The 125,000-nt window shown below is 44.8% G+C and overlaps 10 protein-coding genes and 1 long non-coding RNA gene across 27 annotated transcripts in view; 5 read left to right on the forward strand and 6 right to left on the reverse strand.

Moving 5' to 3' along the window:
* Positions 1–12,009, forward strand: part of rbfox1 (RNA binding fox-1 homolog 1) — a 201,268-nt gene extending 189,259 nt beyond the window's left edge. For 7 of the 8 annotated variants that reach the window (XM_076983420.1, XM_076983398.1, XM_076983379.1 and 4 more), the window contains 3 exons: positions 2,483–2,547; positions 10,266–10,341; positions 11,407–12,009. In XM_076983420.1, coding sequence (XP_076839535.1) covers positions 2,483–2,547; positions 10,266–10,341; positions 11,407–11,529 — 264 coding nt within the window. In that variant the 3' untranslated portion in view covers positions 11,530–12,009. Of the gene's footprint in view, positions 1–2,482; positions 2,548–7,426; positions 7,480–10,265; positions 10,342–11,406 lie in introns of all 8 variants that reach the window. The other variant, XM_076983389.1, reaches the window with a different exon arrangement.
* Positions 12,010–16,471: 4,462 nt separating this feature from the next.
* On the forward strand, positions 16,472–18,676 carry LOC143508746 (uncharacterized). The gene is made up of 3 exons (XR_013129448.1): positions 16,472–16,625; positions 16,764–16,806; positions 17,883–18,676. It is a non-coding gene; the product is annotated as an uncharacterized LOC143508746 (long non-coding RNA).
* Positions 18,677–42,174: 23,498 nt separating this feature from the next.
* On the reverse strand, positions 42,175–54,502 carry tmem114 (transmembrane protein 114). 2 transcript variants are annotated; one of them, XM_076983434.1, is made up of 5 exons: positions 54,463–54,502; positions 54,203–54,340; positions 54,027–54,104; positions 43,166–43,303; positions 42,175–42,838 (listed from the first exon to the last, which is right to left on the reverse strand). In XM_076983434.1, exons 1-5 carry the CDS (start codon positions 54,497–54,499, stop codon positions 42,573–42,575), a joined length of 657 nt encoding a protein of 218 aa, XP_076839549.1. In that variant the 5' UTR covers positions 54,500–54,502; the 3' UTR covers positions 42,175–42,572. The 2 variants fall into 2 exon arrangements, with proteins under 2 accessions (XP_076839549.1, XP_076839544.1); XM_076983429.1 differs by having other exon boundaries at positions 54,203–54,491.
* Positions 54,503–54,917: 415 nt separating this feature from the next.
* Positions 54,918–63,885, forward strand: mettl22 (methyltransferase 22, Kin17 lysine). Of its 4 annotated transcripts, XM_076983473.1 has the most exons (12): positions 54,920–55,039; positions 55,313–55,451; positions 57,143–57,273; positions 57,334–57,529; positions 57,968–58,008; positions 58,107–58,251; positions 59,071–59,142; positions 59,307–59,363; positions 59,474–59,554; positions 60,192–60,294; positions 60,553–60,721; positions 61,477–63,885. In XM_076983473.1, exons 2-12 carry the CDS (start codon positions 55,340–55,342, stop codon positions 61,507–61,509), a joined length of 1,140 nt encoding a protein of 379 aa, XP_076839588.1. In that variant the 5' UTR covers positions 54,920–55,039; positions 55,313–55,339; the 3' UTR covers positions 61,510–63,885. The 4 variants fall into 4 exon arrangements, with proteins under 4 accessions (XP_076839577.1, XP_076839588.1, XP_076839558.1 ...); XM_076983462.1 differs by having other exon boundaries at positions 54,918–55,039; positions 55,318–55,451; positions 57,143–57,529; XM_076983443.1 differs by having other exon boundaries at positions 57,143–57,529.
* A 2,432-nt stretch (positions 63,886–66,317) lies between these two features.
* abat (4-aminobutyrate aminotransferase) lies at positions 66,318–86,112 on the forward strand. Of its 2 annotated transcripts, none has more exons than XM_076983669.1 (16): positions 66,318–66,472; positions 71,374–71,473; positions 71,879–71,976; positions 72,249–72,278; positions 75,985–76,102; positions 79,156–79,205; positions 79,520–79,600; positions 80,617–80,709; positions 80,888–80,950; positions 81,524–81,587; positions 81,755–81,903; positions 82,410–82,547; positions 82,728–82,895; positions 83,190–83,336; positions 83,583–83,694; positions 83,800–86,112. In XM_076983669.1, the coding sequence occupies exons 2-16, from the start codon at positions 71,416–71,418 to the stop codon at positions 83,919–83,921; spliced, it is 1,491 nt and encodes a 496-aa protein (XP_076839784.1). In that variant the 5' UTR covers positions 66,318–66,472; positions 71,374–71,415; the 3' UTR covers positions 83,922–86,112. The 2 variants fall into 2 exon arrangements, with proteins under 2 accessions (XP_076839784.1, XP_076839793.1); XM_076983678.1 differs by lacking the exon at positions 66,318–66,472 and adding an exon at positions 67,210–67,357.
* A 150-nt stretch (positions 86,113–86,262) lies between these two features.
* carhsp1 (calcium regulated heat stable protein 1) lies at positions 86,263–97,333 on the reverse strand. 2 transcript variants are annotated; one of them, XM_076983709.1, is made up of 5 exons: positions 97,138–97,333; positions 90,536–90,715; positions 88,656–88,881; positions 88,414–88,536; positions 86,263–86,888 (listed from the first exon to the last, which is right to left on the reverse strand). In XM_076983709.1, exons 3-5 carry the CDS (start codon positions 88,835–88,837, stop codon positions 86,726–86,728), a joined length of 468 nt encoding a protein of 155 aa, XP_076839824.1. In that variant the 5' UTR covers positions 88,838–88,881; positions 90,536–90,715; positions 97,138–97,333; the 3' UTR covers positions 86,263–86,725. The 2 variants fall into 2 exon arrangements, with proteins under 2 accessions (XP_076839824.1, XP_076839816.1); XM_076983701.1 differs by lacking the exon at positions 90,536–90,715 and having other exon boundaries at positions 97,138–97,332.
* A 1,910-nt stretch (positions 97,334–99,243) lies between these two features.
* On the reverse strand, positions 99,244–102,821 carry naa60 (N-alpha-acetyltransferase 60, NatF catalytic subunit). Its single transcript, XM_076983487.1, has 7 exons — positions 102,582–102,821; positions 101,878–101,993; positions 101,446–101,575; positions 100,431–100,527; positions 100,001–100,235; positions 99,518–99,701; positions 99,244–99,382 (listed from the first exon to the last, which is right to left on the reverse strand). Exons 2-6 carry the CDS (start codon positions 101,985–101,987, stop codon positions 99,545–99,547), a joined length of 729 nt encoding a protein of 242 aa, XP_076839602.1. The 5' UTR covers positions 101,988–101,993; positions 102,582–102,821; the 3' UTR covers positions 99,244–99,382; positions 99,518–99,544.
* Positions 102,822–105,695: 2,874 nt separating this feature from the next.
* On the forward strand, positions 105,696–108,246 carry dnase1 (deoxyribonuclease I). Of its 2 annotated transcripts, XM_076983509.1 has the most exons (9): positions 105,696–105,797; positions 105,937–106,075; positions 106,169–106,257; positions 106,350–106,436; positions 106,698–106,813; positions 107,170–107,282; positions 107,423–107,577; positions 107,757–107,847; positions 108,046–108,246. In XM_076983509.1, the coding sequence occupies exons 2-9, from the start codon at positions 105,938–105,940 to the stop codon at positions 108,091–108,093; spliced, it is 837 nt and encodes a 278-aa protein (XP_076839624.1). In that variant the 5' UTR covers positions 105,696–105,797; position 105,937; the 3' UTR covers positions 108,094–108,246. The 2 variants fall into 2 exon arrangements, with proteins under 2 accessions (XP_076839624.1, XP_076839630.1); XM_076983515.1 differs by lacking the exon at positions 105,696–105,797 and having other exon boundaries at positions 105,900–106,075.
* A 271-nt stretch (positions 108,247–108,517) lies between these two features.
* eci1 (enoyl-CoA delta isomerase 1) lies at positions 108,518–112,082 on the reverse strand. Its single transcript, XM_076983500.1, has 7 exons — positions 111,980–112,082; positions 111,200–111,325; positions 110,906–111,033; positions 109,802–109,948; positions 109,555–109,676; positions 109,004–109,182; positions 108,518–108,853 (listed from the first exon to the last, which is right to left on the reverse strand). The coding sequence occupies exons 1-7, from the start codon at positions 112,020–112,022 to the stop codon at positions 108,687–108,689; spliced, it is 912 nt and encodes a 303-aa protein (XP_076839615.1). The 5' UTR covers positions 112,023–112,082; the 3' UTR covers positions 108,518–108,686.
* Positions 112,083–112,457: 375 nt separating this feature from the next.
* On the reverse strand, positions 112,458–117,471 carry LOC143484669 (enoyl-CoA delta isomerase 1, mitochondrial-like). 2 transcript variants are annotated; one of them, XM_076983527.1, is made up of 7 exons: positions 117,374–117,471; positions 116,561–116,686; positions 116,283–116,410; positions 114,818–114,964; positions 114,571–114,692; positions 113,715–113,893; positions 112,458–113,565 (listed from the first exon to the last, which is right to left on the reverse strand). In XM_076983527.1, exons 1-7 carry the CDS (start codon positions 117,414–117,416, stop codon positions 113,399–113,401), a joined length of 912 nt encoding a protein of 303 aa, XP_076839642.1. In that variant the 5' UTR covers positions 117,417–117,471; the 3' UTR covers positions 112,458–113,398. The 2 variants fall into 2 exon arrangements, with proteins under 2 accessions (XP_076839642.1, XP_076839650.1); XM_076983535.1 differs by lacking the exon at positions 117,374–117,471 and adding an exon at positions 117,072–117,159.
* A 329-nt stretch (positions 117,472–117,800) lies between these two features.
* The window catches only part of arhgdig (Rho GDP dissociation inhibitor (GDI) gamma), a 22,661-nt gene continuing 15,461 nt past the window's right edge, over positions 117,801–125,000 (reverse strand). For both annotated transcript variants that reach the window (XM_076983541.1, XM_076983540.1), the window contains exons 4-6: positions 120,994–121,070; positions 120,038–120,101; positions 117,801–119,533 (exon numbers count right to left, since the gene is read on the reverse strand). In XM_076983541.1, the coding sequence (XP_076839656.1) occupies positions 119,328–119,533; positions 120,038–120,101; positions 120,994–121,070 (347 nt within the window). In that variant the 3' untranslated portion in view covers positions 117,801–119,327. The remainder of the gene's footprint in view (positions 119,534–120,037; positions 120,102–120,993; positions 121,071–125,000) is intronic.

Raw genomic sequence — 125,000 nt, forward strand, 5'->3', positions numbered from 1 at the left:
TTCGCTTTAACGCATAACCGTCAAACCCATTAGGGAAATCAAAACACTTACCTTCAAATAAGAGATTTCAATGAAAGCGCAGGACAGTGCCGGAGCCCCGCGCGGCTCGCCCTCATATAGGCGCTAATAAATGGCACTGTGGGAGCGGCTGTTTTAAAAGCAATAACAAGTGTTGAGAGAAAGAGGCCGAGCTACTCGCCTCAATCATCCTCCCCTTTGTTCGGGGAGCAGGTAGCGACGGGTGGACGAACACACACCCACGCAGAAGTGCTCACACCGAGCCACGCGCTTCAGTGGTCCTGTAAACACACACACACACACACACACACACACACACACACACACACACACACACACACACACACACACACACACACACACAGGCAGCCTCTCCAGATAGATGGGAGCAGTCAGGGTAGAAACTGAAGCAGCAGAATGCTTCTCTCTTAGAAGCACACACACGGTTTTTCTTTTTCACTTACGCTCTCTCGCTCTCTCGGCCTCACCACGTTCTCCTATTCTCTCTGTCGCTCCCTCTCTCTCTCTGCCCATTTCTCACACACACACTCTCTTACTCTCTCTGTCTGTCTTTCCCCCGTCGCTGGAAGTCATAAAGATAAATAATGGTCCCCCCCCCCCCCCCCCCCCTCCACGTGCACGTCTCGGTGGTAAACTCCTGACCACAGCTCACACGCTGTTCCCGTGAGCTGTTGCCCCTAGACAGGCGGAGGACAGGGAGACAGGTGGAGGCTGGGGAGACAGGCGTAGGACAGGGAGACGGGCGGAGGACAGAGACAGGCGGAAGCCGGAAAAACAGGCAAACCGCTGACTGAAGGGGTCACCGGTGTAATCTTCCCACACGCTCATCACAGGACACGAACATGTGATCAAACCCCCCCCCCCGAGAGGCCATCGCACCCCTCCAACGTGCAGGGACGTTCTGTTTATTAATTATTATTTATTTATTAAGGGTGAGTCATCGGCGAGGGGAACCCCCGGTTTGGAACAGATGGGGACCGAAGGCGGTACTGCAAAGTGACACCCTGGAGGAGGAGTGAGAGAAGAGAGGGAGGGAGAGGGAGAGAGAGGGAGGGAGGGAGGGAGAGAGAGAGACGAGATAGTTGTAAGAAGACGGAGGTCACAGAGTCACAGAGACGGATAATGAGTGGAGAAAGAAAGGAGAGGAGGAATAGAGATTGGGAAAGAAAGAAAGATGAAACAGCATTGGAGGGGGGAGAGAGAGAAACAGATGCAGAGAGAGAGAGAGAGAAAAGCAGCAAGTCAGATGGTTTTCTTTTTCGTGGGCACACCGATGAGGTGGTGGGGTCTTTGGAGGGGAAGCAATAGTCCTTCCACACCGGTCCACCGCACACAGAACCCTCCTGTCCTCCTGGATGGAGCCAGAGTGCAGGTCTCCTCCTGCCCTGCCAGCATGATGCACCAGCCCGGTCCATTTACCTAATCGAACAGCCGTTTGTTACACTTCCACATGTTTGAATTAGCATTTGTTATTGTTTGTGTTGTTGTTGTTGTTTAGGGGGAAAGAGTGGGGCATGTAGTATGACAACGATGCATAATTAATCCTCCAACGCATGCGTGAGAGGAATGAGGACGTGGGTTGGCTTTCACACAGTGGCCATACAATTAAGGTTCTGTTTGGTAATTAGATCATGCATATTTAATATGGGTGATTATGACATGCGTTTCCACTCTGAGTGTGTGTTAAGAGCAGGGCTCGTTTGGTGAATTAAGTCGTGTTTACGTTGTAAAGGCATTCAGAGAAAATGAATGCCAGCCAGAAGAGTAGTTGTCACATCTCATTGTGCGTGTGTCTGTGTGTGTGTGTGTGTGGGGGTGTGGGTGTGTATGTATGTGTGTGTATGTGGGTGAGTATGCATGTGTGGGTGCGTGTGTGTGTGTTTGTGTGTGTGTGTGTGTGGGGGCATGTATGTGTGTGTGTATGCGGGTGTGTATGCATGTGTGGATGTATATGTGTGATCATGTAGGCGTGTGTGTGTATGTGTGTGTGTGAGTGTGTGTGTGTGTGTATGTGTGTGTATGTGTGTGTGTGTGTGTGAATGTGTGTGTGTGTGTGTGTGTGTGTGTGTGTGTGTGTGTGTGTGTGTGTGTGTGTGTGTGTGTGTGTGTGTGTGTGTGTGAACACTCAAGCTCCAACACTCCATGGCTTTTTAACTTGCGTGAGCTACAGGCTTCGTAGCCTCCATCATCTGTCACATCGCATGAACCCCGAAACAAAACAACCTCCCTCTGTTTCAAAAACAGCTTTAAAAAAATGTAACTATGTACAAAAAAAAAAGAACGAGTCAAAGCAGATGTTGTTGCCCAGCGGGAAGTGAGAGTGAAGCAGCCATTGGAATGTCCTCTGTGTGTGTGTCTGTGTGTGTCTGTGTGTGTGTGTGTGTGTGTGTGTGTGTGTGTGTGTGTGTGTGTGTGTGTGTGTGTGTGTGTGTGTGTGTTCCAGGGCGGCTACGCTGCTTACCGGTATGCGCAGCCTGCCACCGCCACCGCTGCTGCCTACAGTGACAGGTAAGACACCTAAACACACTCCGGCGTTGGCCACACCCCCCCCCCCCCCCCCCACGGGCCCGCCCCCGCCATACCCCCCCCCCCCCCACCCGGCCGCCACCCCCGCCCCGCCTCTGCTCGCCCGCCCCGCCTCCGCTCACACTTACTTCTCTGAGGTCACGCCCCCTCCCTTCCACGCAAGCGAGGGCAGCCACGGAAAAGGCCAAGCAGATTTATTAGTCTAATTCCCGTCTCCTGCGCGGACGGGGACTATCAGGGTGCACAGCGCTGTAATTGGCAAATTAAATCAAATGAGATGTCACTGCAAATGTAATGGTAAGAGGCGTCCGTGGTGGAATGGTGGACTGTAACTGGAGAATTAAGTGGGATTGGCTTGACAGACTCGGAGATGAGAGGCAAGGTTGTTTGTCAGGAAGACGATAGGAAATTGTGTTGGCTGGATTCGATTTTTGGCTCCTCCCCCCACTCTTTTGACTTTCTCCTCAACCATGAGTGCCCATTAGAGCAGAGAGCTCCCTGCTCAGCCTAAAGACGCACGCCAGCACCTCGCCATGTTTTTTAGAAACCTAAACATGTCGCGAGAGCACCAACGTCTAACACCATAACAATGTCATCAAACATGTGACAATTGATATTTCCCAACACAAACATTATACCAGGCAGTTCTTTATTATCCTGTCATCCCAGCAGCTCTGTCATTATCTGTCAACGTTTTTTTTGTTTTGTTTTGTTTTTTTCTTTCTTTCTTTTTCTTTCTGTCTTGCATGCCACTGCCACGTCCTGCGTTGTGCTGTGTGAATCGTGCTGACTAATCGCGAATGCCGTCGAGCCATCGTTTCTCCGTCGCGCTTCTGCGGGTGTGAGGGCCCACGGTAGCGCGTGGCCTTCGGGCGCAGGCGCAGTGGGTAGCAAATCGCGGCGGCGTCTTTTTTCCTGACGCGAGTAGCCCCTCTCCAAAGTCCCGGGTGGGGGGGGGGGGGGGGGGTGGTGCGAACGTCGTCAAGAGCTGGATTCGGGCAATGTGATAATGAAGACATTAGTCTGTGGATTCTCCGAGCTAATATTTTGTAAAGATCTGCACGAGAGAGGTTTAGAAAACCTGGAGTTGAGACTTTCGCAGTGGGTTTGTTTTTGGAGGAGTCTGATGCTGTTCGTTTTTATTTTAAGTTAAAAAAAAAAAAAGCATTTGAAGAAGTTATCGTGACTTAGCCAAGCATGCTTGAACTGAGAAAGACGTTTTTGACGTGTTTTGGCAGCTCGGTAGAAGGGAAAGGGTCATGTTGTCCTTTTTCTTCAAAGCAGGCCAATTTCATATTTTGTTTGTACTTTTGTTTGCATGCAGATTTGCATATAATCCACGAGGAAGAAAATCAAAACATGAAATTGCTGTTTCTCTAGGACATACCAGTTTGTCATTTACATGTCGTGTCATGCTGACAGAGCTGTTTATAGTTTGTGGTGTTCTTTGACATGGCTCGACTATTCTTGCATTTTGACTGAAACCCAGTGGAACACATTTAAATAATCATATTTATAAACATTTTAGTCACAACTGTAATAATTCTGCTAAACCAAGTTATCTCCCTGTCAGGTAATAACAACTCAGAGAACTTCAAAAACGTTTTAATATTAATATACTCTGTACACTTTACATTAAAACCTTTTTGCCCATGGGCATATTATATTAATTTAAGTCTAATAACTTACCAACGATAGTTTCAGTCTCATTAATGCCCAATTACTGTCTTGCCCTTAACACAGAGAAATCTTGACACTTATATTGATGACGAGTAAATAAAATCTAAATCAGTTAATCAGTTACTTTTCTGTCTCTAGCCGGGATCTACTTCCTCCTGTTTAAATATAAATGTGCTCTGCCTTCTACCCACTGTCTGCTACTAATGCTCTTAATTGTCAATAATGTCTGTAAAAGTATTTTCACATTTTTGGTAAAATGAACATTTATGGCCTCTCTAAAACAGAAGCGCATGCTTGTGCACTCAGACATACACACGTGCATGTACGAACACACACACGCACACACACACACACACACACACACACACACACACACACACACACACACACACACACACACCACCTCAGAATTGAACATGTAGACCCATGAGTGTGAGAAACCAGGTTCTCTAGAAACCAGACACCACATCCTTGTGTTTTACTGTAATCGTTCAGACTGAGAGGCTCTCGGTAGCTATCGAGTTGTTGGAGGTTATAGTGAGTTATATCAGGTTATAGTGAGATACAGTGAGATATTAGTGAGTAATCATAAGTTGTAGTGGGATATGGTGGGTTATGGTGAGTCATAGCAGGTAATAGTAATTTAGAATGTTTATAGTGAATTAAAGTGGGTTGTGGCCTGTGGCCAGTGTCTGTGAATAAGAATAATTTTCAGGAAATGAAATTCAAGCACCTCAAGCAAAATGAGTATATAAACATAAATAAACTACAGCAAAATATGTGTGGATGTGGTTATGAAAATCTAGTAGTATAGTTAGTCATAGCATGGTATAGTATGGTTATATAATAATAATAATAATAATAATAATAATAATAATAATAATAATACATTATAAAGAGCATTTGTAGGTAAATATGTTTACTGGTCCTGTTTTCTCCTCCCTACTTTGGAATTTCAAATTAACTGCATTCCACCAGTTTGCATTTTAAGAGCCGGTAGAATGAGATGTTATGATATGCTGCTCTAAGCATCACTACAGCTTCTCATCATTTCGTGGTGACCTTTCTCACTTTCTGAATGAGCTCAGGTAGACCCAGCATCCATTGCATCTATTTCTCACACCTCCTGCCTTCCTTGAGGCTGCAACCATCTGCTGTCTGGTGGCCCACGAAAGAGCAAAGCCCTCAGATGGAGGGAGAAGCGCCCCGTGGCCGTTTCTCAGAGAGACATCCAGATGCTTCGCACCTGCGGGGGCTAAGGGCCTCTCCTCTCTGCCGATGACTCCTGTGACGGCACGCCCCCGGCTCTGTCAGCCCCCATCTGGGCCGCTGTAGGCCGGGACCACATGGGTCAGAGGAGCTATCCCCCCCCCCCGGCCCCATCCTCCGAACCCTCCCCCCCTCCTCTCCTTCACCTTCCCTTCCCCTGATCTCCCTCGGTATCCCACACTGGCGCTCTGTGCCGGCATCCCCGCCCGTCCCCGGCCCACCATATGCATGCTAACGTCACGCGCGGGGCTCTCCGGCCCTCCCCGGGGTCCATAACACCCCCCACACGGGCCCTCCGGCTCCGGAGAGCCGGCCGCAAGCTCTACACAACACGGCGACGGGAAGCAAGGCGGGGGGGGCGGAGGGAGGGGGGCACTTAGCCGCGCATGGCTGTACCTTTTAGCCTGGCTTATTGGTTATGCAGCACGGCCCTGGGAACCGCATTCAATTCTTCACTTCAGCCGGTCTTAACAGGCAGGAAAGAAAACAGTCGAGCTCGCTTTTATCGCTCCGACATATCTTGAACACACAGCGAACAGAAGCTTTTTTGTTTTATAGGCTGCATTTGTTGCATTAACGCACCGCTCCTCCGCGACGTCGGTGTTTCCATTCGGATGCATGCACTTCTGCCCCTGCCGCCTGTTCTCCGAAGCCAACACACACGTCCAGCGTTAAGCGACGTGCTTTTGGTTGTGCTGCAGGTGGACTTCCTTCCTCGGGCCACGATTGGTGGGGAAGTGCTGTGGGCTCGTGGTTCGGGCCGCGAGACGCCGAGCTGTCCCTCCCTCTGAGTTAGACGCCGCTCAATAGTGTCGTGTCGAATTGGAGTCTGTGTTCAAAACAAGCCACCTAACGTGATTAAGAGGGCCGATTCAATCCCGGCGCTTGGCGGCGAATGAATGATTCATTAAGTTATTAAATATAGCTCCAAGCACCAATTAAAAGGGAGCCCCAGCAAGATGGCTGCCAACCCGCGTCCCTAATTAGACGCGCGATCGGGCCGTGACACGTCGTTTGTCACACCTGCACAGCGAGTCGTGGAGACGGGCTAATGCCACGCGTGACCGAGCTCGCTGCCGCCACGTGTGTTTACGTAAGTCCCCCCCCAGGCTCCGCCCACCAGGCTCCGCCCCCCGGACTTTATAAGCTACGGTCCCTTAGCCGTTCCTCCGTGAGCACAAGGAGCGATGATGATACCTTCTAAAGGTACACTACAGAGTAGTTCACATTATGACATACTAACATTAAACTGCCTATGCCGCACAGAGGGATTATTATTTTTTGGTCGTTTGTGTGTTTTGATTGTTTGTTTGTTGTGCTGTTTATGCATGTCTGACATCCACACTGGGCCAGCTGGTGATGCGTTACATGTCGTGGGTTCTCTGTGTCACGCCGTTGTGCCTGTGCCGGCTGCGGGGTCCGGTGCTCTCGTCGAGCTCTCGTAGCGTGCAGCACGACCCCTTGACTCGGCCCAAACCTGGAGCTGTGAGGGGCCTGGTTTGAAGCCCAGGCCACGCCTACCGCAGAGAGGATCCCCCGTCTCCCGTAGAATCGGCCCGGGCCCATGGAGTGGATCCAGCTTAGCCATGTGTGCTGTGCCTCACTCCTGATTTAATGTCATCTTTCATGTAAATTAAATACACATATATACTTGTGTGCCCCCCCACATACACATCTCCACTTCCTGCATGCGACCCAAACCCCCCCCCCCGGTTCAGCCTGGTTCTGCACCGAGTTCTCTTGTCCCTTTTTCTTCTGCTTGTAAACCGAAACCCCATTTACCATCAAGCAACCTCCGCCCGACCCCACCTCACCATCCCCTCCACCCACCACCCCCGCCCCCCCCGACCACCTTTCTCCGCCCATACACCCAGTCAGCAAGCGGTGTTGTGAATTTTATCTTCTCTTGCAGAAATCATTTCGTCCTCGTTGCAGCCGATGAAATTTCTTGTAACACCTCTTCAGGTAAAATAAAAAAAAAAAAAAAAAAGAAATCATGAAAATGAATAACAGATCTTGCTGCCTTTCTTGATGCACCCGCCGGGGAGCAGGCATATTCTATTTTAATGCACCTCCACAGTGAGTGCCTTTAATGCTTGCCTCTCTCTTATTTCTGCCCCTTAATTAGTAGATTTAATTTGTTTTCTTTTTCTTTCCTGGTTTCTTTTTTTTCTTATTGCAATAACTGATTACTCTTCTCCAGACTATAGTGGTTTTAGAGCGTTGCATGAGGGTAGCTGGCAGGCTTCGTACCCTTCTGCTCTCTCACTGTCTGCCTCGTCATTGGCACTCCGCTCCGAGCGGGCATGTGACCCTCTGAGAGTGGTCCCAACACGCTGTCTCGAGCTTGGAACCTTGTGTGATGTGTACATGTGCGTTTTGGGGGTTTATGTTTTTCTGTGGTTTGGTTTGTTTGATTTTTCCCTGTTCATGTCCGTGTTGCTTTTGTTGTGATCGTCCTGTTTGAGTTAGCCAACGATATTCTCCCTCGCTCTCTGTCCTTTAACAGCATCCCCGTTCGATTTGTGCGACTGCACACGTGTGCGTGCGTGCGCGCGCGTGTGTGTGTGTGTGTGTGTATCTGCGCGTGCTGTATTTTTGGTGTCGGTGGTGGTGTTGTACCAAGGTTGCTCGCTTGATCTGTTCTTGTCTTGCACACTGGCTGTAGGTGGCTACATCTTTTCGGAATGACGTTAGCTTGTGTCTGCAACCGGCTTCGGAGACAGCAGAAAATGGAGCTGTCCATCCACTTATTGATCTTGCAACCGACCCTATGACCAGGGCACACAGATATGCTAACAAGGCAGCAATTTACGCAGACTGCTTATTTTTGAAAACATCGTTTTCGGCGATCCGCAGTTGGAATGCATAACCTGGGCTGCCGATGCTTGTGCATACTGTTGAGGAATTTTGCCAGTTCTCTAAGTACTGTTAAGCCCACTGGCTTCACGCCTTGTACATGTAGCAAAGTTCAACACAGATTTATATTTATAGAAACTCCCACCAAGTACCCTAAAGGAAAGCCTATTTGGTTTAAGGGGGCACAGAAATTAGGTGCCCGCGCGTTCTCTCCGAGGGAAAAGTCAATACGCGGGGAGACGTAGATCTGCTGGTGCACATTTTCAAAAATAACGAGCGCGCAGTCAATAATGCACATACTCCCCTCCGCCCATCGGAGATTTATTAAGCTGTATTTCAAGACCCAGGTCTAATTTAGCCCAGCGTTAGGGAGGCTGTTGTTCATTAGCTACAGAACTACCAGGCCCATAAATCCGTTCTGTCTTCAACTAATTTTCGATAGGCTGCAGGGAAAGTTACCGTGGGTGCCCGGGGGCAGGAGCGGGGCGGGATCGGCAGGACACCGCGGGACACGTGTGACTCGCCGTGTTTTCGTAGGACGTTTCACACGCGTGCGCCCTATCGGGCAGAGTGCATTCATGCTACCCTTGGAAATTCCTTCGGTCCTTTGAGTTTCAGAGGCGTTTTAACGATGTAGAGTGCCGCACCGCCGTTCTAAGCGACAGTGCATCAACCTTTGCATTACCAAATTGTCGGGGGCTAATTTTCCAGGCACAGGGTCCTAAGGGTCACCTTTTCAATCTCGGGGCCAATAGAGTGTGTGAAGTCCTGGGCTGAACAGTTGAGTGCATACTCATTAAAAGTAGCCCCTGTAAACAGAGATAACACGGGTCAAACAAAACGCTTGGCAGGGCAATAAAATATGAAGACAGGCCAGCTATATAGTGAATAACAATGTCCATACTAATCTGTAGTGGATTAACTTCTTAATCACAAAGAGTGAGTGAATATGCAAATTACCTCATTTGTAGGCTGTGCCCTGCCTTCTGATTGGCCCTTATCTGGTCCAAAAACACCATGCATGCATAACAAGGCTCAAAGGAGCAGATAATCCAGGTTATTTTACCAGCCAGGCCCCAGGAGCCTCCACACACTCTCAATCAGACGGCGTCAAGCAGATTGCAGGATGGAACCCCAGCCTAAGATGCATGTGTATTACGGCCTTTCCTTCATTCACTGGGTCTGAATTTTTGATAATGCCCTTTTGCGCTTCTAGGTGGAGACAATTGTCCAAAAAATAATTCTGAATCTTGAAATGACGTACTGACTTATTGAATTACTATAATAAAAAAATTGCATGCATGTTTTTTTTTTTTTTACTATGGTGTATGACACAAATAGCAAATTTCAAACAAATAGCTTTTGGCTAGATATCCTTATGCTGGTGTAGTAAATCTGGCGTGTAGTGTGCAGGGAGCACGTTGTGGAGTAGGTAACATCACGGGGTGTGTCAGAAGGCATTAACTGAATAAAGCTGCCCTTGACAAATGAGTATGACGACAGTCACCTTCATCCCATACCAGCATGAATGCACATGAATGAATGGATGTTATTATTACACCAAATGCCTGTTTTTTCTTTGCCCCGAAACATTTTTGTTGTTGTTGTTGTTGTTTTGTTTGTTTTTTCCGCCCCAAGCGACCCTCCAGATCTCAAACGTCTCCCTCCGTCCGTTACCGCATGACAGCCAGCGTCTTGTGGCTCCCTCTTCTGTGACGCCATGCGACTTGTCATTCCGCCCGTGTATTTTTTCTTACGTTGTGTGTGACGCTGTTGTGTGGCTCGGGGGAGGGGCTGTGTTTGCGTTTTAAGGAAGCCGGCGTGGGGGGGGGGGGGGGAGCTGCCACCAGCGTGCGTGACGCGCCCCCTCCTCCTTCTGTGTGTCTCCACAGTTACGGACGAGTTTATGCTGCCGACCCCTACAACCACGCACTTGCTCCAGCAGCCGCATACAGCGTTGGTGCCATGGTGAGCGAACGGTCTCCGCCTCCGTGCCCTGTAGCCCCACCCACCGTCTGTCTCTCTGCCACGCCTCCTTGCCCCCCCTCCCTCCCTAGCCCTATCATGTGGTCCACGTGTTTATCCTTCTCTTCCCGTGTGACCTCGTCACCTGCTTCTGCTGTTTTCTCTGTTTCTCTCGTTGGAAGGGAGGGGTGGGGGTTCAGTTCTTTTTCCCCGCACATGGATTTTAGCACAGCTGACATCTCCTCGGTTAAACTTAATTGAATTTGTCTCTTGTGCTAACGGCAGCCGAAATGCCACATTAATCCTCCCAGTAAACGTGATAAATGTCTTAATTTCTTGGCAGTGTAGTGCATGTTAGTTATTATATTTCTAATTTTGTGAATATCACCTAGCCGAGTGCTTTTCTTAATGGAATAATTAGTCATTTTGATAATTAAATCCATCACCTATGTGCTGCTGTAGCAACAGCTCACAAGGAGAGAGAGCATGAGAGGGGGCATGGAAGAGGGGAGAGAGCAGTGGAAAGGGTGGAGGAGAGGAGTGGAGGAGAGGGTGGAGGAGAGGGGTGGATGAGAGGGGTGGAGAAGAGGGTAGAGAGGAGGGTGGAGGAGAGGGTAGAGAGGAGGGTGGAGGAAAGGGTGGAGGAGAAGAGGCGAGGGCAATGGAGAGGGCATGTGACGCTACACTTTCGTGATCTGGGGTTCCATTAGGACCAAGTGTATAGGCTGCTTGTTTCATGACTTCCATTAATTAGATACCATCGCATGGCATGAACATACAGGTGAACGTGAGATGCACGATGTCACGCTCGGCGCTCTCCGCTTTTGGAGGGTTTCTGTATCGATTTCTTTTTTAAATGATTCATCTGTGTCACATTTTACCCCCCCAGCCTTGTTTTGTTTTAAATCCGTTTCTCCGGGCTCGTGGTGTCTTGGCTCGTTTGCTTGCATGCAGATTATGATCGGTGTGATCCGGGGCGTCCGTGCCGAACCGGACCGGGAAGTTGGTGGGTGTGGTGTGCAGCGTGGCCATTAAAACTACGCACACGCGTCACCGTCTCTTTTGCAGAATGCTTTCGCACCATTGACCGACGCCAAGACCAGGAGTCATGCGGATGATGTGGGTCTCGTTCTTTCTTCGTTGCAGGCTAGTATATACCGAGGAGGATACAGTCGTTTTGCTCCATACTAATATCTATTGAAACTCAAAGCGAATCTTCCTGTGGGGGTAAAGACAGAGGTCAGAGGTCAGAGGCCTGGGTATTGCAATACATGCAGTAGTGCACCATTTTGGCGTCTCCTAAGAGAGAGGACAAAAAATCGGATATTTTTCATCTTATACCTCAGATATTTTGTGCTGTGTATTTTAATATTGTGGGTTTTTAATTTCTAAAGATTACATAGATTGATGGCTGTAGAGGTTTCTGTGGTGATCTAGAGAGCTGCTAGATTTTAAAAAGAAGAAAAAATGATACAAATTGTTAGGGCTTTATCATGTAAATGAATTATGTATGATAAATATAAGTCCCTTGGGGTTCTCATATTTTGTAAGAGTGTAAGTGACTGAAGTAGTCCAGTGGTTCTCTGCTTTTCGTTGACCTAACCTTTGGTTCTTTTTAGTTGCTGGGTGTTTTTGGGTCAGTTTGCTTTCATTTGTGGTCTCGGGGTTGGGGAGGCGGGGCTGGGGAGGCGGGGCTGGGGAGGCGGGGCTAGGGAGGCGGGGCTAGGGAGGCGGGGCTGGGGAGGCGGGGCTGGGGAGGTGGGGCTGGGAAGAGACGAGATCGGGGAGATGAGGTTGGAGAGCGGTGCAGACAGGTGTGGGCGGTCCAGTTGCCCATGGCGGGGGGTCAAAGGTTGGCCCGAGGAAAGCCAGCGCACTGCGTTCCGAGTGGTTCAAAGACCGACGTAACAGAGGAGAGAAACCACTGAAGCATTGATTATTTCAGCTGTGTCATATCAGTCATTACTCCAAGCCAAAGGTTCTGTTCCTGGGGTGTTATATGTGTTTGGAACTTTCCATAGCGGCTCTTAGAAAAACTCCACAAAACTTCAACCTAACAGAATTTTACTGTTTACCTGTTATCTAGTACGTAGGTCAGGCCCTTACTAGTTTATGCCAACCACAAGATATTCTTTTTATATTATGGTACTTCCAGTATATTGATTGATCTAATTGCTGACTTTTATATTAAGGGAGAGATGAATAACTAAAAAAAATTAATTAATAAAAAATAAAAAAATTTAAAAAACGGCAAAGCGCTGTTTATATTTTTTGTTTTGGTTTGGGTTTGGTTTTGATTTGTTTTTGTTGTTTTATCTTTTTTTTCCAAAAGTAATGAATCTATGATTTATTTGTACCGGATGAAAGTGAAAAAATAATAATGATGATAAATAATAAACCAACAGTGTATTAAATTTGATCTGTTCAGTGGAAAATGTTCTCTTATACAAAATACACAGCTGTGTAATGTTTTAGATTTAGTGTGGTAGACCAACTGTTAGAGAAAGGTGTCTCATTTTTTATGGAATCATACTCAAGATTTATATCAACACTTTATAAGTAATGCAATCATTATGTAGATATGATCATAGTATTTTTGTCAACTGTACTATTTTGCACACGCAACCTACAGTTTTTCATCCCCTCTCAGCTTGTGGGACATTACATTGTCTATGTTTCTGTTTATGCTTTGCCTTTCTTTCTGTTTTGATATCATTTTTAATGTGACATCCTTTGTAATGTTATTTTCTAGAAACACAGCCTTTACACTTTGAAACCGTTTGATTATCAAGAAACTGAGAAATATAGGTCTTGTGAAAAAGATATCTATATGTAAATACGAATAACGATAAATATGTCATTTACAAGTGCTACGCAAACAGGCTGTCAAGGTAACCTTGAAGAGCTGCAGCTTGGATCTGCATACGCAAAGAACTTCCCCTTCATGTTGTTTACAAGTATACCTACTTAGAGGTGTTTGTCACATATCTTTTTTTAAGAAAAAAGGTTTAAAATACGTAAAATACCTAAAAAAAAAAAATCAGCAGCTTAAATTTATCCAGCTGCAAATATCCTCTTGTGTACTGTGTGTGTCCTCTCACACAACTGGGCAAAAATATCGTATCCACTGCTGTATCTGCTATACTTTCTGCTTCCAGTAGGTGTTGTGAAGAGGCCTTCTCCTTGTCATTGTATGTGCATGCACTATGATCCACATAACAGTAACCATCAATAAAGTTTCTCAAGATAAGGAGAATTTGTGGTGGCCTACTTTTTCCGTTCTTTAATATTCTCATAAAGTGGTATATGTTGTTGAGTGGATCATGTTTCTCGGTGATGGAGTGCGCTCTTCCCTCTGATTTGATTTAGCCGAGTTAAATTGCGTTTAAAGGCACGAGGCAAAGGGGAAACGATCATCTCCGAGGAGCTCGAATAAAATTGATGCCTGTGGGGCCGCCGCGTTCATCCCTCAGGTTCCGACAGAGCGTCTCCGTCGCCACGGTGTGGAGGCGAGGGGCCACAATCTGATAAGCAGGGCTTCCACACAAAGGTTATGAAACATATCTGCAGCTGGATAGAGCGGAGAATGAGAAGGCTCATAAAACCACCCGTTTGATGGGTGGGATGTGATTTCAGCCCATCTGAGTACTTAAACGTCTTTTCTGTGTGAATGAAATACAGTCGCTGCAAGCTTGCGGATTTCTACGAACCATAAGAATTTGAGGGGGTGGAAAATATACAACGTCTTCATTGCTGGCTGCATATTCCAGGGTCCTGCTCGCGATATGAAGAAGACCAAGTCAAGACTTCTGGGACCTCGTGAAGCAAGACTGCGTCTTTCTCAGCTATAAAGAAAGATTATCAAGCTCTCATATCATCAAGGTGTACTGGAACTTTATAAATTATGTGCACTACAGATAGTTCTAATTGAAGAAAAGATGAATTACCTCACATTCTTGATTTGATCAGCGTAATTAGAAAAACTTAGCCAGCGGATACAGGGAAAGATAAGCAATTTAAATGTTTAAATGTGATGAAGGAGTCACATTATGCTAGGTAATTACAACTCGTCTTTACAGAAATGGGTGATCAATAATTAACGTATCTTGGGTCACATGTCATGAACGTAATTTAAAATTGGTTATTAATTCCATTATGTGCGAGGAGGGGGGGGGGGCTTTTTCTCTTTTTTACCCTGTGGGGAAAATTAAAGCAGGCCTGGTGTCCTTTAATTCCGTTTCTATCCTCTCTTTCTGTTTTCCCTGCAGTACTTAATGCAAACTCACCCCCCCCCCCCACCTCCCGGATCTCGCAGAGCGGTCAGTAATAACGTGATATATGTTTCTGAATTAAATCAACTATTAAATGAAGTCATTTTGCTCTCTTTGCTCGGTGTGATTGGCTGGATGCAGCGGAATTGATTATCATGCAAATCGCGGCGACGGTTGCGTTCTGTGCTTGACCGGCTACCGCGACTTTCTCTGCCGGCTAGCAGCACCCTGCGGACTTACAAATCGGACATGTCACGAGCGCTCACGTTTATTAAACCTCAAAAACGCTTCGTTCTCTGCTCAGGCACGTGAGCTGCTCAGGCAGTTAGGACGTAGGGGGGCAGAAGCTAATCGTCTCTCCATCAGATCGGTTCTGCTCCCTGTGCTCCTGCTGGGTCTCTGATAATAGACACATTTCATCAGAGATTAGGCACCAGGCCTCTAAACACAGCTCTTAGTGGGGAGGAGGGGGCGCATGTTGGTGGGTGGGGGGGGCTGCACTTACACTGCTGCCAGCACGGCTGCTCCACGAACTCCCCACCCCCCCCCTCCCATCCTCTCCCCCACCCCCCACCCCTCCCCTCCCCTTCACCCCCTGCAGAGCCGCTGCGTGACTCTTCAAAGCCTCGACGCAAACGAGCGGGACTCGTCCCGCGTCGCGGGAAACTTGCTTGGGTTCGGTTCCCAACAATAACGAGGGCCCAGCGGAGTTGACCCGCCACGCAGCCCAGCGCCGCTGGCTCTGTTGGGCGGATGGCCCGCATGTGGTCGCCCGCCACCTTCAGATCACTCCACTCGAAGTTGTGGGTTGTTATTTTTTGGTATGCATGCATGGGACAAGTCTCGAACTCCTCAGCGTCCTGGGGACAACCGAGGCCTGAATGTCGTCCAGAAGACGAATCCCACCGTCTGCTTTCCGATCGTTCTTCCTCTTTTGGAAGACTGCGGCTTTAAGAAAAAAAGGCTAAGCTTCTCCGCAGCAGTTAAAGCCACGTTTAACCGCCCCTGCTGCGTCTCTCACGGTTTAAGAGCTATTGTAATTGGAACATATCTTAAAGAGCACCTGACCGAGAGGGATAATGTTACACCCTTTAATAATCTCGTTAAGGCAGAAACCTACCTGTGTTTAATGTATCCGCAGAGGAAATTAGAGAATAAATTAGGGCCAAATCATAATATTTGTGGGTGGATTTGCTAATGTTAGCCTATAGCTGTAATGGTGGAAATGAGAGTGTGATATCTGCACTCACCATTAAAGCAGCCTGATGATGCGAGTGCATTTGGAGACACACCAAGCATCCGAGTCCAGCTTTATACACTCCAGTCTCCTGCAAGCGCGTAGCATGATGCGTTCAGCGCAACGTAGCACATACGCCGGCAATGAATTGCGTTGTGAATCAAAGAGGAGGGGAAATGCCACAGAGACAAGATTTCATCCGCCCCATTATGTGCGGTGTTAATAAGAAGCCAAGTGTGTTCGCATGGGAGCCGCGTTACCGTGAGCCTGAACAAAACGCAGTGCTGTTTAATATACTAAGTGCCATAAGGAGCTGGTGCTTGTCAAAGGGAATATTCCCCTCAGAGATGCCACACTGCAGCATACATGAACACTCCCATCTCAGACGGTGCTCAGGGTGGATGAAAGCTACATGGTAGCGTAAATGGCCTCGGGAAGACAGGGCTGGGTGAACTGCAGCCTTCTTTGAGGTTTTCCGTGTTTCAGACGACTAAGTACTACTTGCCAGCTCCCTGTTTGAAACCAGGAAGCTGATTAGCAACGTCAAAGTGTCAGGTGAATGGGAGAGTGTAATTGGTGTAGAATGAAAGGGCACACCTACATTGACTAGTGCCTTGCTGTTAAGAGCACGGCTGACACTATAATCACCACCCTCATTTGTTTCAGTTACAGACACGTACATTGAAAAGTCCCCAACTGAGCTCGCCCCATCTATCTGCGTTTTCACATCGTTGTCACCGTCGAGGAATAAGGACGCCTACTGATCGGGAAAGAACACGGTAAAACAATAGAAATAAATAAAAAGTTTGAAAAAAAAAACAATCTTGTCCCTAATTGAGAATATGATGGAAGTTTCTACCATGCTGTGATTTGGAAGTGTGCATTATTCCTGATTGATACTTGCGGTTGTGTCATAGACGTAATTGGGTGCAAGACTATACTATGCTCAACTGTTGTGGGGTGAGTATTGTGTTTCATTTCTCCCACATTTCCTCACTTTTACATTTGCCACTGTCCTTTCGGGATAGTTTCAGAGTTCAGATGCAATTTCATTCGTCTTTACAATACGGAGCAGCTCGCGTGCGATGCTTGAACCTCGCATTACCGTTCTGTCCTCCTCGTGTTTCACTGTACAACACTAATCACGCAGATGTTTGTAGCAATCACCTGCCACTCTGTGGCCTGTACAGTGTTTGGTAGCATCACCAAGGTGTTCGTGAAGCGATATGCACCACTATGGCAATAGTATTTGAATTTAAGGTGGCTGTTTTGCAGGGATTTCCCAGGCATGCCTGATTCCCTTCCCCCATGTCGAGGAGTCTCCCCGGCCTTATTTATAGGGAGGAAAGTACTTTCATTCATGATGTTTTACTGCCACCTGCTGGTTGAACGGAGCATGGCGCATGGATTTATGGCGCATGTAAGAGTGGATTTTGGTGTCGTTGAATGGATTTTCATCCTAACACATTTCTGGCCGTCACAGTTCACACTATTGCTGCACGTTATGCAAACCAGAACAAGTGAACGATAACAGGGAAGGGAAAAGAGCCCTCGGTGGACGGAGGGAGGTGCGGGTTCTGCCGTGGGGTCTGCCGTGATGAGCCTGCGGTCCAGGTAGACGCCTCTGTTTGTCGGACTAAGGCATACCCGTCCCGGTACCGCCACAACGGGACACCGCAGCCCACAGGGTTGCCAACTCTCACGCATTGAGCGTGAGACACACGCATTTGACCGTTTTCACACGCTCTCACGCCACACTTCCGATATCTCACGCCGAAAAAAATATCCAGTTTATTTACCTCAGATCCACAGTTGGCAAGTTGGCAACCCTGAGCCCAGTTCACGCACAGCTCACATCTAGGTCGCCTCCAGTTTGACATGGAAAGTGATCTGACATTTCTCTCTCTCTCTCTCTCTCTCTCTCTCTCTCTCTCTCTCTCTCTCTCTCTCTCTCTCTCTCTCTCTCTCTCTCTCACACACACACACACAGCATGTCTACCCATATGCTCGTCTTTAATATTTAATCCACCTTACAGCACCAGTGCCTTCGTGGGATAAATAACGGTGCCCTGAATGTGCCTGCACAGCCGCTCCGCGCCTCTCTGTACTGCGTAATTACGCAGGGGATTTACAGCCGGAGAAGACGCGCTGTTTGTGCTCGCCATGTTGTACTGATGCCGGTGCCGAGAGGAAGGCCAATCAAGACAATCGCCTGCACATATAAGAATTTTGTCATACTATTTAATCTTGTATTTGTATAGACCATATCATATAAATATGAAATGTTGTATACAGGCAAAGTCTAATTCGACCAATGAAAGCATGAATCTTTGATTTGCATAAAATAATATAATATACTATGTGGTTGGTATTGTACGTCATAAGCGTGTGTGTACATAACAATAAGAAACAGAGTTGTGAAATTTTCTCCCCACCTGAAAAAGATCCTTGCACTCATTTGCCTACAACATGGCACACTGAAACACTTTGATTTCACAGTCATTCATATGAATATTTCACATCTGGCTAACGTTCTAATGCCAATCCTAGCTAGTCAATAAATATTAAATGTATAAGAAATCTATTTCAGTAGTTAGACGTAGGCTAAACGTTGACTGTTCGAATAGTTGCTATTGTTGGGGTTTTCTTGGGTTTTCTGAGACATGTAGACTAGTTAATGACTGGTTTTCTTTAAAGATTTATGGATAATTGCTCACATATTAGAATGTAGCGCAAATGATTCACAGGTTCTAATTATGGTTGAACTTGAGTGGAATGGAGAACTTTAATGGCTCAGTGATTAAAAGCTATTAGCATTTGCATGAGCTAATACTGCGTCTGTAATGCATTTCATAGTGCTTTTCCATAACTCCTTAATTTATTAACAAGCCCAAGCGCATTTAACTGAAGCGGTGTGACAATACAACGATTTCTTTATTTTAGACGGGGGGATCCCATTTAGTAGTTCATGGCACAGAACTCCATAATCATATCAAAACGACGACATTTCACGAGCCGAATGAATGAGATCAGGGCGTTTGAATAATAACCGATGTATTAAACCCTCAATACTCGAGAGAGGAAGAACGTGGACGTGGTTGGAGTGATTGTGACGTACGCGGCGATCGGTGGCTGCGATTGGTTGGCGTGAGGGTGTGGTCTCTTCGTCGTGTCTGTTTGGATTAGCTGAATTAGTTGTGATTGGTCAACGATGAAGGAACTAAAAACCATTTTTTAAATATGAGATCTTACAAAAGCTTCAAGAATGCTTTTATGTTTTATAGGCAATTATAATTGAAAGTATTCCAGGAGTTGAAAAAGTAAACAACAGAGGTTAAATATTTGTAGTAATTTCCTTAGTCTTCTGACATGTCCAGTAATTCATGGATCAAAGGAGTACAAGGTAAAAGCAATGAAGAAACATTTCTAAATTAAACATTTCCTGGTAATTTCTATATTTTCTGTCGTCAGGGGATATTTTATGAAGGGTCAAACCATTTCCTGGCTCTGCAATTCCTGCTAAACATATATTTCTCTGCTAATGTACTTACAAAACCTTATGAGGCTAAATGTACCAAACAAACCATGCTCTGAACGTGACCCAGCCTGCACCTGAATGACAGTGTCCAAAGAACACCATCTAATTGTCTTCTCCTTAACCCCTGCTCATCACCTCATAAACATGCTGTATAAATAAATGATGATTCAACTTATGTAGGCCTCTGCTAACATGTTTGACAGTTGTTTTTTTTTTGCTATTTGTGAAAAGGTTCAAGTAGCAGTAGTTACATTTTAATGGCGCTAAAAATAAATAGCACCAACCTGGAGTCATTGTGTCAGGTCCACTACGGCTTATGTAATCTAGTGTGTTGGAGGAAGATGGGTGGTGTGTGTTTCTCCACACAGCAACAGTCAACTCACCAGAGAACTGACCAAGTACTAAGAATAGCAACATGGCTTAATTTCATTCAACAGTGTCAACAGGTGTTCTGTTTAAGGAACTCTAATGATATTGTTACTGCTGTTTTATTACCAGCCAGTGTGTTTCTGTATACATTCATGAAACACATTATTGCGCTTTCAAGGTGTTTTAGCTAAGAAAATGTTTCTGCATCTTCAAACTGCAGTGCCGTGTTCACTGAGTGAGGGGGTGTGAGGGGTCAGTGGACTTTAAATAGTGAGAATGGGTGATGGGGAACAGGTCAAAGGAGACGTTAGCATGGACGTAATTTTGGGGGGGGACGGGGGGGACATGTCCCCCCCACTTTTTCAAAAGCCGGCTTTGGTCCCCCCCAGTTTTTACGGTTAAAACCAAGTATTTAAATAGCGACGAATCCATGTCCCCCCCACTTTTGAAATCAAAATTACGTCCATGGATGTTAGTAATGTGATGATCGAGACGGAGGGAGTGGCTGCGTGTGTGTGGGCGTGTCCCTGTGTGTGAGGGAGTGGCTGTATGGGCGTGTCCCTGTTTGTGTGAGGGAGTGGCTGTGTGGGTGTGTCCCTGGTTGTGTGAGGGAGTGGCTGTTTGTGTGTGTGGGTGTGTCCCTATGTGTGTGAGGGAGTGGCTGTGCATGTGTGGGTGTGTCCCTGTGTGTGTGAGGGAATGGCTGTGCGTGTGTGGGTGTGTCCCTGTGTGTGTGAGGGAGTGGCTGTGCGTGTGTGGGTGTGTCCCTGTGTGTGTGAGGGAATGGCTGTGCATGTGTGGGTGTGTCCCTGTGTGTGTGAGGGAATGGCTGTGCGTGTGTGGGTGTGTCCCTGTGTGTGTGAGGGAGTGGCTGTGCGTGTGTGGGTGTGTCCCTGTGTGTGTGAGGGAGTGGCTGTGCGTGTGTGGGTGTGTCCCTGTGTGTGTGAGGGAATGGCTGTGCATGTGTGGGTGTGTCCCTGTGTGTGTGAGGGAGTGGCTGTGCGTGTGTGGGTGTGTCCCTGGTTGTGTGAGGGAGTGGCTGCGTGTGTGTGGGCGTGTCCCTGTGTGGCTGGGACCATCGTACCATGACACTTATGACTGCAATTGTTTAATATTTCAAGTCATAGAATTTCATTTTTGCATTATATTCCATTGTTTAGCTATAATGACTATGACTCCATTCGAGTTTAACCAGCCGATCTAACTGAACTGCGACATGCCTTAATGGAGTTTAGAGGCCTTACGTTTAGAGGCCTTAATTAACCTTCTGTTCACTGTGATAAATTCCTCAAAATGCATTTCTTAGAAATGGAACAAAATAACTTGCTGTCTGAGAAAGGGACAACAACTCTTTTATTGTTGTTTAATTGATGCAGTGTAGTATTCATGGTAATGTTAAAATAACAAATGACTAATGAGTAAGTGATGATAATATTTTCATCGCTAACATAATAAGAGTGAAAGGTTCTTTGTTTGATGAATTTCTCTACATATAAATCCATTAGAGAAAGCATTTGTTAAATTGATTCACTTCCTGGCATGAAGACAAGTCTTCCTGGCCGTAAGAAGACGCACATCCTTAATTTCTTGACTAGGTCTGTTTGTCGATGTCGATTTGAAATTGGCTGGAACATCCTAAGTCTGGGTGCAAGGAATAATAAAGAATTTTGTCTTATGTACCATCAATACAATCTTTCTCTCTCTCTCTCTCTCTCTCTCTCTCTCTCTCTCTCTCTCTCTCTCTCTCTCTCTCTCTCTCTCTCTCTCTCTCTCTCTCTCTCTCTCTCTCTCTCTCTCTCTCTCTTTCTCTTTTCTCCCTTCATACAATAGGCGATGTTTCCAGGTGGTCTGGGGAGCATGTGGTGTGGGTGCAGGAGACACACTGCCTTCACTCAGTAAACAGGGTCGTCTCCCACAGTGGTCGTGGGGAAGCAGTTCCTGCAATCTGTACTGGCACAAAGGTTTTATTGTGAAGTGGACGTGAGGTGAAGGATCCCTGCTACCCGAACGCACGAGAGGCTGTGCTAATACTGGCACAACACCAAACACGCCTGGGAAACCGCAGTTTCTCAGGAAAATGCCACAAGCGCCATTACTTTTTAGAGATCTCTGTTGCAGTCCCTTAAACCTGTGATCCTGGTCCTGGAAGCAAGTCACATCACTCTAAAACCTCATGAGTGGCTTCATAATAACCACTCAGTAATCTGTTCTTAATGATCACATAATGAGTTGAAGCACATGATCAGTAAAACAACGGTCTCTATGACCTGGGGGCAAGCACAGCTGTTCTAATCGTGAGCAGTCTGGCTTCAATGGGATGGTTCATCTTGCTGGTTCTAGCTGTAATTATGATGTTTCTGAAAGTATATTTGAAATTGATTGGCCAGTTATGGAATTGGTCATGGACAAAGACCTGAGGTCTTGTTTTCACCTTTTTCTGAGGGGGCATTTTAAATATATAATTCAAAACCCACTAAAATCCTTAAAATGTACAATATGTCACATAGTTCATTATAAAGTAGAATGAGTGCTAGCAAGCACTAGTGTGGTAGCAGGAATTGTCTATGGTAGAAATGATGAAAAAATATTGTTAAATATGTAAATATGTAAAATATGTACTGAGGTTATGAACGGCTCCAGCCACAGCCCATCTGTCTGGGAGGCAGCTGCTAGAGTCATGGAACCAGAAACCAGCATCTACCTGCGTGACCCTTTATTGAACTCTGCTAAGCAAACATTTGGTTAATACTTGGGCAAAGAAAATTGGTATAGGAAGGTGGCATGCCATTTATTGTCCTCTATAACTTAATACCTTAATATGTCTTAATGACATATTTATGTTGTTGGTGGTGTTCTTTTTTGGTTATAAAGAACTGGATTCCGGCACAGGGTTTACTGCAGTGGAAGTCATCCATCAGAGCATGACTGACAGCCATGGGCTGCCTGTGATCCAGGGTTCCATTACAGCTCACAGTTGAGAAGGTCACGACCCCGGAGTGAGTCTGGGGACCCGGAGTCAATAACAGGCTTTGACAAGGAGACTGTGAAACAAGATATAAGAGGAAATCACAGACAGACATCAAGTTCACTACAGCGTAATCACTTTTGTGCAAAGTCACACCAATAAACTATTTACATAATGTGTGAATATGCGAGCAAGAGCTTAAAGTTCTGAATCTAGACACGGAGTGAGCTATGGGACGGAGATCGTGCGAGTGTGTTCCTGCTGCCTGATGGAGATCGCGCGAAGCCTGTGCTTGTTTTCACTCCTGGAGGTGTGTTCATAACCACACTCACATACACATTTGTGTCTCTTGTGTCTTTGCCCGCTATTGCACTCTCCATCTCTCTCTCTCTCTCTCTTTCTCTCTCTCTCTCTCGCTCGCTCTCTCTCTATCTAACATTTTCTTAAATGTCCAGACACTTCCAGGACACAGTCTGAACAGAATAGCCTCATGCACTTACAGTGAATTGTCAGAGGACGGTGTGAGATCCATGAATGAGGGCACACCAACGAAAACAGAAGCTCCCAGGGGAGAGTACTGAGTGAGCAGACCCCTGTCCACAGAGAAGGCCCCGGCCAGGTAGCTGCGTTGGAACAACTCCACCTGCCTACACCACTCTACCTGCGCACTTGTTTTCACACCCACGCCCCCCCGGCACATGCTGGAGATCTCATGAGTTCAGACCGGGGTGGCATGCTTCTCTAGCTCAGCCGGTAATGGTACTGTGACTGACTCCAGCCCCTGGAGCACATGGTCCAGTACTGTGTGGAGGATAGCACTACCCCCCCCCCCCCCCACCCTCTAACACTCGGAGGACACTCGGAGGACACTCTGAGTTGCCTGCTGCAGGTGGATGTTTCAGGGTTGGACGTTAAGTCCATTTAACTGTGGATTAAACAACAAAGCTTCTCTCAACAAACCTAGAATCAGTTTTACAGAGACGCTGCATTCACGCAAGTACAGTGCAACTGCCTTGAGTCCTACCATCAACTAGGTATAATAGCAGATAATCAACTGCTGTAGGGTCACAAAATGACCCAGTAGACCACAGAAAGCAATCTACTTATAGAGGAAATAATAATAATAACACATTTTATTTATAACGCACTTTATTTTTCACTGAAATCTCAACGTGCTACAGTATACAATTAAAATTTCAGATATAAATAATAAAATAATTAAATAGTAAAATTAGAACAATAAAAAACAAGTAATAAAACAGAATTTAAACACTATCAGTAAACATGCATTTAAAGTCCTGATAGGTTTTTTTTTTAATAAGAAGGTTTTTAATTTCCTTTTAAGGGCGTACTGACACTAGGCACGGTTTGCTCGTTCCGTGCTGGGGCCCGGTTATCCCCCCTCCCCACTCCCCCTCCGGCCTGCACTCACACTGGCTTCATCAACCGCACCCGAGCACGCTTACGTCATCACAACGTGACTTTATTTGGAAAAAAAGCGCGCTCGCACAACACTATGGAGTTCACGATTCTCTTTTTATTGTATTTTTGGGGTCGTTTTGGGAGTGCAGAAACACGGTGAAAACACAGATTTATCGATAATTTAACACAACGATTGTCTGCTAATCGCTTTGCCGCTATGACTGTTTAACGTGAGCATCGCATCACTGACGTCATGTTTGAGTTCCAGCGAAATGAACCAATCAGACGAGGCACCAAGCGGGCCCGGGCACGGATAGCGCTCACACTAGAAGCGAACCGTGCCCGAGTCCACATGAATCGTGCCCTGGCCCACCTCTTCAAGCGGGCCCGAGCACGGTTAACTGATCCGGGCCCGGGCACGGTTGGAGCGCTCACACTAGCCAAACGAACCGTGCTTCAGCAGGCAACCGGGCCCGGATCACAGAGCCTAGTGTGAGTACGCCCTAAAAAACTCCATACTCATGTTTGTTTCTGAGGTACATTACCGTTCAAAAGTTTGGGGTCACCTAGACCATTTTGTGTTTTCCCTGAAATCTCATACTTTTATTTATCAAATAAGTTGCAAAATGAATAGAAATATAGTCCAGACTTTGACAAGGTAGAAATAATGTTTTTTTTTTATTTGAAATAATTTTCTACTTTAAACTTTGCTTTTGTCAAAGAATGCTCCCTTAGCAGCAATTACAGCATTGCAGACCTTTGGCATTCTAGCTGTTAATTTGCTGAGGTAATCTGGAGAAATTTCACCCCATGCTTCCAGAAGCCGCTCCCACAAGTTTGATTGGGTTGATGGGCACTTTTTTCGTACCATACGGTCAAGCTGCTCCCACAACAGCTCAATGGGGTTGAGATCTGGTGAATGCGCTGGCCACTCCATTACTGATAAAACACCAGCTGCCTGCTTCTTCTCTAAATAGTTTGTGCATAATTTGGAGTTGTGCTTTGGGTCATTGTCCTGTTGCAGGATGAAATTGGCTCCAATCAAGCGCTGTCCACAGGGTATGGCATGGTGTTGCAAAATGGAGTGATAAGGCCTTCCTTATTCAAAATCCCTTTTACCTTGATTCAAAGATTCAAAGAGGTTTATTCTTCACACATTGTACAAGTACTACAAGTACAGGGCGAGATGCGTCTTCGCCCAGGGTGTAAGGAATGCCACCTGATCTCCACCTAACCAGCCTCACCTGACGCTCATCACCACACCCCCTGTATCTCTACTTAAACGCCCACATTCTACTTCCTAGTCGCGAAGTATTGCCGACTCATGCCGCGTACCAAGCCGTTCTATTACCTGTCTGCTTTCCTGTGTTCCGACCCTCGCTTACGTCCCCGACCTTGTCTCCTGCCTAGTCCCTCTGTACCTGCTGACTTCGGCTTCCCCGGTATGACCCTGGACCGTCCTGACCACGCCAAGACAACGCAGTTGTTACTAGTCATAGTGCTCGTGATTCACCTGCCTGTGTTTGTACCAGCGTCTCATTTCAATAAAAGCGGTGTTCTTCCGCATTTGGATCCCTCTCTGCCTGTTCAATACGTTACACAGGGCCCAGTGTTAAAGCACCAAAACCCAGAGCAGCGTCGCCTCGATGGGCGCCACCTTTACGCAGAATAAGAAAACATAGAGATAACATTGGGAGGAGACAAAAAAATATGACCACAGATTATTCTCACAATAATTATTCTCCTTGTACAAATCTCCCACTTTACCAGCACCAAAGCAACCCCAGACCATCACATTACCTCCACCATGTTTGACAGATGGTGTCAGGCACTCATCCAGCATCTTTTCAGTTGTTCTGCGTCTCACAAATGTTCGTCTGTGTGATCCAAACACCTCAAACTTTGATTCATCTGTCCATAACACTTTTTTCCAATCTTCCTCTGTCCAATGTCTGTGTTCTTTTGCCCATATTTATCTTTTTCTTTTATTAGCCAGATATGGCTTTTTCTTTGCCACTCTGCCCTGAAGGCCAGCATCCCGGAGTCGCCTCTTCACTGTAGACGTTGACACTGGCGTTTTGCGGGTACTATTTAATGAAGCTGCTAGTTGAGGACCTGTGAGGCGTCGATTTCTCAAACCTGAGACTCTAATGTACTTGTCTTCTTGCTCAGTTGTGCAGCGGGGCCTTCCACTTCTCCTTCTACTCTGGTTAGAGCCTGTCTGTGCTCTCCTCTGAAGGGAGTAGTACACACCATTGTAGGAAATCTTCAGTTTCTTGGCAATGTCTCGCATGGAATAGCCTTAATTTCTCAGAACAAGAATAGACTGTCGAGTTTCAATTGAAAGTTGTCTTTTTCTGGCCATTTTGTGAGTTTAATCGAACCAACAATTGTAATGCTCCAGATTCTCAACTAGCTTAAAGGAAGGTCAGTTGTATAGCTTCTCTAATCAGCAAAACTGTTTTCAGCTGTGCTAACCTACTTGCACAAGGGTTTTCAAAGGTTTTCTAAATATCCAATAGCCTCCTTACAGAGTTAGCAAACACAGGCTGCATCTCAATTCAGGGGCTGCAGCCTACGTAGACCGCAGCCCACGGTGGCCACACACTTCGAAGGCCGGGTAGGCTGCATCTCACGGCTGTTAAATGAGACAGTCTAGTCTTCGCAAGACGTATGTTTGCATGACCACGCTCTGCCCCGTTACATATGTTACATACGTGTTAGCGCGCTGTCCGACAAATATCACATCACCCACAAATGCCTAAAAGAAAATGTGTTGAACATGTATTCACATGTTTGGCGGGAAGTATAACTTCATAACAAAATTCAATGTATTTTTATAAACGTTACTCTTTAGTAAATACTCAAAACACAGGTTTACCTGCAATATCATTAATAACTGGCATGTTATTTTGCATCTCATTGCAGTATAAATGTCCATATTTTAAAAATACCGACATTTAAAAACTAATTCTTCGGCCCGAACACTAGACTCCGCCTGTTTATTGATCATAGAATCCTGGGATATGGTGGGACGCGAAGGATACTCAGATGCATCCTTCGTTTTCGGGGTTTTGAAGGCTACATTCGTCGGCCGCATAAGAAGGAGTCCACGAATTGGGACAGCCTCGTCGCGGCGCAGTGACGTAACCGGCCTACAAATGCGCACTTCGTGGGCTGCAGCCCCTGAATTGAGATACACCTACAATGTACCATTAGAACACTGGAGTGATGGTTGTTGGAAATGGGTCTCCATACATCTATGTAGATATTGCATTAAAAACCAGACGTTTACAGTTAGAATAGTCATTTACAGTGTTGCCATAGTTACTTTGAAACAGTAATCCGACTACTGACTACTGACTACTTCTTTAAAAAGTAGCTCAGTTAAGTTACTGACTACTTGCTTTTAAAAGTAACTAAGTTAGATTACTTTTAGTTACTTTCAGCAGAGGCTGATCCCCCGCCCCTATAACAGGAAAATGACTACCAGTTCTGCCAATACTCACTTTATTGACATGTATTTTAACCGGAACATCAAAAATGACACTGGCATTTGTAAACTTTTTCTTGAAATAGGCTTTGTTGTTTTTAAAATAAATAAATAAATAAGACAGTCTTTCTGTTCAACTCCGCCCACTTACAGGGTTGCCAATTCTCACGCATTGAGCGTGAGACACACGCATTTGACTGTCTTCACACGCTCACACGCCACACTTTCGATATCTCACGCCGAAAAAAAATCTAGTTTATTTACCTCTGATCCACATCTATGATTCAATGAGTTACTAGTTCGATCTGGCGCCAACCACCGGCGATCGATAGATCGTGATATAATACTGAATTTAGTCCATTTTACACCCCGCCCGGTAACAATTTACGTTCGCCGCCACCCCCCGGTTTTTTTCAGGTTTGACGTTGTGTTTTTGAAAGTAGACAGCACTCTGTCGCCAGCACAGAGTGTACAACGCACCTTAATGTTGTCATCCTTAACCGAAATAAAATCAAAATAATGCCTGTATTTCCAGCTGCTAAAGGCGAACCTCTCCTTCCATCTGACTTTGGCGCCGCAGAAATGACATAACCGCGCAAGAAACGTGTAGCCAAAAAATAAGAATGAATAACCTACGTTCCCCCGAAATGCAGAAATAGTAACGCACGATGTTTTAGATAAGTAACTTTAATCTGACTACTAGTTTTTAAATAGTAGTTGCGTTAGACTACTCGTTACTGAAAAAAGTAGTCCGACTACAGTAACGCGTTACTAAGTAACGCGTTACCGGCATCACTGGTCATTTACCACATTAATAATGTATAGAGTGTATTTTTGATGCATTTAATGTTAGCTAAATTGAAAAAAAAACTGCTTTTCTTTCAAAAATAAGAACATTTCTAAGTGACCCCAAACTTTTGAACGGTAGTGTAAGTGTAATTAAGGCATTAAGAGTATTGCATTTATTTAAGCATGAAGGTATTAATCTAATATTTATTCAAAGCCCTTCAATTTTTCTACACTTTTTGTCCTTTTTCAGCCCAACAACTATTCCTAAATGTATATTGTTTCGTCAGGCCTACTGAGGGTGCAGGTTTGTGTAGTTCGCTGTGTCGAGTTAATTAGTGAAAGGAAGAAAATATATGTACAGAAATTAAATGTATAGAAAATATGGTTCTCCCATGAAGTGAGCAAGGCATAGTGTGTCTCTACCCCTTTCTACCCCTCTGAGTGGCTATACGAGTGAGTCTATTATACATGTAATTGTTGTAGTAATTTTGAGATATTTAATATAGTGAATCTAATTCAAGTTTATATAGCATGGCGGCTAAGTAGAGATTAACCACTTAATGTGCCTGGTACACAGAGGGACAGGTTTTTGATTAAGTGGGCATATTGTGATTTGTGTGCTGAGTACCTTTCTGTATTTCTGGTGTTTCAGTTCCCAACCTCCTTACATTAAATTCTGTCCTACTTCAGCATGAGCCTGTTTGTTGGAGGAAGTGATGTAGGAGCGACTTTAGCTGACTGAATCCTAATACAGGACACGGGGTCACACTGGTTACAGTACCATGATTTTAGGAACAAACTCTTTCCTTCTGTTGAATGAATGAATGAATCAATCAATTTATAAAGCGCCTTATCTAGATACCCAAGGCGCTTTACAATTGTTAACACAGCTACGTTACAGACAACCAAACACACACCGGCGAGAAGCGGCAGCCAATTGCGCACAGCGTACTCTCTACCGGGATCCACAGCCCCCTGGGGGACTGAATGGGGTGCAGGAAAGGGAGAGAGGACAGACCCTAGTGACGGAGCACCATCCACCACTGGACATACAAGCACACACACATTCATGCACACACACTCAGACAACAACTTGTTTTTATTGAACAGAGAGAGACATACACACATTCAGGGAGAGACACAGACTCAGGGAGAATTTGACTGGGACTGCCAATTTACCTAACCTCCATGTTTTTGGACTGTGGGAGGAAACCGGAGATCCCGGAGGAAACCCACGCAGAAACGGGGAGAACATGGAAACTCCACTCAGATAGGGACTTGAACCCAAGACCCCAGTGCTGAGAGGCAAACGTGCTAACCACCAAGCCACCATGCTGCCCTGTTCAGAGATTAGACAACATACAGCAGCAGGAATTCAAGCATTTTTGCAGTACTCCATCATATCATGTAGGGAAGCTAGACAGAAGCCACTACTAAGAAAAAGGCAAGACAGGACTGACAGTGAACTCTCCACTCTGAGCGCCTGGGGCTACGTGTGAAGACAGTCAGGTCCCAACGCCTCATCAGCTAAGGACAAAACAAACAAAACAAGACAGTCTGCTCCAATCTGCTCACTACCTCAAAGTGGAGTGAAGATTTGCCCATTTGGCATGGCGAACCGAAACACATAGCCAAGGACACTGTATACACGCGGTGTACATGTCCTTGAAGGGCCCGGTCAGAGGCCATGCACAGTTGAAAATCTGTCGAGGAAGCTTCTTTCAGACAAAGGCCCAGCAAATCCAAAAGAGATTCAAAAGAGCTGCTGGGAATGAATGAATGAAGTTATAGTTGTATAGCGCCTTTCAAGGAACCCAAGGTCGCTTCACAATTAGCAGACGCAGGTTTTGCACCCAGTCACGCGCCGGTGGGAAGCGGCAGCCAATCACACACAGCGTACTTTCAGCTGGATGACTCCGCCCCCTGGGGGGCTGAATCGGGTGCAGGGAGGGGGGAGAGGATAACACACAGAACAGAGCACCATCCACCGCTGGGTATACACACTCACACAAGGACAACTTTATTAGGGACCACTGAGAATGCAGACCCACACAACACTTTAGAGGGATAGCCAATTAACCTAAACTCCATGTTTTTGAACTGTAGGAAGAAACCCATGCAAACACATGGAGAACATGGAGACTCCACCCAGATAGGGACTTGAATATGAGAATCATGGGCGTGGTAATAGGGGGAAAAGTGGACCTGACTACCCAGGGCCCGAGTAGGGAGAGGGGGGGGGGGGGGGGGGGGGGAGTAGGGAGATAGGGGCCCATTGACATTGACAGTGTACAGGGCCCAGAATTTGCTGTTACGCCCCTGCTGAGAATCAAAGCTATAATTGTTTGTTTTCATTTTATTTTGGTATTGTTTTGTTTTACAGAAATTTTCCGTCCTGATTTTTTTTTTCGTTTTATCATAATTTGGAATAGTATGTAGATTTAAAACCTGAATTTAGTGTGTAACAAAACAATGCATTCCACAATTCAAGGCATCTTTAAAATGACCTAAGCAAAAATAAATGTCCTCTTTTCTAGTTGCTGTTCTAATACGAGCCTGTAGATGGCGGTCTTACTCTATCATAACTTTATAAGAAGCATCGACTCCTCATGTACTAGTGATGGGATTTTCGGCTCTATTTTGAGATGCGGCTCTAACGGCTCTTCTTACTGTGGAGAGCCGGCTCTTTCGGCTCCCAAACGGCTCCCCAGATATATATTTTACATTATTAATTAATTAATAGCTTAAACCTAATTTTATAACATTTTGTTTCATTATTGACATTGTTAAGCACTTGTGATGAGTAAAAATGCGGCATAACAATGCTTTATAAATAAAACTTTTATTATAACCAATTATTTAATTATCACAAAATAGCACCAAAAAGAACGCAATACAGCTTGGCCAATTGTCTGCCTGTTTCCACAAAAAAAGTGGAGATAACATGTTTTTCAGTGTTTTCCCACCACGTTATTAACTGAAAGCTGCGTGTGATTGGTCAGATGTGTGGAGCACACGCATGACATGCGGGCAGTGGAGACATTCTTTGCAGTGTTGTCCGAAATGATATGTGGTAGTATAAAGAAACACCCCTCAAAAACAGGGGAAGGAATTTACCTGATGTTGCATTGTGTTCCAGGTTTGAAAAGTGCTAAAGTAGGCACTACAAGTACTTGAAAATGCTTGAAAATGTAACTGCTTGAAAATGTAACTGTATTTTGTTTCACAACAAATAGCTGTCTGACTGAATCGATGTGATAAAAAAGCGAATAATTTCGAATAATTTTGAGTATATGTATAAATATTTAACTTAAGTTTAAGGTGCTGGGAAATATTGAAAATGGACCTTGAAAGTGACGTACAAGTGCTTGAATTCCACCTTGTAAAGGTGTATGAACCCGGCATACATAACTTTGTTCATTGCGCTGAAGGTGCACTACCTCGCTTCTCACGGGGGTCCTCACGCAGGGGCGGAGCCACCGCGATTGCGTCATTTTCGGCGCCAAGGACTGACTGAGGAAATAAACTCTCCGCTCTCTACCACTGGCAGAAACAGAGCAATACGCGCAAGGAGAGGGAGAGCTAGCGAGGCACCGAAGGACAAATAAAAACGATGTTGGGAAAAAAACTGTGGCACTTGCAGAGCACAAGCGCAATACTGAAGGAAAAAGCGGCTCCCAAATAGGATCCTAAAACGGCTCCCATTGGGGAGCCGGTTCCAATCGTTCACTACAAAGAGCCGGCTCTTAGAGCCGGATCGTTCGCGAACGACACATCACTATCATGTACAGTATTATGGTCGGTTTAAGTCAACATATATTTTACCTTCAGCCCGATATTGTGTGAATTCTCGAACACATACCACAACATATCACCACACAAAGCGTCATTTTCATTATTAAATGGTTATTGTGTAATTTTGGGTGTATATCTTATTATTAGTGTTGGGTTTTGCAAAAACCCATTATCTAAACATTAGCAATTTTGCTACCAACCTAACAAAATGGTTAAGACTAAAGTTCTCAGTGTTCATCGAGGAGAAATAAGGTCATTGGCTAAACCTGCCAACCTATATAAATGCGCGGGAACAGAAGCAGAACGCATTGATTTGCACTTGCAGCTAAATGGCCATATTAGGTTTGAGTATGGACAGTCCATATACCATTTAAACACTTTGTTGTTAACAATTTGCTTTGACCAGTCAAATGAAGTTTGAGGGCTAAGCAGTGATTGAACGCGAGTTTCAGGGCAAAAGCGACGTTTCAGCCAAGTGATGTTTTATCGCCCTGTCAAACGTAATGTAAATGTAATGGTGACCAGTCATGAACAAACGTCTGCAGTCTGTGCTGAATCATTTAATCTGTCATTTTCTTTGACTAACATTTTACATGCCGTGCTAGGTTAGTAAAATGTAAGGTAAAGTGAGTCATTTAAACACGTATGGCTCCTGTTTTAAGCCATCTTGTGATTTTGTTTCTTAGTAAACAAATTATGCTAAAAAGTGAAAAATAACTATATATATATATATATATATATATATATATATATATATATATATATATATATATATATATATATATATATATATAGTACAACTATATATAAACGTATATAAAAGTTTATGAATAGTATATTAAATAATTCAAGCTATTCAGAAAGCAAGGCCAATATATGGATGAAATTTAAATGTTAAATGTTTGCATTTAGACTAACTATGATTTGAGTTTACTAATTTTCAAATAAATTCAAATGAAAACTCGTACTACTAAGAAATGTTTTTGTGAACTGTAACAAATACAAACAAAATAGACTATACTGAGTCTTATACCTGATCACTATAACTGTCATTAGAACCATTAGAACTAAAATCAAGCTAAAATGGTCAGAGATAAAAGACATGTGGTTGGAAGGTGTTCAGTGAGTTCTGCATGTCCACCCAGTCCTGCATGTCCACCTATTCCAGGATTTCCACCTATTCCTGGATGTCCACCTAGTCCTGAATGTCCACCCAGTCCTGGATGTCCACCCAGTCCTGGATGTCCACCCAGTCCTGAATGTCCACCTAGTCCTGAATGTCCACCCAGTCCTGGATGTCTACCTATTCCTGGATGTCCACCCAGTCTAGGATGTCCACCCAGTCCTGGATGTCCACCTATTCCTGAATGTTCACCCATCCCCGTCTTGCAGGTTTAAAGCTGCGATATGCTGCTACTTGGAGTGCAGTTAATCTGTGAATGAACTCTCACCCTTCTGATTTATAGCTAGACATAAAAGCACCACAGCGCTCACATAATCACTGACTAAGTGGCTTTCACCGTGTACCAAACAAACTCTACATGTAATTTATGTGCAGTTATTAAAGGTGTTGAGGAGTGATGCTAAATTTATGGTCTCTGGTGGCTTGGTGTTGTTCATTATCCATTCTGTCTTGCTAGCTGTGAACTGACCACCCAGCAACTGAGTATTGTTGTTGTCAGATAAATGAGTAAAGCTTCCTCTTATCTCCCACAGAGCCGACACACCTTGGACGGTCACTGGGCAGCTCATGTTCAGATAAGTGTGCTCGACCAGTGCTGATCAACTAGGCCAGTGGATTCATTTAACCTCGCTGTAGTCAGACTGACTTGTGAATCCTGGTAGTCCTGCCACCAAATTCTGAAAACCCAGACAACACGCGTGACTGCACGTGACTGCACGTGACTGCGCGTGACTGCACGTGACTGCACGGAAATCATGCTGCTGTGACATTTTATTACTGTAGGCGGTAGGTGCATCTTAGAACAACAACAACAACAGTTCTCTCAGCATTGTATTCCCAGGATTGATTGCAACCTGGTTTTCCTTCAGGTCCTAGAGCCTTTGAGAAATTGCTGGTCTTAATGAACCCCAGAAGAGTTGTGTTTGTGCTGTGATAGTTTAACATTCGGTCTATCTGCACTGGTTTGTCAAGGTACGGGGGAAATATATGAAAGGCATATAGTTGTTTTTTGTTGGGGGATTGCGTTGATGAGGGAGGGGGCCATGTGGTTTTAGGAGGCAGCATAACTGAAGGTGAGAGACACAGTATGGTATGATGAGTGGTGAAGTGAGTGAGTTGAGAATGAGGAAACGCCATGCGGGGGCTGGGGGGTGTGGGGCTTAGGGTAGGTTGAGGGGCCTTTAGGAACAAATTCATTAACACAGTCTGAACGTACAACAATGGCACATGAGCAGTGGAGCTCATTGAATGCGAAGCCCAGGTCATCTTTATGTCACCAATCAGTTTACTCACCCTGGGTTCAGTTCACCAATCAGTTCACTCCCCCTGGGTTCAGTTCACCAATCAATTCACCCACACTGGGTTCAGTTCACCAATCAGTTCACTCGCCCTGGGTTCAGTTCTCCAATCAGTTCACTCGCCCGAGCAAACGTGCTTAATTTCTTGACCTCCTCCATTGCCGCACTTTGCTGCCATTTTGGAAATTGACAATTAAAAGAGAAGACAGACATTACAGATCGCTAATTAAATGTTGAGATTGTGAACAGTGGTCCAGAAGAGACGTAGGTGGGTGAAGACACGGGAAGACCCAGGCCCATATACACAATGGCTGCCTACAATTAATTAAGCGATTAATGGTTTCAATCGTTTTCATATTTTGCGGTAAAACAGAGTTACTGCCGTTCGCTACAGCGTTGAACACTGTCAGAGCTAGCCACAAGATCTTGTGATAAATAGGTAGATAGATGCGCCTATTAAGTTCGCGTCAACCCCGTGTAGTTAACGGTGACATAAAATAAGAAACAAGATTTTTTCTAGTGTGTCGGTAGTTGTAACTGGTGAATCCAGGAACGTGTGAGAAGAACATTCGCGCTAGGGCTGAAATTGTTGAAGATGAAGTTGTAAACTCTTGTCATTTGATAGCCTACCCTGTGCTTTAGCCCATGTTAGAAGCCTTTTGTGACTAAGTAAAAACACGTGAACCCTGGTATTTTTACACTCATTTTCGCTGCTGATGTATTTATTGGTTCATTAAGACGTAATGGTTTTGACTGAGCCATCCGGAATGGCGAAAGCGGCTTCTCGCGTTTACAGATCTGGCTCCATACATTGAATCCATTGACAAGACAGTCAAAAAAGTTTTTTTTTTAATGGATTTTACTATACTTGGCATCACCTGTCGCTGTACCCCCGTACACCAGCAGCCACCCCCACCCCCACCCCCACGCATCCCCCCCCCCATCGCCGTATCCCCATGATCACGTCAACCCCCCCCCTCTTCTCACCTTTTTAACCCCTGACCCATTTTCATGCCTGAATCAGTCATTTTTGACACTGATGAAAACATCAGCTTTCAACTGATTTATTTATCATTTTCACTCACTTGAGATGAACTAATCAAATCTATCTATCTATCTATCTATCTATCTATCTATCTATCTATCTATCTATCTATCTATCTGTCTGTCTGTCTGTCTGTGCAACTTGTTTCAATAGAATTTCAAAAGAAATAGTTATTTCTTATTTCAATAGAAATAATGATAACTAGCAATGTGTCTACCTGCTTGTATGTACCTATGTGTCTTGGCTTGGGTTTTTATCAGTACTTACAGAGATAGGATAGGTGGCGGTTTGCCAAAATTGTTTTGTGCTATGTGGGTGTATGGCCTAGTTTTCAGTGATATTGCAATACTGAAAGTCCGGGAGCATGTGTTGATATAAACTGTCTTAACATTATGAGACAGTACAACACAGCAAGCACACAATGAACCTTAATACTGAAAAATGTGTCATTTTCCATTTTTTATTTTCTCTGTCCAAAAAACAAAAATCAGTGCTTTAATGTAAAGGTGTGGACAACATCTGAGGCTGTGAAGGTAAGCTAGAAGGTAAGGTCCTTCGTTAGTATGGTTCACATGCAGGGACGCAGGAAAAACATGATAGATGATACTGCATCTCTTAAGAAACATTGTTGCCCACGTCTGAGTGGAAATTACTTCTCAAGGTTATTATGAAGGACATATTTCTTGGATCCTACATGAATAACCACATTGTAATTTAGATTTACATTTACAGCATCTGGCAGATGCAACATATAAAAGTACTGTGTAGTCGTCACGGTGACCCCTCCCTTTGGCTGTGCGTATATGCGTCGTTTGTGTCTGTTTATTCCCATATATGTTTTCCCCTTGGGTGTGGTTCTATGAGTGTGTGTTCATCCGGGCGTGTGTTTGTTCATCTCGTTATAGTTATGCATTGCACTTGGTTCTTGTTTATGTTAAGGAATTTAATTTAATGTGTGTCGATGTTGTGCTTGTTGCTTGTCTTTGTTACAGTGAAGTCCCTGTTGCGTTCATCAATGAATGTTCGTTAAGCACTACCGGGCTTTAATGTTCGTTAAGCACTACCTGGCTATTTCAATCAACTTTGTTTGTGTGAAGCAAAGCCTTGGTTTGGCATTCTCCCTCACCCTTTCATTACAGTAGTATTTCTCGAATACAACAAATACTATCACATAAAGTATTTATCAAATGTATATTCTCATGTGAGCATGGATAGGCCAGTGTCAATAATGCTGTGGGGCTAATGCACTGGCTAAAGTGGAAAAGGAGACAGAAAAAAAATTTTTTTGTTTGGGTTATTTTAAAATGCAGAATTGAAGTGCTTAGTCATTCAGCGAGGCGGTGAAAATCCACTGAGGATTGTGTGATCCAAACCTTGCTTGTTCAGTCTTCTTTTGTGCAACATCTGAATGGCTGCATTCATGTAGTTAAGGTTACATTCATATTATGTGATCATGTGTTGTATGCAACTAGGGGGTCATGCAAAAACATAAATAAATGAACAAATAAATAATCACAGTGGTCTTTTGTTGTGTACAGATGTTGTATTTTAAATATATATATATATATATGACTGTTTAATGCCATTACACAGAATGCTTTTTGTTCAGTTGCCGTGCAGGTTTGCTGTGTAGTTTGAAGTGCAAAGCTTAACAAAGTTTAGTTTTTTTTGTTAAGCTTATGTATTGCTTCTTTAGCTCTTGGGAGAGGTTGGGTGGAGAGGTTGGGTGGAGATGTTGGGTGGAGATGTTGAGTGGCTTATTAGAAACCTACGTATGTGAGATGTAGATCACAGCAGATGGTGTGCTCTGCCTGGATAGGTGTTCAGCCAATTTAGTGTTAATAACATTAATAACCTAAGGTAATGACAATATACTAATGCAATGTAATAACATGGTGATAACATAAGATAATAATAGCATAATAACACAGTGATGATGTAAGGTAATAGTGTAATAACAAAGGGTAATAACACACTGTTATAGTGTAATAACAAAGGGTAATAACACACTGTTATAGTGTAATAACAAAGGGTAATAACACACTGTTATAGTGAAATAACAAAGGGTAATAACACACTGTTATAAATAACAAAGGGTAATAACACACTGTTATAGTGTAATAACAAAGGGTAATAACACACTGTTATAGTGTAATAACAAAGGGTAATAACACACTGTTATAGTGAAATGACAATATCATTTTTGAGTGCTCTTGCAAGCACATATTTCTCATTCAAATAAGGTTTCACATTTTATAAAGTGGATAATATTGGAATGCTTGGCAAATGCCACTGAATTTCTGACATCAAATTACAATCGGGGGCATGTTAAAATGTGATCATCTATAAAAGGGTTCTGTTAGTATGGTAATGCTTCTTATATTACCCTGTTAGAAGTGTAAAAGGGGACACCCATTCACTGAGAAAGGAGATACCCATACACATAGTTCCTGAGCACGCTAAATACATTATTAAATGTAAATGTATAAAATGTAGACCTTGTGACTGCACAGACGCAGATGTTTAATCTACTGCTGTTAAAGATACACTTAAATGGAGGTGATGTTCAAACATCTGGAATGTATTCTTAGTCTTCGTTCTGAAACAACACCAGACCGGCGTTGATTTTGCTGTGTGGAGCTGATATTTAATCTTCGTTGAAACGAATTACGTGAAGATTCAGGCCGAGCTTTAGTGCGTGTGGTCACGCGAAGACCCAAAATCACGAAAGTGAGAAGGACGCAGGGGAGTGAAACGTGGACCCGGGTGAGCAGCCCGGGTGAAAAACTGCGGGCGGCGTTAACACACGCAGAGCATCTCTGAGCTCCACAGACTCCTGTTTCTCCCATGACTCATTTGCAGGCAGTAGAAGGGGGAGCAGTTCTCATTTGCCTTCCATTCAGAATGCTCATTATTTAAACCGATGAGCTTCCTGTCTGCCAGTCACGGGTTCTCTAATGTACGAGTCTACCTTTGCTTCCAAGGCTGCCTGGCATGGCAGCTGGGTGTTTTCTCCAAGCGAGGCACCAAGTTCAGGGAGATTCCTTGATGTCTCGTTTTTGGCCTGTTTAAGCCACAGCCTTCCTTTGTGCAGTATACACACTATTTATTTACTTTATTTCTAATAGCAGGATAGCTAACACAGATCTTCATATTAAAACCCCATATTTAAAGTTCAGTGTATTCTTACAAACAAGTACATACAAGTACAATTACAATACAAGTATATAGGTGTGGTGTGTACAATTTGAGCATCTTTATTCTCCATTAGTAAACAAAGAAGCACAGTGGCGGTAAAACTCTGGGCATTACGATGGAGTAGAGCAGAGGTAATACTCTGGGCTTTACGATGGAGCAGAGTAGAGGTAATACTCTGGGCTTTACGATGGAGTAGAGCAGAGGTAATGCTCTGGGTGTTACAATGGAGTAGAGGAGAGGTAATACTCTGGGTGTTACAATGGAGTAGAGCAGACATAATACTCTGGGGGTTACGATGGAGTAGAGGAGAGGTAATACTCTGGGTGTTACGATGGAGTAGAGCAGAGGTAATACTCTGGGGGTTAGTATTACCTCTTTGCCACAGAGGTAATACTCTGGGTGTTATGATGGAGTTATGATAGAGGTAGAAGTATTACTCTGGGCATTATGATGGAGTTATGATAGAGTAGAGGTAATACTCTGGGCGTTATGATGCAGTTATAGAGAAGAGGTAATACTCAGTACATGTCTCGAATGCAGTAGCAAGCGTTCCTGTGGGCTTAAGTAAAGGGAATTACACAAAGGCAAACACAGACAGGACAGGACAGGCAAGCGATAATCAGGTGATTTGGAACAGGGAAGAGGTGTAGTATGTGTGTGTGTGTGTGTGTGTGTGTGTGTGTGTATGTATGTCCCTCAGACTAGCGCGGCATGACAGTTGTCACAATCGCCCCCTCCTTGGCATTGCAGTTCCCACGGCAACGCCCCTCATGCCTTGTTTTCCTTGTTTTTGTTTTGGTTTCGGTGTTTGCGTTGTTGTGTTCGTGTCCCCTCATTTCAGTCCCCGCCTGGTGTTATTGATTTCACCTGTGTTTAGTTTAGTTCCTTGTTTATGTACATCTGTGTCTGTGTTCCCATCATAGCCCTGCTCTATGGGCTCGTGTTTACTGCTAGCTGTGTGTATTTGTTGTCTGTGGTTTTGTTTGATGTTACGTTGTTTTAGTCATTTTTGCCCCTTTAATTCTGTAAATAAACAGCTATTGCGTCCAGCCCTGCCTGTACGTTACAACAGTACTGTGTAAAAACCACAGTAAGGAATATTAAGATATTTGTCTGAGTATACCGTATGTTTATTTGCATGTCATATATTTGAATGGAATATTGCACTATATAACACCAAAATAAAAATGAAACTTAATAAACCATATACGCACATACACAATGCAATAAAAAGTAACATGATCTGTGTGTGTGGGGTGTGTGTGTGTGTGTGTGTGTGTGTGTGTGTGTGTGTGTGTGTGTGTGTGTGTACGTGCATGCATGTGTGTGTGTGTGTGTGTGTGTGTGTGTGTGTGTGTGTGTGTGTGTGAGAGAGAGAGAGAGAGAGAGAGAGAGAGAGAAAGTGTGCTATCTTGATGGCTGACTAGAAGACTACACATTTGGCTTCCAAGCCTCACCCGAATGTGCAAAACTATGGATTTTTTCAAACACACTGAAATTCATTTAAAATTGTGAGATTCAAATTAAACATATAGATGGCACACCTGCACTGTGTGGGATCACATGGACAGAGAAAAGAAAAAAGACATTAAAAGGAAAAGCTTGGTGAATTTGTCATGGGGCCACTGTTCTTAAATTAATAATTAAGTACATTGAACCATGATAAATAGCTTTGAATCATTTTCCTGGGTGGCTTAATGGATTTTCAGCACTGTATATTAATAATGTATAATATTGCATTTCAAAGTTGTCTTAAGAATAGCATGAATATATTCTTAATGGCGATAAGGACAAGGGATGTGACATTTGACATGAGATTTTAATGCATAGCACTCTTACACTGAATCTGTCTGCATTTCCACAATGATATCTGAAGATCTGAAGATATCTGGGGTAGTTGGCTAAACTCTGTGGCACAGAACTATAACTATTTCAGTTTTCCAAATACTGAACTGCATTCAAACATTTATACAGAATAAATGGAATAAAGACACCAACCAAAGGTACAATAATGTAATACCAAAGCCATGAATTCTTACATACTGAATACTAAAGTGTCACGTTGTGGGGGGGGGCCTGCCGGTCGCCCCCGTTTACAGCGGCAGCTGTCCTGTTTTGGTCACCTGATGTTCGTCCCTCAGGTGGGCGGGACCCGTGTTCTGTCTCACCTGAGGGTTGTTTGTTTGTCTATATATGTCTTGTCTTTGTACCAGTTGACTGCTGGTTATTATTTCCTTCATCTGGAACAATGTCACGGGTTTTTGGTTTGCGCACTTTCTATTAAACAATCCTCTTTCCCTGAGACTTGGCGTGATCATTCCTTTTTAGTTGCTCACCCTGCCCGTCACATAAAGCTGTAAAAGTATTCAACTATTCAATGATTTTTTACACTTTTCAAATTTAAGCTATGAAAATGATCACTCAAACATTGCTTGTGAAAAACAAGATTTTTACCCTTAAACTTCACCATGACGTGATAAGTGATATTCCTGATCGTTAGCACTCAGCGCTTCCTGTCATATTCAGTGAAGAGGGGAAACTCTACCCTGCACTTGGAAAGGATGAAATTCTATATTACCTGCTCCGTTTTAGCATGGGAAAAAGTTTCTCACTTCTCATCTTTTCTCAGCTCAGTAAGGGGGAGTGTCATTCTACTCACACTCTGAAATGTGTTGATTAGTTATCAACATTGGGGCTGGGGGGAGGAGTTTAATTTGCCACAGGTGATCCCATGCATGCCGCTGTTCTACTGAACACTGCTGCAAACATCAGCTCTTAGCTCCTAACTGATTGGATTAGTTTTTTTCTGTTATTCAGCTCAAATTTCAGTTTAGTTTTTCTGTTATTCAGCTTAAATTTACCAGAAAGAGTGACTCAAGTGTTCCAATGGCCCCTAATCCCATCTCACAAACGTCTTACAAAGAGTGATGGATCTTGATTTGAACGGTAATTATGATTTCTTGGTAAAGAGGGAAAACATTGTTAGGGAGCGACTGTCCTTCCTGTGATGTGTTATGTTGGGAGAGAGCTGTCTGGGCCACTTGGCCTGGGAACCATCACTTACTGCCTCTGTCCAATCCCCCAGAATCCTGCAGGTTAAGAGTCGTTTCACGAACTTGGTCAGGCGATAGTCGAACCCGAGACAACCAGAGGGAAAGCCAGTCACATTTGGTGTCAATAGTGTGAGATTTTGTAATGGTACATCAATGAGACTTTTATTTCAGAGACTCATTACAACACGTGTCATAAAGTAATTCTCGATGGAGGTTTGTTACATGGGTTAGATATACTCCACAAATTTGAAAGAACAATTCTAGCTATTAGAACAATCATAGCATCTGTGCAATTAAAAGTGCACTATGGAGAATCTTTGATAACTATTTACAGCTTTGGCTTTTTGCCTCTTTTAGAGGTTTTAGTTTCTCATTCTTTAAGAGGGTTCAACAGAATAGTCCTAGAAAAACCAGTAAAAGCTCATAATAAAACAGCTTTACAAAGCTTTACAAACATGACAGACATGGTTCCACCTACGACGTTACTTCCAACACGAATACAACGGTAGAGACAGCAGTTCCTCGACTACAAACTACAGATTTTTTACCGCTTTAAGCGGCGAGGATTCGCCACGGATTCAGTCTGGCTTCCCCAGCACGTCTCTCTCTCCGGGATAAACGTCCTCTTCCCGCTGCGTGAGCTGGCCCACGCGAGTGGAGGCCAGCAGGAAGGCCACGGCCGTCAGGAGCTCGCTCGCGCAGGAGAGGGCGGCGAGCGCCAAGGACCAGCCGAAGGAGATGCCGATGTCCTGCAGAGCCTTGCGTCCCGAGAGGCACACCGCCTCCCTGAAGGCGGCTGCAGAATAGGCCACGTACACACCGATCCCGGCCAGGGTGATCGCAGCTGGGGAAGGGGATTAAACAGTGACAGGGTTATCATCTCCCACGCCCATGTCCTGAGGTGAATTTTGATGGTGGCAGTGGTTGTGGATGGTAGTTTGTCACAAAATGGGTGGTAGCCACATGACTTTACTGAGTCCTACTTATGAACTAGTCTTTTCATGTTTATTTCTGTAGACAAAGCCTACTTCTACATATAGAGCCATAGCTACTTTGAACCATGGCGATGGCTTTCAAAGTGAAGGAAGACTCTTGTTTGAAGAGGCTCTCCAAGTGAGAACCTCTTCAAACTACACCTCCGTGTGAGTGCGTCGTCGACGAGGCAGCTCACCGCCGCAGAGGAGAAGCACTCCGGTGGTCCGCAGCAGCGGGTGGGCCTTGGCCAGCATGCTGATGACTCCGAGCATGCCGGCGAGGAAGAGGACGATCACACTGAGGGGCAGCAGCACGATGAAGGCTCCCTGCATGTCTGTGGAGAGACACGTTCACCTCAGCAGAGGGTGAGAACCGAGCACGCTTACGCCTCCAGACCACCGGGTGACACCACGCTGCACGACTGGGGTTGGTTTTTGATTTTCCTTCTGTTTGTTTTCCCATTGTTCCTTTTGGATCTGATGAGGGGCTTGGATAAGCCAAGCAGGATTTACACCAAACTGTGGGATGCCGTGATGCGAGGCGTGGGTGGTTGGCTCCTCCCCTACACTAACTGCCCGACTCCGGAGCAGGTCACGAACGTTCCTGGGCACTTCTCCGAGGGAAGGGCAGGTAGAAGCTTGTTGTGTGCAGAGGAGGCAGACACAGCTGGAGATGTACGTTTCTCCTCTATAACTCCAACTAAATGCTACCAGGTGGTGCACACATAGCTTCGCAGCAGCTGGCTAAGCAAAACAAGCTATTAGGAAGCTGCTGTTCTAACTCCCTTGTTCATGTAATGGGTGATTTTAACAACACTAATAAAACAAATAAGCTCTCCAATAAACCTGGTGAATAAGTGCAGAAACTTTAGGCCACTGCTACAAAACAATGAAAGTTAAGTGTTGAGATCTTAAGTATTGGTTATTATGAATTGTGAGTGAAGTATCTGTTTCAAAGACCCAACAAGTCAAATGGTTTTAACCAAGGAGACTACGTTAAAATACGCCAGGATTGTTCGTCAGAGAAATACACCTGAGAACAGCTTGCTTGACGTCTTCTTTGCTTGCTAAGTCTTATAATAGTTTAATTACAGTTAAAGGGGAAGTTTGATGCTTAGACTGAGTTATGCAGGACTGTTTCACACACCACTGTGCCACAGTTGTTGGTGAAATCCAGCAGATTCTCTCTGCCTTCACCATACACTTACATTGCAGAAAAGTCTAAAAATTCAAAATCAGTACATGTCTGTAATGAGTCCATTTTTGTAATCAGTCCATGTTTGTAATCAGTCCATGTTTGTAATCAGTCCATGTCTGTAATCAGTCCATGTATGGAATCAGTCCATGTCTGTAATCAGTCCATGTATGGAATCAGTCCATGTCTGTAATCAGTCCATGTCTGTAATCAGTCCATGTCTGTAATCAGTCCATGTATGGAATCAGTCCATGTTTGTAATCAGTCCATGTCTGTAATCAGTCCATGTCTGTAATCAGTCCATGTATGGAATCAGTCCATGTCTGTAATCAGTCCATGTATGGAATCAGTCCATGTATGGAATCAGTCCATGTCTGTAATCAGTCCATGTATGGAATCAGTCCATGTCTGTAATCAGTCCATGTCTGTAATCAGTCCATGTATGGAATCAGTCCATGTCTGTAATCAGTCCATGTATGGAATCAGTCCATGTATGGAATCAGTCCATGTCTGTAATCAGTCCATGTCTGTAATCAGTCCCCTGTATTCCACATTGCATGACTTAGAAGGAACATCTTTTGGCCATTTTTGTAAGAATACACTCGGCCGTGACCTCGTCTCCCCGTCATGTTCAAACCCTCAGTGCTAAGCAGCCTGCCCCGATGCACACGCACGTCTTAGCAATAACCCGGCCTCAAGTACTACTCAACACTGCAGTTCTTGATATACTGCTGAGCACACTAGCCCAAATGTCAGCAAGCTTTGGTCCTGCAGGTCATTTATAATAGGATTTACAACTGCTTTCTACGACAGAGTGTGTAAGCGCCGGGCGTTACGCCATCAGACGTCACTCATTCCTTCTGGATCCCTTCTAGATAAGCCACCCTTTGCAGATAAAGGAGGTCTTACTATATACAGTTCCAACTGAGCTGGGTGCTTGGTGTACAGTTACCAGACACTTTCTTAGGAACAGGTAACTTGTACATATTGTGATGGCGGCTTTTAGAAATGCTAAAGTCCAAAAGTTACGTCCGTACCTTATCAGCCAGCCGTTATCCTATATGCCATTACATCCTTGGTCGGGCTCTGATTGAAACTCTAGATGTCAGTTTGATAACAGCCCATGTGCTCAACACAAAATAACATCAACACGGTAGTGGCATGCTTTGGTCGTGTTGAGCCGATACGCATTTATCAGACGCAGCAATGTCACAGGTGCTTGTGCACTGGTGGATGTCACTACTGGGTTGAGAAATGTCCACTGTCCACCCCAGAAGCGATCATGACCACTGATGGATGAGTGCAGGTAAGGTAAAGCTAAATATGCATGACAACATATGACCTAACACCCCCTCCCACCTCCTCACCCCACCCTGTGTTGAATCGACTGCCCTAGGAGCAATTGACCACCAGAGGGCAGTGTCATGCTGGGGTCGCATTGATTGGCTACATTCGAGGACATGATTACTGAGAGCATTTAAGCCCGGTGTTCTCTCTCTCTCTCTCTCTCTCTCTCTCTCTCTCTCTCTCTCTCTCTCTCTCTCTCTCTCTCTCTCCTCTTTTCACGTGGTTCACTCACATTCTAATTAGTAATAAAGTGTGATTTGTTATTATTAAACATGGAGTTGCATCCTCTTCATGTGGCATTCTGGGAATGAGCCAGGCCATAACACTGCCTGGTGTTATAATAAAGTGGCAATTCGGTCCTGACTGATGCTTTCTCCATATTTCTGTTCACAGGCATCTATATTTGGTATTAGTTTGCTGCCAGTGGTATGCACTTCATTGAAAAGACTTGAGTATATGAATGTTCCAAGTGGCTGATTGCCTTTCTTTAGTCTTGTGCAGATGGGTTAGGAAATAAACACAGACTTTGCCCATGGTCCTTAACTAAAGTAGAGGGCTTAGCTGAATACCTGATGTTGTGATTCCCATATAATGTCCTTGGTAGAAAACAGTGATTTGACCCTGAGAATTGTATATTTCCATCACTGTTTTCTGACTTTGTTTAGGCCAGTAATAAAGGCCATGTGCTGTCATGTGTAATAAAATGTACAGTTAATCAATAAAACATAAAGGATTGATTAAAGCATCGTGGGAGAGGCAAGCATGCATGGAACTGTACTGGCTGGACACCCACTGTGTGTTCTAGTAATAATTATTCTGTTCAGAGGAATCTGTGTATATATATATATATATATATATATATATATATATATATATATATATATATATATATATATATATATATATCAGTAGCGAACCGTGACCATTAAACCTGGGCCCGCTCCCATCACCCCGAAAAAAAAAATGTTTCCTCTCCTAATTAACTGCAATAAAGAAAAAAACTGAGACGACAGTACAGCTTTAGACACGCAATAAACAGTAATATCTGTACTAGATAACTTCTTAAGAAAAATAAGGTTCCAACAAAATAAGGTTCACAGCTCCGTGTTCCTCGGAAGCGGAATATGTAAACAACGCGCACGAGGACGTCAAAGGAATGAATCGGAACTAGCTAGTGGTGGTACGCTAACGACAGCTAGCGTCGCCACAGCGGGCGGAAATTATCATACAGTTAAGCCCGCCCACTAAGAGGGAAGATATGATTGGTCAATTTTACTGTCATTTGAAACTGGTATTGCGCTGAATTATAACTGCCAGGCTCTGTAAACGAACAGCGGGCATCACAGTGCTGATAGGGGGAGACACAGACTCACAGGCTTCCACTTAACCCCTCACCTTCCAACACAGATTGAATAGACACGGGTGAATAATTTATTTGCTTATATTTTTGTAATTGTTTAGATGTCGATTGTCAAACTGTAAGTAGATAAAATAAAATTGGATAAATTATATTATATATATTTATGTTTTAAGAATATTTTTAGGCCCTCTGAGAGGGCGTAGAGGGCCCTGACGGTTCCCCACTGATATATATATAATATATATATATATATATATATATATATATATATATATATATATATATATATATATATATATATATATATTCATATATATATATATATATATATATATATATATATATATATATATATATATATATATATATTCATATATATATATATATATATATATATATATATATATATATATATATATATATATATATATATATATATATATATATATATCCATTTCAATTTAGTGGTGACAAGGAAATAAAAAAGATGTTGACTGATAAAGTACATGAACAGAAAGATGACAAGGTGTTGCTGTCATTACCGCCTTATAAGCACTACTTCACAAAACACAGGCAGGCACCAGGATATCTCTGCCTTTCTGTTTGTCAGACCCACTCGTACCATGACAGCTCAATTCAACCTGTAAGGGGGAAAAAGTTATAAAAACAAGGAATGAGAAATGTCAACTATTATCATCTTGCATAGACAGAATATGGTGCACCAGGCACCCTGCTCAACACACACACACACACACACACACACACACACACACACACACCGCTCCTACTTGATTCTTCATCCTCTCACCTAATTATTGATCACAAGCACCTGTATATTGTTTGTTTCCTCTGTTCTCTCCCATATTTAGGCACTACCCTTCTGTGTCTCTCCTGTACCAGCACTACTCTCCTGTACCAGCACTACTCTCCTGTACCTGCATTACTCTCCTGTACCAGCATTACTGTCCTGTATCTGCATTACTCTCCTGTACCAGCATTACTCTCCTGTATTAGCATTACTCTCCTGTAGCAGCACTACTCTCCTGTACCAGCATTACTCTCCTGTACCAGCATTACTCTCCTGTATCAGCATTACTCTCCTGTACCAGCATTACTCTCCTGTACCAGCACTACTCTCCTGTACCAGCATTACTCTTTTGTACCAGCACTACTCTCCTGTATTAGCATTACTCTCCTGTTCCAGCATTACTCTCCTGTACCAGCATTAATCTTCTGTATTAGCATTACTCTCCTGTACCAGCATTACTCTCCTGTACCAGCACTACTCTCCTGTACCAGCATTACTCTCCTGTACCAGCATTACTCTCCTGTATTAGCATTACTCTCCTGTACCAGCATTACTCTCATGTACCAGCATTACTCTCCTGTATCAGCATTACTCTCCTGTACCAGCATTACTCTTTTGTACCAGCACTACTCTCCTGTATTAGCATTACTCTCCTGTTCCAGCATTACTCTCCTGTACCAGCATTAATCTTCTGTATTAGCATTACTCTCCTGTACCAGCATTACTCTCCTGTACCAGCACTACTCTCCTGTACCAGCATTACTCTCCTGTATTAGCATTACTCTCCTGTACCAGCATTACTCTCATGTACCAGCATTACTCTCCTGTATCAGCATTACTCTCCTGTACCAGCATTACTCTTTTGTACCAGCACTACTCTCCTGTATTAGCATTACTCTCCTGTTCCAGCATTACTCTCCTGTACCAGCATTAATCTTCTGTAATAGCATTACTCTCCTGTACCAGCATTACTCTCCTGTACCAGCACTACTCTCCTGTACCAGCATTACTCTCCTGTATTAGCATTACTCTCCTGTACCAGCATTACTCTCATGTACCAGCATTACTCTCCTGTATTAGCATTACTCTCCTGTTCCAGCATTACTCTCCTGTATCAGCACTACTCTCCTGTACTGAACATTACTCTCCTGTATCAGCATTACTCTCCTGAATTAGCATTACTCTCCTGTACCAGCACTACTCTCATATACTAGCATTAGGGGCAGTCATGGAACTGGTCTTGTGACCGGAGGGTCGTGGGTTCGATTCCCAGACAGGCCATGACTGAGGTGCCCTTGAGCAAGACACCTAACCCCAACTGCTCCCCGGGCGCCGGGCTAGGACTGCCCGCCGCTCTGGGTACGTGTGATCCACAGCCCCCTAGTAATCACTAGTGTGTGTGTGTGTGTTCTGACTGCACAGATGGGTTAAAAGCGGATGACAAATTTTGATTGGGGTGTAAAAATCACAATTGACAAAATATGGCACATTACTCTACTGTACCAGCACTACTCTCCTGTATTAGCATTACTCTCCTGTATTAGCAATACTCTCCTGTACTAGCATTACTCTCCTGTACCAGCACTACTCTCCTGTACCTGCATTACTCTCCTGTACCAGCACTACTCTCCTGTATTACCATTACTCTCCTGTATTACCATTACTCTCCTGTACCAGCATTACTCTCCTGTATTAGCATTACTCTCCTGTACCAGCATTACTCTCTTGTACCAGAATTACTCTCCAGTACCAGCATTACTCTCCTGTACCAGAATTACTCTCCTGTGCCACGTTTCCAGTCTTGTGTGGTTTACGTTTGGGTTTTGTTGTGTGCTTTCTGATCCGCTCAACAATCTGCTCGTTATATTATTCTGCTATGGAGGATAAAAACACTCCTTTATCATTCTTGCATCTCGCTCACATCCAGCCAGGGTACCTACAGATGTTCTCACTGTTGAAAAAAATACAAATTTGTTATTATGCCATCTCAAAAATAACAAGAAATGTTCCCATACTTTTAGAATCATGAGAACATTTATTACGTAGTGTCTTAGAACAACAACAGATAATGAGGTGCCGTAAATGTCTAATCTCATCCAAATGGTCCACCATCTCTGGAGATTTGGTTCTGATCCTAAACGTAAACATTTGTCTGCTCTCTCCAAAGTGAGAGATTCAACTTGAGGGTCTGGTTGCTAACTGTCACTTTGTGAACTTTCATCAGTAACGTATTGCTTTGTTGGAACACATTGTGTGAAGCAGGCTACTGTTTGTAAAACATTGGCAGAGTAACCATGAACAGATCTTGAGCCAGATGACCCCTTCACAAGTCTTAAGGGCTTGTCAAGAAACTCCTGTTTAACATGCTGAGTCAAAATATGAGAATGCTTTCAGCATTTGGCACCTAAATAATTTTGAGGGTTTATTTTTACTGTTTGCTTTGTAATGAGTTTAAAATTTCACCATATGGAAAGAATTCTTGCTATTACAAGAAACTAAATAATTGTATTAGTATTTTAAGACAGTAAATTATCATTTTCTTGACTTGGCAGAAATTGGTCATTTCTGGATCATTCTTAACCCAGAAAAGGAAGAGCAGTTTGTCAGCGAAAGGTGAAATATACCATTTACTTCTAATCACACAAAAAGCTCACAAATGTCAAGAAAAGACAAAACCAAGGACACCATGGGCTCCAACGAGCAGCTGACAGGTCTGCCATTATGACAGTGGACTTGAACAATCCCAGTCATGTATACAATACCATAGCACCGCTATAGCCATATAAAAACTTCAGATCTTTTCTTTGTGCTTTCGAGCAGCTGTGTAGAGATGCCAGTTGCGCTGGACCGTGATGTCCGTTCGGAAATGAGAACTGGACCTGGTCTATTGTGTTCCCGAACAGTTGGATCCTTTACAGACAGTTGTGAAAAAGGAAAAAGCACACAGGGGAAATAGTATTGTGCAGGAGACACAGCCTTTTTTTAAATGCATTACGTTTTCAAATGACTCTGTCCCTAATTATAATCTCATTACCTGATTATAATCAATAGCATAATAAGCTATAAAAGATATATATTTTAAAAGATTATACAATTTCAGTAATGTGTTATGATTAGGCTATTTATCCATTGCTTTTAGTGAGGTGCCAATTATTTTTTCTTAATGGGGATAGTATTACTGTGGCACAGTTGCTCTGTTTCTCTCGTGGCAAGCATGTGTTTGGAAATATGTCCTGTGTCCTGTGAGCTACAGTGTCCTATGAGCTACAGTCTTCTGTGAGCTACAGTCTCTTGTGAGCTACAGTGTCCTATGAGCTAGTCTTCTGTGAGCTACAGTCTCTTGTGAGCTACAGTCTCTTGTGAGCTACAGTCTCCTGTGAGCTACAGTCTTCTGTGCGCTACAGTCTCTTGTGAGCTACAGTCTTCTGTGAGCTACAGTCTCTTGTGAGCTACAGTCTCTTGTGAGCTACAGTCTTCTGTGAGCTAGTCTCTTGTGAGCTACAGTCTTCTGTGAGCTACAGTCTCTTCTGTGCTACAGTCTCTTGTGAGCTAGTCTCCTGTGAGCTACAGTCTCTTGTGAGCTAGTCTCCTGTGAGCTACAGTCTTCTGTGAGCTACAGTCTCTTGTGAGCTACAGTCTCCTGTGAGCTACAGTCTTCTGTGAGCTACAGTCTCTTGTGAGCTACAGTGTCCTATGAGCCACAGTTTGATGAAGACGCATGTAACCTAATGATATTCAAATTCAGCTTTTCACAACTCATGATAACATACTTTTTTTGCTAAATCAATAAGTACATTGTATCTGTTCCTATCAGATGCCATTTTTAAAACAATTTATTACAGATAAATTTATGTCAGCTTTAATTCACTATAACATATTTCCTGTGAGTCAAACGTTTATATACGTCAAGTTGTTTCTTTAAACAGACTGGTCCTAATTTGATGTTTAGGAGCTTCTGATTGGCAGATTATCATAATTAGGAATGAATTGGTGGTTTTTAAGGGTTTAACCTTTAGAGTTAGTGCCAGAGTACCATCGGAACATACGTGCAAATGATGGCATGATGGCATGATGGATGGATGGAAAAAATATAAAAATATAATGGAGCTCTGCTAGCGAGGGTAATTCCTGCATTATGTGCCAGTGGAAGCTTCTTTCCTCTGTTTGGTGGGAAATGGCATGTTGAAAGCTGGGCTTGGCCATGCAGCGACCATTGATCAAATGAAGACTTCAGCTTGAAGAAGCGTCTGGGTCTTTCAGAAGATGAGATGTTTGGTGGTGCTGGTTCTGCCTACCTAACTGCGCTACAGTCACTCTGCTCTAAACCAGGTGCGGATGTATTGGGTTCTGAAAAAAATAACATTTCCTATATCATTCTGAACAGGTTGATGCAGAGATTAAAATGGTGTGAAAAAAGTTTGAAATGAGAAAAAAACACAAAAATTACAAATACTTCTTAAGTGTAGCCATGTAAAAAGGGTAAGAAATTTGAATAGCAGATATCTTTCTTCAGCAATCTACACATCTATAAAGTCTTAAGTGACATATTTATCTGGAAATCTTTCTGACTATACATATATAACGCTGTTAAAATATCTGTACTCATCCCCTTCCGAGATAAAAGAAATTCAATCTGCTGTCTCACACTGCTACAAGGTAACATGATTGAACTGGACACATTAATATGCACCAGTCCCAGCAGGCATCTTGGCTTTTGGTGCTAAAAGGAAATTAAGAGTGTGGGCAGTGCTGTCCAGCCAGACGATGATGGGAAGGACACTCACACTTCCACTGTACCCAGCACAGCTGTGTCTCCACCGAGAGTCCTGTATCCATGGGAACCCCACCACAACTGGCCAATCCTGCGGCACTTACAAGCGAAGTGTGTGTGCGTGCGTGTGTGTGTGTGTGTGTGCGCGTGTGTGTGTGTGTGCGTGCGTGCATGTGTGTGTGTGCGCATGTGTGCGTGCGCGCATGTGTGTGTGCGCATGTGTGTGTGTGTGTGTGTGCGTGTGTGTGTGTGTGTGTGTGTGCGTGCGTGCATGTGTGTGTGCGCATGTGTGTGTGTGTGTGTGTGTGTGTGTGTGCGTGTGTGTGTGTGTGTGTGTGTGTGCGTGCGTGCATGTGTGTGTGTGTGTGTGTGTGTGTGTGTGTGTGCGTGTGTGTGTGTGTGTGCGCGTGTGTGTGTGTGTGCGTGCGTGCATGTGTGTGTGCGCATGTGTGTGTGCGCATGTGTGTGCGCATGTGTGTGTGTGTACAGTAACAATGTTCAGAATGTCAGAATGGATTAATGCTTGATGTTGAAGATGATTAAGTAGCAATAATGTCCACAAATACACTGAGAGCTGAAGATCTGCTCCAATAGATAATTAGGCCCAGCAAGACATGATATGTGTCCTTAATTTCTATAAATGCTTTTTTAGGCAATGCCTAAAATTCCATCTTTTGGTCTCTCAGAGTTCTCAATTCTCCAGTGGCAAAAGAGCTCCGAGCTCTCACAATTTCTCATTGATCTCATTTTGCTCCAATTAGTGTTTTTTACACTGAACAAAATCAATTGCACATTCACATACTACAATCGTGCCTATCTGTGACACAGGAATTGTTTAAGTACTAGTTCTGAACAAAAAGAGAATCTCACCAAATGAAAGTTACCACAGTGAGTGGGAGACCTAACCCTAACTCTAGCTAGGATTATTCACTATTGTGTGATATTTATTTCATTATCCCTTTCCATTCTTTAACTGAAGTTGACTTAAATTTGAATGTTGCGTGTATTGAACAAAAGCATAATGCTTCACTTGAACTGGTTGACTGCATTTTTTGTTAATTCTATATGCAAACCTAAGTAGATGGGACAAAACGTCTAATATGACTCCTCTGGGTTAAAATCTGAAAATGTTAAATACTGTAATTAAATGTTAATAAGGCACTACTAATTCAGTCTTTTATGACTTTCATTGTTTACTTTTGGAACAGATAGATTTAATGTATGAAAACCTGCTGCATGACACAAGTGCTTTATGTTAGATAAGTATATGTTTGAAATGCCTTATCCTATAGGGAGGCAACCTCTGTCAACCTTCTTTATATAAAAAATAGTAGGCAATTAGCCTATCTACTGTGTATATACTGTAATTGGTCATTTGGGTAAATGGATTTCCATCTTCTGTTATGAAAAGGCAGAGATGGTACACCTGGAATGCAATTATATGGTTCCTATATTGCATCTGGTACTAACATAAGATCTACCAGTTGCATATCCACCAAAATAGTGAATTCACACACAGTAATGCTCATATTTGTCATATATAATCATGTAACGATAACAAGCAAAACACTTCTTACTTAGCATCTGCCTTTGTGAATCTGTGAAATTTCTTCCACTTCTGAAAGGATTCATGAACGGCCAACACTGGTTGTCAACTGTTGAAGACATTATAATCCATTTGAGGCCTTTGGTCAAAATAATAATGAATTATTATATCAATAGACTTACATTAAAGAATAAAGATGTGACTTACAGTTACAAGTCCTCCACAGTCCAGAATGGGTACTTAGTGACACAGAGGAATTCTCCCTTTTTGAAGTGTCAATAATGTACCAAAAATCGGTTCCGATTGCCAGGACCAGGCACACAAAGCTGAGAAGTCCAAAAGAAGCTACAAACACAGCCAGTCCACTTAAAGTAAGTTTCATTCTGACTGTAGAGGGTTCCCTCATAGACTAAGTTCTGTCGAGCAGTGAGGGCTTCGCGCCTTTGAAAGAGCGGAGGAAAACGCACCTGTCGAGGGTACAACCTGACTGCCAGACCCTCGCATCCGAGTGTGAGGTTTGTGGAAAACGCCAATAGCTACCACAAGAGGGCGGTGTGTTCTACTTTCAGTCAAACAGCAATGATCTCTCTCTCTCTCTCTCTCTCTCTCTAATAATAATAATAATAATGGGTGATTTACTGTCAAATGCTCTATTTTCCCTTCATTTAATTAAGCATTTCGACATTTCAAACACCGTAGTGTCCAATGCCCACTTCATTTATTTACTGTTATGAATGAAACGCTTGAACAAGGACGCAGTGATGCGATGCAGTGGATTCTTAGTTTCACCACCTTTGGAAAAATTTACTGCTTGCCAAATCCATGAGGTCCTTAGAGTCTCATAAATGTGATAATACTGGTTTACAAATGTTGATTTTTCCGAATGGGAACACTGGGCAAACTGTGTTATGTGGAACCATCCTTCAGAGATTCATTACATACACGGACATCTTTTTATGATACGTCCAGCTATTCGGCTACGCTATGTAGCAAGGTTTCTACGGCTTGTTAACCACCTCGACGAACATTTGTGCTGACATTAAGGTAGTGGGTTCAGCTAAAACGATGCGTCTGGACTGTCTTTCTTCCTCTGCTTAAGGGCACCAGTCTAAAAGCTAGCTAGCTTTCTTTGCTCGTTGACTTTGGCTAGCTGGCTAGCTTACTTGCAGTTTGTGTTGGGCAGTGTTTACATTATTGGCAGTGTAAACAAAACATTCAAGAACAGAAGGTAGCTGGGTATTTAAACCTGTCCAAATATTTAGTCTCCAGTGAGAAACAACGCCTCAGTAAGACACTCCCCCCCCTCTTGTTTTTAAGAGCAGTATCCTGGACAGGACATGAAGGATGGCCATGGACCAGGTCACCTTGAGAAGTGACACCGTGCTCTCCGATGTGCATCTACTGCTCCCAAACACTCGCCACCTCATGACTCGCCTCAATAGTGTAGGACAGCCAGGTAAGGGGTGCAGGGGTGTTTCTAACCACGCATACTCCCTGTACAGGTCTTAATCACAAGCAGTGTCTACTTCATACCCTGTGTCAAACCTGCATGCATAATAAAGGGGAATTTGAGTCAGCATTCACTATAATAAGCTTGTCTTACAGGGACATGTTTGTTGAGTGCATGCAAAAATAACGTGCTACTTCCAGAACTGAAGATAGGCAGCTATGGTTTGTACAGTTCACCACACCAGCTCAAATAACAAAGACAGCCTCAAATAAAAAAAAAAAACTATAAGATTGATCTTGTCTATCCATTCCAGCCTGGTGTTCTAACAATCAGTGTCAGCCATATAATGAAGACTTATGTTTAAATCAGGAGACAGTGTCCTGGCTAATCATCCTTGGGCATCCCTGCTCAGTAAAACAGCTTATTTCCAAAAAACTGCTTCCTGGAAAGTTTTCGTAAAGAAAAATAAGTAATTGAAAACTGGTGTTATGTTGGTTTCTTCTGTTGTTATTCTGTTCAAAGTCTCCCTGGAGCTTGTTGCCATATAAGAGAATGTAGGCATGATTTAAGATCCCTGGCTTCCTAGGGGGAACCTTTTTTACCAACAAATATTGCTACAATTGTCCTTTTGGGGATTTTTAAAGGTATAATACTTAGATGTAGAATGCAGGCACACTCTGAATTGTGATTTGTTAGCCTTTTAAAGCCAGTTGAAGGGGGTTAGATAATGACTCCCTATACGGAGGCAAGGCAGGCCCCTGAGGTTATCACCATCAGCGCTATGTCACTTGTGGCCCATTATGCTTCCAGTTGCTGCCCGGTTCACAGTTAAGCTCGACGGCTTCTCTCAGATAAATGAGGGGCGGCGTTTTCACGGGGCGCGTGACCGTCCAACAGAAGGCGTTACTTTTAGCCGAACCAGCGCCGACCCGCCGCCGAGCTTGTCGGTTCCCTTCCATGAACTCTGGGAAAGGCACCACGCGGCATCATCACGACCGCAGCGTCTGCGGGTCCTACACGTCGCGGCGTACGATTAGAACTTGGATCCAATCGAACTTGGATCGCGTTCACTCCTGCAGTCGTCTGGGTAATTAGAACGATTTGTGCAATATTTCCGTACACGCCCCCCCCCCCCCCCCCCCCCCCCCCCCCCCACCAAACCCCCTCCCCCCACCCCCGGTAGCATCAGTTCCACAATAGAGTGGTTGCCATGTAATTACATAAAGCCGTACATCGCAACATGATCCTGAAGCGTTATTGCTGTTCTCCTCTGTCTTGAAGTAGAAATTCCCTGAACGAAGCCCCTAAGTCAGAGCGAGGATAATACCAGATGCTCTTGTAGCAATAAATATGAACACAGCGGAGCAGAGAGAGCGCAGAGTTCCCCTGACGCCAGATAGACTCGGACTTGCTTCTTAATGAGACCATGAGTCACTGGCCCAGGCTTTATAAGACAGACACTGTCTGTCATAGGATACATTACATAAGTCTAATTAACTTAAGAATCTCCAAACACCCATCCTGTCTGGCCAGGCTGCCAAACAGCTGGGGTCCCTTTACCCACGTCGTCTATAGCTGTAAACTCAATAAACAAAAACCTCAATAAAGTCAGATTTACAGGGGTGTGTGTAACAGTGTGCGTGTACCGGGCGTCTGCGATGAGTGTGACTTACATCCCACGATGCATCTGTGCCCAGTCTTTGTGTCAAAGTTCAAGATCCTGTGGGCGGAGGAAGTAAAGTCAGAGACGTGTGAGGGGCGATCTCCCAAAGAGGAGGAGGTGGTGGTAGAACACCACCTCCTCGATGATGACGGGGTAGAACACCACCTCCTCGATGATGACGGGGTAGAACACCACTTCCTCGATGATGACGGGGAAGAACACCACCTCCTCGATGATGACGGGGAAGAACACCACCTCCTCGATGATGACGGGGACCTGGACGTGACGCGGAGGCCCGTGAACGTGGCACCCGACCGAGAGGGCGTTCACCCAGCCATCCTCAGCCTGTCCGCGGAGGTGACCGGTGATGAAGACGATGAGGTGGAGGAAGAAGCCTGCTTGAAGGATGTCATCAGAATCGGTTAGGGATTCTGCTGTTAGCGTTTTTCATTTCTGGCTGGAGTGAGCCAGTTTTGATTATATATACAGGTGTCAATTCCAGGTTCATAGATTAAAAGTCCTCACCAGGATTTTGCTCAAGCTTGCTAGATTTTCTAATTAGCAGTCCAGGTAAAATTAGTGGAATCAACACAATCCAGGAAGCCTGAGCAAAATCCTGGTGAGGACTTTTAATCTATGAACCTGGAATTGACACCTCTAATTATATATGAGGCTGTGTGAGTTTATGTAGAACTGCCTAGATTAAAACTTGTCCATAATATGTCTCCATGAAACAGTCTGTGTTTTGCAGAAATAAATAATTAGTCCACATTTGGAACTCAATCACATATTTATTGGCAATTCTCCAATGAAATTGTCTTCTGGACTCTTTCTGTCCCGGTTGATGTGTCTTCCGCAGAGCACACGATGGCCACAATGCTGGAGGACGTTGGGAAGCAAGTACGTACATGCCCTGCTAACATGCTAACATTAGCTTGCACTGCGTTGAACTGTTGGGACTCCATTCTGGCTGAAGTAGTTTTGGCCGTGCTCTACAGGTTTGGCGGGGAGCTTTGCTGTTATCCGACTTCATCCTCTCGCACCGTGCCATGTTCCAGGGAGCGACCGTCCTCGAGCTGGGGGCGGGAACCGGCCTCGCCAGCATCGTCATGGCGAGCGTCGCCAAAATGGTGTACTGCACAGGTACTCTCGGCAGTTTTGTGTACTGAATAGAGCTTTTGTTGTTTGGTAAATATTTTTGGTAAAGTGTTGGGACACCTGCATATTTCATCAACAAGAGCTTTAATAACGTAATTCCGTTGTAAATCCATTAATTATGCGTTAATGAGGAGTTGGTTCCCCTGCAGCTATAACAACTTTCCCTCTTCTAGGGAGACAGATGGCCTGTCTGCCTTTATGGGCTTTGCTTTGTGTACCGGCTCACATGTATGCTGGAGCAGAGAACTTTTCCCAAACTGTTCACTAAAAAGTTGGAAGCATTGCAACAGCCAAGAAGGTCTTGGTATTGTGAAGATTTACCTGTACTGAAACGAAGGGGCTTAGACCAACATATGAAAACAAGCCCACAGCATTATCCCACCTCCAACAGACTTTACAGTTGACACAGCGCAGTAGATCACGCCGTCGGCCTCATTAAACCCAGACTTTGGCCCAGCAGTCTGTGATTTGCACGTTATTTCCAGTGCATTTGGGACTCGATCACTGTGGAAGGCCTACCTCTCTTCCTCTCTTCTCTTACCCTTCTTTTCCTAACTGAGTTTCAGCTGTAATTGTTCGTATTATTCATGGTGTTGCATAAACTGTCTCATGTAATAAGCTTTTTTAGAAGGCCCATGTGGTGATTAGTTTAACGTTTTGTTTTTTTGTTTTTTTTTAACAGTATCACAAGTTGAAAATGAAATTATTTTTTAATATATGATACTTGTTTACTTTCTTATCTTGCACTTCATTGTATGGGGTGTGCTGTGTGTGTTCATTCCCAGATTTGTCTGTGTGTTGCAGATGTTGGTGAAGACCTTCTCAGCATGTGTCAGAGAAACGTGTCTCTGAACAAGCGCTTTATTGATCCTGCAGGTGAGGATCATTGGCCTTCATTATTAACATTATTAGACTGGCCACTGAGAGGGAGAGAGAGAGAGAGAGAGAGAGAGAGAAAGGGGGAGATTGCAGGGTGCATATGGGAGTGCAGGAGAGGTCCATCACGTGTCCTTAACGGTCCTGGTCTTGTTCTCCTCCAGCCGAGCACGAGGTGAAGGTGAGGCACCTCGACTGGACCGCTGACGATTTCCCCCCAGGTAGGTGGACGCGGGCAGACTCTCGCCCGCTGTGCCCACGGGGCCCCGGAAAGGTCAGTTCGTTCACTGGCTCGTGCGAGAAACCCTCTGACGTCCGCCCTCGTCCCCAGACGTGGACTCCCAGTTCGGCTGGAGCGGAGACGAGGTGGCGCAGCTTCACGACGACGCCACGTTCCTGATGGCGGCAGACGGTGAGGGAGAGGAGAGCGCCAGCACGAGGAGCTGGCGCTCGTTTGTCTTACAGACCCGGTTCTGGTTCGGTTCTGGCTGCAGCCTTTCTGAGGATTCGCCGTGGCACACCACGTCACCCAACAGCGACACTGACTGACACTGTCCTGCAGTGTTACTCTCACTCACATCACTCATATGAGTACTAAGCCCACTATCCGGTAACTAACACAGGGACTCTGCTGTGTTAAGACCACCATATTATCCAATCAGCAGTGCTTCCTGTGAGAAACTGACCAATGATGAGAGAGAGAGTGGTTGACTTGGCAGTTGTATAATTATTCACTTCTAAAATGCACTTAGTAGATGGATTTAATGGACAAACTTAACAGAAGGATGTTTTTTCTCTTATATTTGCAAGTAATAGACAAGGTCTTGTGTCCATGGACATGCTACTCAAAAACATTTCTCCATGAGCTTGCATGTTAAGAATATTCTGGAACAAGAAATCATCGCAAATGCAACCATACGTGGAATTTGCAGTAATGCTGGAACTGGTGACCATTAATGAAGTTCTGGCTTCCCCTTAGCTGCTCTTAAATGCAGCATTCTCTGTCTGTATTGGCCTAAACAGGAAACTGTTGTTTTACCCCCCCCCAGTTTGCTATGACGACGACCTCACCGATGCCCTGTTCCGAACTCTGTACCGAATCACCAGCAACCTGCACCACCCCAGCACAGCCTACTTCTGCATCGAGAAAAGGTAACGAGAGCTTGGTCAGCTACTCAAACGCTGGGCCAGTGCACGTGTCGGACCTCCGTCCCAGAATACCACACTGACTGCACGATTTATCATATTTTTCCTCATTTAAAACACCTGGTCATACCTGTCAGCGAGGCCCATTAAAAAGCCCATGGGGCCTCTCCTTGACTTTATCTGCCATCTGCATGAATCTCATAGCCTGACCTTGTGGGTGACGCCCCCCCCCCCCCCCCCCCCGCCCCTTGACCCCCCCCGCAGGCTGAACTTCACCCTGCGTCACATGGACGTGTCCTGTGAGGCCTACGACCACTTCCACCACCGCCTGCAGCAGCTGGCGTCCCTGAGCGACGGGAAGACGCGGTTTGTCGTGGCGCGCCTGCCCTGCTCCTTCCCCCAGGTCTTCCAGTACGAGCGCGTGGACCAGCTGGTGCGCACCGTCCGCCCTCGGCACGCCCCTTCAGGACACACCCCCCGCCGTGATTGGTTCCTTAGCTAGCAGCCGCATCTCGGCACGCCCTTCAGGGCACACCTCCCGCCGTGATTGGTTCCTTAGCTAGCAGCCGCATCTCGGCACGCCCTTCAGGGCACACCTCCCGCCGTGATTGGTTCCTTAGCTAGCAGCCGCATCTCGGCACGCCCTTCAGGACACACCTCCCGCTGTGATTGGTTCCTTAGCTAGCAGCCACCCCTCGGCACGCCCTTCAGGACACACCTCCCGCTGTGATTGGTTCCTTAGCTAGCAGCCACCCCTCGGCACGCCCTTCAGGGCACACCTCCGGCTGTGATTGGTTCGTTAGCTAGCAGCCACACCTCAGCATGCCCTTCAGGGCACACCCCCTGCTGTGATTGGTTCGTTAGCTAGCAGCCACACCTCAGCATGCCCTTCAGGGCACACCCCCCGCTATGATTGGTTCCTAAGCTAGCAGCCACACCTCGGCACACCCTTCAGGGCACACCCCCCGCTATGATTGGTTCCTAAGCTAGTAGCCACACCTCCAGTAGTTTTTTTTTCCAGTCACGTCTCCACCTTTAGGAAGAGTTGTTGTATTCTTGTTTTACTCTGTTGTCAAATTGACAAATTTTTGTCGACAGTGACAAGTTCCCTCCACTTTAAGAAACCTTACAAAATGTCCAGAAGTGTTACATAATGACTTTTCTTTTTTTTTCTTTGTTTTTTCACAGGAGATTTGGAAGGTGTCTGCATCCCCCCTTTAACCTACACGTAACTCACCCACTGAACAATATCAAGGGCCTCTCTTGGCAAAGTTAAGGAAGGTTAAGTGAACTGTTCTGGAATCAGCATCAGTGTGCCGTTGAAGGAGAGCTTTCTAATGGGAGTGAACTGTTCTGGAATCAGCATCAGTGTGCTACTGAAGGAGAGCTCCCTAAAGAGACCCTAGTTTTAAATTACACACGTCGGTGTAGAAATGGTAAAAGATTTCAGCATGTTATAGTGCTCAGTGCTGTGAAATGAAACTGCTTATGAAAGCATGTAGTGTATTTTAGCTTGAATCGTTATTACCTAAATTATGTGTGATGGTGGGAAAGTGGGAGAGAAGATGCCGTAACTGGTATCTTAAATTTTATTTACTGGTATCTTTAATTTATTTTCTTTCCAGACCAGTATTTGAATGGAGCGATGTGCCTTAAAATAGCAGCTTGCCAGGTTGTTTCTACTTTTTTGAGGGTCTTTATGAACGTATCTGTGTAAATCATCAGATTACAGCCTGACCCACTAGGCTGCGCTCTACCTCCCCGCCCTCTGTAAACTCCTCCGATTTAAACAGGTAGAGTATCGTTTGTTTTGATCTGGGAGTATTATTTACCTGTTTACCCCAACAGGCAAGTCCTAGATCTAAAATACAAAGGTGGCATGTTCTAGCAGAAGGTCCTCACACGATAAGCGCCCTACAGTGCTTCATCAAGGTGATGCTTGATTGCACAAACGCTCTCCAGTCAAAACGAGGGTTAATGAGACCTATTTGAGAACCATTAACCTATTCAAGTATGCTGGGGCCAGAGCTGCACTATACTGACACCTCAGCAGAAGTGGAAACACCACTAATTGGAAATGTATATATACATATTTGAACAAATAAAAATAAGCACAAGGTCTGAAATAGTTATTTTTAGTTCTCTTTTAGGGTGGGTATTCATATAATCTGAAATGAATGAGTGCCATTTTTGTTACTTTAAAGTGTTGGCAAAAGTCAGTCGGCATGCAGAAGCAGTTGTTCTCAAAGTGGATCTTTTTATTGTGGAACAGGAGTCAGTGTGTACATATCAGTCAAAAGATGGAGAGAAGCCATCTGTGGGTGCTAAACCTGAATGACCCAGTCAGACCCAGTCAGGACCAGTCAGGCCCAGGCCCAGTCAGACCCCACCGTTGCCACACTTCACCCCAATGGTTTATGTGCGAGGCTTCATAGCTGGTTGCTGACCTTGAAGCCTGGGCAGAGAAATTGTACAAGCCTTTTTCTCCAACAGTGATAAATGTGCAGTGTCTGTAAGTCCTGCGTGGTTCTCAGAGGCAGACTCTGATTTAAGGGCCACGGAGACTAAATAAAAAGGGTACCTTCTGCACAACATGGGGCCCCACCAGGACTCGGTACGCAAAAAGCTAATGGCTTATTTATCCACTGGAGTGTCATGTCTCCATTAGAGGAGTGTGGAGGGTGCTCCATAACGGCACCCTTTACCAGCGGAGTGACACCCTCAGGGAGCATCACGTTTAGATCACTGGAAGGCCAATGCATCATGTTTCCTCCACTAGACGGGCCCTCATTAAGACACGTTAGCGCATGTTCTTGCATTAGAGGGCATGTCGTCGTTATTTATTGCATGAAGGGGCACCCTACAGGGCGCTAAATCATTTTTCCCCCATGTGCCACTCTAGAGGGCAGTTTGGTTGCACTTTTTCAACCACGGGGACACCACTACCTCCCAGCCCTAGAAGTTCACCGGTGGTGATTCTAAATCGTTACAGGGCACAGCTATAATTAAGCAGAGGTCGCATTTGTCCAGAGTTCAGCCACATTCTGAGAAGCTGGAGACAAACGGAGTGATGAGAAAATTATATTTGACAACTAGATGTTTAATTGCATGGGATTTCACCTCAAAGAAGCTTTACAGCAATCTGGGGCTGGAGCCGTATGAGCAAGACGAAGGCACAAAACATTCCTTGGCTAATATGCTAATCATGACAGTCTTTTCCAATCATGCAATATTTTTTTATTTATCGATTAAATTCTCCATCAAGTCAGGGATGCTTGGTGCCAGATTGATTACCAATGGGTCAGGATGACCTAATAATGAAAAGATACATTTATTTCACATACATTTATTTTCTCCATAGAATAAGCTAGTTTGGCCTCTGATAGCAACCAAAGGTTCTTCCACATACTGCATTCTGCAACCTCACTAGATCCACTAGTCTTACACACTGACCCTTTAACTAGGGATAGGTGACCCTAGCAAGACTTATATATGCACCCTTTAACTAGGGATAGGTGACCCTAGCAAGACTTATATATGCACCCTTTAACTAGGGACAGGTGACCCTAGCAAGACATATATACTCACCCTTTAAGTAGAGACTTATATACTCACCCTTTAAGTAGAGACTTATATACTCACCGGTCCAGTCAGAAAACGTGCAGAAAAAATGAAGCCAAAAACACAATAATGTAAAAGGTGCTCAAACAAAACCCACGACATTTAAACAATAACACAATAAATATAGGCAAGGACAAACAACCCTCAGGTGGCCAACCCACTAATGGGTACCACCTACCTGAAGGGTGGGAACACCACAAAACAACACAAACACTGCTGCTGCCGACAGTGGCGGCCAGCAGGGGGCATCCGTACCGTGACACTCACCCTTTAGGTATAGGTGATCTTAGCAAGACTTCCTACATGACCTCTATGATTTGACATAAACAGTGTACCGTATCTGACTGTATACACAGGAGAGTGCTTTAAACATGGAGGCACATCTCTCTCTTGTTGCTGATGTATACCAGAAAATCATGTGTTTGAAGATTTACACTTAGAATTCACAAATATACCTGAAAAACATCTCAAAGAGGGCCTGAAATCTAAGGAAAGGAACGGCTTCGACCCATCGTGAGGGCAAAGGTACTTGTAACCTCCGAGGAGGGTAGAGGTCCAATATTAATGTATTTGTGCCATAGAGGGCGGCTTAAGAACAGCCAGACCTTTATCTTCAGGGTTTTTTCATTTCAGTCTGAAAATGGTCATGACAATCACACTCTGTTCAAATCACACTGCACCAATCACACAGAGCAGCCTAGTCTGGAGCAGAGCACGTCAATATGCTGGTCTTAAAAAAAAAAACTTCAGCGAGATCAATTTGAGCCTTCCCACCGATTATGAAAGTGCCATCATGCGTGGCAAAGGCATTTGATATAATCTTGATGACCAAAACATCAGCATATTGCAGGATATCTGAAGAAGGATAAGAGTTTACAGCCTTAGTCATTTGATCAGCAAGGCATTTGTTAAAGTAGTTGGAGAGTTACAGTTGCCCTGGGGTAATCGTGTCCAGGTATACTCAAGATACCAGGTATACTCAAGATACCAGGTATACTCAAGATCACCACTCCAGAATAGGTTAGATGTAACTACATAACTGTGAATTGTGCTTAGGGCCTAGTTCAGTAAGAATAATTTGTCACAAAGAGGAATAATACATGGAGTGCCATAGTAATCAATTCTGTAATCAATTGTGAGCTTGGATGTCCAATCTAGCTTGCATACATGCAACACTGGGGAGTTTATATCAAACCCACAGTAGCACCAGAAGTGCATAGTTGATACTTCTACAAAAACAGGAATGTTTTCTGCCAGCTCATTTTCTGCAGAATCCATAATCCATAATGTTACCACCATCGCAAACATCTACAGAGAATCCAACAGTAATCTGTGGGCAGGACTGCATATAGTCAACGTAGAGTAAGGGAGGATTGGGTTAATTAAAGACAGAGCCACCCTGGTGTTCACGCCTCCAAGGGCCACTAATCTGAATCATTTCAGTCATGTCCTGGATGTACAGATCTCAGCGTTCGCTGTTTGAAGGTGCGGCTCTGAGGTGGTGGTCACCGAACCAAAGCCTGCCTGTCTGTAACGTTGCCATTTCTGCTCACTCGTCCCACTGGTGAAGGAGCTCGGAGACACTTGTAACAGGCGTGATACCCTCAAGGAGCTGGAGGGAACATGCAGACACTTCACCGGTGGCTTTATTGTGCTTTGTGCCTGGTTCATTATATGGAAATGGGCTGCTTAATTGGGCCACAACCACAACATCAGAAAACTGATCATTAGCCTGTTCAAAAAGAAGGATCATTTGCATAAAATAAAGGAAGAAAGGATCTTCAACAATAGCTAAAAAAATGTAATCTGGCAAAGACTTACAACAGAGACTTATACCTCCCTATGTATCTGGTTTGAATCAGCACAAAGAGAATTTCTGGTTTTGTAGATCAGACGTTTGTGTATAGGCCATACTCCAATCAAGATCAATAATTTAGCCTGATATTCACAGTTTATGTAAAAAGTATCACAGCAGGGAGAGAGGCCTGACTTTGGAGCTTGAGTGATTTGAACACGAACAGGCCTTATTCCCCAACAATGATGAATACACAGAGTGCTGGCGGTGCTTACTGGACTTGTGTCATTACGCATGCATTACAACTCCATTCGTTCGTAATAGCTATAGTTCATCGTTCACACCTCAGAGGCGAACATTTAAAGCATATACTGCTTATCACGATCACACCTTCATATCATAATTAACCATTTTCCAAAATAAAGTGATTAATATAAAACGCGACCCTGTTGAATCTGTCGTTACGCGTTAACCAACGCTCGTTCTCCGCGGTTATCCGGCCCCGACGTGCTCGCGTTGTCCCGCCTCCTGCTGCGTGAGTGACGTGCGTTTCCGCCAATGGCCGTCGATTCCATAGAGCGGCAGGAGTCTCCGCTCGTCCTATTGGCCGCGGAGCTGCGACTGGCCCGTGGCCCCGCCCCTCCGGATGAAGCCAGCGCTCCAGTGATGTAAATTCAGGCTGCGGCTCCTTCGCGCTTGACGCCTGGATTTTGCGCTTCCCGTGAGCGTCTGATATCTCACGCATCGGACGTGTATAAAGCGGACTCGGTGAGTGTTGTGTTTTTAAACCCACGGTTCTGGTAGCAGGTCCGATAGTTCTCGCGTAGAGTTGCGTGTACTGTATGTAGCGTGTTCGGTTCTGACCAGATGATCCTCTTATTTCTAGTATTGTTCTTTATTCTGGACGTGTGAGTGATCGGTGTGGACATCAGACGCAATAATGTTGCAGTGGTCGGTGTGTCGGAGTCTTTGAAACCCTGAACTCGCAGTTGGGAGACTTGGTGAAAACTGCTTTTTTTGTAACAGTATAACTGACAGGCTGAATCCGGTCGGAACCGGAACACCGTTTCCTCTTCACCCTGGTCAGATTTTGTTGGTGTAGAGTGTCTGAACTTGTGTGATCTCAGTTTCCGAGTGGCTAACGAACAGAAGAAGTTCCTGCACCAGTGTGGATGGTGATGTTTACCCAGAGCTGTCATCCTCACGTGTTAGATGTTTACTGTACACAAGCCCCAGTCCCACACACCAGATCCACGCGTGGGATCTCAGGGGATCCGTCCCCTAGGCCAGATCACCAGAATCTGATTACTTTGTAGCTGTCAGCAGATTTCAAAGCTATTAATAACGAATTGATTTCAAGTAGCCACGAGTGCCTTCCGGCAGTGAATCAAGTGAGCCTGCGGACCCTTTCTGAAAAGGTTAAAGGTGAAAGTTTCACATTCCGTGTGTCTGAGTTAGGGAGGCGACCGAGCATCGCGGCAGGTTATTGAGTTACTGATCCACTGATCTAAGTGAGTGCGTGTTTATTGGAGCAGTTTATACAGCCTGTCCTTGGTATGCTACACCGAAACTCTAACGTGCACAGCTTATCCTGCAGAACGAGTAACTCCATTCCTGGGGATTTTGGTTCTGGAGTGATCCTGCTGTGATCCGGTAGGTCCACTCCTGCCATCTGGTAGGTGTGTGTTAAGGGGATTCCGTCTGTCATTAACAGGTGGTTTGGTACACAGCGTTACCTGGAATATAGTAGAGACGCGTGTGTGGGTGAAGGGGAGGGAGAGAGTAGCCTTGAGGCATGTTATTAACTTGTGTAACTTATTTGTATGTATTTCAACAATAGATACATTTTTGTTTAAGCTTTCAGAACCTAAACATTGCCTTTTAATTTCTTATTATTTTATGTGATGGATGATTTTGTAAAGCTCTTTCTTGAAAATGTGATCTCTACAGACATTTGTTGCGTTTAGAGGTCTAGAGGCATGACATAAATGAGCTTAGGGTTTGCGTTAAATGTTTGGTAGCTATCGTATGTACTTGCTTACCAAATTCAGTTAAAGAATTAGAGATTAATTAGTGCCCTCTAATTAGTGCCAGTGTGCTTATGTCTCTCTCTCTCTTTTTGAGGAAGGCTTTCAGACTCTTCGGTGTCTGGGTGTTCATTTGGTAAGAAGCCTGTTGTGGCAACATTTTGCCATAACAGTGTGAACACCTCAATAAGACATCTTGCATGACTTTTAAGGTTAGAGTGCAGACATCTTCTCTGTAGCATTTCTGCATCACGCATGAACTTTGCATTAATCACGGCTCAGTAAGCTCAGTATGGTGACTATTCTGAAACAAATACTTTTCGTGAGCACCTCTAATCTTTGGTCGAGGTTTTTCTGCCGTACGGACCCAGAGACGAGCGTTCGTACATCAACCACAGCTTTGTTTTTCTTCCGGTGGTTACCTCGGCAACTGAGCAGTCATGTTTCCTGTGTTCCGTTTCCTCTTCTGTTGCCACGGAAAATGATTAGAGGCCTTATTGACTCCTGGGGTTCGGCAGCGTTAGTGGGTGATGGGATGACGTTGGGCGTGTGCACGATAGTCTGCTGTAACAACACTGACAGGTGCGATGAACATGAAGCTTCAACCCCAGTTAAAGCACATTCAAACTTCCATAACGGACTGAGAGGAGACTTGCAGTCCCTACTGAAGTTGATGACATAATAACAATACCATTTTAATTTTAAGTGCCTTTCAGGATATCTGAGGTCACTGTACAAAGGCAGGGAACATAGATACATAAAGAACAATAGCGACATGATATCTGTTTGGGATTTGATAAGAATTTCCTGACCAGAATTTTGAGAAAATGCCAAGTTAACGGAACCCCTAAGGGAGATGGCTGTGCAATATCCCGGTGATCTTTATCACCTCAGATGAGTCACAGAGGATCATAGCGTCTCATTGCACTAGCACAGCCTTTGATGTGTATCAGTGGGTGATCTTATCTCTCCTCACAATGAGGAAATGCAGCATGTGATCTATGATCTAGAGCAGAGTTCCCGAACCCAAGATCTAGAGCAGGGTTCCTGAACCCATGATCTAGAGCTGCTGCACAGTTAGACATATGACCAAAACAGAGACGCAACAAGGTCTCCACAGAGTGACCTGCTAGTGGACACTGAAGCTTTAAGTCTACAGCCATTATGAAGCTGCCTCGGTCCTTTAAGCTGTGGTTTCCAGCATGTTTAGAGCCAGGTTGTGTAATATGGGAGTCATTAGCATCTTAATGTAGCTCTGCAGTGGCTCCCCTATGGGAGAATAGTCACAGTGCTGCGCTCACTGACCACTCACACGAGGAGATGGCGGTAGCTGGCATTCCCTGTGCTGGGAAGCAAAGGGAACGCCCAATCTGGCAACCCCAATCTGGCAACCCAGCTCAGTTGTACGAGTATCCACCACCAAAGGCCAGACATTGTTCCCCATGAAAAGTCTCCCCAGTGCTATGGCCAGTCTGGGATCCCCCCGTGAATAATGAGTGGCTTAAGAGGACTTTGCAGTCAGGATGGAGCGGGGGGAGGAAGACGCTAGGGTTCAGGCAGGGGTAAGCGCGGCCTAGCGTGGACGGTTGGGGTAGAGGGAACTCCTGACAGCCTATGAAGCCTGAACTGTTTACGTACGGCCATACTGTTTACAGCCCAAGCTTAGGTGGCTGTCACAGACACGTTCTGATGTTATAATGTTGTAAACGGGATCCTTTTCCACAACCACGAAGTGCCTTGGAGATGAGCGGGGTGTTGTTCGACATACGCCATGTGTTATCAACAGGGCAGCATTTCTTTTCCTCCGAGCTGTAGTGTTTTGGCTTGTAATCAGCACGAGAGTCAAATCAAATCAAAATTGAATCAGGCCCCGTTCTCAGCCCTAAGATGTTTTCCTTAGAGACAGCACCCCGTTCCCATTACACCACCACACACTCACACACACACACACACACACACACACACACACACACACTAGCTGTACCCGGAATGGGAGAAGGGGACTGCTGCTTGCATAACGGCTCCGTTAAGAACCAGTTCCATCCGGTTGACGTGTTGTCTGGACGGGGGGCTTCTGAGAAGCGGAGTGTCTGGAATTTTCCTGCTTACATCGCCACGGTTACATAAGCACTCCCCCCCCCCCCCCCCCCCCCCCCCCCCCCGATCTGGAATAGAAGGGGTGATGAACACGGACGGCTGCACGGGGCTGACACTCATGGGGTTGCTTTTGCTCACTGGTGCCATCATGTATGTATGGGTAAGGTGTGCTGATAATGTTGGTCAGCAGAAGGAGGAAGCAGCTCTGCATTATGGGTAATTAGAGAATGTTTCTGACCCAAGATTATGCCTGTTTTTATGCCTGTTTGGGTTGTTTTAATGTTTCTTTAATGAGTTTTCACTGCGAGTATAACAGAAGAACTCAAGGTGAAGTATGACTAGCCTCATTAAGCAATTATAGTATCTGATCAGCGTGATAAAGGCCAGCCAAACGCTGGGAGCTGTCACTGTATAACTGCCACACATCCTTTACACGCACTCTGGGAGTGTAAACATATTGCAGGCATGGTAGCTAGGGTTCCCTTGTGGAGAGGTGAGCCAAAGCATGTCCCAAATATTTGTGTGTGTGTGTGAGTGTGTGTGTGTGCGTGCACACATGCCTGTTGGGAGATTTAGCGGTGCCTTAGGGAGCCTGCATTAATCAACAGTCTGCTGGCCCACTTTAAACCTGTGTTCTTGCATGCCTCTCAGAGGAGTGTCCTTCATGCCAGCTAAAGCCTCCTCTGCTGGACGCAAAATGGCTGGAGAAAGAGGTGATGTAATTATGAGTAGGCAAACGCGCGGCCACCCCTATCCGGGTCCTCGCTGGTTGAAGGCCACAATTGCGTTGGTCAGTGTTCAAGCTACCTGTGGGGCCTGGGAGAGCTGTCCGTGGTGCTGATACTGCCCATAGGGTTGGGCTTCCCTGCAGGTGGGCGACGTCATGGTGTCTTGCCCTTAGTCTAACAATTGTGGTGGCCGTATAACACTAAGGTCTTGAGGAAATTTTGAGAGTGTAAGGAAAGTGCTTGACACCTTCTTCTTGTCTGGACTGTTCAGATTGGCAATTTTATATACAAACATGCAATTGTATATGTTAATGTACCCAAATGTACCCAAATAGTTCATGAAATTGTGTCCTTGTTGTTCAGAAATCGTACTGCATGCTGGAGCTTGAAATTATTAAATCTCTGTCTAGTCCATTAGTATCCCCAGACTCATTTTTTGGCTGTGTCTCAGACCCATAGGTATTCGGTGTTCGATTGCTTTGTTCTGGTGTGCCAGGAACCAATCATGTAAATCAAATGTAAAACATGAGTGGGTTCACAAGCACGTCCTTCATAAACAGTGCTGTGTTGCCTCTAATTTTTTTTTACAAGCTTTGAATATATTTTCCTGTGAAAATATCTCAAAGCTTCAGAGAAATATATAGTGAAAGTGAGGTTTAAAAATCTCACTGAGTGAGATTTAAAGTCCTCAGTGAGGTCTACAGTGAAAGGCTCAATGAAGTTTTAACATGCTGGCACACACGACATTCATACCCTGTCGCTGGTGCATTAGTGCTTTCTGTCTTAACCCATTATTTATTTCCTCATTCTTCCCCAGGTGCAGTGAGACAGGTGCCCTGTCTGTCTCTTCTCTCTCTCCATGGCTTCTGCTCTCCTCACCCTCTCCCTGCATCGCAACCTGCGCTTGGTGTCTTCAGGTAAAAGACCCTCCGAGCAAACCCACCGTCGCTCAGCAGAACCCACGTGTGAAGCCCCTCCGACGGCCTTCGTGGGCTGGAGCGGTTGTTAAAATGCAGATCACAAACTGCACACAAGCAGTTTCTGGCGTGAATGCATAAAGGGCAAAGCCCAGAGTCCAGAGTTACTCAACGTGGAAGCGAGCGACCCGCTCCTGTCGAGCTTTGGTGGTGAAAATCACAGTGCAGTAGATCATTCATCTGCTGTCAGCCATAACTGCTGCAGTCCTCATGACTTTATAATCACTGGCCTGGATCATTCACGTTTACAAGGGCTTATGCATAAAAAACATAAGAGCTGTGTTACCAGGACAATGACAAACCAGTCTTTTAATGGCATTAATCTAGCTTTTTAAATATTTGTAGGCCGCAGGTATGTTAGCAAAACAGCCCCGAAGACCGTGTCTGAGTTTGAATACGATGCACCCGCCATGAAGACCCCGGTCCCAGGGCCCAAGTCAAAGGTGGATACTACACATCTAACCCTTCCCTAATGCATTGTTTACCTCCCTTCTGGTAAAGAAAGATTTAAAACAACAACACAATTTAAGTCTCTCATAGAACTTTTTCAAACATCACACAAATGCAGTGTTTCCATAAGTTTGATTGATTTCAGATTAATATTGAAGCTGTCAGCAATTTGTCATTCAGTGCTAACAAAAAAATGCAGAATGCTCAACTCTCACCTCTCTCTTTCTCTCTCTCCTTCCCCTCCCCTCTCTCTCTCTTTCAACAGGAGTTAACCAGGCAGCTTGGAGAAATTCAGGTAAGCTAGAGTTACATTTGGATAGAACTTCAGCCAGACTGATTGCTGACTACCATTGACTACCATTGACTACCATTGACTACCATTGTCACTACCATTGCGAACTCTGAGGTTATAGCAAAGACCCATTATTCAGCACAGAGGAGTTAGAAAAGGGAAGTTCTTCTGTGGCTTTCTAACCTGACGGCCAGCAGGGTGGATGTGTATTGCTTAGATTATCAAGGCTGAGCAGTTTTAGAGGTGGATGCCAACACTGATTCCCAAACATGTGTTCTGGAGAGGGTGTTAGGAACATGTGTTCTGGAGAGGGTGTTGGGAACATGTTGGAGCGTGTGATCTGGAGAGGAGCATGTGATCTGGAGAGGAGCATGTTGGAGCGTGTGATCTGGAGAGGAACATGTGGGAGTGTGTGATCTGGAGATGGCATGTTGGAGCGTGTGATCTGGAGAGGAACATGTTGGAGCGTGTGATCTGGAGAGGAACATGTTGGAGTGTGTGATCTAGAGAGGAACATGTTGGGGTGTGTGATCTGGAGAGGAACATGTTGGAGCGTGTGATCTGGAGAGGAACATGTTGGAGTGTGTGATCTGGAGAGGAACATGTTGGAGTGTGTGATCTGGAGAGGAACATGTTGGAGCGTGTGATCTAGAGAGGAACATGTTGGAGTGTGTGATCTGGAGAGGAACATGTTGGAGCGTGTGATCTAGAGAGGAACATGTTGGAGCGTGGTCTGGAGAGGAACGTGTTGGAGTGTGTGGTCTGGAGAGGAACATGTTGGAGCGTGTGGTCTGGAGAGGAACATGTTGGAGCGTGTGATCTAGAGAGGAACATGTTGGAGTGTGTGATCTGGAGAGAAACATGTTGGGGTGTGTGTTCTGGAGAGGAACATGTTGGAGCGTGTGATCTGGAGAGGAACATGTTGGAGCGTGTGATCTGGAGAGAAACATGTTGGAGCGTGTGATCTAGAGAGGAACATGTTGGAGCGTGTGATCTGGAGAGAAACATGTTGGAGCATGTGATCTAGAGAGGAACATGTTGGAGCGTGTGATCTGGAGAGGAACATGTTGGAGCGTGTGATCTGGAGAGGAACATGTTGGAGTGTGTGATCTGGAGAGAAACATGTTGGAGTGTGTGATCTGGAGAGAAACATGTTGGAGCGTGTGGTCTGGAGAGGAACATGTTGGAGCGTGTGATCTGGAGAGGAGCATGTTGGAGTGTGTGATCTGAAGAGGAACATGTTGGAGCGTGTGGTCTGGAGAGGAACATGTTGGAGTGTGTGATCTGGAGAGGAACATGTTGGAGTGTGTGATCTGGAGAGGAACATGTTGGAGCGTGTGATCTGGAGAGGAACATGTTGGAGTGTGTGATCTGGAGAGGAACATGTTGGAGCGTGTGTTCTGGAGAGAAACATGTTGGATCATGTGATCTGGAGAGGAACATGTTGGAGCGTGTGTTCTGGAGAGGAACATGTTGGAGCGTGTGATCTGGAGAGGAACATGTTGGAGTGTGTGATCTGGAGAGGAACATGTTGGAGTGTGTGATCTGGAGAGGAACATGTTGGAGCGTGTGGTCTGGAGAGGAACATGTTGGAGTGTGTGATCTGGAGAGGAACATGTTGGAGCGTGTGATCTGGAGATAGCGTGCTGGATCAGGCACACTGGAACAGGTGCCCTGAAGTGGATGATGAAATGGAACCTGCACAGGCCCCTCAGGACTTACCTGCAGCAGATACGTGGCCCATGCAGTGGACAGAAGATCACGTCACTGCTGATAAGATCTCAAACCCTCCAGTTCACCGGACTCTGTTCATCACTGCATATATTGAGCAATGCAGAATGCATCATCACACACACGTTTCTTGCTGTGACTACAACAAGGAGATTGACAGGAGCTGACAGGCAGGCATGGAACTAGTAGCCCAGACAGTCCGAGGCTCATGATGGCCCCATTGAACTCTTACTTCAGTACATTGTACAGTTATAAGCTGTTTATCACATCAGCTTGGGGGGGCTGTATGTTGCGTCATGTTTTGGGCCGGACTGAACCGGTGTCTGTCAGGCTCAGGGGCATGTTGCAACACAGCTGTGTTCTTCCTGGAGAGGTGAAAGTTCACATTGCCTCTCACTATCATAATACTGCCTTTAATTCTGCGCTGATATTTCAGATATTATTGACACTCACTCGCCAGTGTCTTCCAAATTTTTCTTTGTCATTGTTGTTTGTGGGATGCGTCGATGTCAGATTAACGACGTGTTCTTAAATGTCAGATTTGTTCGAATCTTTGTTTTTATAATAATGAATCCCATTATCCTCATACACTGAACGCACGAGCAGAGATGGACATTCCAGGTTCAGAAAGTAAAAGTCCTCACCAAGATTTTGCTCAGGCTTCCTGGATTGTGTTGGTTCCACTAATTTTACCTGGTCTGCACTAATTAGAGCTTGAGTTAAATCCTGGGAAGGAGTTAAATCCTGGAATGTCCTCCTCTGTACACAAGCCAGTTATTCCATCATTAGCGTGTCAACATCCCGCCAGTGCTCATAACATGGAATGATACTGCAGTATCATATAGTGAAATCTATAGAAACCCGCATACATGAATATGATTTACATAATTACAACAATTCTCAAAGTTGACCTGAGGCATTTTTTGATAAAAAAAATATACCGTGACAGAATGGTGGGCTGTCTGAACATCTCTGTATCATCCTGGCCCTGTCTCTGGTGCAGTTACGTTTTAGAACCGTGTGATCTAAAGGCTTTAGGCACATAATAAAATATGGATATATTTATTTAGTGTTTCATTTGCACCTCTGAATAAATAACTATATATGGGCCTTCTTATTATACCTTCATTGTTTGGATTTATGAAACGTCTCACTTCATATCCATCCTATTTAAATTTTGTTCGCGTGTGTGTGTGTGTGTGTGTGTGTGTGTGTGTGTGTGTGTGTGCGCGTGTGTGTGTGTGTGTGTGTGACATTTTGCTATGGAGAACAGCAGCAACTGTATATGATCAGGTCCAGAAGGTGAAATAAGTCATGTGGTTTTAGCTGTTTTGCAGTTTCAGTTCTCAGTGTTGTGAATACTGTGGTGCTGCAAAACACACACAATTTCTAGCATGTTATCGTATACAAAAACATCGTATTTGTGTGTCTACACATCCCTGGAAATCAATCAGATTTGTGTCACATTATCACCAAACGTCACATTTTGAGGTTGGTAATGTGAACGTAACCCTAGAGACGTTGAGTTGGTCGTGTGCACAATCAGGCCAAATTTGCCGTTGTGCTAACAAATTGCTCAAAGTTTTAAGCTTTTCTTTCACGGCAACCTTATCTTAAAAGAAAACTATTTTTATGAAGTTTTCTTTTATAATGCTTATAATGTGTAATCTTTTTTTTTTCATCAGCCAGTGTGAACTGAGTCAATAAAGCCGTAAAGAATAATAATAATAATAATAATAATAGGTTACATTTATATAGTGTCTTTCACAAACCCAAGGACGCTAAATAAATATATTCATTGTGTTACTGAGAGTCAGTTAAGGATTTAGTGTTCACACATTCCGTCTCTCTTTATTCAGCCATTTTATTTTCCCATCATGTAAACGTTTAATAAGTTAAAGTTTAAATGACCGCAGGACTATAGCACGACACGTCACTCGCAACAAACACATTCTATCTTCTTCTTGTCTTTTGACAGAACGTAGGCGCGATTAATTTCTTCTGCAACTATGAGGAGAGCCGGGGGAACTATCTGGTGGACGCTGATGGGAACCGGATGCTGGATCTCTACACCCAGATCTCCTCTGTGCCCATTGGTAGGCCGCCAGCGCACGGGGGTCACGGGGGTCATAACTGTGACTGCTTGGTCTGATGCAGTATCTGCATGTTTAGTTCACATTCACCTTTCAAACCGCTTCAACTCATGGCTCATTAAAAATGCTAATGAGCCATTCATGGGGTGTGTACGTGATTGGTCAGACTCGGCAGGAGTTTGCGCAGTTCGTTAAAGCTGAGTGCCAAGTGCTGTTTACTTACACAGATAATGTTTTTAATACAGTAATGGTGTTAGTAATGGTTTTAGTGTTTTAGTACTGAGCACTATGGAACAGTAACATGCTAAACAGCAACTAATTGAAGAGGCCACAATGTCAGATTCAATTCAACTGAATTGCAGTGCTAATGTGCCTAAGAATGACTGAAAGCTGGAGAATTAGCATTAGCTTATTCCAGATAATCCCTTTCAGTAAGTGTTCTTCCAGAGTTCAGGGTACGGCAATGGAGACAGGTGTTCTCAGAGGTCTCATGCAGAGATACAGTGCTGCTTGAACGTTTGTGAACTTCTTGAGTAGTTCAGATTTTTCTGTTGTTTTTCCATGATTCTATTTTATCATCACCAGTTTGTGTATATGAAATGTCAGGTTTATATTCATCAATTCCATTTAGTTGTTTTGAGGGAAATGTGTGAGTTGCCAGCAGACTACACGAAACATGGAATCAGAGCATGTGCAGAAGTAAATGAACTACAGCTGCATTGGTAAAGTTAATTAGGTAAAAGACTCATGTCACATGTGAAACATGTGAGTGCTCAACTAATCAATTAAGCAGATGAATCAAATGAGACATCCTTGGGAAAAGATTTGAGCCACAGTGATTAAATGGGAGAGGAAACCAACCAAACCACTGGGGTGTTTAGGCGTAAAGCACACAGAACAACCATGCAGAGAGGAAAGGAGACATTCAAGAGCATTGAGAAGATGGTGAAGCCCATCAGTCTGGGGAAAGCTACAACCATCTCCAAAAGATTCCACCTCCATCCATCCACTATAAGACAATTTTCTTCACACTAATTTCTGTGTCCCTTGTAAAGGTCTGCTTTACAAATTGACATTTGGATGTTCCTTTCATAATATTATTTAATTTTTTTTTTTTTAAACAATGACTATGTTTGTTGATTTGCAAACTTTCAAGCAGCACTGCCATCCCTGGAGAAACGTGGTCAGAGCTAACCGAAGTCACTAGCAGAAGACACAAAGATGATTAATTTAGGCCACTCAGTCGATCAGGTGGCCATGCAATCTTCCAGTGTGCAATGGTCCCAGTCTACTGGGGAAATTCAGGAGGTTGTTTTTCCCAGCAGCACGAGAGCAATTATGTGCCACTGACAGCTAGGTAAATAATTTCTAATTCTCAGGCGCACACCAATCAAATCCAAGCCGTGTAGGGCAGCCTTCTGCTCCAGACCGAATGGTCATTGATTTAGTCAGTCAGTCTTGACAAATAGCGTGTACTCTCTAAGACCTGCAGGTGAGGCGACTCAGCCGTGGCCAGATTAACAGGCACTTGATTTCATTTTTCTTTTCGTTCATGGGTGTGATTTGAACGATTAATAGTGTAATCTGGCTCTTCAGTTTGAGTAATAATAATAATAATAATAAATTGGACCGATATAGTGCCTGTTCACTTTGCAGTTTCAATGGCAGAAGGGTAGAAAGACTTTACAGGTAGAGTGTGACGAGAAGGAATACAGGTGGGTGTGGAGCTCCAGGGGGCAGGAAGGAGTAACACCAAAAGACCTACCACCCATAGTAGACCTACCACCCATAGTAGACCTACCACCCACAGTAGACCTACCACCCATAGTAGACCTACCACCCACAGTAGACCTACCACCCACAGTAGACCTACCACCCATAGGCAGAACCTACAGACCAGCAGATCAGAATCCAAAGAGCTTAGTTGACTCGTTTCTGTTCAGACGATGTGCACAGCAACATTCATCATGACCACCCAAAGGTCAAAGGTCACTCACCTTTCACTTGGGTGGAGGGGGAGGGGTGTTACGGGCCCTCCACTCAACCCCCATCCAACACACCACCCTTGCAGAGAGCAGCAGTGCGCTGAAGTTGTGAGTTGTGCGCACGTGCACGTATCTCCGAGTGAGAGAAGTGCCGTTGTTTCTTCTGTTCGGCTGTTTGCAAAACGATCCCAGCGACAGTTTACAGGAAGCTGTTCCATCAAATACACGACGGGATTCAAGTGGATCATTAACGTGCAGTCGGCTGCATCCGGGGCACCTTGACTGTGTGCTTATCACTGAGTAAACTGCGTCCATGCACTTTGGAACATCAGACCGTTAGAATAGAGGAACTGTTGGCATGGGTCACGTGCAGAGTTAGCTGAAAAAGTGCTCTGCACTGCTGATAACAAGGACACTGTTAATCCAAACCTGAACAAGGGCCCAAAATCGGTTGTAGGTTTCCTGCACACACATCACACATTCATGGTACGTTCACACGAACCTCTGACTACGTGGCAGCTAGGGCCTGTTCAACGGGCATGGTCAAATGCACCAGTCGTTACAGTGATTTGAAAAGTTCACAAGAGAAAACTTGCCTTCCGATGAGCCAGTAATAGGTTGTGATTCGTTATTTTCACCATGCTTAGCTCATTTACGTGTGTGAGTAACTAGGATGTGAGGTATTGCCATAGGAGAGATGAAGATGTGGAACTGACCCCCAGGGGCTGGTGATCTGTGTGGCACAGCTGGTATCACTACCCATCTACACCCCCCGCCCCCCCCTCTGTTGGCAATTTTACAGACTTGTGATAATCAATTAGCCATCTTGGCAATAGCAGCTCCTGAATTCAAGTGTGCTTTTGTAGCCTCTTGACTGAATTGTGGATTGCTGAATGGAGGGGTGTGTGTGTGTGTGTGTGTGTGTGTGTGTGTGTGTGTGTGTGTGTGTGTGTGTGTGTGTATGTGTGTGTGTGTAATATCTCTGACCAGTGATCCCTCACTAAATATAAATAATAGTTTTCTTTATTGCTTTAATAATTCAGAATATCTTTTTGTTATTGTTCTTTCCAGGTTACAATCATCCAGCTTTAATGAAGGCAGTTAGCAATCCCAACAACCTGGTAAGCCCTGGCGTAGAGACGCACCGTGTATGGGTCGAGGGTTCAGACAGAACCAACCGCCCGGCAGAGTGGAGCGATGAAACTCCAGCGTAAAGTGCACTCTGTGATCGGGCCCATTCCACCTGCTTTAACTGACACTCAAAATGACTCTGCAACTCCATAGATGTTTTATAGTAGTGCTTTCACTGGCCTTTCTCATAATTCCTCACTGACATATTTGTACACAAGTGCTGGTGGTTAGAGTTCAGTCACAAACGGAGCAGTCCGTCTTCCACTGGCTCTAACTAAAACAGTATATTTTTTGCTTTTCACAGAGTGCGTTTGTCAACCGGCCAGCCCTTGGGATTCTGCCACCAGAAAACTTTCCAGAAAAGCTGATTGAAAGCCTCCTGTCGGTGAGCGTTGGTTGGTAACTGCAGGGTGCTTGAGATTCGAGTGAACCACTTCAGGGGGGGTGGGGGCTTTGGCACAACAACTCCTGCCTCATGCACAAAATGTTACTGACAAAATTATTTTGCAACATACCAACAACATACTAAGAATGTAATTCACCAATATATTTAAAATATGTTTATGAGCCCTTGATGAGGAACAGTTTATATGTAGTATTTGGTTTTTTACTGATCTGGATCATCTGAAATTGGTAATAAGACAAAAAATAATTGCGACTTGTTAGAAGGGTAATTTGCATATGGTAACCTTTTGCTGAACCGGTATTGCAAAGGTGAAGATTTTTGTAATGATTATTGTTTGTTAATAATTAACATACAATACAGCCCTGTTATGAAGACACTCAACACCTTGTAACTTCAGGAATATATTTTGTGCTATGAGGGTGTAAAACAGAGAATCCTTCACTATGACCCAGTTAAAAGTCCAGTTGGATAATGCTCAAACGAAGTAGTGTTCAGAGCAGCACAATCCATTTGGATGGTAATGGCAACTCCTGCACTATCTTCGGCCTGTGTGGAAGCTTAGGTCCTGAACGGCTGGAGTAGAGGACAGTCCAGGTCCTGAACAGCTGGGGTCCAGGACAGCCCAGGTCCTGATGGGCTGGAGTTCTGTTCCTCTACTGGAATCGGGCACTACTGCTAATGGCTAGGCATTATTGTTGAGGAAGAGGCATTGATAGAGTATTTTCATTGAACCGTATTCATGAAGTAAACAGAAATTCAATCAGAAGTGAATTCTAACCAATAGAAGAGTTGCTGCTGCATAGACGTGACCTTTATTCTGGTCTTAAGCACTCCGTCAAGCTAAGAACATCTGTCAGCACCACCCGCCCAACCAGCGACTTCTGATTAGTCCTGAACCCCTGCTGAAGTCCTGAACCCCCGCTAAAGTGGCTGCATCTTGACTCTGACATTGCCGTGGCTCAGGCGAGGTGTCTAATTCTCGGGTTCACCGGCAGGTCGCTCCGAGCGGCATGACCCGGGTGCAGACCATGGCGTGCGGCTCCTGCTCCAACGAGAACGCCTTCAAGAGTATGTTCATCTGGTACAGAGTGAGTGTGGTCCACACACAGCCCATTAGCTTAGACCAGGATCACTGCGCAACATAAATATATAGACTGTGTACATGTTTAGTGTAAATTGGTAATCATTTGTCCTTGACTGTTATCCATTCTGTAATCGTTTATTGTAAATCAGTTTGTGGACCTGATTGCTTTATGTGATTTCTAGAACAAAGAGCGTGGCACTAGCAGCCCTTCACCAGAGGAGATGAGCTCCTGCATGATTAACCAGGTGACTAATGACACCACGCCCATCTTCATTTCACCAAACATTTGTTATCAAACTCAAACATCACACAGTGCATTCTGCATATCTATCCACGCACACTATTTCCATACTTTACATTTTTAAATGGTGTGGAAAATGTTGTTTATGCTGTGCATTCATTTCGCAAAAACCACTTTTAATTTAACGCATATCAGCAGTCCAGTCTAATGGAATGGTGCATTCTCGTTTAATTGGCACGGATCTGGAACTCTGGAGGCCGTAACAAGCTAGCGGTCGTGTTGCGAATGTTAACGCGCAAACGGCGGTGCCGCGCGAGGGTCGTGCTGGTCGTCCCCATCTGCTCGTGGCGGGTCGGTGCGCCGCCCAAACTGCCCCTCCGCTTCTCGTTTGCCGCCACGCCGACCCGGTTTTGCCCAACAAGCGCGAGCATTCAGTTGTTCGCTACTGACTTCAGAACCGAGAAGTCAAACGGACCGGTGTGAACGAGAGACCGTTTCTTGGTCGTCAACAGTCACGAACAGATGTAGCACAGACACACTTTTTCTACTGTGTTTTGTTTGTTTGTTTTTTTCACAGGTCCCCGGGTGCCCAGATCTGAGCATATTGTCATTCATGGGAGGGTTCCATGGGAGGACTATGGGTCTGTTTATTTAAACTAGCCTCATGTTAATCTAAGCTAACCTTACATTAACACTGCGATGTAATATATCACCTAACACTGTAATGGAAGATCCTTATTGTGAACTTGGGTACCGAAACATGGCCTCCTCGGTTTTAACGATCACCCTTTTCTTGTGACTGTCCCAGGCTGCTTAGCGACGACCCACTCCAAGGTCATCCACAAGCTGGACATCCCGTCGTTCGACTGGCCCATCGCGCCCTTCCCCCGACTGCAGTATCCGCTGGAGGAGTTCGTGCGGGAGAACAGCCAGGAGGAGGCCCGCTGTCTCGAGGAGGTCAGGGCGCTCTCCCGAGGGTGTTATGACCACACTGAGGCCCCGGAACCGGCTCCTCTAATGAACCCCAAAGATGGAACATAATGGCCCGCACTGAAAGCTTTAAGTGGCCTGTGCATGCTGGCTTCAGCGAGGTCTGGGACGCCTTTCAAACACATCACCAGTGGAGCAGGTGGGACAGCCACGTGATGGTACCCACACAGGACTAGAAAGCTCGGTTCTGCCGGACCACAGCACGGTTCTGCCTGTCCTCCAGCTTCCTGTAAACATGCCTGCTGCACGCTAGCTGGTGACGATAGATTTAGCAGAGCGATACATATCGCACTGGCTAGCCAAAAGCATTTGGGCAAGGACGTGAAACTTCTAGGCTGACCCGCGTGGCGGTCTAGAAAAAATACGTCTATACGTACTAATTCATGGATATTAGCAGAAAATAAGCTTGTTCTGTTGTGGTTTTGGTGTTTCGATGCATTAGGCGGTGGTTTCACACAGCTGCGTGTGTTCAGGTGGAGGACCTGATCGTCAAGTGGAGGCAGAAGGGTAAACCCGTGGCGGGTATCGTGGTGGAGCCCATCCAGGCGGAGGGCGGAGACAACCACGCCTCGGGCGATTTCTTCGTTAAACTTCGCAACATCGGCCGCAAGGTACGTCGTCCTTCAGAACCGATAACGCGGTCCTCTTCCTGCACCTGCAGTTCTGGCAGTGGTGCGTGTCTTATCTATAGGTGTTATAGTTCCGTCTGTAGTTCTATTTCGTAAGTAATGATTTCGTGGCTGCCACGGCGATGAAGCGATGACACGTTTGCCCGCGTGCGCTCCTCCTAGCATGGCTGCGCTTTCCACGCGGACGAAGTCCAGACAGGGGGCGGAGCCACTGGCAAGTTTTGGGCTCACGAGCACTGGGGCGCGGACGACCCCGCCGACATCGTTTCCTTCAGCAAGAAGATGCTGTCGGGGGGTTACTACCACAAGGACGAGCTGCTGCCTGACAAGGTAAGACTGACAGGAACCTCGGTGACCCCCCAGGGTCACGTCACACCCCATATCCATTGCTACCGTACCCATTACGTCATTTTCTGTAATTACTAAGAATACCTGCGTCCCTGTAGCACAACTATAAATTGTAATTCCATAAATATGAGCAATGGTGCCCCCTACTGCAGAGAAACAGCACTTGCAGGTTATCAATCTTTTGTCCATCATAATCTCTGAAGCTGTGCTGGAGGGTGAGAAATGTCTGTTATTGTTGCACTGACAAGATGTGTGTCGTATATGTTTAAACCACAGGGTTACAGGATCTTCAACACATGGATGGGAGACCCATCTAAGAACCTGTTTCTGTCAGAGGTTCTGAATGTCATCAGGAGAGAGAACCTTCTGGAAGAAGTGACCCGCTCTGGGAAGGCCCTGCTGCAAGGACTGTATGAACTCCAGGTACAAACGCTATGCTTGCCTCCACACTGCACATTAGCTTCCGATGTGGCTAATGTTGATATTTCCCTCGAGAAATGCACACTTTATTACTCTTTATTGACGCTGTAGGCATGAATTAATCTGATTGTGTTGCAGTGTGATTGCTGTGTGCCAAGTTACACCATCTCACACAGATTATCAAGTGCACATGTTTAACATCATTCCTGGTTTTGTCACCACCTCTTCCTGGTTTGTCACAACCATCAGACTCAGTATCCACACCTGCTGAGTCGTGCACGTGGACAAGGGACCTTCTGTGCCATCGACGCTCCTGACAGCGTGATCCGTGACAACCTGCTGCTCAAAACCCGGGATAAAGGTAAGCAGAAAGTCTCTGCCAGTTAGATTACCTCTCAGGGGTCAGGGGTTAGAATACCCCTCATAAGGGCTGCATTACATCTCCTCACACCACCGTTCTCCGCAGGTGTTCTCCTGGGAGGCTGTGGAGAGCGGTCCATCCGGTTCCGCCCCGCCCTGGTCTTCAAGGAGTACCACGCCCACCAGTTCCTCAACATCTTCAATGACGTGCTGGCTGAATACAAATAAAACGGTTTTAACCTGACGTCCTTGTCGGCTCTGGAGAGCTGGGCAGAAGAAGCACAAGGACTCCACCGAGGGTTCCTTTTCCTTTCCTACACATTACCGAGCCATCCACCACTCTCTATCTCTCCCTGTCTGTCTTTCCTTAAACGTTATGCTCATATGTTTTTCCTCACATTTCAGAAATCACAGTAGCACCGTTTCTATAAACGCACAATGGGACCAGGAATCTTATGGCTGGGTATTCCCTTTCTCACGTCAACTGTGACAATGTACAGGAGCTTTGTGTTTCTAGAAGCTTCTTTTTGTATTAGCTGAAGACACTAAAAGGTTGCTGCGTCCTCTGTTCTGGTGGGGGAGTTTGTTCATGGGTGGAGGGTTGAAACGGGGGGTGGGGACCCTCAGCCCCAGACTCCAGGCACACAGTTTAGCGCTGTGTGACTACGGTTAGCGGTGTCCTCAGGGGGGGCATATAAAAACTTGGTTACTCAGAGAAGGATGCTCAAACTTTTAGTTGTAGTACAGCCCACCCCCACCCAGGCAGAGCCACACAGAAGCACGTGAAACGGGAGACGCGGGGGTCAGAAGGCTGACGGGGGTTGGGCTGCAGGTGACGGCCGAGCTTCTGATAGGTCGCTTTTGCTCTGACCTCATTTAGCACGCGTTGACCCCCGTCAGTCTGAGGCACTGCAGACTCCATCTTTGGTGAAGGCTGGTCAGAGTTCAGCATGACGGTTTCAGCACAGTAGGGACTTGATCACACAGAAAAGCGCCACTGTCTTTACTGTGAGGAACTGACCTTAGACTCGACTTCCAGTGTGACGCACAACATGAAAACACTAGTCACATGTTCTCAGAGCACAAAGCACTTAAAACACACCCATGTCAAACTGCGGTAGGCATAGGCCACGCTACAGCCCGACACCAACCCTTCACACACACAGCCTTATCGTGTAGGCTTATCACACACACCGTTTTCACAGGGTCCCAGGTTCCTGATAAAAGTCTATTCCTAGCAACGAGGAACCGTACGAACCTCAAAACCGATCTTAAGCGTAATCTATGGTCAGAGGACCGGCCCAGAACTCTGTGGTGCAGCACGTCCCATGGGGCTGGTACAAGCCCCCTCCTCAGGTGAACATGAACCCCAACCCAAACGCACACACACCAAGAGTCCAGACATTCTTGGTTTAGCCCTCATGCCTTCTTAATATTTCAACAACCCGTTTTTTGTTCTAAATAAAACGGCACAGAACAAGGGAAACTTTGCAGACAGAAAGATGGCAGACCTCTCTGTACTTCTCTTTATACCTTTCTATATATATATGTATATATATATATATATATATATATACTGCTCAAAAAAATAAAGGGAACACTAAAATAACATCCTAGATCTCAATTAATAATCTTTGAAATCAGTTGAAAATTTCTCATTTCTACCTGTGTCTGTTCCATTTGCACAAGAGCAGTTGAAATTGATTCACAATCAGTGTTGCTTCCTATCTGAACACAAAGTGTGGATGACTTGGAGTTACATTGTGTTGTTTAAGTGTTCCCTTTATTTTTTTGAGCAGTGTGTATATATATATATATATAAATTCTTATATACAACCACCCCCCCCACACCAGTATCTCCACCCGCGTTTCTACCCCACCCTCCACTTTTGTCACCATAATACATCAGTGGTACTGAAGTAGTTTTCAGTGAGTCTTTAAATACTTTAAATCAGAGGTGGAGATTCCAGGTTCAGAAAGTAACAGTCACTCCCAGGACTTTACTCAAGTTTACTGGATTTTCTTACTAATTAGTTCAAGTTAGGTAACATTAGTGGAACCAACACAATCCAGGAAGCCTGAGCAAAATCTTTACATGTCCAGAAAGTAAAAGTCATGTCCCCCTCTGCTTTAAATGCCCCCTCACTACCCTACATACCCCCCCCCCCCGGGTACGTGTACAGCTAGCAGATACTAAAGCTGCCCACTCCGAGTCCTCCTACATGAACCCCCCACTTGTCTGTTTCTTGGCCGAGTCAGTATTGTATAGAGAGTTGTGCATCAGTTAACTAATCTTAAAAACATTGCCATGTTTGTTTACATTACCGTGTGAAAATAATGTAATTATTCTCTAATATAAAACGTTGTCTACGCAATATATATATAAATGTACGCAGAAATAAAATCACTGACATTTTAATCAAGTCGTTTTCCTTTTGACTTGTTCCGTTGGCTGTATTTAGCATTTACACATAAAGGTTACTGTGGCGGGTCTACTGAGAATGATCTCACCCAGCACGGGGTGGAGGTTCTTCTCCACCCAGGGTCCATTACCACACTGACTACTGCAGCCCTTTTAAATGATGTTTAATAGTGTAATGATATAATCATGGAAAATGAGAGAAGATGAGAAACAGGACACAAGAGCTACAAGATTCTTACAGCAAGACAACTCTGTAGAACACCAACGCTACAGATGTGATTAAGGCTTTATTAGCAGATAATCCGTCTCCTTCACACAACTGGCTGTTAGCAGGAGAGAAACGGGTTACAAGTGTGAAGACAGCTGACAGCAAAGGCTGTTTAGGAAGAGAATACGAAAAAAAGAAGAAATTAAAGCGTTCACAGACCAAAAAAAAAAAAACTATGAAGGCATGCGACGTCTTACACAATGTTCACACTATTCCCACATTCTCCTTTCTACACATCTGCACAGTTATCGCGTTTTTCCATTCCCAGCTGGAGAGGGTAATAAAGAAAACACGTCCAGAACAGAAGCGCCACGCCAGACGTCCAGGTGTGGTCGCCAGTCTTCAGGGGCTCACCACGGCCCCCGACCAGGTCTCGTGCTTGGTGCCGGGGGCCAGGTGAGTGATGGTCACCTCCACCGCCTGGATCTTCTCCATCTTCGGAGGAATGGAGCAGACCTTGTAGTTGACCTCATCGCCTTCCACAGGAACGTACTCGCCCTCGATGCTGGAGGAATACGCCCACCCACCACAAACAAACAAACAAACAAACAAACAAACATGGTGGTATTAGTGCAGGATTAAGCTTCAACCGGGAGTAGAGAACACAGCGAAGAGCATAACCCACACAACACTGAAACCTACACATACTGAAAGATTTAAACAGAAATGATCAAAATATAAATATTTGTTTAAAAGATGAACAGGAGTGGACCTGGAACCTGATAACAGCTTGAGGTGGAGAGGAAATTTAAGGGGGAATTTTTATTCATAATGAATGCAAAGTCAGTCTGAATGCCCGAGCTTGTGTAAGAGGCAGTGTGGTGTGTGAGGAGAGACATTTGTTGTAGACTTTGGCAAAGGAGTGAAGTTTACTGTATGGTCTTAACGGCTCCCTCAGGTTTGGAGGTAGAAGTATTAGTCTACAAATAACAAAGAGCGTTTCTCTTCTCCTCACTCACACGGGGAGACAGAACGAGGAAGAGGAAGAGTTACAAACGGCAGGGTTCTCATCTCAGCTTTTCACTCTGTCCCAAGGACAACGGCCCATACAAGACACGGATGTCGTTCAGGACGCGCGATCGACCAAGCTGTGGAGTCTGCGGGTCTGCGTCGGGGCGTGTGACGCAACGCGGGCCGCCACTCGTCTCGCTCCAGAGCCGTGAGCCCTAGAGCGGCCCGCTCACCAGGCCCGCTCACCAGCCCACGTTCACCTCGCAGAAACACACGCCAGCGTCCCTGTACAAAAAGCTCTGCATCCGGTTCATGCAACTCAACCACTTCTGCTTGGGCTACGCTTTCCAGCCGTTACACACACCTCGAAACACCCAAGAAACATCAACACACACACACACACACACACACACAAGGATTTTTTCAAAGCATATTCCAGAAAGCTTGTGCACGGCAAGCACTCCAGTATCAGAAGCTGCTGTTAAAGAGGATTAATGGCCACACAGGTCACACTACCACTGTGATTTACCAGTAAGCCGTGCTGCGCTTGTGACACAAAGCTGACACAACCGTGCGCACATGTGTGTGTGTCCCCGTGTTTGAGAGAGAGAGAGAGAGAGAGAGAGAGAGAGAGAGAGAGAGAGAGAGAGAGAGAGAGAGAGAGAGAGAGAGAGAGAGAGAGAGAGAGAGAGAGACACTAGGCGACTGGTCCGCGGTCAGACCCTCACCGGGACAGAACCCAGTTCTGCTGGGTATTTCTGGAAGACCCTTCGGTGCAGTTCTGGACAGCACCACGTGTAAAAATCCCAACAAACTTCATGCAACTCAACCAGCACCACAATATCAACAAACATGCCATCAGCAGCATTGGCACCACGGGTGCAACGTTCTGGCACACAAACCGGACCTAGAGTAGAGGCCTGTGGTTAGGAACGCACCAGTAATAAACAGGCCACAGAGACAGAATGTCAGATGGGTTAGCGTAGCAGAGCCTGTCTAAATACGTCTATGGTGACGACGGGGGTGGGTGACGAGGTGTTGTGCGTGTGCGTTCGCCACCCTGGCTACAGCTCACTCACTCCGAGATATGCACGAAGATGTCGGCCCCTCCGTCCGACGGCGTGATGAAGCCGTGGCCTTTGGATCGCGAAAAGCACTTGCACACTCCTCTGAAAACCGGGCCCTCCGACGCCCGGGCCGACCTGCAGGGAGACGGTACAGAAGTCACGGAGTCCTCCGCACCCACGTGGGAAATTACAGTCACACTACATCAAGGCTACTAACTTTCGACAAAGGCCAGGCCGGGCGGGGGGGTACTCACGCGGAGACGGTGCGGTTCCTACGGGTGGGCAGCGGGCTGGGGATCAGGTAGCCCCTCATGGGCGATGGCGAGCGGTCTCTCTGCCGGCACGGGGGGAGGCGCAGAGATCCGGGCGAGACGGGCGACGGCAGAGGGGGGGTGGAGGGAGCCGCCCGTGCGGGGGACGAGGTCTCGGAGGACATGCTGTCCGCGGGACACCTTCAGCACAGCCGCTGGACACGGAACACTGGGGACAGAGGACACGTCAGGGCGGCGGGTTATGCTCGTCATCGCACGTGCACGTGTGCGTATCCATACGCACTACGGGATATTCGCTATATAAAGCACCACCTCCCAGTACAGTGATCATGGAGACAACCCCACCCCCCCCAGCCAGCACTGAAACACAGATGCTTTTGCTCCACCCTAAATTCGCAGCGCTCCCGCAGAACCTCACACCGATCGATGCGCGAGAGGCGCCCTGCCGAAGGCCGGACCCGAGCCCGCGGACCTCGCGGAGAAGGAGAAGTATAAATAGAAAGGGTGCTACATGACACCTGCTCCAGCTGAAGATGGACCACGATGTCCATGATGCGTCAGAGACAGTAGTGCTGTTGATCCAGTGAACAACTTCTTATTGTAAACATTTAAAAGGTTTATTATTATGTTATGAGGATAAATCAATTATTAAGGGAAAATGTAGATTCGAGTCATTGATGAACACAGCGATGAACAGTTAGACGACATGCCTGCTCGGCCCGGCAACACAGCTGTGATTTTTCTGTCTCGGATCGCAGGCGGAAACACAACAGAATCTGTCGTTGTGTTTTGTTTCTTGTGGTAATGCGAGCTCTCTCCACCTCCCCCATGGCCCCCGCCAATATCGTCCCCCCACCACACTACCACCCCCCCGGCCCTGCCGCAGCAGGGGGGGGGGGTGATGGAGGGCTGATGGAGGTCTGATGGAGGCGGGTACTTAACAGGACACGGCCTGGGTCACAGCGGCCAGGTGACACGCATCAGTGTCTCACGGGTCACCGCTGCTTTCCGTCAGCGCACAGTCACAGCGTGAGGCGGTGATGGATGTATATTGCCCAATACGGTGAGACTGTACGGTGTGTGTGTGTGTGTGTGTGTGTGTTCAGCCTCATGTGCTCAACAGCATAACCAAAGACAAATAAACAGTATGAAACTTGAGCTGCACCCTCCTGACCCCCAACACAACAGAGGCTCCCGCACTCAGAACGTTGGGTAAATGAGCAGGATTCCTGTAGCTCCCACTGAGATTAAGGATATCTTCACACTTACTCCCAGATTCCCAGCTATACTGAGCTGTGCCTTAACCCCCCCCCCCCCCCCCCCCACACTTCCTTATCACTGGGTTGTCAGCAGAGGTGCAACTACCCATGAAGGCAGTCTGCCCCCCCAGACCCCCCCCCCCCCCCCCCCCCCCCCCCCCCCATACACACAACACATGCAGGTTAAGGGATGTCAGATTTAAAACTTCAAGATTATGATGACCTGGGTCATATATCTCAAAAGCTTCATGAATGCACCTTCAGCATCTTCAGGGCAGGGAGAGAGACCCAAGGCCCATGTGATCCGTGTTTAGACCCCTGAGGTAAAGTCACCCACAGCCCTGACTGAATTTTCCACTGCCTGCCCCCACCGACCACACAGCTGAGGATTCTGCTAAAGAACCGGCCAGCCGGGACAGTCCGAGCCCACCACGACGGGAGTGTTAGATCAACGTAATCCACGTCACCAGAGCGCCTGCCCCGGTTACCGCGCACGGCGGCTGACGCAGGAAACGCGGGTCCCATTTCCTGATGCCTGCGTGGTAGCGACAACAAAGGACTTAAAAAGTGATTACAACCACGAAACGCTCGACCACGACTCACCCGCTAACTCCACACGTATAGACAACGTTTCCTGATCTTCCGTTTCAACAAGAGGAGGGCACTCCAAAGTATAGAGCGCTGACAGCACAGATCAAAACAGGAAATAGCTTCGCCTCCCTCGTCTTCCTCTCCAGAGCGGACAGTAGTCAGTCACACTGCCACTCGCCTCACACCTTCAGACTACAGGCACAAACACATTTAACACACACACACACACACACACACACACACACACACACACACACACACACACACACACACACACACACACACACACACACAACACAGCTGAAGGACATGCAGGAGCAACCAATCAAGCACAGATTTTTAGGGCACCCATTGTTCATCTGTTTGTGTTTCTTTCCAATTTCAAGTAAATTTTACAGAAATATAAGTGTAGTACAGTACTGTTTATGTTCAATCTTGCCCCAGGGGGCAGGGCAGCAGGGCAAACGGGCAGCAGGGCAGATGGCAGGTGTGGACAGCACCTGTACAGACACTCAGACAGCCTGTGTGTGTGTGTGTGTGTGTGTGTGTGTGTGTGTGTGTGTGTGTGTGTGTGTGTGTGTGTGTGTGTGAGAACCCATGGACTACAGCAGGAAAAGGGGTGTAAAATGTGGTAGTTAATAAAGCGAGAGAAAGTAGCTGGGAACACCACGACAATGAGAGGGGAGGAGCCGAGGCCAAGAAACCCCACCCCCGCCACGCCCACTCACAGCCCACCGATGACATTTAGGCGGCCGCTAATCCTCTTGATGGGGGAAAGGGGCCCAAACGTCACGGTGTCTTCGGCTGGCCCCCACGCCCTGATTGTACGTGTCCACTCCATCACGTGAGGCAGATCTGGGCGGGGCTAAACTGAGAGGGCCCCGCTCGGAGGAACAGCCAACCGGGTAACCAGAGCCACACGCAGCAAACACGAGGGGCTGTGAACAAGTGGACAGGGTTAGATATTTACTATCCAGTGCCACCGTTCACCCACCAGCACCGAACACAACCTTAAATGCCCCGTGGTCTCTCCACCCTTGGGTGGAGCCGTTCAGCACAAGCAGGGAGTGCATGCAGTGTCCTGATAAAACCATTGTTGTTTTTCGGCCTCGACGTACGACCTTGAAGGCAACGTTCCACACGCGTGTCCGGAAGCTTCTGCCATTGACACAAGAATCACTGGCCTCCTTGTGCAGCCAAACACTGATACAAGGTGAACATTAAGTTCACTCCCCATCCACTGCAATAGCCTTTGGAACAAACATAAAACACTGATGTATTTGGGTCATAAACCCACTCATAAAGGGTTCTGCTGGATCTTCCCTAGCAAAGGTGCTCTCATGAGGTCTTCTCGACTCGTCTTATGTTACCGCACATGCCGGGCGGATCCGTGTGAATGTTTCCCCGCTCTCACAGTGCATGCTGGGAAGAGGCCCCTTCCTTCTACTACAACAGCAAAGATCTGCCCATGAGATATGGAGATACGCTCCCCATAAATACCGCCTGGTTCAATACTGTTTTCTCAACAAACGTGATACCAGCTAAACACACAAGCCCCTCTTGTAGCTTTGTAATGTCTTATTAAAGCAAAAAATATATATATGATTTCCACTCAACCATCCATCTAGAATAAAGCTCTATTAGCACCAACAATGGATTCTTCCCACACACACACACACACACACACACACTTGACCCATGACTTTCATAAGGATCTCTTGCATCACACCACTGTGCTCCAGCCGCAGTTTCAGGAGGGCAATGGGGAGATTTATGATCGAGCAGACGCAACCCCCCCCCCACCCATCCACCCCCAACCAACCGCAGGAAGTGCCTAATCTGGACACGCACGGCCACTTCCTCTTCGGTGCAGCGGATGGCCCAACAGCGGGTGGTACTGGGGGGTGGGGGGGTTGGTGTTGGGGGGGGGGTCACTGATGCCTCGTTAATGAACGCCCTCCTTCAAGGCCACGCGGCACAGCTGAGCTCTGCGCTGAGGTTTGGTGCGTTCCACAAGCGAAAATAGATCAAGATCAAAGGGCCATGCACAGAATAATACTGCAATACAAACACTACATTGATTGAAGAATTTCAGTTTAAGGTCAGGACAAACTCTAATAACGCTAACTGGATGTGTGTGGCGTGGTTTCGGAGATTTGATGAAATGTCAATCATATAAATGTCTGTTCGGTTATAATGTTCAGAGAACACTTGCTTCCACCGGAGTACTTTATTTAAATGGAAATACAGATGCGATGATCGATGCGAGCTTCAACATCGACGTGCAGCACCCCTTACCCCACACAGTCACAAAAGACAGTTGATATGCACGTTAACAACACATCTACCCTTGCAGCCATTGTTTTACGCTGCCTTTTAAAAAGTCTTCATTGACCCAGCTCTCATTTAATTAATATTATATTTAGTGGTGGGACTTTAACGCGTTAATTTCGATTAATTAATTACAGGAAAATTAACGCACTAAAAAAATTAACGCATTTTAACGCATTTAACGGACGAGACACTTTTGCACCGGAATGTTTCTCAGTGCACGAGTTCCAGACATACAGATTATATGGACGCACAATAAGATCATGATGGAGATTACTGAAGAGGCTACGCTGGTGGATGAGAAATTTAAATATAAGAAACTTCCAGAAGGAAGTACAAACACAAATAGTGTTATTTACACTTTATGCAGGAAGGAGTTCGCTTATCACAGGAGCACTTCCACCCTTCATTACCACCTCAACGCAAAACATGTTGCGGCTAAAGCTGGGCGTACACTGTATGATATTTTAAATCGTGTACTCAGCTCCAGCTCAAACTGTACGACTAAATCGCAGGGAGAGTCGGCTCGTGGAGCTGCTTCAACAGTGCGATACTCTCACGAGGAGCGATTTGAATTTCAAACATGTTTGATATTCTTGCGACGCTGCGATTTCTGATTGGGAGTTGGTCGTGAGGTGTGAATCGTTCCTCGTTTACCTGTGTAAACTATACGATGCACGACACGCGATTGAGCCGAAACGAGTGAAAAATCGGCTGAAAATGGGCCAAAAATCGCACAGTGTACGCCCAGCTTAACGCGCAGGTCAGTAATGATAACTTAGCTGCTAAATGTATTCCTAATACGATAGGGTGACCAAACGTCCGTAATTCACATCCTGTGAGGAAACGTCCTGGCTTTTAAATGACCTTCATTGGACCATTAAGACTGGATTAAACTTTCGCGAGTGGCCGTAGCGCGCGACTCCGCACGCGTTTATACATGACGCGTCACATTATTTGTGTTGTCCGCTCCCTACAAGAAGCGCTGCACATTGCGTCAACTGATGCAAGTTACGAACTACCGTCCAGGGGTGGGTTTCCCAAAACGTTCTTAGCGCCAAGTACTTCTTAACCTCGTACGTAAGAATGAGGTAACGAAGTACTTGGCGCTAAGAACGTTTTGGGAAACTCACCCCAGAAAGACAATGTCGAAGAAAATCCAGCAGCTGTATGATGAGGAAAGAATTAAAACAGGTTATTGTGAAGAGTGCCACAAATGTGGCTCTGACTGGGGATCACTGGACCTCTGTTAGCAACAAGAATGATCTTGGTGTGACAGCTCATATAGATGATGAATCTATAGATGATGAAGATCCAGTCATTTGCTTTGAGCATGCAGAAGACCACTTCTAGGCACTATGGAGATGCCTGTGGCAGAAGCCTGGGAAATTAAAGAAAGTCTACCATCTAAAATGCTATTAAAAAACATCATCTGATTTACTTCAATTCTTCCAATATCCTGAACAAAACTCCCAAAATTAAACAACATTTTTGATCAGAATTTCCAATGTTCTGAACTGTTTTCTGCACACTACACATATATTGGTCTGTGTAGTAGACTGGTGGAAAAATAAACAAGATGTTGAAGTTTATGATTATGTTCATTGATTCATTCATCATTCAAACTTAAATTAATATTTCTCATGTTAAATACTGAAATGCGATTAAAATGCGATTAATTTCGATTAATTAATTACAAAGCTTCCGATTAATTTTTTTAATCTCGTCCCACCCCTAATTCTATTATTATTATAAAAGATGATGCAACAACGCTAGAAATGAAGCTTGTATCACAAATAAACGATGGCTGACAAAAAAATTTCTCCTTCCTTAATAGAAAGCTGTGGAACTATAGTTTGTGTACAAGAGGACACTAGAATGACAGTAACCCCACACCCAGCACCTCCCCAGTGGAGGAGACACCTGTCTGACGTACAGAGGAAGCAAGTGGCTAACGAGTTGAGTCAGGTACATCAGAGCGACGATACAGTGCGTGTCCGCGGGGCTAGGAGTCGGAAAACAATGGAAACGAAAACACATGTGTGAGGACGGGTGTAATTGTGGGGTTGTGCGACATAAATCTCTGTTGCATACTGAATTGAAGCGACATCCAGGTTAAGCCCTATATTGGGTGCATAACATCTGTGCTGTTATGAATTCTGCATCGTGACAATCTCATGCCCGCGACATAATCACTCAGACCCAGATCAAAGCCCCTCCGGCACTGAAAGACAAACCAGAACCGCAGGAAAACCAGACCAGACGTATAGTACAGGCTCTGAAGCGCTCAGCTTCCAAGACTACAGGTCAGATCCCTAGACTGGTAATGCTGCGTCAAAAAGACATTAATGTTTTTCTTCTGGCTTTGAACATGTCACGCTCACGTGTCGCTGTTATTCCAAGAATGTCAAACTACAGGATCCCTGGGAACAATGGCCATCTTGCCATGTATATTTTGATTTGCCTGTCACTGCATGTTAATTTGCTACTTGAATGTTTTCACCCTTGTAGCAGTCATCAGCAGAAACAGGATTGTGTTGACAGCAACCTCTGCATATGTAGTTGATGGGGGACTCGGCTAAACCCGAATACCAGCGCTAAAATATTTAACACTGACCCAAGCCATGGCCATTTTTCCAAATGTCTATTCCTCAAATGGTGGGCTGTGTCGGCTGCAGCAGTGTGTAAACAGTCAAACACAATTGTCTGTTTACAAAGTTGACCCCTAACCTAATTCAATGTATTCTGCTTTGCTTTGTTAGGGTAATGGGGAATCTCTAAACTCACACATAGGCTTTAACCACTGTCAAATCAACCTGGGTTTGGCATCATTTGTAGCATTGGGATATACTGCTCTGTGACTGGATATGTAACGGAGTATAACATTTCATCTGAAAACAGAATTTTACAAAGCCTCACATTTGATTGGGCGGGCATGCTAGAAAAAAGAGGGCAGTGACAATGACATCAGGAACACATGTAACGTGAACTTGTTCAGTGCAGTTTCAAAGAAATATTCACCATACCAAGAGTAAGAGCAGATACTCTGCGTTAGAGTGTGGACTGTGGGCAATGTGACATACAGGTATGGGGTACTACCTTCTGGTAAGTTACTCAGGCAGCATAGTTTTAACTTGATCTGTCAGCAAAAAGGAAGCCAATGAATTCAACACGTCATTTATTTGCCTCAGTTTTCCTGTCAAAGTTTTAGTGCATTTGCAATAGAAAACAAATATCACCCTAGAGAAAACCTGGAAAGAGTTTATGCTAAATGAAAGCAACGGAGTGAACGAAACTTTGAAGTTATGTCTTAATTTTAAAAAGCACCCTGCATTTGAGACTGCACAGCTCGGACTAAAACAATCACATGAAGTTAAAATACAATGAAACAAAAGCTCTTTAGACGCAAGTCACACACACCTTCCTCACACTGTCCATTGCTAATAAGGCAGCCGAGAATACTGAAGAAACTCCACTTGAAAAGGATAAAGACGATTTAACGAGGAAACTCAGTTAACAGCGCTTAACACGTCGTAGCTCAATCTGTATTCAATATCAGTGTCCTATTTTAAAATCTCATTCCAGAGAAAGAATAATATTGTATAACATTTTATTTCGTATGTGCTCAAATGTCAGATTTACGTGCTACATACACGCCACACAAATGGTTATGATTAGGCAACTGTTTCTCTAGACTTACACGAACTTACACGACCTGCACGAATCAGGCTCGGGTCTACGTTTGGGTTTAAGCCTGTCTGACTAACACTTGGGGAAATCAAGCGAATTACACTTCTAGTGTTTACAACCTTCATCTTTTCTCGCAACGTCCTGGCCTCGCGTTTTCAAATCGAAACTGAATTTAGTGGAATATGAAGTAAATTAATTGGGTTTTTATTTTTTGCCATTTTGATGTCTCCTCTAATGTGAAGAAAAAAACACAATCCTACAATAGTGGCAATTTTGAACATTTGAAATGAATCTTTTATGGTCTTTTAAATGACAAAGTAGCGTATGTTATGCCCGTGTTTGAGTTAAATTTGAATACAGAAAGCTGCATTTAACTGCGAAAAAAATACACCTTGGTCGTCACTTCGACTAGTGGGACTACACTAAAAGAAGGATTGGTCTTAAACGAATTAAAAAACGCACATTGATCGAAGCTGTAACGAATTAAATCGCCGCTTCAGTCTTTTCCCCCGCTCGAAAACTCAAGTTTGTATTCCAATAACGAAATAAACTTTGTTGGTTACAGGTTTTCAAAGCGACGAAGCATCACTCACCTTTAACGAACTTCCTTGGAGGGAAGAGTGTGGGCTTGTACTACCAAACAACGAAGTTGTGAAATATACGTCTATATATTCTAGTCTATATATGCAGAAAATCCGTACGGTGAAACAGTTTCGCCAACCTTTTGCAACAGCAGGCCACTACTAAAGCTGTTTGTCCACAAGGAGCGAAGCGAGTGCGCCCAAATGGGCGTGGCCAACAGCTTCATTCATTGTGACGTCATCAAACCGCCAGTACCGTAAATATTCAAATATTCATTTACATCGGTGTAGTTCGCAGCTGTATTCTTGTATTTGCAGTCTAAATCTAAAAAAACTAACAGCCGGTCAGTCACACAAGGACACACGTGCAAAAATAAAAATAAAGAATTAAAAAACAGAACAAAACCAGAGATTTTAAGAGTTTTATTTTCTCTTTTATGCCTAGAAGTCAACTCAAGCATCTATGACTGGATTTAAGGGGTTGAAGGATATCAGTCTGTGTACAAAACTGTTGTAAACACATTTAAGAAAAAATACACCGACCAAGTTTGCAATTGCTCGGCTGGCAAAAAAGAAGGGTGAAAAACAATAAACAAACAAACAAAAACATATTTTCCACGTTCACCCTTTTCAATAAAATCTCACTGAACAGTTGAGGGCGCTATTGCACAAGTCAAAATGTACGACAGGAGCGGATTGTTTTAAGACCTAGAAAGCCTTAAAACATTTAAAACCACATAAAAAGCATTCTTTCTTCTCAATAGGACATGACAGCAGTCAATTTCCACTCCACCCATCACCTAGCAAAGACAACTCAGGAATTAAAGGAATAAGAATGCTAACCAACACCCATCACACAGATTCACTCTTCAATTTACATTTTAAAAAGCCCTAAAATAATTCAGTGGTGGAACATCATCGGCACATACTGGGTGGCAGTCAAAATCTACACACTGTATTTCCATTGGTCCACAGTATCAGGGCCACGGCATCATCCCTTTTCAGAATGTGGATAAATGGAACTCTAAATTTACATTGAGGGACTGCAGGAACATGTATATACTGGCTACATGTCTAATTTTAAAAGGTTCTCAATTGAAATATCAGAAAGCATCATAACTACTAGTGGTATAAACATATTCCTCATTTAAGGGACCTGGCATGTCCTCCATAAAACAGGATCTAGTTAGCTAGATACGCTGAACCAAACACGACGTGTCCATCCGCAGTGTGCTTTGCCTCATCTAATGTACAGTGCAGAGTTTTTGGCTTAAGTTATACTGTTATATGAGGAATTGCACACTACAAAATGCCCCTCCGACACTTGTTTTATGACCCTGGCCAACAGCAATGCGGAGTGATTTGCAGCCAGTCATTGTTTTTTCAAGCGTACCCTCAGTGTTTGGGACCAGCTGTGCCTACAGTCAACAACAAACCCCTTAGCACCCGAGTGTCAGAAAAGTTGCTCATCTTTCGTATTGCAAAGTTACACGAGAGGCAGGGGCTTCTTCTTGTGTTTCGTTCTCCTGTGTAAATCCCTGAATGACCACATCACACTTCTGAAATACACCATGTATAGGCCAACGTTGGTTGATATTCACTTATTCTTCATGTAGAAACAAAATATACTGCATGGCATTTATTTTGGGTGTGGTGGACAGTGGAAGGCCATGCTGAGAACAACCGACATTAGCACTGAGCACTGGCTGAGGTGAGTGTTGGCCATGACTGTAATTTCTCCTGTGACAGCACCACTACATTCACTGCCTTTGTGCACGTCCTTTAAATACAATCACTTAAAACTTTGCATAAAGACAAAGCAATAAAAAAAATAGATATATATAGAAAAGGGGGAGGGGTCCTTTGTGTCAAGGTGCAAATGAAACACCAAAACATGGCTTGGTACATGCACGCATATGACTCCCTATTAAAAGAACACACCTGGAAGAGAGTACTCCTAAACTCTTTAGTCCTTTTATGAAGAACAGGCACACATTAAAATCTATTTCTATTTAAAACATGGGTAAACCAGAAAACATTTTCTACATAGCAGCGAAATGACAGGCATAAAGTGGACTGGAAAATTCATATCAAGAGGGAAGTGTATTAAAGACAATGCATATATTAATAAGGACATATATTATGTACAAATATAATACAAGGGTTGTGGGAGATCGAGACAGCTTTTGTGTAAAATCACCAACGACAGGCTTCAGCCGTCCGGCTGGTAGGACGGAAAGGGGCGGCGCTCCTTCACCTAGCGTGTAGAAAGCAAAGATGAAAGAGGCAAACAGCGTTAATATTTTATAAAGGTGTCGGCATATGTGGAAATGTGGGCGAGCTTGGCCGCACACGCTCTCTAGGTGGGAGCGGGGACGGGGGCGGGGCCTACCCTGGGGTGGGCGGGAGAGGGACAGCGTCACATGGTCCTGCCGTACTCGATACCGCTCTTGGACGAGAGGCCCGACCACGGCAGGAAACTGCGCAGGAGGCTCTGTGCTTGGCGGTAGATCCTCTGGGGGATGGAGCACGGGCTGAGGCTGGCCAGGGCCGAGCCTATATGATGAATATAATCAGTGAGGAGGGAGTTAAGGAGAACGTGAGTGAGTGGGAGTACCTTTTCCACACAGCGGGATTCCGTCTCCATTTCACCTTGAGGGCAGACGGTCCCCTGGGCGGCGTTGCTTTTGCAACCCGACTGCCTTCAAGGTGAAACGGAGACTAAACGTCCCAGCTCCGTAAACACGCTTTCCCCCACAAATCACGTTACACAACAACCTCCGCAGGCAGAAACCACCCCTTCCATCACCGACGCACTGGCCCGAGAGACACGTACACATAAACCCAGATACATAGGGGGATAAAGAAAGGATATTAGATTGTCCAGGGAGGATGGCCACCGTTGATGTAGAGGACGTAGGTGAACCCATCCTTCAGCACTCCTCGGATGGAGTAATAATAGGGCAAATAGTGGTGCTGCTTAAAGTCTCTGTTCTCGTAGAAGTGAATGGCCGTGAGATTGGTGGTGAGCACGTGCAGGTAGATGGCCTTGCAGTGGTCCTGGGCTGTGGTGGAGATGTGATCCTTCAGACTGTCCAGCAAAAGGGAGCCTGGGGGGGGGGGGGGGGGGGGGGGGGGGAGTGGGGGGCAGATTAACTCTCCACCTAAACAAACATCAGCCGTTAGCATTATGCTAATGAGTTCACAACAAAGGGAGGCTAACTGTAGCAGGTGTTTGGGGGCATGATCCAGTCTGTACAGGTGAACTGGAGGGCGATTCATGTGAAGGTGATGCGGTTCCTTACCTATTCCGTGCTTTCGAAACTCCTTCACCACGCCTAAGCTCAGGATGTACGCGACCTGAGTGTCAACAGGAAAGCTGGAGGCTAGAATGTCCCCATCCTGCCGGGAAGCAACGCGTGTCGTGTAAAGGTGACAGACAACAGCAGCCGAGCAGAATTACTAACTCCTCCATTTTCACGCTTGGAAAGAAAACGGCTCAGACACAAATGGGGAATAAGCGGCACCAAGACAACACTGACGTGTACCCTTTGCGCAGAAGACGCCCTTTACATGAATCGACCACGACCCGCTGAGGTCGTATACATGAATGTTGCGAGACAAGTCGCCATAACATTTAGAGCAGCATTGTTTCAATCACAGCCTGAGTCTTCTATGGTCGCGATGTCCTTTGCTGCGTGGAGAAATTCAGTCAAGGGCACGTGGGATGTACAGTCTAATTAATCACACTCTATAAAAAGGTTCCTGACAGGCCAGAGTGCTCCATTTAAAAGGCATTGAAGTGCAGCCTTCTGGTCTTGTGCAAACAGGCTATAAAGTAGTGATATTTTATATCACCCTGAGCACTAAACCAAAATCCTAAAAAAATAAAAACCATACTGTTCATAGACAAGTTACGAGTCTGAAATGACAATTAATATCTTGTAAATAGAGTTGAATTTGAAATTGTGCCTAATATAAAATCACACAAGCTTATTTTTAGTTTAGATATATTCACACCAAAAGATGCAACCAGTTTAAGAACAACAACCTATGCAGTGACCAGCAACACTGGCTAAAGGCACAGCTCTGGCATTACTAGTGCCCTGTCAATGACCTGAAGTAAAAACAGCTGTGATCCAAGGACAAGGGCACTTATCTGTGCAGAAAGGTTGCTACAGCCAGTACGCACAGCTGTACACCAGGCAGTAGTCATGCATGCGACCACCTGGTTGGCAGTGGCTGTCTAGCTAATAACCAGTGAACCCCACACAAGATGGTCCACATGGGCCACTCGAGAAAGCAGAAAAGCCTTCTGACCTCTTTGTGCACTTTCGTCCTGGCTTTTATTTCCGCCACGATCATCCCCACGATGCCGCCCTTGAAGGTCGCAGCCAGGGAGAAGAACTTTTTGTTTGACGTGATGTCATGGTACCACGAGTCAGGATACCTACGTGGTAAATAGGGGAAAAAAAGAACAGTCAACGCCAAACCAGCAAGATGAGAAAACAGAGCTGTTGAGGAATAAACCCACCGGCAGAAAACTGACACTCCATTACAGCAAACGTACCGTTAATCAAGTCATACTTACCCGAGAAGAACAGACAGCAAAAACATCACGCATATCAATAGCTTATAAGAAATATTGAAATATGAAATTGAGAAAAATGTAAACAAGAGATGCAGAAAACACTAGAAACTAATAATGGTGGGAAAGCTTAATTTATGATATAAAGACAACTGAATACTCACTCAATGGGGAACCAATCGCCACAGAGCACTTTAATGCTGTCTATGTCATCTTGGCACAGGAGACGGAGCTTGATTTCGCTGAGGGCAGTGGGGGGCACCACGTCGGTCATTCACACCTGCACACAAGGGCACTTAAGCACTTAATTATAGCACTTAAGTTATGTGCCATTTAGGATGGATTACAAATAACTTATTTCATTTAAATACTGGTTATGCGAGATGCAATTTCATTCCTATGAAAGTTAAAGTCAATTGAGGGCACAAGCTCTTAGAATTGAGTTTTTACTTTCACAGATATAAGAAAATAGCAGCCCATATTTATTATTTCTGTGTTGTTAATAAGTTCTCTCGACTCCCAGCTAGCTACCAACCACATTAAGCTGTTGTAAGGTTTGAGAAAAGACAGCCGAAGTTAGCCAGTTAGCTACCAAGTTTTTCAAGCTATTGATTATGGGGGAAATACAATTAATGGTAGAAGGTTTTATCAAAGGAAAAATATGTGGTTCACTAAACGTATAACCCGTTCACCCGGTTAATAAGACAACTGGTTTAGCTACAAGCTGTCTTGCTAGCGAGCTAACCCACCTAGCAGGCTGCATTAGAGCAGTATTAGCCAGTTAGCGCTAGCTAGCTACCTGAGGCGAGCTGGGTGTCTGACTTTAGCTTTCAACACAAGAGAGGTCGTCAATTATTTGTTAACCTGCCTTATTTCGACGCTCGAATAAGTAGAAGGGTCGGCGAGGGTTTGCCTCTGTGTCCTCGGAGAGTGTTCAAAGCAGTGGTATCATTGTGATAAATAGTAAAATAGAGTCCAGGATGGAGACGAGACATTCGGTTAGTGACTGTTGTCGCTCTCTGCGATGCATTAGCTGGCCTAGCAGTGTTAGCTTCGTTGCTAGCACCACAAACTCTATGGTAACTACACACACTCTTCCGGTAGCCTCAGTGGACGCGTTTTTACATAACAGCCGGTGTAACATTTGACACTTTCAAATGCAAAAAAGACTTCAAAAGTCTTTATTTGTAATATTTGTATGGACGAGTTTTTGGGGACTTAATAATGTGTATAAAAAGCAAATGAATAAAAAAAAAGAAAATTAAATAAATGTTTCGTTTCTTCAATGATTTAAAGTTGTTAAACAAGCATTTTAATTACGAATGAAATAATTATATTTAAAATATTTAAGTATTATTTGTCTATATATTTGGTGACGCTACAGGAGGGTACTAATGCCGAGCAGGGCATATCCAGTGTGAGGAGCCTCAGATAAGGTCCTTAAAACTACCCACCTACCTCACTAACAAAGAGAGGAACAGTTGTCTGTGAACCTGAGAGAAAATTAAAGCAATTAATTAATTAAAACAGAAAAATAAATTAATAAAATATTAATTAAAGCAGAATATAAAAATGTATGTCCATGGTAAAAAGCCGATCTGTACAGCGTACACTCAGAACCTCAAGCTTGGCTCGACTCGAAACTCCATGTATAAAGTCTCATGGAAGACAAAGCTCCAGACTATTCTCCGTCCTGGCTCCAAGATGGTGGAACGATCTTCCATTAGCTGCTAGGACTGCAGAGTCTATTGCTATCTTCAAGCGTAGACTGAAGACTCACCTGTTTGTTGAGTTCTTACCAGAGCACTAATTCAGCTGATACCACTTGCCATTGTTCTTAAATTGTATGTCTGTCTATGGTTATCTGTGCTTCTTGGCAAATGTCTAACTTGCAAAACACTAAGTAATGACATTGACTCCTGTAGTTTAGTAGTAGTCTGACTCAATGGTGTCTTGAATTCTGGCCTATCCGTACTATTACCTAGGATGTATTCTGTGATCAGAAGCAAAGCACTTTGTAAGTCGCTCTGGATAAGAGCATCTGCTAAATGCCTAAAATGTAAATGTAAAGCAAACTCCCTGAACACGATCCAGCAACCATTGCGTTAGCAGATGTCCAAGTGGTATGAAGTATGAAGAGCAGGACAGCTCCAGGCCCTGACATGGTCCACACTCAGTGGCTGAAGAAGTTAGCCTGGCAGCACTATTAATCACACTCTAATGAGCCAACTGCTAATGGGTGGAACCCACCCTGAATGGTTAGCTGAAGGCCAGATGGTCCTGATCATGAAGGATCCCCAGAAGGTTCCAGATGGTTCCATCCAACCACCAGCCAACAACCTGCCTCTGCACAACATGTATGCTCCTATCAAGTATCACTGCGGATAGTGATAGGGTCCCAGAAAGGCACAAGTAAGAACACCAGAGGAGCCCAGAAGATATTTGTGGCAGGGGCAGGTCTAGGATTTTCCTGAGTAAGGGGCCATCAAGGGGCTACAATATTCATAGAGGGGCCAACTATATGTCCAACATCATTGCACACCATCCCTGGTATTGGTAGTGTATACATTTCACTAGTAGGTTTGTGAAAATATTGCTAAATTGTCAATACTGCTACTGCTTTATCACCATTCACAAAATGATGTTTCTCACACCACATCTCATTTAGGGGGGCCTTGGTGGTGAGGGGGGGGGGGGGGGGGCAAGGATGTCGCGACAGGAAATCTTGTGGCTCTTGTGTTCATCAGGAAAACATTGACATTCAAAATTAGCACTTATTTACCAATCAGGAGCAACATTTGTCACTGGTTTATCTTCTCTATATGAGCTCAATGTTTGTAGAATATTTGCAGTAATTTCATTCATCCAGTTAAAATTCTCATAAGAGCTCTTGATCCCCCATGCTGTGATTTTTTGACTCAGAAAAAGGTACTGCAGTAATCATCAGCCAGTAGGGGTCTCTGTTGAGGCACTTGAGGCAAATAGACAAAACTCGTTTTTAGTTGCCAGCTCTCATAGGCAGTAATGTTCCAGCGATGTTTACTACAGGCTAATGCTGAAAGGTACCTAACCTTATATATACATAATCAATCCACCACCTGTTTGAAACACACTGTAAATATAGCGAAAAATACAGAACAGTATTTTGAATTATTTAGTAGGCCTATCTGAATATATATATATATATATATGTGTGTGTGTGTACATATATATATATACAACATTTTTGTTAACAGAAACCTGCAGCACTGGTAACAAGGGAAGGGTCTATATAAAAAGAGAAAAAAAGAATTAATTGGCCAAACATTTCTGTGTCAAGGCTGAAACTGCAGTTAATGTGTGATGAACCTTATCAACACAAATCCTAAAACACCAGTGTTGCCAAAAAAAAACTGAACAGAAAAGAACTGAAACAAACATTACGTCAAATCACTTTTTGAATAAAACACTTGCTTACAAATATCATCTTTTATGCAGTTCTAGACCTACTCTTACTGACCTAGTGTGAGCAGTCTATGAGATATTCAGACGGTGGATGTAAGAAACCAATCAGATCATACTATTATTAGTTCATTCTTTAAAATGATTATTAGAACTACTGTCATTTAATTTGTCTTCATATTCGGCATTGACTTTTCAACCCTTCTGGCCCTATCAGTAACAACCCTAGACTAAATCACTTTTCTGTAACCTAGTTATCTTTTGTAGCCTCTGATTAAACTACACGGAACTCCAATTTAAATACAACACATACAATACAAAAAAATGTCAATTTTCAGTCCAATAACTCTCTCATACACCAGTGATCTAAATTGTGAATATTAAAAATGTTTCATGGTGATTTAATCTTATCCCTTATCCTTTACATGCACATTATAGTCTCCTTTCTGGATGGAGTTACAGCTGCAAAAGGGCACAACATTCCCACACATTTCACAAATAAAAGGCCCCCAGGAAAAATGATACCACTTGTAGGTGGTGGGCGAAAGGTGCTGTGATAAGTATAAAGAGCTTTTCTGTTAGTCTGCTGGGATTTCACAGAATAAAAGGTACAGAGTGAAGTCGAGGCACATCTCAACAACAGGTAGTGTTCTTAATGGTTTTCCCCAAATGGATTTATTTTCAAATTACAACCTCATGACATGAGACCTTACTGTCAGAAAATGTAAGTATTACAGAATGCATGATCTTTGCTGAACGTCTCTCTGTCTATTCTGATGTAGAATGAAGACTACAGTTACCATTGCCCTGCTGCTGGTGTTTGTGAATCTGGGAAGCTCCTTACTGATCGGAGCCTTTAACGTCAGAGCCTTTGGGAACAAGAAAGCGTCCAACGCCACACTGCTCGACCTCATAACTAAAGTGAGTTGAACGGGAGTTCACGTCACCCACACCATCTCCACTGCTGGTGAGGGCTTAACGTTCTCACAGACGGAGTATTTTGTGTTTCTGCAGATAGTGCAGCGGTATGACGTCGTCCTTATCCAAGAGGTACGGGACAGTGACCTCTCTACCACCAACAAGCTAATGCAACGCGTGAACGAGTGAGTGTGAATGCAACCCATTCATGTGTGAGAGGCACTCAAATCTCAGAAGTTCTGTCTATGTTAATTTAGCGCGTCAATCTCATACTCAGGGTTCCTTCTCCGTACAACTACAAGCACATCGTGAGTGAACCGCTGGGCAGGAGCACTTATCAAGAGAGATATCTCTTTATCTACAGGTACCGTTTGACCTGCAATATAAGCAGAGGTGGACATTCCAGGTTCATAAAATAAAAGTCCTTCCCAGGATTTTACTCAAGCTTGCTGGATTTTCTAATTAGTGCAAACCAGGTAAAATTAATTGAATCTACACAACCCTAGAAACCTGAGCAAAGTCTTGGTGAGGGTTTTACTTTCTGAACCTGGAATGCCCACTTCTGAATATAAGCAAACAAGTTCCCTACATAGCAAGCACCCTCACAGGTGTTTGTGCTCACCAGGCAGGAGACCGTCTCAGTGGTGAAGAACTTCACCTATGATGATGGGTGTGAACCCTGCGGAACGGACACATTCAGCCGAGAGCCATTTGTGGTTATGTTCTCATCGGCTTCCTCAGGTTTATATGGTCCTTAGTTTTCCTGTTTAAGGGTTTTAAATTAACTTCTCTAATAATAATGAGTATAAGAATGGATGATATATTTGAATTTGACAAAAGCTCTTGACTGGAAATTAATTCAGTTTATTTTACCACACTGTTTAACACAGTTGTACCTTCAGGGGAATAAACATCTTGACTAAAAGTTCATGAACAGATAAGTGTGAAGTTTTGTTAGCGGACAAAACAACGTAACCAAAAAGCTCTTGCTAGTTAAAAAAAAAAAAAAGGAAAGCGGAAACAAATGTATAGTGTACCATGGTAACCAAGTAATGTACAGAGGCTAACAGATGAGCATATGTGTGTGCTTCCTCCAGTCGTGCAGAACTTTGTCCTGATCCCTCAGCACACGTCCCCGGACCTGGCTGTCCAGGAGGTGGACGCACTGCATGACGTGGTCCTCTACACCAGACAGCAGTGGAGCACCAATGTAACGCTTAAACCTGGGCATGTGGTTGGAATGGGTGGTGTCAAAAAGGAGTTTGATTCCTAGTCATGGACTTATTGAAATCTAATGCACCACGTGAGAATGTACGATGAAGAACTGGTCTGTTTCTTGTGGTTTTGCAGAACATTTTGCTTCTGGGCGACTTCAACGCTGGATGTGGCTACATTACGGACAAAAACTGGTCACAAATCCGACTGTACACAAACAGGAGTTACCACTGGCTAATCCCTGATAGTGCAGACACTACCGTCACAGACACGGTCTGTCCCTACGACAGGCAAGTCCTACACCAGCGGGACATGTCCAGAAATACTGACTGCAGAGGTCCCGGTTTGTGCCTCACACTTGAAACACACTGACAAGAAAACATTTTAGAAAATGTCATGTACCAGAAATACCTATTGGACTTTAAGCCTTCATTTCATCATATTAAATAATTGTTTTTCTTACCGACAGGATTGTATCCACCACTGACATGCTGAGAGGCGTTGCAGAGACGGCCCAAGTCTATGACTTTATGACAGCTCTGGGACTAAGTCACAGCTGGGTAGGACTCCCCCCCCCCCCCCCCCCCCCCCCCCCCCCCCCCCCCTTCCCAGCTTCCATTCATGTAGTGAACAGAGATAACTGCCTCCACAGCTGGGAAGCCCTATGTGCTTAACTGGGAGGACTGGTGTACTGTGTGTAAAGTGTTGTCTTGTTCCTGGCGTGTGTGTGTGTGTGTGTATGCGTATGTGTGCCTTAGGCGTTGGCCGTCAGCGATCACTTCCCCGTCGAGGTCCAGCTCATTTGAGCTGCTCTGTGGGTCTCCATGGATCTTTCTGCATAAAAACTAGCACTTAATAATAAAGTCATCAGCAGCAGTTAGTGAGAAATATTTTTTATGAAGCTATACAAAGTTATGAGGTGCTGATCAGGAGTTCCACCAAGTACTTTCTACAATAAAGGCTTTTGGACAAAAAAAACCTACCTTTTTTGCTATTGTGGTGTCCGATGCTTTGACCCTCACAAAACTAAGGTCAAGAAAAGTTTCCTTGTTCTCTATTAGTAAAGCTAACTGCAGGCCAACTATGGTACTGTTTCTGGCTATTTCTGATCAGAGTTTTTCAATGGTGACTCATATTCAATAGTGTAATCTTATATGAAATCTAGCTATCATCGCTCTATAAACCAGGCCCACATCAGAGAGCTGGAGAAGCGATGTGCAGACACAAACGCAGTTCCATCTTCCATTACTGTTACGTTTGCCAGAAAAAAGTCAGATTAACAACACACACACAGTACAATCCAACATATCACCCCTACCATAAAGAACAGGTTCATGGTCACATTTAAACAGGTCACAGTTGAAAGCAGAGGCTCATGGGATGTGACTCAGTCCTTTCTTCAGACCTTCTTCTTCTTCAGTGCTGCCAAATACATCCCGAGAGACTTCTGGATCGAGTCTTTCGTGATGAAACCGATGAAGTTTTCAATGTCAGCTTCCCTGTTCGCTAGCAGCTTGTCAACCGTGGGTTTCCTCATCATGGACTTGCTGATCTCCCGGGCGTGACCTGCAGACAGCACACATCAGGGCACTTCAGGAACAATCCACTTCAAGACACCATGCCTTCATCTTTACTCTACATCCATCAAAAATGAATCTTCATGAAGACATACACTGATGTCAGTCACTTAAGTGCAGATAAAAGTGTAAAACTGACCTGGGACGGTCAACCACTTGGCCAGAGTGTTCGTAGCCGTGCTGAGAACTTTGTCCTCGGGAACAAGCTGGTCCACCAGGCCAATCTTCAGAGCTTCTGGAGCACTGTACATTATGCCCATCTGAAGAGAAAGCTCTGTTGTTCTGTGACCCACTGTGTTCACCATGGTTTCCTTAAACCTGAGACAGGTACCAGACAGCGGGTTTCCCTACACGTGCTTTGAAAATTGGAATCCAAAAGAAATCTGACATTACTACAGCTAGGTTGGTATATAGTGCCAACAGGCATACAAACAGTCAGAAATAACACAATATCAGCCAAGAATATAAAAACAAATGGTATAAATTAGAACAATTGTAAAGATGTATTTTAAACGACAAATTAAATATACTGAAACTGGCATCACCATATATTGATGAATGTGGTAGGAACATGGGTGTCAATCTCTGTGAATGAGTTGGGGCTCACGTTTGCCCCAACTAGTTTGCCCCAAAAAAGAAACAATATTTGTGTACACTGCTGTACTGATTACAGCCGTGTGCATTACTGACCAGAAGGGAGCCACAATGCCGAGCTGTGTTTCATTGAGTCCTATGGCGTATCGAGGATCGTCAGCCATGATCCGGTAGTCACAACACATAGCCATTAAACAGCCCCCTGCAGGACTGGCACCCTGAAAACAGCACACAGAGTCAAACTGTGTCAACAACAAACAAACGCCTGAGCCTGGGGAAGCTACGGTGGCCCGAGAGGCTCAGGTCAAAGGTCAGAGGAGTGCATCACTTAGAGGATGCTCACGTTGATGGCGGCGATCGTGATCTTGCTGAAGCCGTACAGTTTCAGCCACATGTCCTGAACGGCCTTCCAGAAGGCCCCACAGTGTTCAGGACCCGTCCCGTACATGTCCATGATGTCCAGGCCTGCTGAGAAAATCCTCGGCTGGGCCTGTGTTAAATAAATAAACAGTGTAGTAGCAGACAGACAGACAGGCAGACAGACAGGCAGGCAGACAGACAGACATAAATATTGGGGGCAACTCTTCAGATACTACAACAGCAGTGTTCTTACTTTTCTTTTTTCAGGCTTTCTTTTCAGTGTGTGCACTTACATGCAATTAATAATCCGATCATAATCAAATTTCTCAAGGAAATGTAATTATTGAAGTGGTCATGTAAATAGCATATCCCATTTCTTAGATCGGAACATGGCTTAGAAATCAGATTAATACATTTGCTAAAGAGAGATAGATTTTAACTCCGTATTCTGTTTATTCAGTGCATGAATATCTGTACTCTGATTTATTTTGCATTTCCCTAGTCTGTGTATTCTCGCAAACAAGACCGGAGTGGATGTGCAGAAACGTTCTGGAATTAAAAGCAGCACCCATGAAATGTCTATTAAATACTTTGGGGAGATTTTTAAATGCAGTACATGCACATGTAAATGAAGAATCTGACCTGTGCACTACCAGTAACCATAAAAAAAAACCAAGAAAGATTCATATTTGCCACTAAAGTGGGTCCATGTTTGCAAAAAGCCATGCCAGGGAGCCTTAAGTTCACAACACATCATTCTGAGAGATTATTGCATTGGTTTCAGAGTAGTAATTCAATTATTGCTTGACTCATGTAAACCCAGAGATTTCCAATTATCTGAAAACTGAAGTACATGTAAACACGTTGATGGGATTACTGAAGAAATCAGATTTTTTTTGGAGTTATCAGATTATTAAATGCATGTAAACACTCATTTTTAAGTGTGTGCCCTGTCCTGCATTTTGACTTCAGTGAGGCAAATTACAGGCCGACCTTAGTTTGTATGCAGCTAAATTAAAGACTGAAACCATTAGCCTGCTCGCCAGTGTACAACCCTGTCGTGTCGTCCGAGCTCCCAGTGACTTACGGAGGTCAGAATGACGCCTCTGCAGCTCTTGTCGAGTTCAAGCTTCTCCAGACTGATGGAAAACTCCGTGAGAAAGTCAAGACCCATACTGTTGACAGGAGGATTCTGAAACTTCATTACAGCAATGCCTGCGCACAAACGTCACAAGGAAAAAGACATGTAAAATCCATCTTCACATAACAGCACATTTGCAGTGCAGAACAGGAGGTGTGTGTGTGTGTGTGTGTGTGTGTGTGTGTGTGTGTGTTGGGGGAGGGGGGGGGGTGTTATACATTTTAAGGTGTCATCTCGTACCATTACTGCTGTCCAGTTCCACCTTGATTTTTGACGAAGTTGACATATTTCTGTTGTTGGAACCCAAGTGTGACCGTGCATAAGGTCTCCCATGTCTACAGCCTCCCGAGAGTGTAGAAAGAAACCCTGAGAGACACACGGTATGGAGCGTGTGTGAACACACACAGCTTATCCACAGTCTATTTACAGCTGCCACTAATATGCAGTTAGCCATGCATGGCTTTATTTCTCTACGTCATACAACCGATACTACCTTGGTCGTTTATCTGTAATCCTCCCTAAATTTATTTTAATCCTACAATTTTTACGTACGCATATGTATTCATGGACGTGAAAGCACCAAACAAATGACCGAACCCTATAAAAATGTAATGCAACGTTAAGACGGATATGAATAAAAATAATGTATAACAGCAGTCCTCAAACATTCACTGATAATGGCGACATGCACGAATCTGAACCGACAATCCTAGCTCACCTATTCCACTATTTTTCCTGAAGGACATTTGACCTTTGCACTATTTTTCTGTGCAAGCAATTGCACATCGCTTGGCTGATCTGTAAAATCAGGATCGGGTGATCTGGTTTAGGTCACTAAAAACATTAGGAGCGATTTTCACTTGGCTGTTCCGACTATTATTTTCGTGGAGGACTGCTCACCTTTGTCCTACTTTTCGTGCAAATATTTGCCACAGTTTAATTTGGTTAGACATTTATCAGATAGTCGTAAAACAATGCCACGAATAGTGAAATCGAGTAACAAATATTAAACAAACGTACCAGAAAACTCCAACCTTGCTACTTGTCTCAATATAGTTGCCATGTCGCGAGCTTCCTTCCCGTGACGTCGACGTTCGATGGTATGACCGCCAGTGATGACGAATTACACCGGATAAACGTCACAGATAAACAACCATCAAGAGAGGGGCAACACTGTGGATGAAATCTCGATTTTGTTTGAAGCGAAACTCATGAAATATACATATTCACTCATGATAAGCATGTCATTTATCTACTGTTATACATACAAAGAGGGGTACTGATGCTTTGTATCAATTTTACATTCTTATTATTATCAAATTAAATCAAATAAAATATATTTGTATAGCAAATATAATATAATAATAATAATACATTCTTATTATTATATACTTGATATTCTAAAATGGGAATTGTACTGCTGTAAAATTATTATATATAAATGAAAGTATAAAATTCATCATATATACATTTCAGGAAAGAAAGTGTATGAAGGCAAGCTTATTGACTGGCTTTATTTTAAAAGATGCACAATATCCTGGAAGTACAGTGTAATCTTCCTTCTGGGCCACTTCAACGCTGGATGTGGCTACATCATGAATTACAACTGGTCACAAATCCGACTGTACACAAACGAGTTACCACTGGCTAATCCCTGATAGTGAAGACACTACCATCACAGACACGGTCTGTCCCTATAACAGGCAAGTCCTACACCAGCGGGACATGTCCAGAAATACTGACTGCAGAGGTCACGGTTTCAAACATGTGCCTCACACTTGAAACACACTGACAAGAAAACATTTTAGAAAATCTGAAATACGCTTTCTGTGGCACAAGTGGTGGTAATGTACCAGAAATACCCATTCGACTTTAACCCCTTTCATTTCATCCTATTTAATAATTGTTTTTCTTACCGACAGGATTGTATCCACCACTAACATGCTGAGAGGCGTTGCAGAGACGGCCCAAGTCTATGACTTTATGACAGCTCTGGGACTAAGTCACAGCTGGGTAGGACTCCCCCCCCCTCCCAGCTTCCATTCATGTAGTGCACAGAGATAACTTCCTCTGCAACTGGGATGCCGCATGTGCTTAACTGGGAGGACTGGTGTACTGTGTGTGGGTGCATGTGTGATGTGTGTTTTAGGTGCTGGTCATCGGCGATCAGTGTGAAGATCCACCTCATTTGAGCTGCTCTGTGGATTACTCACTGAGGGCTAGAACTTTAGGGCAATGGCTGTTGTAAAATGTGGTATACTAATAAATTTGACTTTGACCCATAGAAAACTAAGGTTATGCACATTTACCTTGTTCTCTATTAGAAAAAGTAACTCTAGGCCAACTAAGGTGCTGTTTTGGCTATTTCTGATCAGTTTTTCAGTGGACAATGGTCACAGCTGAAAGCAGAGGCTCATGGGATGCGATTCAGTCCTGTCTTCAGGCCTTCTTCTTCTTCAGTGCTGCCAAATACATCTCAAGGTACTTCTGGTTTGAATCTTTCGTGACGAAGTCGACAAAGTTTTTAACGTCAGCTTCCCTGTTCGCTAGCAGCTTGTCAACCGTGGGTTTCCTCATCATGGACTTGCTGATCTCCTGGGCGTGACCTGCAGACAGCACACATCACACACTTCAGGAACGATCCACTTCAAGACACCATGCCTTCATCTTTACTCTACATCCATCAAAAATGAATCTTCATGAAGACATACACTGATGTCAGTCATTTAAGTGTAGATAAAAGTGTATAACTGACCTGGGATGGTCAACCACTTGGCCAGAGTGTTCGTAGCCGTGCTGAGAACTTTGTCCTCGGGAACAAGCTGGTCCACCAGGCCAATCTTCAGAGCTTCTGGAGCACTGTACATTATGCCCATCTGAAGAGAAAGCTCTGTTGTTCTGTGACCCACTATATTCACCAAAGTATCCTTTAACCTGAGACAGGTACCAGACAGCAGGTTTCCCTATTCATGCTTTTAAAATTAGAATCCAAAAGACAACTGACATTAGGACAGCTAAGTGTTATTATATAGTGCCAACAGGCATACAAAAATGATTAGAAATAAATAGTACCACATCAGCCAATAAAATACAAATAAGCTGTACATATTAGAACAATTAGAAATTTGCAAGTATTTTAAATGACAAATTAAATACACTGAAAGTGGCATCGGTATATGTTGATGTATATGGTACATACAGGGGTGTCAATCTCTGTCCACTTAAAGTTCAGGCTCACATATGATTCTCTCAGAAACGACTCAATGCATGAAATCTTAAATTTCACCACAATTCAATTTTGTCTTTGGTACAGCTCAAATCTATTTTCAAGTGAGACAATGCTAGCTTACATCTGCCCTAACTAGCTTGCCTCTGCTCTCCATACACACAGGCCTGCTCCCCCCTGCTACACACAGCTCTGGACTCAAAGAGGAGAATTACACATAGAAAAAAAGAGCGTAAATTGAGCTAAATATGAAACTGATTCAAACATTACAATGTCAGTGTTGTTGAACCTTTAGTTTAATCTCGAATGGCATCGATGGTGCCTAATTGCTGAGAATCTTATATTATATCTTGCCATATTGATTATAGCCATGTACATCACTGACCAGAAGGGAGCCACAATGCCGAGCTGTGTTTCGTTGAGTCCAATGGCGTATCGAGGATCGTCAGCCATGATCCGGTAGTCACAACACATAGCCATTAAACAGCCCCCGGCAAAGCCGCTGCCCTGCAAACAGCACAGGGAGTCAAACTGTGTCAAGAACAAGCAAACGCCTGAGCTTGGGAAAGCTACGGTGGCCAGAGAGGCTCAGGTCAAATGTCAGAAAAGTGTGCAGCTCACAGGACGCTCACATTGATGGCGGCGATGGTGAGCTTGCTATAGCTGTACAGTTTCAGCCAAATGTCCTGAAAGGCCTTCCAGAACGCCCCGCAGTGTTCAGGACCCGTCCCGTACATGTCCATGATGTCCAGGCCTGCTGAGAAAATCCTCGGCTGGGCCTGTGTTAAATAAATAAACAGTGTAGTAGCAGACAGGCAGACAGACAGGCAGACAGGCAGACAGACAGGCAGACAGACAGGCAGACAGACAGGCAGACAGGCAGGCAGACAGGCAGGCAGGCAGACAGACAGGCAGACAGACAGGCAGACAGACAGGCAGACAGACAGGCAGACAGGCAGACGGACAGGCAGACGGACAGGCAGACAGACAGGCAGACAGACAGGCAGACAGACAGGCAGACAGGCAGACAGACAGGCAGACAGACAGGCAGGCAGACAGACAGGCAGACAGACAGGCAGACAGACAGGCAGGCAGACAGGCAGGCAGACAGGCAGGCAGACAGACAGACAGGCAGACAGACAGACAGACAGACAGGCAGGCAGACAGACAGGCAGACAGACAGGCAGACAGACAGGCAGACAGACAGACAGACAGACAGGCAGACAGACAGGCAGACAGACAGGCAGACAGACAGGCAGACAGACAGGCAGACAGACAGGCAGACAGACAGACAGACAGGCAGACAGACAGGCAGACAGACAGGCAGACAGACAGGCGTACTCCCTTGGCACATTTACATGCACATAAAAATCTGATCATAATCAGATTTCTCAAGTAATCTGATTATTGAAGTGGTCATGTAAATATCATACACTGATTTCTTAGATTGGAGCATGCCCTAGAAATTAAGGAATCTGCTAAAGAGAGATGAATTTTAAAACTCAGTAATCTGGTTTCTCAGTGCATGAAAATCCGTACTCTGATTTATTTTGGATTTCCCTACTCTGTGTATGCTCGCAAACAAGACCAGAGTGGAGGTGAAGGAACGTTATGGATTTAAATGTAGCACCCACGAAATGTCTATTAAATATTGTGGGGAGATTTTGAAAAATTAGCAGTACATGCGCATGGAAATTAAGAATTAAAATTGTTCACTATGAATAACCATAAAAAAATCAAGATCCACATTTATAAAAAGCCTGAAGACTGAAGTTTATGACACCATAATTCTGAGGGTCTTCCAGAATGGCTGGTTACAAATCAGATTACTGCCTGTCTCTTGCCTGAGAGATTATTGCCTGACTTTTCCCATTATGTGAATATCCAACCGCATGTAAACGCACAGATTGGATTCCTCATGAAATCAGATTTTCTGCAGTTATCGAATTATTAAGTGCCATGTATTTTGACCTTAATGAGGCAATTACAGGCCGACCTTAGTTTGTATGCAGATCAAGACTAAATTAAAAACTGAAACCATTAGCCTGCTCGCCAGTGTACAACCCTGTCGTGTCGTCCGAGCTCCCAGTGACTTACGGAGGTCAGAATGACGCCTCTGCAGCTCTTGTCGAGTTCAAGCTTCTCCAGACTGATGGAAAACTCCGTGAGAAAGTCAAGACCCATACTGTTGACAGGAGGATTCTGAAACTTCATTACAGCAATGCCTGCGCACAAACGTCACAAGGAAAAAGACATGTAAAATCCATCTTCACATAACAGCACATTTGCAGTGCAGAACAGGAGGTGTGTGTGTGTGTGTGTGTGTGTTGGGGGGGGGGGGGGGGTGTTATACATTTTAAGGTGTCATCTCGTACCATTACTGCTGTCCAGTTCCACCTTGATTTTTGACGAAGTTGACATATTTCTGTTGTTGGAACCCAAGTGTGACCGTGCATAAGGTCTCCCATGTCTACAGCCTCCCGAGAGTGTAGAAAGAAACCCTGAGAGACACACGGTATGGAGCGTGTGTGAACACACACAGCTTATCCACAGTCTATTTACAGCTGCCACTAATATGCAGTTAGCCATGCATGGCTTTATTTCTCTACGTCATACAACCGATACTACCTTGGTCGTTTATCTGTAATAAATTGCATAATTGCATATAAATTATCTGTAATTTATTTTAATCCTACAATTTTTACATATGCATATGTACTCTTGGACGTGAAAACACCATACAAATGACCGAACCTTATAAAAATGTAATGCAACGTTAAGACGGATATGAATAAACATAATGTATAACTGTTTACAGCAGTCCTCAAACATTCAATGATAATGGCGACACACATGCACGAACCCGAACCGACAATCCTAGCTCACCTATTCCACTATTTTTCCTGAAGGACATTTGACCTTTGCACTATTTTTCTGTGCAAGCATTTGCACTTCGCTTGGCTGACCTGTAAAATCAGGATCGGGTGATCTGGTTTAGGTCACTAAAAACATTAGGAGCGATTTTCACTTGGCTGTTCCGACTATTATTTTCGTGGAGGACTGCTCACCTTTGTCCTACTTTTCGTGCAAATATTTGCCACGGTTTAATTTGGTTAGACATTTATCAGATAGTCGTAAAACAATGCCACGAATAGTGAAATCGAGTAACAAATATTAAACAAACGTACCAGAAAACTCCAACCTTGCAACTTGTCTCAATATAGTTGCCATGTCGCGAGCTTCCTTCCCGTGACGTCGACGTTCGAGGGTATGACCGCCAGTGATGACGAATTACACCGGATAAACGTCACAGATAAACAACCATCGAGAGAGGGGGAACGCGGTGGATGAAATCTGTTTTTGGTTTTGTTTTGATGCGAAACTCAAAACAAAAAATAAATTACATGTTCATGCAAGTAGTACATTTCTGTACTGTTAAAAATACAATACGGGTACTATGTCTCAGTAATGCTTCGTATCAATGACTTTACATCTTTATTATATACTTTATAATTTTATAATATCATTAGAAAATATATTGTCGTAAAATTATTGTATGTAATGGACGTATACAGATTATCATATATACATTTTAGGGGAAAAAATGTATGAAGGCAAGCTTTATTGGTGGACTTTATTTAAAAAGACAAGATGCACAATGTACAGTAAATCTTAGGCTATGATATTTTAGTCAATGAATCACAAGCTGAAGACCAGACTGTTGCTGTCCCTGACCGTCCCGATTCGAGTTTGACAGGTCAGAAATGAAAAACCACGACAAGGCTGTCCCAAGTACAACAAAACAGAAAGAGAGAAAAACAAGAACAAATTCTCGGTAACATGCAGTGTACCGCGATATTTAGGATCACTGTTATGAAAATAATTACATAATCACATCTAGTTATGAAAATAATTACATAATCACAACTATATTCATTTTAGGAAAACATATATTATGGGAAATATTTATGGGCTTTCTTTTAAACAGGGTTTTTTTTTTTTGTTTGTTTGTTTTTTGTTTTTTTTAGCAGACTACTCAAGTTCTGTCTGTGGTATCACAGTTATCAAGACTCTTTCCAAGATAATTACAGAAGACATTCAGCTGTTAAGTTTCTCTGTGCGTTTCTCTGTGCGTTTCACACCTGTAAGTTTCTTACAGGTGTAAGTTTCTTACAGGTGTTCCTGTAAGTTTCTTACAGGTGTGAATCTCACCTGTAAGAGCTTCATATCATTACACATGCACTTTTTGCGTATTCTATAACTATTTTACATCTTAAAAAAGCATCTCTCAAAACATTGTTTTCTGGAATGGCGCCATTAATTTTCCACACACTAGTTCACAGCTTGGCACGTGACTATGAGTCAAAAGTGAATAAATGAATTCAGACAAGAAGCCCGAGACCAGAGGCATGTGTTCACTTCATCATTTTAGCAAACATACGAGGTGTTGAATTCAATTATATATATGTATGTATGGACATATATTTGAAAAGCTCTAATATGAAATGAAAGCTGAAACAACAAAGAAGAAGGAACGCTGTGGAAGTAAACACTCATATAAAAATTCAAGCTCTGGAAAGGAGGGCGTTTGGTGTTTCCTGTACACAACCCGACTTAGCACAGGTGCCTCGTGTCAGCACGGACGTCGCCTCTGTGAATCCCCCACGAGGCCTCCGTGATGGTCTGAATACAGAACCAGCACAGGAGGACGGCCACTGCACGATCGGATCAAATTCGAGCATGCGGCGTTCGGCTGGCGAGCTCCAGAAACAACTTTAAATGCATCTCAAGAATACAGACATCGTAATACATTTACAGTTCAAGACACAAACTAGCCTGAGATCACAGGCAGGAGGAATTTTGTCTGTTGTCTATACAGCCGGTAACATGTTCTTTAGGAAATAAGTCTCATCTAATAACCTGCAATTCACTGTATATACTTTAGTGCCTACAATTCCGTGGTCCTAAAATGAAAGTACTGTATATTTGCATCAATTTTACCCTCACATAGTAACAAAAGATCCATTCATGACCCCATCCCCACTCCACGGCTAAGCTAAACCCCACTCTGTGCACCTTCCTTAAGCTCAGCAGGCCCTGGCGGCGACGCAGGTGCCTGTGAGACCGATAGAGGGCGCTGTTTCACTCGGTGCTGTCCCAGTCCTTCTTGATATGCAGGTTCCACTCCCAGGACAGGTGGTCCGTCTTGTCGTCATCCGTGAAGTAGGACTTGATGTGGTAGCTCCCGCGGACAATCAGGCCCTTGGGAGCCTCTTCCACAGGCGTCATGAACTCGTGTTCCTCCACCCGCGGCCCGTAGCTTCCCACCATGTACACGGCTTTATCCACTGGAAAAAAAGAGATCCAGTGTGCATGGACCAGAGATTGTTTGGTGGACGTGTGTTTGTCCAGTGTTAGGGCTTAATTTAGTTGCAGTTCTGTATCAGACCTAGGAGATCCTTCCCTGGGTGTTCTACCCTTCTGGAGAGTTTATAGCCTTCTCAAAACCTCGACTCACTGGATCAGGTGTGAGATAAAGGGCAGAGATGAACTGGGCCGTGAGGTTTATCTCCAGGAGCACGGTTAGTGTCAGCTGATCTAGGACAATTACTCTGCTGTATGAGGAAGTGAGTACACTGACACTGAAATAAATACTCCTTCTGCCCATGTGGCATCCTATCAGATGATGCCTGAAATGTTTTATGAACACAACAGCGACAACGGCGACAACGGAACGGTGTAAATTCTGATCGCACTGCTGATCCAGATCCATTATTCTAACATCAGCAGCAGGCCAGACCCCGAGTGAATTTTCCCAGCGCATTAAAATTCGCAGCGGTGTACGTCCTTACCTCGAAGTCCTTTCCTGTAGGTCAAATGAACGTACTTCAGGCCAGACACAATTTCCTTATTGACCTGATAAGGGCAGACAGAGGGGAACACATGCAGTACAATGAATGCTATTAGTTTAAGATCCTTGCCTTCATTCTCTGGCCCGCATGGGTTCCTATTAAACTGCTGTAACACCCACCAGACACCAGGTGGCGACAGTATCAGTAATCTGGGATACCGTAGTGCTAGCTGGTCCCCACAAATCTAAATTTGGCTTGGTTTCCTTGTGATGGTTATGTATACTTTACTATGTCAAAATGAATTGATTTAGTCTTGTTTCATGATCTGTCCTACCCAGAGGAGTGAAGATGCTTCGTTATAGGCTAGCTTTTATTTTTAGTTTATCTTTAGTTATTCTGTGAAATCAAGAGATCACAGAATCCTACAGTTGCTCTGACTGGCAGACACTACAGAGTAACTTTTTAAACATAACAAAAAGAACCTTCCAGACTAAATACGTTTAAAAACAAAACAAATAAAGCCATTTTGTGCTTGATGCCATGCCACAAAATGCTTATGATGGTTCTTTTGTTAGTGAATATAGGCTTGGGAAAACATCTAAACACACTTCTCATCACCGCCCTCTGGGACTGACCAGTTAAAACAAACAAATAAACTCACTGTTTGCCATCAGACCTTACTTCATATTACCAACTGGTCCAATTCTGGAAAGCACATCTACCTAGAAACGCTATGAAATTCTTTAAAAGATAGAATAAACTAACCTAATGTACCATTTAATGATAGCTACCATCTAATCTTTCATCTACCACTCCCACCTTGCCTATTATAAGCACTAATTGAAAAAGAATTTAAAATTAGTACTTATATGCTACAAAAGTTGTGTCAATCATAGGAAGGAGCACCTTGGTCACAAATGAGGTGTTTCTTTTTCTTTAGCTATGTCATACTTCACCTTGAAGTGAATCTTCACCCTGTAGTCTACACCCTCCTTCATGGTGAACGTCTGTTTCTTCAGAGCGTCAAGGTCGCCTGTATGAAAACATCGTTCGACAAAACACCTGCCATTACTTCATCGTGTCTCAGCTACACACGTAGTGGTCTGGACGAATACAGCAGAAGTCACCGGAGTTGCGGGAGTAAATGTTAGCCTCAGTTCAGCTGGGCTCGCTGTAAAAAGGCTTCTGTTCAAGAGCAGCGGCCACTGTGTTATCATTGTATCTCTCGAATTTGCCCTAAGTGCTTTATAATGGATTCTAGAGAGCAAAGATGGAGTAGAAAACAGAGACAGAAGAATGTTAAAAGTGGGTGCAGGAAAACAATGAGGGTGATGGGCTAGGGAGGCTGTGTTAAGAACAGACTAACCTAATTACCCAACACAGCTCTCATTTTATTTTGGTAGGACTCTTGTATCTTGTGCATTTGGGTGATTCGGCGGAAATAACCCGTAGGGAAGATCTCGCAGTAGCTTCACTGTACCATTATCTGCAATCTCTCTTCCATGTGGGTGCACATAGAAATCGCCTGAGCCATAATCTCCATGCACTATACTGAACCACACGCACATACACACACACATACACACACACACACACACACACACACATACACACACACACACACACACACACACACACACACACACACACACACACACACAAAGATTATTTATCTTTCTTACATACTAAAAGGATCAAAGAGGGTCCTATAGGTCAATGGGTGATCGTGCCAACATGTTTTATTAATATTAATCATAAAAATAATAATAATTATGGGTTCTGGCATGTTAATTTTTTTTCCCTAAACCTCAGATGAATTCCCACTGCCTTGGGAGGTTAGCCCAGACTTACTAGTTTACCCGTTGCTGCTACAAAGAGTCTCAACTTCAAAGCCACAGCCAGAGCATGGCAGGCCCATTTGTATAATGGCTTACAGAAGCACATTTGAGAGGTTCTTCTCAATTCACTCCTCAGGCAAACAGAACTGGGAAGGGGGGGGGGTCTAAGTGGGAAATGTGTCTTTATGGGGGTATAAAATGGGCCAACAGCACAGCAGCATAGTAGCCAGCTCTCTAGGAGTACGGACATCAACCAGAGGTTGCCAACTTTAGAACGGCAACAACAAAATCCCCCTTTCTCTGTTTTCCTCTCTCATCAAGCCCCGGGGAAATGTGTTTGTGATCTGCAGACAGCCGGCAGTCTGGAGGAGAAACAGCCAGATAGAAGAAGGTTGATGCTGAGGGATACTGCCCTGCCCTCTCTCTCTCTCTTTCTCTCTCTCTCTCTCTCTCTCTCTCTCTCTCTCTCTCTCTCTCTCTCTCTCTCTCTCTCTCTCTTCTCTCTCTCTCTCTCTCATATAGTAAAGATAAGCCACCTCTCTTCCCCTCTGTGCCACACTCTCACCTTCATTAATAACAAAGAAACAGATTGCTGCACAAGAAGCCTTGGGCAAACGCTCTATATTGTTGAAAAATTAATTTGCACAACCCCCCTCCACTCAGACTGCTTCGATTAGCTAGCTAGCATGCTACACTGTACAGGTTTGTGGTGGTAGAAGCATTTTCTGAGTCAATATGTTTATAATACATTAGTTACATTCTCAGTGGAGGGGGTGGGGGAGGGGCAGTAATAATCACCTCAGGACAGCTACTGACTACCCCAATACTGCATCCCCTACACAGTATGGGATAATATCATACTATTATATATATATATATATATATATATATATATATATATATATATATATATATATATATATATATATATATATATATATATATATATAATATATAGGCAAATACAGACAATGAATACAGACAATGAATATACTGATGAACCACTGCAGTCTAACGGGACCCCGTATTCTTATATGTAATTGTGTAAACAAACCGTGACAAATGACTTCTGTAAACCGACTCCAGATAAGGAATCGCATATTAGAGTAGAGACACGAGAAGATATATATGCTACGCATCCTCAAGAAAGCAAAGCGTCCACATCCTGGTATAGCAGGCTCCATCTGCTGCCACTCAGAGAGATGTCAGCCTATCGGACATCTATACAGCCATCAGCATCTTCTCCTCTGAGCACGACGCCGTGTGGTTAGGTGCAGAGACAGGCCTGATGCCTATCACAGGAAACGTGTCCAGCTGCCAGTGGAGATTAGAGTCAGAGGAGACACTCACTACAACGACTGCGGGAATATAAAGTGACTAGAAATGTGTGCGGAGCGGTAGAGACGGAGAGGTGAGCTTCCTCCCGGAGGACTCCCGGCCTTATTCTTATGCTTTGAATTGGGGCCGAAATGTCCGTGTGCTTAGATATGGCCCGGCTCCAAGAATTAAATTAAGAGTGGCCCGATCCTGACGTGGGTGGGGTCGAACCGACGATGCTGCGCTGATGATCTGTGAAGATCAAGGCACGATCAGGACCTTTCTGTGACCCGAAGGTGACCTTTCAACCCTTCGAGCGTGTGCTCAGCCCGTCCCACAGACAGTGGTTCCGCTCTGTCTGATCTCCCCCCGTCCCCGCAACAGGGTCAGAATTCGTCCGCTGCCAATTGGGATGGCAATCGTCTGACTGTGCAGCGCCCCCTACAGGTGGAACGTCTACAATAGCGCGCAACACATCTTTGATATGTTTGAATCTACACAAACATCGACAAAGCCAAAATGACACACACACACACACACACACACACACACACACACACACACACACACACACACGAGTCAAATAAGGAAATGGAAGCTTCCCCTGGTTGATGAACTGCATTGCCATGCCTTACACCCTTGTGGGTGTGCTAAATTTATGATCTTAAGCTCTGCTGCAAGAGTGGCAGTTAAGCGGAAAGGGAAGTTGGGTGCAGAACGCGGCTCGCTGTGACGGCAAGTATTTCCTGCAGAACCATTGCACCAGCCCCAACCGCAGATTCACTTCTGATTTTTTTTCTCTTAAAGGTTAAAAAGAGCTGAAATATCTCTGCGTCTCAGCGCCGCCTCGCTGGGGGGAGACCGTCTCGCTGGGGGGAGACCGCCTCGCTGGGGGGAGACCGTCTCGCTGGGGGGAGACCGTCTCGCTGGGGGGAGACGGTCTCGCTGGGGGGAGACCGCCTCGCTGGGGGAGACGGTCTCGCTGGGGGGAGACGGTCTCGCTGGGGGGAGACCGCCTCGCTGGGGGAGACGGTCTCGCTGGGGGGAGACGGTCTCGCTGGGGGAGACCGCCTCGCTGGGGGGAGACCGCCTCGCTGGGGGGAGACCGTCTCGCTGGGGGGAGACCGCCTCGCTGGGGGGAGACCGTCTCGCTGGGGGGAGACCGCCTCGCTGGGGGGAGACCGCCTCGCTGGGGGAGACCGCCTCGCTGGGGGGAGACCGTCTCGCTGGGGGGAGACCGTCTCGCTGGGGGGAGACCGTCTCGTTGCGGGGAGACCGCCTCGCTGGGGGGAGACCGTCTCGCTGGGGGGAGACCGTCTCGCTGCGGGGAGACCGCCTCGCGTTGGTTAAGCAATTTGCCAGCCAAGAGGGGCTTCTCTTTTCGGAATGCTGGACATCACCTGCATCGGTCTATTGCCTAGCAACCAGGTGACCTTTCCCAGTCGATCCCTTATAAAGCAAAGGGAGACTACAGGGCTAGTTAAAGGAGGAGAACCATCGCAGAAGCTCCCTCTGAAAGGGGAAGGAACCCCCCCCTCACGTCCTCGGCCCATGCTCGGTCCTGGCAGGACAGAAGCAGCCACCCCCCCCCGTGGGTGATCGATTCATAGCGTGGGTCTCCTCCCCCCCGCGCTGGCTGCCGGCCTGCGATTGGCTCACCTCCTAAGGAATGACATCATCCCTCTTGAGAAGGCGGGGAGCTTGTTAAAATGCGCCGTGAAGCTGCCGGGCTTCCGTCAATAGTGTCAGCTCAGAACACGCCCTCTCTGCCTGTGACCGGGGGGGACCCGGTCAGGGCAGTGGGGAGA

Source organism: Brachyhypopomus gauderio, chromosome 2 (assembly GCF_052324685.1).
Source record: "Brachyhypopomus gauderio isolate BG-103 chromosome 2, BGAUD_0.2, whole genome shotgun sequence".
NCBI lineage: Eukaryota > Metazoa > Chordata > Actinopteri > Gymnotiformes > Hypopomidae > Brachyhypopomus > Brachyhypopomus gauderio.

Coding starts and splice junctions, on each gene's coding strand:
- abat (XM_076983669.1), top strand. CDS start 71,416: ATGGCTTCTGCTCTCCTCACCCTCTCCCTGCATCGCAACCTGCGCTTG. Junction 80,710..80,887: donor GTATGTTCATCTGGTACAGA/GTGAGTGTGGTC, acceptor TGTGATTTCTAG/AACAAAGAGCGTGGCACTAG. Junction 81,904..82,409: donor AGGCCCGCTGTCTCGAGGAG/GTCAGGGCGCTC, acceptor GCGTGTGTTCAG/GTGGAGGACCTGATCGTCAA.
- mettl22 (XM_076983462.1), top strand. CDS start 55,340: ATGGCCATGGACCAGGTCACCTTGAGAAGTGACACCGTGCTCTCCGAT. Junction 57,530..57,967: donor GAAGGATGTCATCAGAATCG/GTTAGGGATTCT, acceptor TGTCTTCCGCAG/AGCACACGATGGCCACAATG. Junction 58,252..59,070: donor CAAAATGGTGTACTGCACAG/GTACTCTCGGCA, acceptor TGTGTGTTGCAG/ATGTTGGTGAAGACCTTCTC.
- naa60 (XM_076983487.1), bottom strand. CDS start 101,987: ATGACCGACGTGGTGCCCCCCACTGCCCTCAGCGAAATCAAGCTCCGT. Junction 101,576..101,877: donor GGCGATTGGTTCCCCATTGA/GTGAGTATTCAG, acceptor TTTACCACGTAG/GTATCCTGACTCGTGGTACC. Junction 99,702..100,000: donor CATCCTCCCTGGACAATCTA/ATATCCTTTCTT, acceptor CTCCCTCCTCAC/TGATTATATTCATCATATAG.
- tmem114 (XM_076983429.1), bottom strand. CDS start 54,401: ATGAGGGAACCCTCTACAGTCAGAATGAAACTTACTTTAAGTGGACTG. Junction 54,105..54,202: donor ACTGTGGAGGACTTGTAACT/GTAAGTCACATC, acceptor TGTCTTCAACAG/TTGACAACCAGTGTTGGCCG. Junction 43,304..54,026: donor TTCACAAAGGCAGATGCTAA/GTAAGAAGTGTT, acceptor GTCTCTCCACAG/ACATGCAGGGAGCCTTCATC.
- dnase1 (XM_076983509.1), top strand. CDS start 105,938: ATGAAGACTACAGTTACCATTGCCCTGCTGCTGGTGTTTGTGAATCTG. Junction 106,814..107,169: donor GTTCTCATCGGCTTCCTCAG/GTTTATATGGTC, acceptor TGCTTCCTCCAG/TCGTGCAGAACTTTGTCCTG. Junction 107,283..107,422: donor GACAGCAGTGGAGCACCAAT/GTAACGCTTAAA, acceptor GTGGTTTTGCAG/AACATTTTGCTTCTGGGCGA.
- eci1 (XM_076983500.1), bottom strand. CDS start 112,022: ATGGCAACTATATTGAGACAAGTAGCAAGGTTGGAGTTTTCTG. Junction 109,949..110,905: donor GAGGCGTCATTCTGACCTCC/GTAAGTCACTGG, acceptor TATTTAACACAG/GCCCAGCCGAGGATTTTCTC. Junction 109,677..109,801: donor TCACGATCGCCGCCATCAAC/GTGAGCATCCTC, acceptor TGCTGTTTTCAG/GGTGCCAGTCCTGCAGGGGG.
- carhsp1 (XM_076983709.1), bottom strand. CDS start 88,837: ATGTCCTCCGAGACCTCGTCCCCCGCACGGGCGGCTCCCTCCACCCCC. Junction 88,537..88,655: donor AGGAACCGCACCGTCTCCGC/GTGAGTACCCCC, acceptor GTCTCCCTGCAG/GTCGGCCCGGGCGTCGGAGG. Junction 86,889..88,413: donor ATCTTCGTGCATATCTCGGA/GTGAGTGAGCTG, acceptor GTATTCCTCCAG/CATCGAGGGCGAGTACGTTC.
- LOC143484669 (XM_076983527.1), bottom strand. CDS start 117,416: ATGGCAACTATATTGAGACAAGTTGCAAGGTTGGAGTTTTCTG. Junction 114,693..114,817: donor TCACCATCGCCGCCATCAAT/GTGAGCGTCCTG, acceptor TGCTGTTTGCAG/GGCAGCGGCTTTGCCGGGGG. Junction 113,894..114,570: donor GGCATTGTGGCTCCCTTCTG/GTCAGTGATGTA, acceptor TACCTGTCTCAG/GTTAAAGGATACTTTGGTGA.